At 43.8% G+C, this 144,179-nt stretch overlaps 2 protein-coding genes and 1 long non-coding RNA gene across 10 annotated transcripts; 2 read left to right on the top strand and 1 right to left on the bottom strand.

The window, feature by feature from the left end:
- Window positions 1–30,424: 30,424 nt before the first annotated feature.
- Window positions 30,425–134,058, top strand: LOC147453456 (16S rRNA processing protein RimM family). Of its 8 annotated transcripts, XM_086515633.1 has the most exons (13): window positions 30,435–30,677; window positions 33,759–33,831; window positions 63,081–63,176; window positions 63,878–64,011; window positions 64,277–64,420; window positions 64,540–64,650; window positions 129,986–130,249; window positions 131,026–131,225; window positions 131,313–131,607; window positions 131,687–131,803; window positions 132,076–132,261; window positions 132,352–132,876; window positions 132,988–134,058. In XM_086515633.1, exons 1-13 carry the CDS (start codon window positions 30,516–30,518, stop codon window positions 133,027–133,029), a joined length of 2,349 nt encoding a protein of 782 aa, XP_086371759.1. In that variant the 5' UTR covers window positions 30,435–30,515; the 3' UTR covers window positions 133,030–134,058. The 8 variants fall into 8 exon arrangements, with proteins under 8 accessions (XP_086371757.1, XP_086371758.1, XP_086371760.1 ...); XM_086515631.1 differs by having other exon boundaries at window positions 30,425–30,677; window positions 132,076–132,876; XM_086515632.1 differs by having other exon boundaries at window positions 30,426–30,677; window positions 33,798–33,831; window positions 132,076–132,876.
- On the top strand, window positions 132,994–134,883 carry LOC147453455 (uncharacterized). Its single transcript, XR_015188539.1, has 3 exons — window positions 132,994–133,141; window positions 133,215–133,277; window positions 134,138–134,883. It is a non-coding gene; the product is annotated as an uncharacterized LOC147453455 (long non-coding RNA).
- A 1,309-nt stretch (window positions 134,884–136,192) lies between these two features.
- On the bottom strand, window positions 136,193–138,796 carry LOC147453454 (uncharacterized). Its single transcript, XM_086515639.1, has 2 exons — window positions 137,005–138,796; window positions 136,193–136,755 (listed from the first exon to the last, which is right to left on the bottom strand). Exons 1-2 carry the CDS (start codon window positions 138,015–138,017, stop codon window positions 136,518–136,520), a joined length of 1,251 nt encoding a protein of 416 aa, XP_086371765.1. The 5' UTR covers window positions 138,018–138,796; the 3' UTR covers window positions 136,193–136,517.
- Window positions 138,797–144,179: the final 5,383 nt, after the last annotated feature.

The raw sequence follows: 144,179 nt of genomic DNA, 5'->3' as shown, positions 1-144,179 counted from the left end.
ATGAATTCTAGTAACGATATGCAAAGTGCAAAGAATTCTAATGATGAGCAAAGTGTTAACAAATCTAACGAGCAAAGTGCTCTCAATTTTAATTCTATAGAGCAACGTGCAATTGTTGTAAAACAAACATTACACGAATTACAAGATTTTGTATCCTAACATAACTCTAGTTTACTTTCTCCTTTTGCATGACAAACGCCGACTCACTTACTCACGGAGTATAGTAATGTGTTCTCAAGTGATTTACCACCAGGTTACCCCCTATAGGTGATGTGCAGCATGGCATAGATGTCTTGCCAGGCACTAAACCGGTGAGTAAACCTCCTTTCGTATTAGTGCTAAAGAAGCCAAGGAGGTTGATAGTCAGTTGGATGACTACCTTGCTCGTGGTTTCATTAGACCTAGCACTTTGCCTTGGGCATCACCAATTCTATTGGTAAAAAAGAAAGATGGTACTATGCGCATGTGTGTAGATTATCGCGGATTAAATGCGATAACCATCAAGAACAAGTACCCTCTACCTCGAGTGGATGAGTTGTTTGATCAAATCCACAGAGCAAGATACTTTACAAAGATAGATCTTTGTTCAGGACACCACCAGGTGCGTATCCTACTGCAAGGTATCTCCAAAACTACCTTTAGAACACGGTTCGGGCATTTTGAATTTTTGGTTATGCCTTTTGGTCTAACCAATGCTCCAGCTACATTTATGACACTCATGGATAGTGTCTTACGTGCCTATCTTGGAAAACTTATTGTGGTTTTCCTTGATGACATTCTCATTTACAGTAAGACTGAAGATGAACACATAGAACACTTACAATTAGTGTTTGAATAGCTACGAGTTGACACGTTGTATGCTAAGCAAAGCAAGTGCGATTTCTTTAAAACAGAGATACATTACCTCTGCCATGTGATCTCTTATTCTGGCATCAAAGTGGACACTGACAAGGTCGCTTCCATTCTTCGATGGCCACATCCCAACACAATTGAGGAGCTTCAAATATTTTTAGGCATGGTTGGATTTTATCGACAATATATCCATGATATGCCAAAAATTTTGTTCCTATGACGGATCAACTTAAAGCAAAAGGTAAGACCTTGTATTGGGAAGAAGCCCAAAAGCGCAGTTTTGAACAGCTCAAGGTAGCTATAGCCATTGCTCCCACTTGAAGGGCCGTAAAGCTAGATGGACCGAAATCCTTCAAGATTATGATTGTAGGCTACGATATCGCAAGGGGCGATATAATGTAGTAGTGGATGCACTAAGTCGGATGCCTCATATTAATTCACTTGCTTTCACGGAAATAAAGAGTGGATTTTTAGAGTCATAACATGGCAAGTGTGCACAAGATCAATCATATGCTAAAGTGTGGAGTGCAGTTTTAAAAAGGGATCCCTCACACTCACATGTCTCTGTACAGCCAGATCAACATGTCTATGCACGCGCAGATAAAAACTCCAACACACAGAGCTCCACCCCCACTCAAGAAGAGCTTAAGCCATGGAAAAATTTTTCCATTGATGATGGCTACTTACTCCACAAAGGTAGAGTATGTGTGCCAAAGGACTTAGACACTAGGTGCCAAATCTTATTTGAGTGTCACGATAGTCCAAGTGCTGGTCATCAAGGTATTCGTAAGACGTATGCCTTAGTTTATCGGTGATTTTATTGGCCGGGCTTACATCATGATGTTCAAGAGTACATATTAAACTGCCAACAGTGCCAAGTTAATAAGACAGAGCGCCTCAAGGTAGGTGGCCTTTTACATCCTTTAGAGATTCCACAAGGTAAGTGGGAGAGTATCTCTATAGATTTTGTAGTAGGACTACCTACTACAAATTGTGGCCATGATGCCATATGGGTAATTGTAGACCGTCTTACCAAGATGGGTCGATTCATTCCCACTAAGACTACATTAAGACACCGGAATTAGCACGGCTATTTGTAGAGCATATATATAAACTCTACGGTCTTCCAGCTAGTATCATTAGTGACAAAGATTGAAAGTTCGATAATTACTTTTGGAGAGCTGTGTTCCAAAAGTTGGAAACTAAACTTAATCTAAGTACGGCTAATCATCCAGAAACGGATGGTCAAACAAAAAGAGTTCATCAAGTGCTAGAGGATATGCTATGAGCGTAAGTTAGCAAGAAGCAAACCAATTGGGAAGACTACTTACCTATATTGGAATTTTCTTATAATAGTTCAAAGCATGTGACTACAGGGTTTAGTCCATTTATGCTTTTGTATGGATTTCAACGTAGATCACTCTTTACGACGGGGTTGGATAAGGAGAAGATATAGCAAGCGAAGGGTTTTCTCTAAGACCACTTTGACATGCTTCAAGTTGTTTGACAAAATGTTAAGCAAGCTCAAGATCGATATAAGAAGTACGCAAATGAGCATCATCGTCTTGCTACTTTCGAAGAAGGAGACATGGTTTTCCTCAAAGTTTCGGAGCATTCTGAAAGTCTGAAGACAGAAAAAGTTGCTAAACTTTCACCACGCTATTGTGGACCGTTTACCATTCTCAAACGTATAGGTCAAGTGGCCTATAAGTTAGCTCTTCCAGAGCACTCACAAGTTCATCCTGTTTTTCATGTTAGTTGTTTACGAAAACAACTAGGACATAATGATAATGTCATTGACACAGGTGTGTTAGTTGACCTTATCAAACTGCCAAGCATCCCTCATGAGCTCGAAAAGATTTTGGATTCTCATGAGCTTCGCACCAGACATCATGTCGGATGATAGGTGTTCGTAAAATGGCTAGGTAGACCTGAAGAAGGTTCTACATGGGAGAATGTCTCCGTACTTAAGAAACGTTTTCCTACATTCATTTTCGAGGACGAAAACGATTCTCCAAGAGGGGGGGGGTAATGTAAGGACATGGGTCCTACAGGCAAGGCCACCGGCACGGCCGGACAATGTGTACGCTAGGGGGAGGCTATAAGATAGCACGGCTGGGCGGAGATTAGCGCACACATTACCACCGCCCTTTTAGGTACCCTCTTTACTTTTCACAAGTGTTTCACATAGTCTTTCCGGTGCTTGCATGTGAATGGGATTTGGTAGGTACGCTAGCATGTGAGAGGAATTTCGAGGAGTTAGAATGGTTGATACGTCTCTTGACCACGACTGATCCATACTTAGTAGAGAGCATCTCTCTCATTACACAAGCCTGTCCTTTTGACCAAGATGACTATAGACGTCTAGTGACCTTCTTAGTAAACAATGGTGCCTCTAATGATGAAGAAGATTTACATGATTACACGGATGGCACGTATGGTCTCACGGGTGATGACTTTGTTTTTCTCGACGATGATGATGATAGGGGTTTAGCCTTAGGGTTACCTCCCCATCTCTACAATATCCTATTCCCTTTACTCTCTAGGGGGAGTGCAAATAATTAGGTTAGGGTTCCTTATCTTGTTTGATTGTGTTCAATAAAGGTTGGTGCCTCTTTCCACTAATGTGCCTCCTAGAGGTATTCTTTGTGTTTTCTAGTGTGTACATGAACATGTTGCCGTTGTTAGGATTTTGGACTTCATGGAATCTTTCTCTCGTTCACTCTTCGAATCGAGTGCGATCATCAACATCAATAGGTGTTTCTTATCCATTAACATTGCCACTTGTCTTTGTTTTTGCATCCATGTTTGTCTGCTTTAAATGTGATTGGTAGCACAATATTCATCACATTTAGATTAAACATTAGATTCTATATAATTTTTTGTCATAATCTCTTGTCTAGGTTTCAAAATCAGGCAGTCTGACTAAGCTAGTTTGACCAAGTTAGGAGTTAGAGATCTTCTCTTAATACCATGGGGAATGCCTTCCTAATAATCAATGGTTACTTTAGGTTCTTAATATGACTTACGAAGCATTGTGTGCAATGTACTAGGGCTTTCTAGTGGGCTTAGTCCCTATTGACCTTTTAGCTTACGTATTATAAAGGGAGTTTACTAGTGTGATGAGCCTGGGGAGGGTAACAATGTCATTGATCCCCCAAAGTTACAAAATTGAAATGCTGAAAAAAGACCAAACAAAAAAAATCAAAAGTGCCACAATGTAAAAACTTAAGCTGGAAGAGAAATCGGAGCTTGATTTGGTACTTTACACACATGTATTGCCTATGGTACTAGAGTCCTAGAGGTTCTCAGTGTGGGTGCTTTTCATTCAAAAGCAAAAAGCCCAAGGCATACAAAATAAGCACACACATCAAAATTGATTCAATGTGAAAAAACTTTGGGGGATCAAAGAAAGGGAATAATTCAGGCGATGATTTCATGAGCAATTCCTTTTATTGTAGCTTAACTACAAGGTCTTCTAGGTATAGCCTCTAGTCAGCCCTTGAACATCATATCCTTTGCTCTCGCCATTAAACAGCTTCATTGACCAGAGAAAATTGAGAAGCTTACCCATGGTATTAATAATTGACCTCTAGTGCCTCTCAACCGTTAAATTAGCAACCCCATACTTGTTTATTTTTTGACCTTTACATTGCTTATGCGTTTGATTATATTACAGTTTAATGTTTTACTGCTAACAAATTGTTTAATATTCTGTTACCAATCAATTTGTGTGCCTACAACTGTATATGTTTTTTTATTATACATAGAATACAATTGCTGTGTCAATTTCGGTTCATTTTACACTGATGAAGAAGGCTAAGGACATTTAATCTTGAATGCTCTTCCACCTCGACGAATGGGCTTCATCTTAATAGCTTCCAAGGACGGAATCTACATCAGGAAGGGGGGCATGTTAACCGACAAGTCAAACAGTGGAGTCAATACTGGGCGAATAGGAGGCTTGGTGACTTCCCAATGCTCCTTATCGCTTGGTGTTGACCTTGGTGTTTGTTGGGGTATAGGCGCCTGTGCCTTGCCCGACCGCCCAGAGTCTGGGCACCCACTGACTTGTATACCTTATACATAGCATAAGTGTATAGGGGGCTGCTCACTCTTTGAGTCTCCCCACCCACATCGTGTGTGTCTCCTTCTCTCTCTCTCACTCTCCGTCTGTGGTGCTCCCCGATCCCCTTCAATTGGTATCAGAGCTATGGTGACCGCGGAGAGCACGACGGCTTTGAGAGCTTCGAGGCGATAGCTCGCTCGCTCTCGACGGTGGAGTTCGATCGCGGAGTTTCACGGAGAGCGATTTTAGCTTGAGGAGCATTGTCTTTGGAGCTTAGGAGCTTGGTGTGGTCAAGCTTGGTCGAGGAGGCGGTTGCGGCTTCCTTGGTGAGAGGAGCTTTTGAGCTCAGTGGAGCTCGTTAGAGAAGTGCTCGGCGGAGGAGAGCTTGACATTCGAGTGCTTGGATGCTGTTGTGGCAAAGCTCTTGTGTTGGAGCTTGCATTGAGAGGACATTGCATCACGCAGAGTGGAGCAGGAGCAGGTTCAAGACTGTGTGCAGCTCGTTTTTGCCATTTTCGGGCTCTAAAACGCAGTTTTTTGCGTAGCTCCGTCATACAGAGTCAGATCTACATGATCCAGGAGTTTAGGTCAGGGTTTTGGCACGCTTCGGACGCGATGGTGATGTCTATTTGCTGAAATTATGCTTTGAATTATAGCAGGTACAGCAGCAAGTTTATTTGTGCACTTTCGGGTCCCAAAAACACTGTTTTTGGCATAGCTTTCACACCCGGACTCGGATACATATGATCCAGGAGTCTACCTTGGGGTTTTGGCACGCTCCGGACGCACTCGTCATATCAGAATTTTAAAATTCTAAACGCTGAATTTTCTGCAGCAGCAGTTGTTTATTGTGTGTCGAGGATTCCACACATGGTTTGCTCTCAGATGTGAGAGTGATATTTGCTGCAAGTTTCCTCACAGGTGGGAGGATACGATGTATGCCTTATGTGGTTTGATGCTCAGGGAGACTAATGTGATTGCATTTTGAGCTCGGCAATGTATGCCTCGAGCATGTTTTTTGGCAGTCACAGGTAGAGCAGATATTTGTGTACTAGATTTGCAGGTGTTTGCAATGATGTATGCAAAATGTGGAGATTGGTGCATGCATTTGGAGTGCGGTTTGATGCGCTTTAGTTGCTCATGGTTTTGAGCGTGCAGTCAGTTTGGTTACTGGTTTTGTGGCCGTTTTACTGACGAAACTCTGGCGAAATTTTCCCAGGAGTTTTATGCGCATCATTTTTGCGATCTAGGTAGAGATTGCGGGTTGCACTCAGCATTTGTGTACGGTGTTCTCTGCAGGTGGGAGATTTGTGCGTGTATATGCATCGATACCGCACAGTGTGGGCTTGGTGATTAGCTCACAGATTGCAGTGTGATACTAGAGCAGGCGAGGCTTGTATTGACATTGCGGGAGCTCTATTTTGGAGTGTGTCTCACAAGTTTTACATTGTGTTTCTGGCCATATTGGTAGACAGTTTCCAGGTGTTGTTGGTGAGGTGGTTTTGCTTTCTAGTTTGCTGCATTGTGCTCATGACAGAGACAGGTGATCGATCATATTGTGACCTCTCACAGATGCGCATGTTTGATGGGTCAGACTTTGCGGCATGGAGAGAGTGTATGCTTGATGCATTGACACAGCGAGGGTTGCATCGACCATTGAGTGGTGATGTAGGTAGACCTTCAAACGTGTCTGACGATCAGTGGCAGGAGCTAGAGGAGATGGCACTATCTACGCTCTCTTTGCACCTTGCGGAATCTGTATATGCTCTTGTTATGTATGAGACTACTTCGAGAGCACTTTGGCGCAGATTACATGATATGTATGATAGATTTGAGTCATCACGGACTCGTGTGAGACATGTACATTCACGAGCACGCCGACATGTGACATGTTGGTATTGTGGTCATTCTGGACACGTTAGACGGCGCTGTTTTCGTCGTATGCGACATCGTAGGAGACATGGCAGTCTCAGAGATGTATGTAGTGATGCCATGGACTCAGTTGCTTTGACAGTTGAGGCACATGTAGTGTCGGAGTATACTAGTGACGGGGATGTCACTTTTACCTCGAGCTATGCACGAGATGCTATACATGTGGATAGTGCACTCCCTTTGCAGTGGTTGCTAGACGCAGATGCTATGTTTCATGTCACGTCGCATCTTGAATGGTTTTGTAGCTATTCCAGCGGGATGCTTTGCAGTGTACGTTTGACCGATGGATCGGTGCATGCGATAGCAGGTGCAGGAGATGTGAGACTGTCATTACCGAGTGGTGCATCTTACTTGTTACGACATGTGCGCTATGTACCAGATTTGACAGTGAGTTTGATCTCGATTGGTCAGCTTAGAGATTGTGGATGTCAGATTTCGCTACGAGAGCGAGATTTTGTGATGCATTTGAGTTCGCTAGTGATTGCGAGAGGTGCCAGGAGTGGTACAGGTTACCCATTGCATGTGGATCACGCGAGAGACGGTGTTGTCTCTGTGATCACGCAGCCAGGTAGAGAGCGAGAGAGCAGGCGAGTCTCTTTTGCTTGTGGGTTGCAGGATGCTTTGCATGGAGTGCAGAGCAGTGACCTTGTTGTGCAGGTTGCGTCTACGGATGCACAGGTAGAGCGGGACAGCTCTAGTGAGTCACAGCAGGATGAGTCACAGCAGGATGAGTCATCAGAGGTGATGACAGAGATGACTCACATGGATGTTGAGATGTCGACTATTGTGGAGTCATTTCTTGATATGCTTATGCCAGAGCTTGATGCAGATTCAGGACATATGGATACACTTGGTACACATGTGATATGTGGTGGGCACGAGGAGTCACTCCAGAGCTCGGAGTCAGAGTGCCATGGTCTCTATGATAGGGGACAGGATTGCCATGAGTTGAGTTCTGAGTTGGAGGTGGCAGAGGTTGCCAGGGTTGCATCAACGTTCGGTGTCCTTATGTACGAGATGTTGATCTCGAGGCCCGACATAGCAGCTGCAGTGGGAGCATTTGCAGCAGGGTTGATCAGTCGTTCGATGACTGATCTCGGCATAGAGCATAGGGGAGGTTTGCAGTTATTGGATCGATACTTGCAAGAGTGCATGAGCTCTTATAGACCATTTGCAGAGCTTGGAGCTAGCTCTGTGTGGCTTCCGCAGCGGGATGTTTGTCTATCAGTAGAGCCGGATGCACACGATCACAGCCAGCCAGTGGGCATCGGTTGAGAGCGGTTTTCTCTCACCTTTTTTAGTCTTTAGACTAGGCTCCCTTGCTTAAAGGCACATTCGCCTTTAAGTGGGAGGTTGTTCGGGTATAGGCGCCTGTGCCTTGCCCGGCCGCCCAGAGTCTGGGCACCCACTGACTTGTATACCTTATACATAGCATAAGTGTATAGGGGGCTGCTCACTCTTTGAGTCTCCCCACCCACATCGTGTGTGTCTCCTTCTCTCTCTCTCACTCTCCGTCTGTGGTGCTCCCCGATCCCCTTCAGTGTTAAAGCCATAACAAGCGACAATAAAGACCTTGGGGCATGCTAACCGACAAGTCAGACAATGGAGTCAATATTGGGCGAATAGGAGGCTTGTTGGTGACTGCCCAACACTCCCTATCGCTTGGTGTTGACCTTGGTGTTAAAGCCATTACAAGCGATAGTAAAGACCTTGGGGCATGATAACCGACAATGGAGACCCTTGTGGCGATGTGATTACAAGTCATAAATGGAGTCAACACCGGGAGAATAAGAAGCTTGGTGACTACCCAACACTCCCCACCATCGCTTGGTGTTGACCTTGGCAAATGGACGTCAGCCCATTTAATATCCATGGATATCACATTGTTTTGAGTCAGGGGCCGAGCTTCTTGGTCCAATAAGTGTGTAGGAGATCGCCGATGAGAGACGCACCACATATTTCATTTGACACTATTTTTACTTGATTGCCCAGTGTGTGAAGGGGTCAAACTCTTATAAAAGGTCTATTTTGACCTAAAATCCATATTCTCTGATGTGTAAGCTAAGAAGTGCTCTTGCTCCATCTATGTCTCCTTCTCCTTCGTGTGCTCACAAGTGTGTGTGTGTGTGTGTGTGTATGCTTGAGAGAGAGAGAGAGAGAGAGAGAGAGAGAGAGAGAGTATGATCGAGCATTGCAGTAGCATCGGCGGTTGAGCGTGGCATCGACGGCGGCTCCTTCTTCTTCGCAGTACAGGATCCTTCACGACGAAAGCATTGAATGGTGAGTGACACACCCCTGCCCCTTTGAGCTTGCTAGGCTCTTCTAGTTGTGTGTTTGCAGTCTTTTGAGGCTCGCACACAGTGCACAAGCACGTTCCCAGCATTGACACGTATGACAAAGCATATAGTTGTGGATTCAAAGGTTGCTTTAGATGCAAAACTTTGGCATGCATGTTTTGGGCATCTAGAATTTACCAGTTTACTACGTTTGCAAAAATCCAATATTGCCGCTTCTTTTCCGCCTCTTGAAGCACCTTCTAAGCATGTTTGTGAAAGTTCTATTTTGGGTAAGATGTAGCATTTGAAGTTTCCAAAGGATGGTTCAACAAGGGAAACATGTAGGTTGTAACTGGTGCATAGTGATGTTTGTGGGCACATGCAAACTCCATCCTTAGGAAATTACCTATACTTTATGACTTTCTTTGATGATTACTCCAGGCATGCATGGGTGCATCCGCTTAAAGCTAAGTCCAATGCGTTCATGTGCTTCAAGAAATTTTTGGATATGGCTGAAAATGTCTCTAAATATACTATGGTCACCCTCCATTAAGATCGAGGGGGGAGTATGTGTCTCATGAATTTAATGGATTTTGGCTAATCGTGGGATAAAACACCAATGTACAGTAACATATACACCTCAACAAAATGGTGTTGCTAAAAGGAAAAACAGGTCGCTTATAGAAATGGCATGATGTATGGTCAAGAGTTAGGCTTTACCACATTCGTTTTGGCTTGAGTCTATCATGTGTGCTACTTATGTATTTAAGAGGTGTCCTACCAAAGTCTTGTAGTCTATGAATCCTTATGGAGCATGGCATGATAAGAAGCCATCTATTGATCACATGCATGTGTTGGGATGTTTAGCTTATGCTTTGGTGCCACAAACGCAACACAAAAAACTAGATGATAAGGCTATTGAATGCAAATTTGTTGGTTATAGTGCTAAAATCAAAAGTTACATGTTATACCATCCGCAAACAAAACGTATCTTAGTTTCACGAGATGTTGTGTTTGTGGAAGTTTCTATTCAGCCTTTGTTATCGTGTATGAGAGACAATAATGTAAGCTCACAAGACATATATGACACTTTGTTGCCTCTTTGCAATGGTGGAAACTTGAATGTAAATTCCAATGAGGCAAAATGTAAAGCCTATGGGGGTTTCTAAAAATATTATGGATCAGTCTATTATTGATGCAGATATACATGTTGTACTTGATGTGGAAAGGGCTTAGAATGAAGAGTCTAGAGGTATGCCAAAATGTCTAGTGCATACTTTGTGTGATAGTAAGTTGGATGCACCTATGTCTAGTTGTACTTGTTCAAGTTCTTACCATGCATCTTATGCGTCAGATTATTATGCTTGCCTGTTTCTAGTTTATGTGATGAGGAGGAACCTCTTTCTTTTGATGAAGCACAAAATTCAAAAAATTGGATAGTTCCCATGCAATTAGAATATGATGCACTTATAGAAAACGACACATGGACTTTATGTGATTATTATGCTTTGCCTGTTTCTAGTTTATGTGATGAGGAGGAACCTCTTTCTTTTTGTGAAGCACAAAATTCAAAAAATTGGATGGCTCCCATGCAATCAGAATGATGCACTTATAGAAAATGACGCATGGACTTTATGTGATTTGCCTCTTGAAAAAAAAGCCATTGGTATGGAGTGGGTTTACAAGTTGAAACGCAAGCCGGATGGTGAGATTGATAGCTACAAGGTTTGACTTGTTGCAAAAGGTTATGCACAACAAAAAGGTGTTGACTATGAAGAAACTTTTGCTCCCACTTGTCAAATGATTGCTGGTCATTTTCTACGTGCATTGGCAACTCATTTTGGATGGAATGTACATCAATCAAACATTGTATATTTGAGGAAGTATATGTAGTGTAGCTTCGTGCTTTTTCATGAAAGGACAAGAAGATAAAGTGTGCAAATGTAAGAAACCTTTTTATGGGTTGATGCAGTCTCCTCATGCTGGGTATGAGAAAGTTGACACTCATTTGGTTAAACAAGGCTTTCATAATAGTCCAACTGAAAGCACTTTATATGTCAAGCGTGAGTGTGATATATTTCTCATTGTCATTCTATATGTAGATGATTTGCTTATTACTAGCCCGAGTGAGACACATATTGATGAATTCAAGGTTGATTTGAATGCTACTTTCAAGATGAAAGTCTTGGTGCTTTTGCATTATTACTTGGGCATACAATTTAAGCAGTCTGATGGAGGTATTACTTTGTGTCAAGCAAGATACATAGAAACATTACTATGTAATTTTGGACTTAAGGAATACAAACTTATTGCAAGTCCAATGGAGACAGGTTTAAAGTTGACTTTTCATGATGCTAGAGATCTCTTTGATGCTACTCTTTATTAGCAGACTGTTGTTGGATGTCATTTTTATGTATGCAATACGAGGCCAAAATATTCAGTGTGTAGTCTCACATGTCAGCAGATACATGTATAGCCTAGGGTATAAGCATTGGCAAGCTATTAAGAGGATCTTTCACTACTTGAGTTACATCTTGAGTTGTTTTATCCCAAGGGGTGATCATCTCCACTAGATTTCCATGCTTTTTTGAACTTTCATTGGGCTAGTTGTTATGACACAAGAGTGTCCACAAGTGGTTTTTGTTTCATGGTTGATTTGAGTGTTGGATAGGACACTGCCAACACAACATCATCTACAATGATGGTCAAAGCGCATTGGTAGTTGCAAGAAACCTAGTTTTTCATGCCCGCACAAAGCACAATGAGGTGCATTATCACTATGTCAAGAAGAGACTCTCAGCAGGAGAGATCATCTTGGCTTATGTGATAACATAGGACACCTTTGCAGATCTTGAATATCACTTTGTGATACTCAACCTCTTTCACAGGTTGTCTATGCATCTTTGATTCATTAAAGGTCACTTGTGAGCTGCGAATAACTCTTATGAAATTCCATTGCTAGAGACGATAACCCATCTCTCCATCTGCACCATAGCCAATGAAGATGCATTTGTGTGACTTGGGGACCAGCTTCTTTCTAAGCTCCTTAGGATTATGTGAAAATGTCTCACACCCAAACACCCATATCTATCATAATTAGGCTTCTTGCCTGTCCACATCTCGTATGAAATTTTGGAGTTCAACGGTGTACTAGGCGACCTTTTGAATATATGCACCGCTGTCATAACAGCCTCTCCCCAAAACTCTTGAGGTAAATTCGGTATAGTTAGCATGGAAGTGACCCTCTCCTGAATAGTTATATTCATATGCTTAACAACTCCATTTTGAGCAGGTGTGAACGGTGTAGTAAATTTCCTATGAATTCCTCTTTTGCTACAAAAGTTCTTGAATTCAGTGGAGACGTACTCTCCCCCGTTTTGTCAGTGCGCAAAGCCTTCAACTTCTTTCCTAATAGGTTTTCAACCATAGCAAGGAACTTCTTGAAGACATTAAAGACTTCTTCTTTCCTCGTCAAGAGGTAGGCCTACACCTTTTGAGTAGAATCATCAATGAAAGTCAAGATATATAATGTCCTCTAGAGACTTATGCGGCATAGGCCCGCATAGATTTCTATTAACCAAATCTAGAGGATTTCCTAACTTTCTATCCAATGGCAAAGTGGTAAGCTTAGTTTGTTTCTCGTATATGCAATGCTCACACAAACTGAAATCAAAATAGTTTTAGCACAAGGATATAGCAAAAATGTTGTAACTGCTTCATTCCTTTCTGACTCATATGACCAAGCCGGCTATGCCTTAACTCTTTCACACTAGAGACATACAAAGAGTATAATGAGCTAGAACTCTGGCCTTTGAGCATGACCAGGTTACCTTTTTTGATTATCCAAGAACCATTGCCAAACACTTAGTGCATCCAAGATCATCAAGTTTTTTTTGCTGAAACCAAGCTCTTAGTTAGCTTTGGCACATTTCAAACACCTCGTAACATGAACTTGGTACCATTACGCATACACAAATTCACATCTCCAATGTGACATATCTCAAGATGATGAGATTCACACCACTTAATTGAACCATGTGTAGAAGCATAACTCGAGAAGCAATCCTTGTGAGGAGTAACATGAAAACTAGCATTTGAGTCAAAAATCCAATTTTGCACATAACATTCGTCAAGAGCTAATAACACCTCTAAACTTGAATTAGAAGTAAAAACTAGTATATCCTATGATTGTGGCATGTCACGAACAACATCAACATGTGAAGAGTCAACGACATTGAGCTCCTCTATCTTTAGACTACTGTTAGGAGGTGCAGGACTTACAACAATGGCTTTACCCCTTTCTCTTTGCAATAAAGGGATAATCCTTTTTTATGTGTTCTTTCTTGTGAAAATGGTATCATCCAATGCTCCTTATGTCACATCCATGACTCGTGCTACGTGCATTCTTGCGATCTTGAGAATGACCGTGACTGCGAGCGACTACAACCTCTTTGCAATTGATGGTTTTTCTTGCTACTTCCACTAGCCATACACGCATCACCATGCCCACTAGAGTCAAGAGACCGATGTCTAATCTCTTTTGTGAGAAAAAGCACTAGTAATATCACTGAGAACAAGCTTGCCCAAAGGGGTGGAGTTACTGGTTGCAGTGTTAAATGTATCCCACGATGTAGACAAAGAGCATAGCAATAAAATGTCTTTCATTTCATCATCAAAATTCAACCCTTTAGAAATCAACTGTGTGAAAACACTATTGAACTCGTTTCAAATGCGAACTAACAGTGCTACCTTCTTTCATATTCAAGCATATAAGCTTCTTCATAAAAAACACGAGTTCGATGCACTCTAACCATCCCAAGTTGAGCATAATGACTCCCATAATTCCTTTGTAGTAATATTGTCCATAACCGTAAAGAAAGTGGACTCACCAAGGTGTAGGCAAATGGACGCCATAGCAAGAGCATCAAGCTCCTCCCACTTGTCATCAATGTAAACACCCTCTTTATGTTCTTTTAATGGCATTGCAAGGCTCTTATTGACAAAGACATCAAGAATACGTTGATTCCATATCATGAAGTTTGTGCCATTAATATTCTTGATATAATATTCTTCTTTCTCAGAAGTTCCAGCCATGAATGACAAGAGTTAGTGCAAGAGAGTGAGACTAGGAATTTATGGAAAATTTATGTGGAAATTTTGGCAAAGTCTCCTTTCTTCAGAAATGATACTCGTAACTGAAAACTCAACAAAATCACTCTAATGTAAATGCAAAAGAGTGCTATAGGCAAACTAGAGGACATGTGGGAAAATTTTGGCTGAGTCTTCTATGTACGGAGATCAAAATGTCAAGAAAATTTCAAGACAAAATCAATGCATAAAGTATCAAGAGTCTCTTTGGGCATGAAATGGCATATACCACTCAAAGAAAGTGTTGAGTGACTGTTAACTTGGCGTCAAAGCACCTATACCCTTCTATACATATCCTACGGCAAGGCCACAAATGGGGATCTCTAGCAACCTAATCCACCTCACACTGGGTAGCCCGGTCCCCAGTGCTTGGCTTCAAAAAACCTCAGTCAATGACCATCACAAAAGGTTATGCAGACATGACTAACTACAATCTCTCAAAGGGCTTTTCCGGACCAAGTCTCAAAAATGGCTGGAACTGCCAAAACAAGCCAAAATCGACTCCACTATGATGTGCAATAAGTGAATCTGTCATTGCAAAACTGTAAGATACATGCTAAAAAAGGCACCAATGAGTATGCGAGCACGAGCACAAATTCACCTCCCTGCGGGGAGTAAAATGCTCTCAATAGAGCACAAGCACTCTCAAGTGCTAGTCATACAAAATCATATGCATCCAAAACTCCCACTGGAACTGTAATGGCTGTCAATGCCAAAGATGCTCGTGAATCTATTGTGTCTAGAGAGAAAACCATAAATGCACTCAAAATCATCACAATATGCATACATGGTGTGCATATCTATCCACAACTTCCAAAATACCTTGCAGGAGCTAGGCAATCAATATCTCTCAAACCGTTCAGAATTGGCAGAAACTTCCTTTGCAAAGTTGCAGATCTCAAAAAAAGGTCAAGAATTGCAAGAATAGGCATGAAATGGCTATTTTTACAAGTCAACAGATCTGTAAAAATCAACAGCTGTCTACCCTCAACCTGTAGGCAATCTGCCAAACATACAACAAAATTGGTGCAAAATTTGAAAAGACTTTCAACCAAAAAATTCTAGACGACGATGTTTCTGGGAAGGGTAACGAGAACCAAGCTAAAAATTGACATTTTACTCAGTCAATTTTTTGTTGCAAGACAGTGCTAAAAATTTCATAGCTTCACCGCAATCTCCGTCACGATGGTGCAATGATCCAAGACCTTCACTCCACTCTGATTCCACTTGAAGAGTGTGTGGTGCATGTGGAGTGCTACGGAGAAGAATAGTAGACATAAGCACGATGTGGGTGGAGCTCTTAGTGAGGATTTGGGTTTACCTCACTACTTATTGTTCTATATGATCAAAAGAATAGGTAAGGTTAGTATGATCAATGTGATGGGTGTTCAGCTAGTTGGCATGACCCTTAACACGAGAGAGAGAGAGCGGAAGAATCAAAAGTTTCTCTCCTTGGGAGTGTGAATACAATGATCTCGGCCCCTCGTGGTCTGATGTCACCTCTAGCAAGGAGGCCATTCAAACACCATGATTTTATGCACAGATAGGGTCAGTGAAGAAGGAAGAACTAGTAGATCCCACACAATGCGAGCCAATTACCTTGGAAAAGTTAGCCGATTACATGCTAGGTACGTAAGCGACCAAGTGTATGCATTCTTGTTAGCACAAACGGTATTTGAAGTTCGTTTGCATTTTTAAGAGAAAAAACACAAATGGCCTTCAAGAACGGCTTTCCATCCTACCACTTGTACTAACCATTTTGCATACGGCTTGCTTAAACCATCAATAAGTAACTCTGTAAGCCATATGCGAAGCCTCAAGCACAAGTGGTAAGAGGGCAAGTCATATATGAAGTCGGTTTGCAATTTTAAGAGAAAAAAATGCAAACTACTTCAGAACTGGCTTGTGCACTTGCCATTTGTGGTTGCCACTTTGAATATGGCTTACCCACTTATTTATTGATGGTTTGGACGAGCCATTTTACACAAACCGCAAGATATAAATTTTTTTCTAACGTTCGTTTATGTTTTTAACATAAAAATCACAACAGACTTTAGGAACGGCTTGCCATATTGCCATTTGTGCTAACCACTTTGCATGGAGCATGTCCAAGCCATCAATAGACAAGTGTGCAAGCCATATGCAAAGTCGCAAGCACAAATGGCAAGTGTGCAAGTTGTTCTAAAGTCCGTTTTGCATCTTTTGTTCCCTAACTGTAAATGGACTTTAGAAATAGGTTGCGTACTTGCCATTTTCAATTTCCATCTTACCCAAACCATCAATAGGTATAAGGGCAAACCGTATGCAAAGTGGCAAGTAGAGATGGCAAGTGCACAAGGCATTTTTGAAGTCCGTTTGTGTTTTTAAGGACCTTTAACGTAAAGGGACTTCAAGGCTGACACCCTTGCTCAATGTGCTTGTCGCTTGGTATACGACTTGCCCACTTGCCTATTGATGGTTTGCACAAGCTTAAAGGGCAAGTCATTTTGAAATTTGTTTGCATTTTCAAAAGAAAAAACACAAACATATCGACTTAAAAAACGGCTTGTCGTATTGCTATTTTAGCTAAGCACATATCTAAACTTGAACCCTAAACTTTAAATTTTAAGTTTTAACTCAAAACCTAAATCTAACCAAAATGTGAACTCTAAATTAAACTTAAACATAATTGCAATTAACACAACGTAAAATCTAAACTCTTAAACTTAACACTAAATATAAACCTAAACTTATAATTTGAACTTAATTATAAATACAAATCTAAAATACCTATTTAAATGAAATTTTGAAAATGTGAATCAAGCACTTAAATTTAAATTAAAAAATATAAATCCTAAATCTAAACTCAATCTTTAAACTTAACACAAATTGATAACAAAATAAAAAAGTGAATCGAACACTTAAATTCAAATTAAAAAATATAAATCTCAAACTTAAATTCAAATTTTAAACTTAACAAAAATTGATAACAAAATAAAACATAAAAATTAAATTTAAAATAAAACTTAAGTTAACTCTTCAATTTTACAGTGATACTCAAAACAATTGTAATTAACTAACAATTTTTTTTGAAATCCTTGATATTTTAATTAATTTCATTAATCTAAAATTATTTGTAAGAAATATTTTCCTCTAAAATTCTCTAAATTTTGTGTGCATATGTGCTTGTATTTGATTATGTGTATGTGTATGCAGATTCACATTATGTATGTGTAGATCTGCAGAGTGTATGTATGCGTGTGTCTTTCTTGTTACCATATACACATGGTAGTGCTGTGTGTGAACACACTAGGACCGCCGGGGCATTTTTCCCTCTTTAGGAGGTTTTCCCCCTCGTGTATTGTATATACGCCCATCACTCTAGGGCTATCTATCTTTCCATTGCACACTAAGTAATACACTCTCTATCGTGTGCCTTGAGCTTCCTTCGTCTTCTCCAAGCTGTGTGTGTTTCTCTGCAACCCTAATTCCAACAATTGGTATCAGAGCAGGTTGCATCCTCCCGGGCTTAGTAGCCAGCTTCTCCAACACACCCCTGCTCATTTTCTCTGATTTCAGTGAGCTTGGCGAGCGTTCGCAAGTCGACATAAATTTTGGGAATGCTCATTGAGCTCAGTCTACTCAGATTTCTGATTCGGGCTCGTTTCGGCCTCTGTTTCCACTACATGCAATACTACACAGGCTATTTTGTCATTTTGTGGAGAATTTCTGTCAGTGCCATTTTCTGCATAATAGGTGCCTTACAATCTTCTATGGTTTGTGCTATATAGCACGTGTTGTTCCCGTTTCGTTTCTCTTGTTTTCGGGGAGTTTTCACATCATGTGCAGCATTTACCATGGCTGACAACAACACAAATGTGTTCACTATGTTTGTTGTTGAGGACAGGTTAGATGGGGACAATTACCCTATATGGGCTTGTATGATGCAACATGTCCTTGTGTCAAAGGGCGTCTGGAACATTGTGCAGGGGATTGATGTACGTCTTGGTTCTAAGGATGTAAGCGATGTTGAGGATGTTGCAGGTCTTGCTGCAAGGATTGTTGCTATTAGAGTTGTTTTGCCTACGGCAGAACAAGGTTGTTGGGATGTAAAGGATGCGTAGGCCCATGCATTGATTGCGTTGTCTGTGAAGCGCACCATTGTTCCTCACATTCGTTCATCAAAATTTGCAAAACAGGCTTGGGATATTCTAGCAGGTCTTTATGCAAACCGCAATGAGGCTAAAATTGCTTTGCTGTGTAAAGAGCTGGAATTGAAGATTATGCATGAGGAAGATGATATGGACACTTTCCTTGCTGGTATCAAGGATATCAATGAGCAACTTATTTCTGCAGGTGAAGTCATTTCAGACAGTTCCCTTGTGCAGACTGTTCTTGATTCGTTACCAAATTCTTACCAGACTTTTGCTAGTACTTGGAGACTTATGACCCAAGGAAATCATGTAGTTGTAAAGTTTGATGCATTATGCACATTACTGTTGCAAGAGTCACTTTCCAGAAAAAACAGGACTAGGCAGCGTGCAGTTGAAAAGGCTTTAATTGCTTCTCAAAGAAAGGGTGGTAACAGCAATGCAACCACTTCTTATGGTTCTGCTGCGAGTGGCAAAACTTCTATTCCCAATGCTTTTGCTGGCAGCAATTCGTGTGGAATTCTGGTTATAAGGGCAAAAAGAAGATGGGTTGCCATTATTGTAAAGCTAATGATCACTTGATCAAGCAGTGTCCTAAGTTGAAGGCCAAAGAGGCTAAGAAGAAAGAGGGTGGTTCCACTGCAAATGTTGGTTCCATTACAAATGCAGTCATTGTTAAGTCTTCTGTGAAAGGAGACTGTGATGTTAATGTTGATGCAGAATGGGCTTTAGTGCAGAGTGCACTTACAATCTTGTTGTCCATAATGCATGCATGTCAGTTGCTGCAGAATCACAAGTGTGGTATTTCGACAGTGGTGCTACAAAGCACATTACCTCACATTGTGAATTGTTCACCTCTCTCGAGTCTTTCCCTCGTGGGAATTCAGTCACTTGTGCAACAATGCCTCTTATCTGGTTCAAGGAGTTGGAAAGTTGTGCTTACTGCTACAAATGGCAGTTCTGTTGTGTGTATTTGCACTTGCTAGACTTGGACTTGTAGTCAAATTTGTGGATGACGGATGTACATTTCATGATCTCAGTTTTGGTGCTGAAATTGTTGCATCTGGGCTTTTGTGCCGTGGGCTGTATAAGCTCACTTTTTATGACAAGTGTGGACAAAATTTTGCAAATGCAGTTGCAGATTCAAGGGCTATTTCATATGCAAAACTTTTGAATGCATGTTTTGGTCATTTGAATTTTGTCAGTTTGCTGCTTTGCGGAAATCTGATATGGTTGCTTCTTTGCCGCCTCTTGAAGCACTTGTCAACCATGTTTGTGAAGGCTGTATTTTGGGTAAAATGCAGCGTTCTAAGTTTCCAAAGGATGGTTCGGTTAGGGCCACATGCAGGTTGCAGCTTGTGCATAGTGATGTTTGTGGGTCCATGCGAACTCCGTCCGTGGGCAATTACCTGTATTTTGTGACTTTCATTGATGATTACCAAGCATGCATGGGTATTTCCGCTTAAAGCAAAGTCCGAAGTTTTTATGTGCTTCAAACAATTTTTGGCTATGGCTGAAAATGTATCGAAATGTACTATGGGCACCCTCCGTTCCAATCGAGGGGGGGAGTATATGTCTCATGAATCTAATGCATTTCTGGCTACTCGTGGGATAAAACACCAATGTAAAGTCCCGTCTACGCCTCAACAAAATGGTGTTGCTGAGAGGAAAAACATATCTCTTACGGAAACGGCAAGACGTATGGTCAAGAGTCAAGCTTTACCACATTCGTTTTGGCTTGAGGCTGTCATGTGTGCCACTTATGTACTCAAGTGGTGGCCTACGAAAGCGTTGCAGTCTATGACTCCATATGAAGCATGGCATGATAGAAAGCCATCTATTAAGCACATGCGTGTTTTGGCTGTTTGGCTTATGGTTTAGTGCCACAAGTGCAGTGCAGAAAATTAGATGATAAGGCTGTGAAATGTATGTGTTTTGGTTATAGTACTGAAAGCAAAGGTTACAGGCTCTATCATCCGCAAACAAAACGTATTTTGGTTTCACGAGATGTAGTGTTTGTGGAAGATTCTATTCAGCCCTTGTTGTCATGCACTAGAGACAGTTTTGTAAGCTCACGGGACATTTATGACACTTTGTTGCCTCTTTTTAGTGGTGGAAGTTCGAATGTAAATTCCAATGAGGCAAATGTACAGCCTATGGGGATTTCCAAAAATGTTACAGATCATCCAATTATACTGATGCAGATGTACATGATGTACTTGATGAAGAAAGGGCTGAAAATGAGCAGGCTAGAGGTATGCCAAAATGGCTGGTGCATACATTGCGTGACAGTAAATTGGATGTACCTTTGTCTAGTCGTACTCGTTTAGGCTCTCGCCATGCATCTTATGCATTAGATTGTTATGCTTTGGCTGTGTCTAGCTTACATGATGTTGAGGAACCTCTCTCTTTTGATGAAGCACATAATTCAAAAAATTGAATGGTGGCCATGCAATCAGAATATGATGCACTTATAGAAAATGACACATGGAATTAAAGGCCATTGGTACGAAGTGGGTTTACAAGTTGAAACGCAAGCCGGATGGTGAGATCGATCGCCATAAGGCTCGACTTGTTGCAAAGGGTTATGCACAACAAAAAGGCATCGATTATGAAGAGACTTTTGCTCCAACTTGTCGTATGACTACTGTGCGTTTTCTATGTGCATTGGCAGCTCATTTTGATTGGGATGTACATCAATCAGATATTGTTACTGCTTTCTTGAGTGGTGACATATTTGAGGAAGTTTATGTAACGCAGTCTCACGGTTTTGTCAAGAAAGGACAAGGGGACAAAGTGTGCAAATGTAACAAGGCTTTGTATGGGTTGAAGCAATCTCCTCATGCTTGGTATGAGAAAGTTGACACTCATTTGGTCAAACAAGGCTTTCGTAATAGTCCAACAAAAAGCACATTGTATGTGAAGCGTGAGGGTGATGTACTTCTCATTGTGGTTCTTTATGTAGATGATTTGCTGATCAATGGACCAAATGAGAGACATATTGCTGAATTTAAGGCTGATTTGAATGCTACTTTCAAGATGAAAGATTTGGGGCTGTTGCATCATTACTTGGGTATACAGTTTAAGCAGTCTGATGGTGGTATTGCCTTGTGTCAGAAAAGTTACATAGAGACATTGCTTGTAAGTTTGGACTTGAGGATTGCAAAGCTATTGCCACTCCCATGGAAATAGGTTTGAAATTGAGTCTTCATGACGTTGTGATCCTGCTGATGTCACTCTTTACCAAACTGTTGTTGGATGCCTCATTTATACCACTATGTCAGGGAGAGGCTCTTAGCAGGAGAGATCAGCTTGGCTTATGTGCCAACACGGGACAACCTTGCAGACCTTTTCACAAAGGCATTGTCTCATGAGAAGCTCGAAGCTTTCCGCAAAGCTTTGGGCTTACTCCCCTTTGTGTAGTGATCATGTCTCTCAAGGCATGGCACTTCCCTTTACTCATGTGCCAACTCTCGTTCACCACATCACTCCAGGGGGGATTTGTTACCATATACATGTGGTAGTGATGTGTGTGAACACATTAGGACCGCCGGGGCATTTTTCCCTCTTTAGGAGGTTTTTCCCCCCGTGCATTGTACATACGCCCATAACTCTAGGGCTATCTATCTTTCCATTGCATACTAAGTAATACACTCTCTATTATGTGCCTTAAGCTTCCTTCGCCTTCTGCAAGCTGTGTGCGTTTCTTTGCAACCCTTATTCCAACATTTCTTTGTTCACAACCACACAACAGAGAGAGATAGAGATAGAGAGGAAAACAGAGAGAAAGAGGGAGAGAGGGGTGGGGAGCTTACCTACAACAAACTTGGAGATGGTGGATCTGCTTCTTGCCGCGAACAGCTCAAAATGAGTTCGCGACCAAGTTCAAAATCTTTTTGCTCTATAAATTTATAAATAAAATTAAAAATTTTAATATTTTTATAATCAAAATTAGTTATAATACTAGTAAAATATTGCAATTATTTAAGATTAGAAATAAATATTAACATAATATAACTATTTAATTATACATGAAAATAATGAGAACATGACATACTATGTCCGTATATTTCACTACATTGATATGATTTTTATGGAACAAATTATCATGGAAAAGGACCATCGCATCACTCTTTCAATCATAACAAATATATATCATGAAACAATGCCATGATATCATACTCTTTAGTTAGATATAGATAGTATATTACTCTTATAAATATTATCTTATATTGATAACATAAAGAAAGAGAACAAGACAGAGAGTGATAAATAGATTAGTTATATATGAAAATAGAAGGGGTGTGCTACAAATTTAATTTTGTTAGGGGAGAATTAGTTCTGTAGATATATGTGTGGATATAGTTCTTTTTTTTTACTGTTGGAGATTAAATGCTTATTAATTCATACTCTTATCACAAACACATACACTTTATTCAATGCATGAAAAAACATCTCATCTTTTGAAATACAAAAACAAAGTCTACCACTACGTGCTTCTATCTCCTATTGTTTTCTTGCTACCAGAATGAGACTGCGTCGTTAATGGTAAGGTTTTTCTTAGCTCTTATTATCTTCAAAGTCTGCTACCTCCAGCATATCTATTTCTTGGTCTACAAGCTGTCATTCAAGAAGTAGGCAGCATATTGGAGCTTGCTATTTCTTCTCATGGCAACCATGAAGGCAATGAACACTACTTGGTTAATGGTCCTTCTCGACTAGATGTGGTGGGAGGACATTGTTGACCTTGGTTAGGCCGTTGTTGTTGGAGCCTAGATCTCTCTGGATATGATGGTTATGAAATCCGAGTGTTATAATCCTATATGAGCATGCATTTGTGTTGAAGAAGAGGCTAATGTCGTGTTGGAGCCGAAAATCATAGGAAGAAAATGTGGATGTGTAGACGTGTTGTCACCGATGTTAGGTGTGTTGATCTCAGGTGGGAAGATGTTGGAAATCATTGATGTATGTTGTTTTTAGTCAGCCTGTAGGGCACAGTCTGTAAGGCTGCAAATGTGGGAGGATCACAAAAGAATCCAGCTCTCTATATCGATTAAAAATCAAATTTTCTTTGTCCAAAAAGTAAAACATGATTACTATCAACCTCAAACATGAGAGTGTTATGCTAATAACTATGCTTCAAAGTTCCTAAGCTGTAAAGCCACTCATGCCCAAGAACTACATCAACACTTGACGTGTCCATAACTTGAAAATTGACTTTCATTGGAAGGCCCTGTTAGGGAATAAAGGCCTAAGTGCCTTGTACTTATTAACTTATAAGTTAAAAGACTTATAAGTGAGGGGGCCCAAGTGTGAATGGCCCCCTAGTCACTTACTCATATACTCAAAGGTCAAGCCCAAAGGGTAACAATCGTGACTTCTCCCAGATTTCTACGAGCGTTCTCTCTCTCTCTCTCTCTCTCTCTCTCTCTCTCTCTCTCTCTCTCTCTCTCTCTCTCTCTCTCTCTCGTATATCTCTGCGTGAGCTTCTTCTGCGCCACTCTCCTCTTCTCCTTCACTCTCATTGCATAGGACAGCAAGTGGGCTCTCTCTCCTGCTCCCCCACACATGGTATTAGAGCTTTAGGGTTTCCAAGAGAGCCATCTTCGCAACACAGATCAGAATTCTATTCTTGCTCGCTGCGGGAAGGATATTCAACCGTTTTCGATCAACTCTGTCGCGAAGGGATCCTCTCATCGTGTAGAATCGACCTCCGGTGACAATTTCCCCAAAATTAGGGTTTCAAAAACTGGCGAACAGCAGCCTATTTCTGCTGAAATTGACCAATTTCGGGGTCAATTTGATGCAATTTCATTAGGGCAAGTCTCACAGGTCAATCTTACAGGTGTTTCCACCAACGAGGTTCTAAAAATTCAGCAAAACAGGTGTTTACAAGTCTGATTTTTGCCATAAAACAGGGAATTTCAGCAAGCAAATGATGTATACACCTTGTGGAAACCTTTGGTAAGGGTTTGGCAGTGAATGTACGCCGTTTTGGGGTGATTTCGCGTGAAATTTGCTCGCTGTTTTTCTGTAACAGCAAGCTGTTTTTTGCCCGATTGCGCACATTTGGGCGTGTTTAGGTCGGCAAAACAGGGTTTCAGTGTTTACAATCACTCAGAATGGCTTCTAGCAGTGAAAGTGGCAATTTGTTGCACATTCGCAAGCTTGAAGGTGCCCATAACTTTGCTATATGGAAGAAGCAATGTTATAATGTGGTGTTGCAGAAGAAACAGGCGAAACCTATTAAGTTACAGGGTGTGAAACCGGTTGATATGGAGGTTGAAGACTGGGAAGAAGTGGACGAGTTGGCTCGCTCCACGATCACGCTTTCGGTGTCTGACAATTTACTCTTCAATGTAAAGAATGAGCAGACACCATGGGGCATGTGGAAGCATTTAGACGAGTTGTATGCACAGCAGAGTGCTGCCAGTAAAGTGTATTGGCTTAAGAAGCTTATGGATCTCCGCATGAAGGAGGGCACACACATGTCAGTGCACCTCAATGAATTCAATTCTATTTTCAGCCAACTGACAGAGCTGAAATTCACGATTGAAGAGAAGTTCAAAGCTACTTTTCTGCTATGCACATTGCCCGAGAGTTGGGATGTATTCCGGACAGCTCTTAGTAACTCAAGTGCGTCACTTAAGTATGCAGATGTAGAGAGTTCTCTCTTGATGGAAGAGATGAACAGGAAGAACACCACAGGTGGGTCTTCTAATGCATTGCACTTGAGAGGCAGGTCTCAACAGAGGGAGAAATCTGACAGTAAGGACAGGGCACGCAGCAAATCTCGTAGGAAAGATGTTGTGTGTCATCATTGTGGAAAGAAAGGGCATTATAAACGGGAATGCTATGAGTGGAAGAAAGAGAAGAACAAGGGCGCTGAAACTGATGCAAAGGACAAGGGAAATGCCAAGAAGAGCACTGTGTTGATTGAGGAAATCAATGTTGCTAGTAGTTGTGACAGTGACAGCAGCACTGATGTACTCAATGCCTCTTCTGTGGATGCACATACCCTTGCTATGGGTTCTGATGTGGACATGCATACTTGGATTCTTGATTCAGGTGCCTCCTTTCATGTAACACCTCATAGGGATTGGTTTACACAGTACTCAGGTGAGGTGCAGGGCACTGTTTATTTGGGAGATAACTATGCATGTGACATTGCAGGTATTGGCAGTGTCCAGTTTTCCTTTGCTGATGGTATGACTTTTGTTTTGCACAAAGTGCGCCATGTGCCACAACTCAAGAAGAGTTTGATTAGTACAGGGCAGCTAGATGATGCAGGCTATCACACCACTTTTGGTGATAGCAAGTGGAAAATTTGTAAAGGGGCCCGGATTTTAGCCAAGGGTTGTAAATCGGACACTTTGTATCCTTTGCATGTATCTAGTGTGCGTGACCATGTTGTCGCTGTAACCGAGCAGCCAAGTGTTTCTTTGTGGCATGGCCGGTTGGGACACATGAGTAAAAGAGGAATGGAAACTCTGTCTCGTTGTGGTTATTTGCCGTGTTTGAGGTATGCTGATTTTTCTCATTGTGAGCACTGTATTTATGGTAAGCACAGTCAAACACCGCACAAAAGGTCTCTTTCTTTGAAGTCTGACAGGTTAGACTTAGTGCATTCCGATGTATGTGAAATGCCACAGTTGTCCTTAGGGGGAAAGAAATATTTTGTCTCATTTATCGATGATGCTACACGTAAGGTGTGGGTGTATCCAATACGTGCTAAAAGCGATGTTTTGGATACTTTCAAGAAGTTTCTTGCGTTTGTTGAGAATCAAACTGACAAGAAGCTTAGGTCTTTGCGCTCAGACAATGGGGGGGAGTATGTATCAAAAGCATTTATTGACTTTTGTGCTACTAAAGGTATTAAAAGAGAGCTCACGGCTCCTTTTAATCCCTCTCAGAATGGAGTTGCAGAGAGATTGAACCGGACTATCCAAGAGAAAGTTCGGAGTATGCTGTCACATGCTGCATTACCTCATGGTTTTTGGGCAGAAGCTGTGCAAACAACTATTCACTTGATTAATCGCTCACCTAGCAAGGCTTTGGGTGGAAAGGTGCCTGAGGAGGTGTGGTCTGGCAAGCCACCCTCATATGCACATTTAAGAGTGTTTGGTTGTGAGGCCTTTGTTCACATCCGGAGTGAACTGCGCACCAAACTAGAACCAAAGTCTCATAAATGCATTTTCCTAGGATATGGTGAGGATGGTGAAATGGGGTATAGATTATGGGATCCCGCATTACGGAAAATCATACGCAGCAATGATGTCATCTTCAATGAGAATTGCATGCACAAACAGCCCACAAAGGTCGAGGAAGTGCGCCGGGTTGTTTTTCGTGAAGATGTTACATATGGACATCCAAGAAGGCCCAATGTTCAGTAGCCTTTACATGCTGAAAATGGTGCTGAAAATGAGCCATTAGTTGCTGAAAATCAGCCCCAACAAGTTGCCATTGATGCACCACAGGTAGGGGAACAGGTTGATGCTCCTAGACCGCCCGTTGTTGCGATGCAACCGGCTGAACAGCCTGCTGTTTTTGATGGTTTACAGGCTGAAAATCCACCTGTTATGGATCATTGGGTGCGTAGGTCTACTCGGGTGACAAGGCCCCCCGATAGATATGAACCGTCTTTGGACTATGTCATGCTTACTGATTGTGGTGAGCCGTCTTGCTATAAAGAGGCTATGCAACGGGAAGACAGTAAGAAATGGTTTCGGAAATGCAGTCTTTGGAGAAAAACCATACATGGGACTTGGTTGATTCGCCTAAAGGGCATAAGGCTCTGCCATGTAAATGGGTTTACAAGACCAAGGTCACATCTAATGCTTCTTCTAAGTACAAGGCACGTTTGGTTGCTAAAGGGTACAAGCAAAAGCATGGTGTGGATTTTGATGAGATTTTTTCTCCTGTTGTAAAGCTTGCCACATTACGTCTTGTTTTAGGCCTGGTTGCTTCTGAAGATATGGAGTTAAAGCAAATGGATGTCAAAACAGCGTTTTTGCATGGCGATTTGCTTGAGATGATCTATATGATGCAGCCAGAAGGTTTTGTGTCAAAGGGGCAAGAGAAGAAAGTATGCATACTCTTGAAGAGCTTGTATGGTTTGAAACAGTCTCCCCGTGCATGGTATCACAAGTTTGATACATTCATGAGGTCTCAAGGCTACAAAAGAAGTAATTCTGATCACTGTTTGTATATCAAAACGGCAAGTGATCGATCTCTTCTATTGCTGATTTTGTATGTTGACGACATGCTTATTGCGGGTAAAAATGTCACGGAGTTGGATGCATTACAGCAAAGCTTAAAGAATCGCTTTGACATGAAGGATCTTGGTGATGCTAATCATATTTTGGGCATGCGTATCTCTCGAGATAGACCCAACAGGCGTCTGTATCTATCTCAACGAGATTATGTTAATAAGGTGCTACATCGTTTTCATATGGATGGGGGAAAGGCACTTGGTACTCCGCTGCCTCCATATGTAAAACTGACTGCACATGACTGCCCAAACACAGATGATATGCGGGCTGAAATGGCCAAGATTCCTTATGCATCAGCCGTTGGCAGTTTGATGTATGCCATGGTTGCTACACGTCCGGACATTGCATTTGCGGTGGGAGTGGTAAGCAGGTACATGAGCAATCCTGGCAAAAAGCATTGGGAAGCAGTGAAGTGTATCTTGAGATACTTGAAAGGCACTAAAGACTTGTGCATTTGTTTTGGGAAGAGTGAGACATCTGTGCATGGCTTTACAGATGCAGATTTTGCTGGACATCCAGATTGCAGGAAGTCTACCTCTGGATATGTGTTTACATTCACAGGAGGTGCAGTTTCTTGGATTTCTAGACTGCAAAAATGTGTTGCTTTGTCTACCACTGAGGCTGAGTATGTGGCTGCCACCGAGGCATGCAAAGAAGCTTTGTGGCTCATGCGTTTGGTAGAAGAGCTTGGCATTAAGTCACCGTTTCCTGTGCTACACTGTGATAGTCAGAGTGCTATTATGCTTGCAAGGAATCCTGTTTTTCATGCCAAGACAAAGCACATAGAGGTGAAGTATCATTTTATCAGAAGTGTGCTTGATGACAAGAGCATTACACTTGTCAAGGTGCACACAGATGACAATCCTGCAGATCTTTTGACCAAGAGTCTTCCAGCAGAGCGGTTTGCATATTGCCAACAGATGATGGGTGTTGGATGAGTAAGTGCATGATCAGCTGATGTATCATAGTTAGTTGATTCTTTGATCTCCCAAGGTACATTGCCTTTAGGTGGGAGGTTGTTAGGGAATAAAGGCCTAAGTGCCTTGTACTTATTAACTTATAAGTTAAAAGACTTATAAGTGAGGGGGCCCAAGTGTGAATGGCCCCCTAGTCACTTACTCATATACTCAAAGGTCAAGCCCAAAGGGTAAGAATCGTGACTTCTCCCAGATTTCTACGAGCGTTCTCTCTCTCTCTCTCTCTCGTATATCTCTGCGTGAGCTTCTTCTGCGCCACTCTCCTCTTCTCCTTCACTCTCATTGCATAGGACAGCAAGTGGGCTCTCTCTCCTGCTCCCCCACAGGCCCTAGACTTCCAGTGGCACATCTTTAACCATAATATCTCAAATATACGAGCCTTGCCTGTGCATAAGAGACACTGCGTAGCTGTGTGTACTCTTTGTCTCTGAAAACTTCAATCGTTTCTCCATAGCATAAGTTGACTTGCTCCATTGTTGATAAGTATGGCACCTTGTGCCCATTGATATACACATGAAGGCGGACTAAATCATGTGGACCCACTACTTTCAAAGACTCGAATGTTCCTTTCCAAATTGTTTCGGGTCTGGTAGTTTGTGCATACCTTGCCTTCGTGAATAGTCACCTTGTTTAACTTTATAAACAAGACGTCTAATGGACGAGGGCACTGTCGAAGAGAGAGAATCATTCACGACCTGAGACCCTTGTAGTTGTTGGGAGGAAACATCGTGGAGCCAATAGCCCTCGCCATAGGCGTAGGAGGAATGCAGTTATCAGAAACTGGTAGCAACAGTTGTAACATTATAAAAGAGCCGCACCGGTGGAAAAGAGAAAAAATACAACAATCTTGAGGATGTTCAATTTAACCCTATAGTTGCACAAAGGACTGCTGCGCCTCCAAAATAGCAAGCAACAATAGTCGTTGTAGCAATAGGCTTTATGCTTTGATGAGGTGAAACACATGTGGCTTGCGCCACAAGGAGCTTCTATAGTTGAAGCTTCTTCCCCAAAACCTTCTCAGGAATAAACAAATTCGAGCGAACCCTAAAATCTTGCGCAAGACTGAGGAGCTTGGTGACGAGAAGAGCTGCAGAATGCGAGAAGTCACCACAACAACTAGAGCTGGCCGATTATAGTTCACACGCCCAGATTCTACCCCGTTCACCCCAAAATTAGTTAATTGCTTGCATGCAAATCACACAAAAAGAACACCCTCACACACGAGTTTTTTATTGGCCAAAGCCCTTATGGCCATGCTAGCAAAATTCCTCCCTATAGACCTGCCTTACGGTAGGGTAGAGGCGCCAGTTGTGGTACGGCCTCCAGAAACAGGACAAATAAGGCCCTTTTATGTTACGCTTGATGACCAAAAAAGGCACGAAAAAGAGAAGCCCAAACGGCTAGCTGATTTGAAATAACGCCATTCCATTGGCCAGTGCATGGGCTCAAGCCTCCGTGGGTGCATTTTACCTCTTTTGGCCCTGGTTGGTGTTCTTATTCTTGATACACTGGATTTCGAAAATCGCGTCGCGACTACCGGTTCTCAAACCCGACCAATCCCAAATTATTTCTCCTGAAAGCTTGTGAAAAGGCGATTAAAATGAGCTAGGGTAGAGAGCGAAAATCGCGTCGCGACTATCGGTTCTCAAACCCGACCAATCCCAAATTATTTCTCCTGAAAGCTTGTGAAAAGGCAATTAAAATGAGCTAGGGTAGAGAGAGATTCAAGCTCGGAGGAGAGAGATTCAAGCTCCCCAAGTTACCAGTCCCCCTACTGGCTCCTCTACCCTGGTGCCAATAAATTTCAATTTTCCTATCGTAAAAAAGTTGTCTGATTTTTCTGCTGTGGATTGCTCGAAATGACGATGATGAGCAGAACGAGCTCACTGGCAGCTGTTGAAGCTCGCCCTCTTTTCTTCAACAAGGGCTCCCTCTTCCCTTCGTTCCATCATGCTTGTATAGCTCAGTGGTGTTCCTCGTTACTGCCTTGCTCATTATCCTTCGCTGCTCCTCCTCTCAAGGTGTGTCTGCCAGAGAGAGAGAGAGAGAGAGAGAGAGAGAGAGAGAGAGAGAGAGAGAGAGAGAGAGGGGACTAACGCCTGCAAAAGGCCATGTTAGCCTATGAGACAAACAATATACAATGATGTCCATGTCCCTGTAGTATCATGCATGAAACAAAAAGAAAAGCTGGTAGATGACATCACTGAATAAAACTGGATCATGGGGTATGTAGAACAATGATGTACTCAGCTGAAACTATAGATAGATAGAGGCTCCTAAAATGCATCCTAACTCTAGCATGCTATAGGTGTACAATCTGTGTTGCAGGAAATGTAGTCATGAGGCCAGGAGACGCGTTTCTATGGGGCTTGCATTTCCAGTGCTGGAGAAACGTCTTGAAACGGGATTAAACATTCGGTATTGAAAAAGCCACAGTGGCTCTTTTATTAAGAGGTCAACAGCAGCCACATTAAAAAACCCGTCCTCAGTGTGAGTTGGGTGTTGAACCGTAGACTTCTTGACAACAAAAAGGGCTCCTTTGGAGTCCTTATTTGGATTCTGAATACTGTAATGCTACTAAGCAGAGAGCCCAGTACGTTTTACAGAGAACAGAGAACTATACCACCTCTGCAAAATATTCCTCTTGGCACAATCACAAAGAAGAGAAGCGTCTGTGTGTAAGCATTATGAAATTTGGTTTTGTTCTATTCACGTGTTTATGCAAATCTTGTTAGATGCATTTTTGATGTAGTTGTAGATGTCTTGGGATATTTGTATACTTGGCTACCCCCAATTGGGTGTACCCTTGGCGTTTCTTGGTTTTGGATGTTGCCATTTCATGGTGTTTTATGCAGTTATGTGTTTCTAGTTTAGGAATGTTTCGTGCAACACAATGTACAATATGCCCTCTATGGAAGAAACTACTCCCCTCATGAGGATTGCTATGGTTAAGGATAATATACATGGGAGAGGGTGAGATGGCTGCTCAGAGTAGAACTGAGAAAAGGGTATGGCAATGCCTCTCTTCTCGTTGTGCTATTTTTCTGATATTAATCTCTGCTACCCGTCGGAGAGTCCAATGTGGACGCTCTAGGCCAGGTAAGCATACTACATAGGCCGTCAGGCTTGAGCCTCCAATGGTCCTCTCAAGGTGAAACCTTGAGTAGGCCTCCTTCTCGATGGCTGGGCTTTGGTAGATCAATTGTCCGCTGTCTGTCTAACGTGTGGTTTCCAGGGGTGCTCCATGGTAGCCATAAGATTGTCCTAATGCGTGTGCATCTCTAGTAAGAAGAGGTAGAGGCATCATTGATGCTCTAATCTCATGATGTGACCGATTTGTCCAATGCCCGGCCTGAAGAGGCAATGATATCTCGCTTTTGATTTCATCGTATATCGGGGATTCATATCTAAAATGCCTCTTTGTCTCTCGCTCTAGTCTGCAAGTCCTATCCTCTTTGGGTATGTTAGTTGCCTGCCATGTCTCAACCTCGGCAGAAGAGGCAGGACACAGCCAAGGCAGGCACCCGCAGCAGAGCAGGCAGGAACCCTTAGGATTTCAATGTTTTCTCAGATTTCAGCCAAGGTTTGCAGCCACAGCCACCAGCATTTTCAGTTGTCGGCCCTTAGCTTCGCGGATCCACCACATCCCGCAGCAGATCCTCGCCGCATGAGGCAAGCAGATCCCAGATCAGCCTATCATTTTCGATTCCAGCCAGATCAGCCTAGCGTTTTGCAGATTCTGGCAAGACAGCCTTGCGTTTTTGCATTTCAGCCGTAGTACGACTTGGCGGTTGCAGATCCAAGCCGCAATACTGCCACAGTTAGAGATTCCATCAGCATGACCTAGCGTTTTCAGATTTTAGCCATTAGCATTGCAGATCCCTATCTTGACGACGACCCCATCGTCGTCATCGTCAATCGTTGTTGTCGACATCGTCTCGTCAACTTCGGCATCATCAAGTACCACATCATCTAGAAGCATTGTGCAATCTAAAACAAATGTCTCTCTAGCAATAGAGAGGGGGGCCCTTGGAGGGGGGTTTGGGACTCCATCTGGTGTCGTCTCTTCTCTCTCTCTAGCACTTTCTTGCACACTCACTCACAGTTTGCATTCCACTCTCGTGTTTTGGTCATTACACATTCTCTCCTTAAGGCAAGGAAGGCTCTCCCTTCCCGTCAGTAAAAGGAACCTTGAGCACTTAATGTTCACTCATCCTGAGCCAGACACCATCATTCACTTCCGTTGCACAATACATATAGGGCAATAGGCAAATTTCACCACACAACATAAAAACCCCACGATCCTAATAAATGGCCAAAATGCTAATAAATGTTTAAACTCATCGAAAGTTACTTGCAACACATATTTAGTAGCAGAAATGTAGGCCTTTGACCCATGGGTAACCCTAGGAACAAGGGTCCCCGCCTCATGCCAGCCCCTCTACCTCAGATACGGCTGGGCACATCCACAAAACAACCCTCACTCCCTAATCTGCTCGTGGGAGAAAGTAGGGCCACCACTGGACAAAAATCTGAATGCTAACATAAGAGACTCATAGAGAACCTGCAAAGTGTGGTGCAAAGAGTGCACTCTGCCACTCCGGTGCATAGATTCCATCGACTTTGGGTGCTTAGTGGTGTAGATAGTCTCTAAATGTATCATGCGCTACGTCTCTGAAGATGTTGACTGGAAATATTTTAAAAAACTCATTTTATTAGGTAGTTTTGCCAATGGTACTTATTTTACGTACCTAAGATTTTTATCTGTATGGAACAATGTAGGCTGGTTATTTCCAGTTTTTATAGTTTCCAGATTATTGCCTCTGCGGACCTGCTTTGTAATCAATGATGTACTTGCCCTCAGAGTGGCACCAATTGGGCATTATGAGGGATCTTTTTAATAGAAGTCAGCCTCCTTTGGAGAGAGAGAGAGAGAGAGAGAGAGAGAGAGAGAGAGAGAGAGAGAGAGAGAGAGAGAGAGAGAGAGAGAGAGAGAGAGAGAGAGAGAGAGAGAGAGAGAGAGAGAGAGAGAGAGAGAGTGCTCTTGTGGAAGGACATTGCGATAACTGTGTGTGTTTTTTACCCTTTGTTTCTTTTTAAAGCATCTCTCTGAAGTTTGTACTGGGCATCAAATTTTGCAGAAAAATGCTTGTGCTGGATTAGATGTACCCGAAGGTCAGTGTGTGTGCATTTTTTGCTCCAAAGAAATAACTTCTTTTTTTTCCATGTCCTTTTTCATTCTCTTAATTGCTTCATTTGCCGTTGTTTACTTGCGCATGGAGAAATCATAAGTCTTAAGAGCAGCATTGGATTAGGTGTTCTCAAGTACAACTCGCCTGAAGCAGGCTGCGTGCAGGGATCTCTATGCTCGCTCACCAAAACATGAGTTGCCCCGCTCATGCATGCCTAACATGTTGAGAGGTGGGTGACTCTTAGTACAATGACAACCAGCTTAGCTCAGTCAACCAGCTTGCGTTCTAGACCAGCTCAGTTGACCAGCTTGGGTGAGTTGAGCTTGGACCTAGACCAGTTTTTAGTCAACTATTTGGACAAGTTGACCAACTTGGACTAATTGATCAACTTGGACCAGTCGACTTTGTATAGGAGCTCCCAGTTGACCAGCTTGGACTAATCGACCTACATACACAAGTTAACTAGGGGACTCAATGCTCAGCTGGACCCATAAACTTATGGTGTACCATCTACAAGTGACTGGCTGGCAGCACACTCATCTCTAGACTTACGACCAATAGGATACCATGAGGTGTAGAGGCATGGAGGGGTGCTGTGAGACTTGGTAAGTAAGATTGAACTCAAGACTCTAGACCAAAGCCACTGCTAGACTAATGATAGTGGTAGTGAATTGCAGCGGATTTGTGATTAAAGTGAACAGGTTAGTCTACATGTATAACAGTTTGCAAACTTCACATAACGATTGCTAGATCAATGTTGCATACACACATGTATTGATACGAAAAAAGAGAGAGATTGTCACCGACTGAGGGCGAGCCGACCCCCCTTCCAAAAAAATTGTAGTAATTAGATCTTTCTATGAGAGAGACTTTGAATTAATACATTTGTGCATGTTCAGCATAACATTCGGGGATTAAGTAGATCAGAAACTCTAGAATCCAGCATTACCATCATAGTTTTTTTTTACACTAGTCCGATTGGGGAACCATACTAGAGGATGCATTTGAGTCCGATTGAAGTATGAACGGGTTTTCCTAACTTCCCCAGCGATTCAAAAAAACCACTATCTATTATGAGACTATCGATTTGGTTTGTCTCCACTACATACACACTCAGAGGGATGCATTCCAGATGGTGCTCTGTCATCAGATCACCTTTGAAGTCAGCACTGAAGAAGTCGACTACACCTAGGACTCTTGCTCAGAAGGTGTATTCAGAGGATGAGTTTGAAGAAGCGGTAGAACGACGAGTCAGCAGACTCGTGAAGACAAGGAAGTTACCCAAAGGAAGAGTCGAGTAGCAAATTATCCAAGCTACTTGGGTCAAAGATCTACTTTAGAAAACGCCAGAGTTAGATTTGAGGATAATTCCAGTTCGTCCCCATCTTCTTCTGATAGCTCTGACAACTCCGAATCCAGTGATGAGGGAAGAAAGGGCAAGAAGAGGAGAAAGATCCAGAGACACAGCAGAGGCATAGAGTGGATCCCACAGAAGAATTCGGAAGTATTTCGATGGCTCAGACAAGGATTCCTCTTCCTCGGAGAGTTTAGAGTCTGATGAGCCGATGTTTGCAAAAAGGGAGCAGTTTTAAAGAGCCAATCAATTTGATTTTCAAGAGGACAGGAAGAAGAAACCCAAAGATTTTAAGGAGGACGGGCAAACAATAAAGTTTTGACACCTTTTCTAGCTTTAAGATACTCAGAGGGCCCTTGCTTTTATTCAACCGTTTGATATTGCATACTCTGGAGGGCGCTATTTAGAGCACTCCAAAGTCCGAAGGGCGGCATCCTACCTTAAGTGGAATGCATAGACTTGGTGGTCGACCCTGCTTCTATGGAGGGAGGCACCAACTGGCTTGAGTATTTACTTCCTCATGGCTCACTCAAGAATATGAAAGTGATGTGATCATCTGAGGATGACCAAGGAAGACACCCTAGATACTTACTGTCAAAGATTTTGGGACACTTTCTTACCGGCCTCTTCGTTCAAGAAAATTACGTTCAAGCAGCAGACCAGCGATTTTGCTATGGTCTACTAAAGAGATACGAGATTATTGTTTGCTGCAGAAGTCCGGTCCATGCAACAATTGATGGGACATGCAAAGCAAGGTTTACAATGCATGGGGGCACTCTTACGTACCCACAAATAGATTGGTCACAACTTGGAAGTGGACAAGATATGAACAATAGTTACAAAAGGAAGGGAAAGCAACAAAAGAAGAGACCTTCAGGCCCTCGACTGTGGGCAAAACAACGAGCGAAATACTTCAAGGAGTGAAAATGTTACGATTGTGGAGAACATGGGCATGTTTTAGCCAGGTGCCTCAACAAGGCGCCAAAAGAACAGCCAGAGGACAAGCCAGAGAGTTCTAGAGCAACGGAGGAGCGAGCAAAGAAGGGAAAGACAAAGTTGGATTGGTAGCAGATTTCGTGGGGACCAACCCTGAGCAAATGGATGAAAGTACGGAGCTCTGCAGAGGTGGGGCAAAGTGTGAGATCAAGAAGCCCTTCTATCTTCTTTGACGAAAGAGCCAAGGCCAACTTCATTCAGACAGGGGTATTTGGGGCACGAGGACTTCTATATCATGCCTTTGGAGGGGTGTGATGTCCTTTTGGGTCTCCCTTAGTTCCACAAGAACAATGTGGCGGTGGACTACAGGGCGAGAGAAGCAACTTTGAAGAATGAAAGGGGTAGAGAGATAGTACTTGTTGTAAAATTGAAGGGCGAGTCATTTCCACTCGTATTGGCTTCGGCCATTTCCAGATTAATGAAATCCAGTTTGTTTGTTTACTCGATCTTCTTAAATGAGATAGACGACAAGAAAATGTCAAATTTGTCCGACCTTGAGAAGGAACGACATGAATTTTTGCAAGCTTAGGCTAACTGTTTCTCAAAAGGTTTACTAGGAGAGCTACCTCCTCAACGTCCTAAAGATCACACCATTGGTTTTTTTTTTCGGGCAGTACGCCACCGAACTGGCCACCTTACAGAGTAAGCTGAGCACAAAATGAAGAGATTATGAACCAAGTGAATGAATTGCTGGAAACAATATTGGTTCAACCAAGCACCTCACCCTCGCCCGTGCTTTTAGTTTTAAAGAAAGATGGACCTTGGAGAATGTGCATTGACTACAAGGCTCTCAATAAAATCACCATCAAGAACAGGTTTCCAATACCCAAGATGGATGATATACTGGACAGGTTACAGGGTTCTACTTGTTTCAGTAGAATCGACTTGAAAAGTGGCTATCATCAAATCAGGATCGCTCCTGGAGACGTATACAAGACTGCGTTCAGGATGTCCTTCGGATTGTACGAGTATTTGGTGATGCGGTTTGGTCTCATAAATGCTCCTCAATGTTCAACAGAATGATGGATAGGATTTTCAAGAAAATAGGTCATTTGTGGGCACCTTTTTTGATGATATCATCGTATTCTCCAAGAATGAGGCAGAGCATCGACCACCTGTTACAGACATTGAGGCAACATGGATTGGTGGTGAATGGAAAGAAGAGTGAGTTTTTTTACCAGAGATTCACTTTTTGGGACACATTGTCTGTGCGGAGGGTGTCAAATGGATCCGGCCAAAGTAGCGACCATCAGAGATTGGCCATATTTGAAGAATGTTCATGAGGTTCATAGCTTTCTGGGTTTGTGTTCTTACTATCGGCGGTTCATTCGAAAGTTTGCGGAGACTGCTTCTTCTCTGCATGCTTTAACGCAGAAAGGGGTTCCTTTCTCGCGGGGACCATATTGGTCTCAAGGAGAAGTTGACGACTACCCAGTATTGGTTTTGCCAGATTTGCAAAAGCCATTTGAGGTATGCTGTGATGCTTGTGGCCACTGTCTGGGAGCGGTTTTGATGCAGGATGGCCATGTCGTAGCCTATGAGAATAGAATGTTTTCAAAACCAGAACTGGTTGCACATATTAATGAGAAGGAGCTGTTGGTAGTTATCCATGCTCTTACTCAATGGTGACACTTTTTACTAAGAGCCGATTTTATAGTGTTCACCGATCATGAGAGTTTACGCTATTTCTTGTCCCAGAAACAACTTTCGGACGAGCAGATGCAGTGGGCTAACATTTTGTCACAATTTCACTTTCAGATTGTGCATATTTAGGGACAGAAGAATGTGGTGGCAGATGCACTATCTCGTAAGCCTTTGGTTTTGGCTATTTCGGTAGTTCATCATCACAACTTCGAGGTTATGGTAGATCAATACGCCACGGATCCGGATATTGCAGACATCTTTGACCATCTACAGAGTGGGGAAGTAGTTACGGGCTATTCGCTCATGAAGGCTATTTGATGCGAAAGAATTTGTTGTGTGTTACACAAGAACCGAGGAATAAAGTTTTGACAGTGTCACTGTTCACCTTTTTCGGGCCATCGTGGCATGGAGACCACTTTGAAAGGTGTGGAACAGTTTTTCTTTTGGTCGAGGCTCAAAAAGGATGTGGACGAATTTGTTCGTGGTTGATATGCCAGAAGGTCAAGTTTTGATAGGCATAGGGCACCAGGTATTTTGCAATCTCTATCTATACATAGCCGACCTTGGGAAACTATAGCAATGGATTTCATTATTGATCTTCCCAAGAATCAGAGTGGGCACGATGGCATCTGGACAGTCATCGACAAATTTAGCAAGCAAGCTCATTTTGTTCTGGTCAAGAAGACGGTTAAGCCAGACCATTTGGCTAAACTGTTTGTTTCACAGATATTTCAACTACATGGCATACCTAAGCCTATAGTTTTAGATAGGATCCCTGTTTTACTAGTTTGTTTTGGAGGGCAATCTGGGAGAATATTGGTACTCGGTTACAATTCTCGTCCTCTTTCCACCCGCAGACAGATGGGAAGTCGAAGATTGCAAATTCAGTGGTTTTGGACCTATTGAAGTCTTACATCTCTGATCAGAAAGCTCAGTGGGAGAAGTTTTTGCCCTTGGTGGGGTGCCTATAACAACACAATGCATACATCTACGGGGAAGGCGCCATTTGAGATCATTGAGGGTGCTAAGAAGGTTCCACCTATTCTAAGCACCAAGGATAAGATTTTTCTTGTAGGCATAGTTACAGGGAATGGCCTTTTTGAGGGTTTTGTTCCTTGTTCCCATCCCAATTTCCTGTTCTGGATCCTCGTTTCGTGTTTCAAACGTGAGTATCCAAAACAAGGAATGACCTTTCATGTATGTTGCCGTTTCCCGTTCCTCGTTCCGATTTATTGTTCCGGTAACTATGCTTGCAGGATCTGATATCATTTTGAACATTAAGTGGTTTCGCAGGTTTAAGCCCATTATCGATCGGGAGAAGTTCACGTTTCTCATCAAAGATAATGTGTCGCAACCTGTTCTCATTCGAGACAAGAGCAGGATTCCCTCTCTCCCTCTGATCTCTTACGTCTAGGAAAACAGAGAGCTACATCGAGGAGCCCAAGCGTTGGTCATCTGTGTCAATCCCACATCAAGGAACTTGGGTATTCCTGATAGGTATAGTGAATGATTTCTCAAGGTCAATTCCGTGCTTACTCAGGATCACCAATGCTCTACACACCATCCCCATCAACCTATGGACATTGTCTCCAACCAATTACATGACGCGGAACACGTAGGTAAAATTTTCTCTCATTTCCATAAACCGGATAAAGAGGAGCCAAAACCAAGTGAATTCTTGTGTAGGAGGCTTCGCCCTCCCAAGGTCAGGTCTTTTGGGTTACCAGCTCGCTCTGTTCGTTAAGAAACCAAACTCATTCCATTTCTGTGTGGATTTCATGGCACTCAGGACAAGGATGGTCAAATGCCGAACGTTGAGACCTCACATAGCCGTTCCTTTGGAGCGTCTACAAGATGCACGACGAGTTTCCAAAGTGGACGTGAAGAGTTGCCGCCACAAGGGGTGACTTCAAGGAGCAATCCCAAAGAAGAACCACCGAAGATCATTGTTCCAGTCAAAGTCATGAGAAATGAAATGAAATGCTATATCAACGTCTTCAAAGGGCCAAAATGACCTATGAGACCAAAAGGTTACATACATGTGTGACGCCAGTATAGTGTCAGGGGAACATAAAGATAAAAATAAATGAGGGTACTTAGAGTGGGTAGGTATTTAAACCTAACCTACATCCTCATCACATAATACATCAACTCAAAACATATGGGGAGGGGTACATTCACATGAAGGCTAATGAGGTGCACAATGGGGAAAGTGGACAATGGTGATCATTCCATGAGCTCTCTCACGGGTCTCTGCAGTATGGCCTCAATGTCCTCCATGATCAGCTCTCTCGGGGCGAGTGGGGGGAGCTCGATGTCGCTCAATGATGCTCCGTAGCCTCCAATGCAGACCTTGTATACTGTGTGAAGATCCTAGCATCCTTGGGCATCGTGAGCGGCCAAGTTGGATGGCTCGATCAAGAAGAATGCCCCAATGAGGGTGTGATTGGGTAACGTGTGGTGGGCCATCCCAAGGAGTACCTCTCTAAAAAGTAGTGATTTGGCTCTGTATGATCCTCTATGTTTAGGTCCTTTGCTCCTAAGGGTAGTCTCGTTGAGTCTATGGATCTCCAACAAGAAGAGGCACCTTTGATCATAGTAATCCATGCTGTCGGATAAGGGGCCAAAGCTGTCCCTAAATAAGCAATGAAAACGCCCGTGGATCTCACAATATGCTGTGCATTGGCAGATATAGTGCTTTGGATCTCTCTGGCAAACCTGACATAATTTGAGATCTCTGCTCTAGGGGTATACCGTTGTATCGGCTAGTCTCTATCTCCATCTGGTGAGATGAGGCATGTAGCTGACCAATAACACATCTAGTGCCATGAGATAGGTGGGTGTCCATATACTTGGGGCGTGAGATAAACCCATCATCTGCCGTTCTTGGAGGTCAAAATATGACCCATGGGACCAAAGATACATGTGATGTATGTATGGGGCTGTTAAGTAATTCTTGATGCTCCAGGATTGGGTGATGAGAGTTGTAATGGAGAGCCCACATTGTGGCTGGGAGAGGAAAGTGTGTAGGTCTAAGTCATGGCTGAAAATCGGAGAGAAGCGAGCTCAAAATGTGAGCAAAAGCTGAGCACTTTAGTAGTGTGTGGTACTGAGACTCTCGAAAATAGCAGTGAGCATAATATGCAGAGTCGATTTGACTCTTCTCCATTGCCCCAACGCCCTGTCTCGCATTGAAGGGATTGGGAGCTAAGCCGTATGGCTGCAATAGTGCGTATCGCCGACAAGGGGATAGGCTCAAGCATGTAAAGGTGAGTGCGATTTCCTCTTTCGGCGAAGAACATGGTTTTGTAGTTGGGGGCACTCTAGGTGGTGTAATGTATGAAGTGCGACCCACCGAATTCCTCCCAAGCTGTAATACACATTGGCGTTGTAGAAAAGCTTCAATCACTTGGGAGTCTATTGAGGCATCATGTAGCAAGTGTAATGCATCCCATCTCCCAAACCACTTCTTTATGTCTTGCATCCATCCCGTGCCCAAGATCTTGCTTTTATACGTCTTTTGAACTCTTTTGCTTGCTTCCCATGCAATTGCAAGAAGTCGATGGGAGGGGTTTTGACGCATCTTTCTCATGTACTCCACGACCCTTTCCATACCCATAACCTCAACTGGAAGAGATCTCGACTCAAGAAGTAGGAGCATATATGGCGTTTATGTCTTAACTTGGAGAAAGTTTGTAACTTGGAGAAAGTTTGTAAGAAAACGCTTTTGAACATTCTCTAACTCTTTCCAAGTAGAATTTAAGATGCTCCTGCCCCGTATTTCAACTTTATAAAGAAGAACCGGTGTCACCAGTGTGTCAAAAAGGTACTTTTTGAGAACCCAACATTTGACATCCGTGCATTACACATGTTCTCAAATGCATAGTATGTGAGAGTGCATGTGTGTGGAAGAGAGAGAGAGAGAGAGAGAGAGAGAGAGAGAGAGAGAGAGAGAGAGAGAGAGAGAGAGAGAGAGAGAGAGAGAGAGAGAGAGAGAGAGAGAGAGAGAGAGAATAGACACAAACGCCAAAGATGGTGAAAAGGGGGCGATCCCTCCCCCCCCATGACTACCATGAGCAGAAGACCCAATACACTATCAGTATGACCTCTGTGAGATGTGATATGTGGAAGTGGGTACCCCCGTGGCCCCATAAATATGTGCCCAAGGGGAGGTAGGGCAAGGCCTGATGAAAATCCCCACGACCAAACAGAAAAATGATATATGGAAATATATGTGGGCCCTCGGACAAAAGTGGGCGGCCGGCCCCAAACTCGGGCGGGGACCAGGTACAACCTAGACTATGGGTGGCCAGCCCAGAGACATACTAGCCGTACAAGTATGCCCTAGACCTGTGAAGCAGCAGAGTGGTGTAAGTCTAACACCCCCTCTCAGCACCGGATGCTGAACAAACCGCATGAATCTGAAGATGTGAGGCAAATGATGAAGACGTTTGCGGCAATGTCCACTGAAGGACAAGACTCCGCGAATGTAGCAACAATCTGGGGTGTCCCAACCTCCGAGAGATCCCCATGGTAAAGTGTCGTCACGAGCAGTGTAGCAAACTGCTGTTCTCCGTCGATATAGTGTGAAGGTACTACGTGGAGGTCGTGAACTGAGTGTGAAAAGAACTCCTTGTCGTAAGAAGTGCCAATATACCTGCAAGTGTCCTGCCCAATAGGATCTGTGGTGTCTGCAGTCAAAACGTTCGGAGAAAATGAGGAGGCCCGAGAGCCGTCATGAGAATGACCGGAAGCCTGTCAATGCATGAACCTATAACAGTGTGGCCAGGTGGCTAAGCTATGAAACTCCAGGAAGGCCAGATGTAGTAATCTACGCCATAAACTCCCTCCGAATCAAGGAAATCTTGACTAAGCAGTTTGCACTGTAGAAGCTACCGTAAGCTACAGTAGTCATTGAGAGACCTCACGGACCACCACCGGATGGTGTCCTGTCAGTAGGTAGGGTAATCCAAGATGAGGGGAAAGCGAGACAACAGTTTGTGCTGTGAAGGGCCTCTAAGAAGAGGTGTGGTGAGACCAAGCTGTCTGCACCGTAATCATCCTGTATGAAGTAGGGAAGCCAGACTGAGAAGCCTGCATTGTGAATTTCCTCTGAGAAGAGGAAAGGCGAGACCAAACTGTCTGCGCCGTCTTGCCTGTATCTACTGCCTCCAATGCTCCTCTGTCAACCAAAACATAATCCACGCCAACAACGCCACCAAACCGCAACTTGGTGTGGCTCTCAATGTAAATGAGCTGGAAGTGGCCTACTGTCCAGGTCGGGGGATAACTCTGTTGTAAGGTTACCGAGGGTGAGTGTATGTCATAATAATCAATATCTAATTCTCCTAAATGATTTTCTCATGTTAAACTGATCATTTAATATGGGGAAGTGCCAAGGGAGAAAAAGCTAGAATATTGGTTAAATTAGCAGACCGACCACAGAAGGGATCCAAAGGAGGGAAAATAGGGATCCAAAGGGGGCGCCATCTGCAAAAGAGCTATGTGCACTAATGGGCTTAAAAGACCCCAAGGTTCAGCCCATTAAGACTTCCAAAATGCTAAGGTTCCAAAATTCAAAGGTTGTGTCTAAAGGTCAAACATTAGGGAAATTGGATGCTTTGTGTGTGCCCCAAAAGTCTTCATCCATCCCTACATAGGAGGGGGCGAGCCTTGCAAGTAGGGGATGAGAGAGAAAAACACACACACACACAAGCTCCCTTTACACAAAGGGAATGAGGGACATATGTCAGCTCCCTAGCCTAGATGCCCACAAGGTGTACTCAAATCCTATTGGATGGCCTTGGAGGTGGACCAATGAGAATTAGGCTAGAGTAAATCTAGTTTAATTAATTCAAAAACACTTAATAAAAGAACCAATGGGAATTAAGCTCTCTAGAAGACTATTGGCCGGTCTCCCAAGGGGTCCAATGAGCATTCAACAGCCCAATGGCTTGTTTGATTCCTATTGGCCAGGAGGCAAAGGGGTCCGATGAGAGTTTAGTTTCATTTATTAATTACCTAAAGCTCTCACAAAAGGGGAAAGGGGGACACATGTTAGAAGGCTATCACTTATGCTGCTTAATTACCATTGGCTAAGCCTGGGGAGGTCCAATAGGATGCTAGCAAGAGCAAATAGCAAGAGGGGTCGACCAAGAGAGAGAGGGGGCTGATTTTTAAAAGGCATTGTCACCTACACACTCACACTAGCTCATGTGTGGAGTAAGAAGACTCTCTCTCCTTCTCAAGCTTTAATGGAAAGCTTATCACCTACTCTAAGCTTGTGAGAAAAGAGGCTTACAGCAACAACTCTTGGCTTTGTGATGCAAATCCAACCAAGAGCCAAGCTTCAATGCATGCTCATCTCCTGTACCATGCTAATTACTAAGCTAAGCTATGCTAATATGAGTGATTATGTGAGGAGATCTACATCTTTCTTGTAAGAATACTCCTTCTTCCTCTCAATCTACTCTCATACCCGGCTAGCTCTCACCATCTTCGAAGGTGTGTGAGGTCTTGGGTCTGAGACCGTGAGGGAATTGATGTTGTGTTTGATAAGTGTTTTGCTTAGTGCATGAAGTTTCCGTCTTCATTGCACTAGCTAGTATTGAAGGAACACAAGAAATTGTATTGTAAAATGTCTCTCTTGATGGGAGAAACCATAATACAAAGCCTTTTGGAGGGGGGACCGGCTCCATGCAAATCCGGTCCTCAACTGTTGTGAATTGCTTAATCTTTTGCTTAATTTCTCTCTCTTTTGAAGTATTGTTCATGCTATCTAACTAGGTGTTATGCTTTTAGTTGCTCTCTCCACCCAAGCACTCTTGTTATTCTCATTAGGAATCTATTCTAATGAAATGCTCACTGTGTTCATGCTATTTTCCGCTACACACAAGTTACTAGGCCATTAAATGTTACATTGGTATCAGAGCACAAGGTTTCTCTTTTCTTGCTCAAGAAGGGAGGTCTTCAAACTAGCTATAAATGGTTGGTACTATTAATTGTATGTGAGTAAGTAGAATAGGGATTTCTCAGCCTTGCAGTGCGCCTGTCTTTGTGGAGTTAACGGGGCATCATCGTCGAGAGTTATGGTCTTAATATTGGAGTCCTACGGGGCTTGCCTACGGCTTAACCACTATTGAGCTATTAGAAGCTTGACAGGAGCCGGTGTTGTTTTGGTGTTGAACGACCCTCTCTTCTATTCCTTGCAATTAATGGTATTCGAGCCACGGGTATAGTAGCTTGAGTGCTTTCTCTAAAGGGGTAAAGAGGAGTAGCAACTAGGGCTTGAAGTGCCAAAGTACACCTAAAAAGTTTACACCTAAAAGTTGTTAGAATGCCTGACAATAGTAAAGAGAGTGAAATTAATGTTGATAACTTTGATTTTACTAATGAGCAAGCTACTAATGATGCCCTGATACTTGTTAACTATCTTGTTTCTAGGCTTCAACAAGCCATGGGCAATCCATCCCTCCAAAGCGAAGTTCAACGGCAGCTTCGTGCTCATGGGATTCTCCAAGCTCCCCACCATGACGAGAGGACACCTAGGAAGCCTCCTTGCGAGACTTCGAAAAGAGATATCTCTTTGATTCGGGAAGAGGAAGAGGATCCATATGAAGGGCTCAGAGATTTGCTCCTTGATGACGCATCTCCTTCTCAAAGGTGAACTCAAGAGCCTCCACCGAAGGAACGAGAAAGAAATGAGTCTCCCGCCACCTCGGCGGAGATGGCTCCACAAAGACGGCAGGCTAAACGCTCTCCATCACCTCCAAAACGGAGAAGACCATTGCATACTTCTCCACACTATACTTCAAAGAGGGATGACAAAAGCAAGAGAAGAAAAAGGCGAGAAAGAGGACACCCTCTTCTCTCTCTTCCTCAAATTCTTCATCTTCTGAAGAAAGTGATGGTGCAACCTTTGAACCATCAAAAAGAAGAGGCCATAGGAAATCCTATGCCGCGTGGAAGAGGTCGTCCAAGCTCAAGAAATTCAAAGAGGGAGGGAAGAGCATCTCTTTCCTTATCTATGATGGCACTTTTGGTGCTACGGACAAAGTCTTGGCCTTTATCCAACAATTTGATGCGGCGTTCGGAGATGAGGGCTTCACGGAGTCCTCTAAGCTACGCCATGTAGTTATGCACTTTCAAAAGTCGGCCAGACAATGGTGGTCTAGCCTACGGGCCAACGGTGAACCTCCACGAACATGGAAAGCTTTAAGAGCTTCCATTATGAAGCAGTTTTTGGCCACCGTTGCCAAAGACAAAGTACTCACCGAATGGCGAAGCTTGAAGCTCTCTCCGTATGAATCAATCCACAAATATGTAGACAACTTTTGGGACCTACAACTCAAGCCACTGTCTTCAAAAAGTTGGATTTTGGAGAGCAAAACCAGCAATTTTGTGCATGCTTAACCGAAGAAATGGCAGAGTATGTCAACTCCCAAAGTCCACGTACCATATCGACGGTAATACATCATACTATGGTGGCCTCTCGAATCAATTTCCAAACAGGGGCTAAGAGGAATTCTAAGCCCCCTGAAAACAAGGGTTCCAATGAGCGTAAGGGGAAGGACAATGTCCAAAAGTCTCCTAAGGGTAATTCCAACAAAGCTAAGGAGAAGGTAGTTTACAAAGGCAAAAATAAACTCTCTCCTGAAGAGCTTGAACGTTATCGCAAGGATAACCGGTCTTTCAAGTGCGGCGAACAAGGGCATGCGTACCGCGCTTGTCCCCAAAAGAACAACCGTCATGATCCTCCTAGAGCTACCTTGGTCGAAATCCAAGAGGAGGAAACTCACCATAGAGGATCTTCTTCATGCTATGCTTGGGGAAAGGTAAGAGAACATGATGCTTTTCTTCTCTTTGACCCCGGTTCTAGTCATAATTTTATATCGATAGAGTTGGCCACCAAGCTAGACATACAAACCTACGAGATGGGAGATGTCCGACCCGCAGACGGTGCTTTCAAGGAGCAAGAAGCTTCAGTCAGTCCCTTAATCGGGAAATTGAGGCTCCATGTCCAAAGCTATGTGGACAAAGTGGACTTCTTTATCTCTCCTCTCAAGCATGAGGATGTAATCCTAGGGGCACCATGGTTTGATCGCACGGCTGCCAATGTTAAAGTCCCTGAAAGGAGAATCTCCTTTAAGTTTAGGGAAAAAGATATGTATATAGATGCTAAGGAAATGGGTAACACTATACCAATTGTACATACACAAGCTTTCAACAAGTCAATAAAGAGCTCTATTTACGTGTACATGATTTTTGTTAAAGATTCTCAAAATGAACCTAATGTTTTAGCAAAAGAAAATATACACAATCAAAAGGAAATAGAGTTATTCAATTTTCTCAAGGGGTTTCAAGATGTCTTTATTGACGACATCCCTTATGAGCTACCTCCTAAACGAGGTAATGATGACCATGCAATTGAACTTCTTCCAGGAAGTTCACTGCCTAACAAACCTCCTTATAAAGTTTCTCAAGCTCAACAAGAGGAGATTATGCGGCAAGTGCATGAGTTAGTTGAGAAGGGCATTGTTAAGCCTAGCTCATCTCCATTTTGCTCATCCGTGTTACTAGTGCAAAAGAAAGACGACACATATCGTATGTGTGTCGACTATAGAGCACTAAATAGGATCACTATCAAAAATAGGTTTCCCGTTCCACGGGTACAAGACCTATTTGATAAGGTACAAGGATCGACCTACTTCAGTAGGATTGACCTAAAAAGTAGCTACCATCAGATAAGGATAGTTGATCAAGACATTATAAAGACCGCATTTCGTACTACGTTTGGTCTTTACGAATATATTGTCACTATTGGGCACTGACGATGTCAATGGGGATGTCGTGGTATTTAGTCAATACTATGCATGATGGAGCTGATGGCTATATGGTCTTCTGGGTGACTACCATGGGTCTATACCTTGCACTTTCCTTTAGGGGTGAATCTGGGCTTATCCTGGATTCATCTAGGTATATGTCTTTTTGGCTTGACCAATGCACCAGCCACATTCAACCGCTTGATGGAGAAGCTATTCAGGCCTCACCGAACCTTTACTGGAGTGTTCTTTGATGATATCATTATCTACTCTAATTCATTAGACGAACACAAGCAACACCTCTAGGTAATATTTTAAGTTCTAAGAGAGAATAAACTTTATGTTAATCAAAAGAAAAGTGAATTTTTCTTACAAGAGATTCAGTATTTAGGTCACATTATCTCTCAAGATGGCATCCAAATGGATCCATCAAAGTTAGAGGTAATAAAAGGATGGCCTAAACCAAGGAATCTTCATGAGTTAAGAAGCTTTATAGGTATGTGCGCATACTATAGACGCTTAGAAAAGTTCTCACTAATAGCAGGACCATTACATGACCTAACAAAGAAAAACGTTAGGTACACATGGTCTGCCAAGGAGAGCAATGCTTTCGAAAAGCTTAAAGAAAAGCTTATCTCTCAACATGTGCTTACACTACCGGATCTCTCAAAGCCATTTGAGGTCCAATGTGATGCTTGTGGTGATTGCCTTGGAGCTGTTTTGCTTCAAGAAGGGCACGCCATAGGCTATGAAAGTCGAAGGCTCGACCCTGTTGGGCAAGCTCTAGGCATATATGAAAAGGAACTCCTGGCAGTTCTACATGCCTTAGACTCATGGAAGCACTATTTATTGGGGACTCCTTTCATTCTGCGAATGGATCACCAAAGTCTTAAGTACTTCATGACGCAGACCAAGCTCTCTTACAAACAAATGAGGTGGGCAAATTTTCTTTCGCAATCTCATTTTCATATTGCTCACATTGTTGGCAAGCATAATCAAGTAGCCGATGCACTCTCAAGACGGCCAAGAGTGAATGCGGTTTCCATAGCAACTCACAATGATCTATCTTCTATGATAGATGAGTATTCTATTGATCCCGATTTTAGAGATGTGATTTCAGCCCTTGCACTAGGAAAGAAAGAGGAACCATTTACTTTACAAGATGGTTATCTTCTCTATGGCAATAGACTATGCGTTACTAGCTCACTACGTGAGAAAGTAATGTATGAATCTCATGCTTCTCCTTATGCAAGACATAGAGGGATTGAGTCTACCCTAAAGGGGATTGAAACATATTTCTATTAGCCTACCATGAAAGCAAACATACAAGAGTATGTTTATAAATGTGTGGTATGCCAAAAGACGAAGTTTGATAGAGGGAAGCAACTTGGATTGCTTCAACCTTTGCCAATCCCTAATTCACCATGGGAGAGCATATCCATGGATTTTATCTTTGGATTGCCTAAGTCTATCCATGGGAATACGGAAATATGGACGATAGTAGACAGGTTCAGTAAACAAGCTCATTTTATACTTGTCAAAAAGACTATCAAAGCCCATCAAATGGCAACCCTCTTCATTTCACAAATCTTCAAGTACCATGGCTTGCCAATGTCCATAGTGTCGGATAGAGATCCTACAATGACCAATAATTTTTGGAAGGGTCTCTTTGAGAATTTAGGAACAAGGCTAAACTTCTCTTCGGTCTATCACCCGCAAACGGATGGCCAAAGTGAAATAGCTAACCTAACAATCCTCGATCTACTAAAAGCCTATGTAACGGAAGTAGATCAAAGATGCCAATGGGAGAAGTACTTACCCTTAGTGGAGTATGCCTACAATAACACTGTACATACTTCCACGAGAAAAGCACCTTTTGAGGTAATTGAGGAAAGATCAAAAAGACCCTTGCTACTTAAGGTACACGGGAAGATCTTCGCTGCAGATGAGTATAGCCGAGACCTACAAGAATCTTTCCAAAAGATTAAGGATGCTATCTCTATCTCACAGCAAAGGCAAAAGGCTGATGATGACAAGCACAGAAGAGCCCAAGCCTTTAAAGAAAATGATTGGGTCTTACTCAAATTTCCCAAGGCTCGATTAAGGCACATAACGGGCAAGAATCCTACGGGACACCAAAAGTACTATGCTAAGTTAGCAAAAAGGTACTATGGTCCCTTCCAAATTCTTAGGTCAATCAATGAGATGGCCTATCAACTCAAGTTGCCCAACCATTGGCTCATACACAATGCTTTCCATGTGAGCCTACTAAAGCCTTACAAAGGAGAGCCACCGCTAGAACCAACAATTGAAGACCCACCGGAGATCAAGGACCAAGAAGAGGTGCTGCAGCCCAAGTCCATTCTCCGACATGAAGACAAGGTACTAAGAGGCGGTAAGACTATCCGACGATATCTTATTAAGTTTAAGAATTATCCTTTTGAAGATGCTAGATGGATGCAAGGCATACAATTAAAGGATAACCTAACCCTTGTCAATGCTTACAATGCTTCCCAAGAGTAAGCAAATATACAAATTGTACAAATGTTAAAAATGAACAAAATTTTTGTCTTATAAGACTCTTTTTCTTTATTGTGCACAAAAATGAAGTAGTATGCATGCTTAGATAAAGTTTGCGGAGACATCGTCTCCCGAACACCAAGTAGAGCTTGTCACTCTACTATAGAAGATGATATGACTAATGTGCAGACATGCTTGCGGCAGCCTCAGGCTCTTAAGCGCCAAATGGACTAGTCATCCATTGTGGAACGATGTCGTAGTGTAACATAGGGATCCTCTACCCACTAGGAAAAAGGATTAATGATTATGCTTTATCTTCACTACCCCGTAGTCGAGGACGACTATGATTTCAAGAGAGAGGTAATGCCATAATAATCAATATCTAATTCTCCTAAATGATTTTCTCATGTTAAACTGATCATTAAATATGGGGAAGTGCCAGGGGAGAAAAAGCTAGAATATTGGTTAAGTTAGCAGACCGGCCACAGAAGGGATCCAAAGGAGGGAAAATAGGGATCCAAAGGGTGGGCCATCTGCAAAAGAGCTATGTGCTCTAATGGGCTTAAAAGGCCCCAAGGTTCAGCCCATTAAGACTTCCAAAATGCTAAGGTTCCAAAATTCAAAGGTTGTGTCCAAAGGTCAAACATTAAAGAAATTGGATGCTTTGTGTGTGTCCCAAAAGTCTTCATCCACCCCTACATAGGAGGGGGCGAGCCTTGCAAGTAGGGGATGAGAGAGAAAAACACACACACAAGCTCCCTTTACACAAAGGGAATGAGAGACACATGTCAGCTCCCTAGCCTAGATGCCCACAAGGTGTACTCAAATCCTATTGGATGGCCTAGAGGTGGACCAATGAGAATTAGGCTAGAGTAAATCTAGTTTAATTAATTCAAAAACACTTAATAAAAGAACCAATGGGAATTAAGCTCTCTAGAAGACTATGGGACAATCTCCCAAGGGGTCCAATGAGCATTCAACAACCCAATGGCTTGCCTGATTCCTATTGGCCAAGAGGCAAAGGGGTCCAATGAGAGTTTAGTTACATTTATTAATTACTCACAAAAGGGGAAAGGGGGACACATGTTAGAAGGCTATCACTTATGCTGCTTAATTACCATTGGCTAAGCCTGGAGAGGTCCAATAGGATGCTAGCAAGAGCAAATAGCAAGAGGGGTCGACCAAGAGAGAGAGGGGGCTGATTTTTCAAAGACATTATCACCTACACACTCACACTAGCTCATGTGTGGAGTAAGAAGACTCTCTCTCCTTCTCAAGCTTTAATGGAAAGCTTATCACCTACTCTAAGCTTGTGAGAAAAGAGGCTTACAGCAACAACTCTTGGCTTTGTGATGCAAATCCAACCAAGAGCCAAGCTTCAATGCATGCTCATCTCCTGTACCATGCTAATTACTAAGCTAAGCTATGCTAATATAGTGATTATGTGAGGAGATCTACATCTTTCTCGTAAGAATACTCCTTTCTCTCAATCTACTCTCATACCTTGCTAGCTCTCACCATCTTCGAAGGTGTGTGAGGTCTTGGGTCTGAGACCGTGACGGAATTGATGTTGTGTTTGATAAGTGTTTTGCTTAGTGCATGAAGTTTCCATCTTCATTGCACTAGCTAGTATTGAAGGAACACAAGAAATTGTATTGTAAAAGGTCTCTCTTGATGGAGAAACCATAATACAAAGTCTTTTGGAGGGGGGACCGACTCCATGCAAATCCGGTCCTCAACTGTTGTCAATTGCTTAATTTCTCTCTCTTTTGAAGTATTGTTCATACTATCTAACTAGGTGTTATGCTTTTTGTTGCTCTCTCCACCCAAGCACTCTCGTTATTCTCATTAGGAATCTATCCTAATGAAATGCTCACTATGTTCATGCTATTTTCCGCTACACACAAGTTACTAGGCCATTAAATGTTACAGTGTAAGCAACTCTGAAGACAGCAATCCAAATGATCAGGAGTGTAGAAGAGCAACTGCACTACCATCCGAGCCAAGCTTCAGGTGACTTCGATGTAGTCATGTAATCATGCTTGATCTCCTACATCTTGCGGGTAAACTCCCAAGAGAGCCCAAAGCACTGAAGTCCCACTCCAGTCTGTAGATCCAAGCAATGAACCTGTCCAAGAAGAGGTCCAAGATCCTCTCCCTTAGTCCATGTAGATGCTCCTGTGTAAGCAAGTGATCTGATGTGTCGAGGTCAAGTGGTAAGTGTCTGTCCAACCAAGATGGTGGTGTCTTCTCTGGGAATGTCGTAATCCCATATGCCATGAGCATGGCCATAGCTCGTATGTACTCCTCTGATGCGTGCATAGGTGTGTCTATAGCAAACCACAAGTCACCACCCCTCTTGGAGTGCGCAACTGCCGAATGATGGCTGGAATGAATGGATCTCCCAAGGATCGTATGCCTGTAGATGATCAAGTAGATGTCGAAGATACCGTGTACTGCAAAAGTCACCGAGAGACCGCACGAACCACCACCGGATGGTATCCTGGCAGGAGGTGACTTCATCCTCTGTGAAAAATACAAGCCATGTGTTTGTTGTCCACCCAAAAACGCAACAGCGAGGTGATAAAAACGCTGCTGTCCAGCGATTTTCAGGGTGCTCGTACACTCCTAGCAGGGTCCGGAGCGGTGCAGAGGGTGTAGGGAGGGGTGGTGAATCACTGTCACTGCCCCAGATGGGCTGAAAACAAAGAAAACAGGAAGGGGTAATGTCTGAAATCTGTAGATTTGAAGAGGAACTCCGCCGGCAAGGCACCGGATGCCAAGGCCGGGTAGGTGGTGGCAAGATCCGGGGCCCAGAAGCTGAGCGTTGCCCTCCTGTTGCAAAAACGCAGGTCAATTTGCAGCCCACTTTTGCTGCACTTTTTGGCACCAAAAAACTTATATTTGCTGAAAAACAAAGGCTTGATGGGTACCCTGGGTGCCCAACAACTTGTGGAAGGTATCAACGACACAAAGTAACCAATAAAACCGCTGAAAACGCAAAAACGCAGATGAAGGTAAAAAATGCAAATGGATCTGGAGGGGTTTTCTGCGACAAAGATGTCCAGAAATGGTAGTGCTGGCAGCAGGAGCGCCAATGGAGGAAGCAAAAACGTAGGTGGAAATTGGGGATTCCCGTGACAAAAAATGCTCTAGATGCTGTCGTTTGCCTGGCTTTTGTTGATCGCTGGCTGATGTAAAAACACTAGCTGTTTCTTGCAGAAACGCTGGCAGATCTGATCCTTTTGGAAAGGACACCTTTGCTCAAATGCGCCTTGGAACACGGCAAAGCCTGAAGCTGCTAATACTATGTGAACTGGCGTTTGATACCATGTGAGAGTGCGCTTGTGCGGAAGCGTGAGAGAGGAGAGAGAGAGAGAGAGACAGTAGACACAAACGCCAGAGATGGTGAAAAGGGGGGATCAGCCCCCCCATGACTACCATGAGCAGAAGACCCAATACACTATCAGTATGATCTCTGTGAGATGAGATATGTGGAAGTGGGTACTCCCTTGGCCCCATAAATAGGTGCCCAAGGGGAGGTAGGGCAAGGTCTGATGAAAATCCCCACGACCCAACAAAAAACTGATATATAGAAATCTATGTGGGCGCTCGGACAAAAGTGGGCGTCGGGCCCCAAACTCGGGCGGCCGGACCAGGTACAACCTAGACTATGGGTGGCCAGCCCGGAGACATACTAGCTGTACAAGTATGCCCTAGAACTGTGAAGCAGCAGAGTGTTCTAAGTCTAACATAGTACGCTCTCTCCGTAGCTTCCAAATGATGCATAGCACATTCATGCCACTTATGATTGGCTGGAATATCACGGCCAAGGTACCTAAAGCTCTCAATAACTTCAAGTGTCTCATTGTTGTACAAAATGCATGGCTTCTCCTTACGGTATAGGCATCCTCTTTAATGCCTTCTTGTTGCATGAGTACTATTTGTTCCAATTGATTGATGCATAGACCAAAGAGGGGGGTTGGTGACAACAGACATCTTTGTTTAACCCCAACTATGCTTGCAAATTTTTTTGAAATTTCTCTTCCCATGCGCAATTGACATATCACCTTCTCATAGACTCAAGAAACTGCAAGCATAAATTCACTTGACACTTGGAGTTCTTCCATCCTTCTCCACAAATTGTTATGTGGAATCATATCAAAGGCTTTCTTGAAGTCCACAAAGCAACAATACAATCACTCGCCTTCAACCGGCTTTCCTCCATGAGAACACGAAGAGTAACAAGATGGTCAATGGTGTTATGAAATTGACGGAAACATGCTTGTCCTTGTGCACTCTTGCCATTCTTTTCAACCCAATCACTCAATTTCATCTTCATTATGCACCCAAATAACTTTGCCATAAAAATCCAATCATTATAGTCTTGTAGTTATTTACATTCTTTACATCCTCTCCTATGTGAAAAGGCATGCCCCAATTAGTGCTCCAATCACAAGGCATACCATGTTCAAGTGCACTGTTCAACATATCACACATCCAATCATGTGTAAAATCTCGTGTCCATTTAATCATTTACGACTTGATACCTTGAAGATCTCCCACTTTGCAAGTGGCCAACTTTTCAAGCCCGTAGCACACATCCTCAATAGTAAAAAAGAGGGCATACATGGGAGTGAACCATAAAATGGCATCTTTCCGGCATTTGTTTGCTCATATAGTTGCCTACAATGCATGTATATATTGATAAGACTCAAGTCACCAAAACTCTCAATCCGCTTGTCCTTCAAGTTTCTCCAAAACCTTCCACATGCATGTGCCTTTTCTTGGATTTGGAAAAATTGATGCTTGACTTCCCTTGTTTTGAATCAATGCCTTGTATGCATTCAAATGACTAATATAGTTTTCTTTGCCCATAGTTGCATCTAACTTTATCAAGGAATTTCGAGCATCTTGGCACTCTTTATCAAACCACATTTGTGTGATCTACCTTTATTGATACCATGGACATGCTTTATGGCAAAGCATTCTTCGGCACAAGAACAAATAACTGTCTTGAAAGCTTTCCATTTAGTTTCCAATGGTCCATCGTATTGGAGCTTTGCGATCCACAACTTTTGCCCAACCATTTCAATATACATTGTTGCCCGTCTGAAATCCATACAATGAGAGAACTTCTCGTTTCTTTGGCTGAGATTATCACGCTTAGTTGTTTCTCCACATGTAAGGTCATTACATAAGGTCCGAGGTCTGATTCCGGGGTCTATTGGCCAAGCATAAAACTCTTTATGCGATACATGATGGCTTCAGAGAGTAGCATATAGTGAATCACACTATCCTCATTGTGTTTTCTACATGTAAATCCATCGGTTCCACTTCATAAAAATACACCATTGGCAACGTGCATACCCGCGCTATTGCGCATGTGTAAAAGTAATTTTCCATAGTGATCCAGCTCTTTCTCATCTATTGAAGTACGATCATACAAGTGAACTTCCTCCAACTCCCTTGAAATATAGGGCATCTCAAATTGTTGTATACAATGTTGCAATGTTTTTGTGTGGGCTTTTTCATATCCCCAAAGACAATAACATCACCTTTGTCTTAAAAATAAGCAATGTCTTCCTCTAAACCAACAAATGGTTGATCTCTATCCATGCAAGCATAAAAGGGAGAATCATGATGAGGAATGTAGCAACCGGCTACAAATATCGGAGCTCTTTTTGGTGTCATAATTTTTAGCCATACATAACGTTTTTGCTTGTCATCTTTGAAATTGATATGAAATCTTCCAACCCTTTCTTAATCATACATGCTACCCCTCCTTGTCCTCTTCGTTGCTTGCGGATACTTTACAACAATTGGTAGCTAGCATTGGTCTTTATGGTTTCAATAATATGTTCCATGGAACATTTACCGAAAGGGATTGATGGTGAATACTCAAGATGAGTGGTCAATGCGTACTCAAGGTTCCTTTTATTTCATGAAAGAGATGTGCAAATTGCAAAGACTAAGAGAGAGAAGAGAGATACTGTGAAGGTTCTATGGGGGAGAAAATGAAATGAAATGTAATATTAACGTCTTCAAAAGGCGAAAATGACCTATGAGACAAAAAGGTTACATGTGGTGAATCTAATACCAGGGCTGGGTACAAAAAGTACAAAGAACTGAAAAGAAAATAGTGGGTAGGGGTGGGGCGAAAGCTGATACAAGGGGAATACAAAGGGTGAGCTGATACAATGGAGCTCTCTGACAGTCGAGGCATCATATACATATACATCAGTATCCAAAAGGCTATATAGATTCAATGTCCTCCAAGGTAGGCACTCTGTTAGGAAGGCTTCTATGTCGCGCCAGTATGGTATGGATCCTCTGTCGCAATATGCGTCGATGTCGAGAGGACCCCCTCATCCGTGGGCGACGGGACCACCCCAACTCTATCGCCCGATCAAGCAATATGCCTCTGGTGCCTCTGGTATTGTTATGCTGTTGGGGCTGCTCGGACTCCTCTGTCTGTGACTGAAAGAAATGTGTAATCTTCTGCTATCGTTGGATCTCTCTCATTGTGCCCCTCTTCAAGAGGTCCTCTCTGTGTTTGTGAATCTCCAGTAAGTATAATCCGAGGCATCTCTGATCCTGGTATCTCATGACTCTAGAAAGTGGCCCAAAACTGTCACGTGACACATCCAACCCTATGTGTCCGTGGACAAGCTACAACATAATAGGGTTCAGTCAGTTCAGTCAAGTCTAGATTAGCAGTGATCTGGCACTTTTGTGAGTCTATTCGTAGACCGTGCATGCCCAGTCACTTAGCAATAGATGCATATCCTCCGGTTGCACACAGCATGATCATCAGTATTCCCTTCAGAATCCATCAGATTCAGTTAGGGGGATTTTCCAGTGCATTTAGCCTATTTTCCCTATTTTTGGTATTTTCACTTATTATTTTTAAGTGACTTTCCAACAAAAGTAGGTAGGGCAATTTTACTAAGTTAATATATAAGCAAACCCAAGTTAGCACTTTCTGGCAGTAGAGGCAGCAGGAGCACATGCTCAACAGGCACCTTCTTAGCAGGACCCAGCAAGAACCTTGGCGTTTTCCATTGTTGTCACCGCCAACACCATTCAAGACCTAGCGCCATACTTTCCATTCTTGGCGTTTTTCTCCCACAACCGGCAGCCCAATCCTAGCGTTTGTAATTGCCATCACAAGCTGCAGGTAGACAACGTTTTCAGCCCAAACAAAGAGGATCCACATCAGCGTTTTTGGTAGCAAAAACGCAGCCCAAAGACCTGCAGATACTCAACATTTGGAGCATTCAAAAACGCAGCTATCCAGCGTTTTTCTAGCAGGCCCAACAACGTTTTTCAACCTCTCAAAACAGCAGCAGATCAGCCCTAATTGGTTGCAGAAGTTCCCCCAATTTCAGCCTCGAAAAACGCAGCCAAAACAGTCATTTTCAGCCACCGAAACAGTCCCGAAATTCAGCAGATAGAAGACCACAGATTTCAGCCCTAAGTCGTCATCATCATCACCGTCGTCGTCATCGACATAGTCCAAGTTGCATCAGTCCATTGCATACGCATTGTACCACTTTGTGCAATCATAAGTAGACCACTCTCGCCGACGAGAGTGGGGCCTTCGGAGGAGGGTTTTACGTCTCTGGTGTCGTATCTCTCTTCTCTCTCTATCTCTCAGTCTCATTCACTTGCACGCACAATGTCCATTCACTTTGTTTGTGATCCTAGCACTTTCCATTACGAACGGAAGGCTCTACCTTCCATAAGAACTAAAGGAACCCTTGAGCAAAGTTCGGAGCACTCATCTAGAGCAAAGCGCAAACAACCATTCCGCTGCACCTAACAAAAACCCTCTCTAAATAGACAGTGAAAGCGGCCTTGCATCTCATAGTATACTGGGCAGTGACATATGTAATGTAGCTCTGTCTCTAGCTCTATCTGGCACACCTGACAAATCCTAGACTCAGCTGGTACTCCTCTAAATCTGCATGTCTTGATCTCTAGCTGATGTGAGGATGTGCGTATCTGACCAATAGCACATCGTATCTCGTGGGATAGATGAGTGTCCATGTATCCTGGTCTGATCACAAAACCATCCTCCGTGAGTTGGAGAAGATGCTCTCTCTAGAAAGTCATCTTCGTACCTAGCTCATGTGTAGGTTGTATCCATGTCCTCTTCGTATCCAGCTGAATCAAGTCCTGTCTGATGAGCCTGGTAATCTCTGCCCTAGTGAGGGAGATGGAGGGTGCATCCAGAGAGTATTGAAATGGGGGTAGCCGATCCATACTAAAGCCATGTAATTGAAGCCAAGATGCCATCTCTCCATACCAACATGATCTATCTCCCTTCAATGCCAGCTGTCGCAAAGACTAGTGCTAATTGAGCATATCTGTCTGTAGGGAGAGCCCAAGTGCTATTCATAAATGAAACTGATCGAGTGAGTGCCTCCACTGCCAATGGAGAAGTAGCGAGCTGCGCCCTAATAATGTCATGTGGTACTGAGGCCTTGGCCGTAATCATCCGAGAAATCATAGACACCAAGGGCTTCTCCATACATCTCCATCCATCACTACTGCCAGCTCTGCTATGATGATCAATTGAGGGGCCCCATATCTCCACTCAGTACAGCATGGCTGAAAGTACAGCATGGCTGAAAGTACAGCATGGCTGAAGTGACCAAAGTATCAAAGAGCCAAAGCTTTGTCCGAGGTTCCTAGAACTGAACTTGCAAACATATCCTCTCAAGTCTCCCCAATGCTGCATAGGCTCTGGTCCATCGCGTATCTGCTGCACGTCTTAGGGAAAATATTGGACCACTGAAAACCGCCCCAAGATAGTGTATGTATCTGCATACTTCACAGTCTCTCAACCATATGTAAAAGTGGGGCTCACCTCCTTACCCATTGCGCCGTGGTGTTAAACACAATTACCTTGGTCTTACCAAGGTTCACAGACAATCCACTGTCCCATGCAAATACATGCAATGCATCCAAATGACACTGCATCCCCTCTGGAGAATCTGAGATCAGCACAATATCATTAGCATATAATAGCAACGGAATCCATGTCCCTGCAAGCTGAGCATCTCTATCACCCTCTGCCTGTACATAATCTGAAAACTCATCTACATATACCCCAAAGAGAGTCGGAGATAGGGGACAACCCTGCTTCACCCCAATGTTGGAGTGAAGCATGACGGACATGCCCTGAGTAGTGCGTACCTGTCCTACCACTGTCGTGTATAAAGCTAAGATCCCCCATATCAGCTCTGTGGGCACCCCCATGTCTTGCAATCTGCGTATGAGTATGGCTCGTGGCACTGTATCAAAGGCTTTGCGGAAATCCACAAAGCTACAATATATCCTCCTGCCATGGTGTCTACCCTCCTCAATAATGACTCTGAGTGTCAAAATCTGAACAAGAGTGGAGAAACCTCTCCTGAACCCTGCCTGTCTTGTTGTCCGTATGCCCTCTCTCTCTGCCCATCCACTCAACTCATGCTCAAGAATTGATGCATAATAGCCTAGTCAGAGTGTGATCAACCATGATGGTTTGGTAATTCCCGGGAAGCATAGGATCTCCCGACTTGAAGATAGGCACAATAGTGGACATATTCCAAGTCTCAAGGAAACCCTCGTACATGGCTCTATTAAACATCATAGCAAGAGGCTCTGAAAGCATATCTCGGGCATGGATAAAGTGCTCTGCTACCAGACCATCGTGATCCTGTGCTCTTCCTATCTTCATCTTGTCACTGGCTTTCCTTACCCTCTCAGAAGTAAAGAAAGTGCATGTTTTTGGGCATGCCTCTGGAGGATCAGGCAAAGGTGACTACCCCGATGCTGTATACAGAGATGTAGCATATTCCTCCCATGTCTTTGTGGAAGTGATGGCTGGCGGTGGAGAGTGCTCATTGAAAAGCCTCCATGCCTCACTAGAGTCCTGACTCATAAACAACTAATACAGATTACGCTCTAGTTGAGATAGGTATGCCCTCTTCTTTCGTCGCACTAGGTGGCGAAAGATAATCCGTGACTGTCTATGTGTAGTAGTACCCATGAACACCTCTCTCTGTAATCTGATCCTCGTTTCTCTACACTCCTCATCATACCAACTGTCCTGAGGCATGCTCCTAGATCGTCTGCGTGTAGGTTGGCTGTGGGGATATGCCTCTGATGTTGCATCGTGGAGCGTCTTTGTCAAAATCTAGGTGAGCTCATCTAGTGGTCGTCCTGGCTCGTGAGTGCATAGCTTCCTGTATAATATCTCATTAGTGTACATGGGATCCGTCTCCCTCGTGAAGGTATGCCGAGTGCGTGTGGAGGCCTCTCCCAATGGAGCTGTGTTGAATTGGAACGATAAGAGTGAAAGACAAGATAGCATGATCGATTGCTACCTCAACTAACCTAGTTCCCACCATAAAATCCCGAAAGGAAGGAATGAGTCCTGGCGGAGCCATAACATAATCTACTGTACTAGCGCCATGCCGATGTGGAAAGCATGTAAAACCACCTGCTGCAGGGAATCTCTGTTGGCCATTCAAAATGGCCAATCCATGTGTAGTGGCCATATCGATCAAGTATCTGCCATACTCAGTGTGCTCCTCATCCTGTGATAATCTAGACATGCCCATTTCTGTAATATCAAGCTCTTGCATCAACTCCTCTGAGGTATCATAAAATACTGTCTTGTGATGGGCAGTCCTAGCATTGCCTTCAGTCTCACCCACATGTACCTAGCATGCTCATCCCTTCGAGCTATATGTATCAGAGACTGTAGCTCCTCTCTGAATAAGACTGCCACTCCTCCTGAACCTCGTCCTCTGTGCTTTGATCGAGTCTCCTATCTGCAAGTCGTCTCCCATCTGTATCCGCTCACATGGGGCATGGATTGCCCCGGGGCTTGATGCGTCTCAGAGTAGAAAATGATGTCTCTCCTTGTGAAACTATCCTCAAAGGCCCCTACATCAAGGCACAAAGATTCATTACAATTCCATGTAGCCACTCTGAGTGCGGTCCCACAGGTCTCGCACCGTCATGCGGGACGCTCTCCATAATAACCACTCGTCCATCCCTGTAGAAGGCCACTTTCCCCTTCTCTCGAGCTGTCATTATCTCGGGCATAACTTCTTTCATATGAGCAAGCTGTGTGAGTGTGAGGTCATCTCCAAGAAATATGCCCGTTTTCTTTAGTGTAGGACGCTTCTTCAAGAAGTCCTTCTTGAAGAAGCGCATTATTAGAGCTCTTCTTTTAAGTCTCCCCATTTCCTTGTGTCTGCTTCCCTACCCACCATGCCTTTGTATCAGTAGCCTCACTAGCCATCATGCAGAGAAGTTCTTTGACTTCCCCTTCCACATCATCTCGATCTTTTAGACCGGTTATTCGTATGTGCAGAGCTCTAGTCTTCCTTGGCTGCTCTTCTTCTAAAGTCATGTTGATGATTGTAGAAGTGGGGATAGATGTGGTTTCTTTTCCTTTCCCTTTCTTAGCGACTTCTATCCATTTCTCGGCCTCATCCGCCTTCTTCTGTGTCTTCGTGATTACATCCACCCACGAAGACGTCTTTGCCCCATTTTGTTTCTCTTCCTCTTTGATCATCCGTACCTGTTCCTTGATGACCTTGATTTCCTCGATCACCGAGGGTTGGAATTCACCTTCCTCTAGTCTGTTGCTTGCTCTATCAGCAAGCTCTCGCTTGAGGGCCGAGACCTCTTCTTTGAGTGCTTGTGAACCCGCCTTAAGTGCTTGTATCTCTACGTGCATGTCCTCTTTCTCCTTCTTCCACTGCGTGCCTTCGTTGAGGAACATCTGAAGAAGGTTTTCCGTCTCCTTCCACCTTCCTTCCATCTCTGCTCTCCACTCCTTCATCTCCCTTTCCACTTGTGTTATCCACTTGCTTGTAAGCATGAAGGTTGCCTTCGTACGGGACTTGCAAATTGGTGAAGCGCTCATGACCTCCATCCTAACGGCCCCTGTTTTCTATTCTTGCAAGGCCTAAATCTACGCGAGTCCCTCTTCCTTTGCTTCTATCGTGAGGGCGTGCTGCACAGTCGCTGGTCTGCTGCTGGTCTACGCACCCTATTTGAAGCGCGCACGAGGAGTAGGGGCTTCAGCCTGCAACCAATTACCACCTGCGCGCAGTGCGAGTACAAGGCAGGAGAAGTTCACGCCATCAGGCTGAGAGAGAGAGAGCGAGGGGTGGGCAGAAAGGCGGAGGGTAGATCATAGACTGAGAGAGACCAACATCAGATGGGGTCCCAAACCCCCCTCCAAAGGCCCCCCTCTCTATCGCTAGAGAGGCATTTGCTTTAGATTGCAGAAATGTTGATACAATAGTCCTAGATGTCGAGACACTGATGGGATCTTGCTGTTGGTGCTTGCATCTGCGAGGCCAGGGGCTGAAAACTGAAAACACTAGTGAAGCTGCTGGGATCTGCAACTTGACGAGGCTATGGGCTGATCTGCTAATGTGGATGTTGAGGGTGTTGATGACGATGATTGAGGTTGACCTGAAAGTTGAAAATGCTGGCTGATCTGAGGGCTGAATCTGAAAACGCTGGTGTGATTGTTAGATTTGCAACGGTATGCCAAGGTAATGGCTTAAAACTGCTAATGGTAGGGCTGATCTGGTACTGCGGGCTGAATCGGGTATTGTAGGCTGATTTTAGGAAAAAACGCCATGGGTGTTGGATGTGTTGGTGAAAAGTGCTAGCATGTTGAGGTACTGCAGGTACTTGGTGCTTGTACTGAGGAAACTGACTTGTGATGAGAGGATGATCCTTAGGGTCACTTATATAGGTAAAAACTGTTGGGTCGGGCAATCTTCTAATAAACCTCACAATTTTAATTGTTGGGCTAAAATGTCACTTATTAGTAAGTTAATAAAGTCACTTTAAGAGGTGCTTCACATGCAGGTAAATACCTAGGCTTGGTACTAATGCAACTGTATAGGAACACTCCTCAGTGCCTACACCTAGTAGACATTGGCTGTGCTCATGTGCAATCAGAGGGTATGCAACTAATCTAAATGCTTGGGTTTATGCAAGTGATGTCTACTTTTTTACTTATTGAAAAATGTCTTTGATTAAGCACTCTTAAATGCCCCTAGGTCAAGGTAAAGTATACAATGACCAACTACAACAGAGGTATAAAATACGATATCAGGAAAACCAAGAGTATATCTTGGTCTTGGTAAGTCTAACGGATTGGTTCAATACAATTTGACAAGAATCCTCTAAAGAGATTTACTATGCTATGTGCAGGTTGTGTTGGGCTTAGCTAATACAATTGTCCTATTTCTGGACTCACAGTTTAGTCCTTGCAGTCGATCCATTCTGCTATCAACCATACCTTTGTGAAATAGCCCTAATGGACCTTGACTTTTATAGATTTCTTCAGTATCATCTTAGATGTTTATATCTTGTTTCAGTTTGATTGATTTGACCAATAGATAAAATGGAGGAAGATTAAGAACAAACATATCATTACAGATAATATGAAAAAAAAGCTATCATTTTCAAGTTATGAAGCATGGACATAGAGGACGATGTTGTTGCTGCTTGCATCAAACGCAATTGGTTGTCTTGCCGAGATGTATTCTCTTGTGTTTGGATGGAAAAAGGTTTCTACAGTGTAGTCACCAGTAGCTACTATATATCATGCCATGTCCTTCATGACATTTTGACAAGTATGGAAAATCTTACTATTGCAGGGGTCACTATGGTTATGGAGGCTGACGACATTGATGATTTTGTGGAAGTGGGGCTGATACGTAGCACACATGGTGTTAAAGGGGAGTTGAAAGTTATGTCTCTGACAGACTTTCCTGAGCAGCGGTTTGAAAGGGTATGCTATTTTACATCTTCAAACAAAGAGCTTCCTTTCTAATTTTTCAAAATGGTATGGATTTTTTAATACTTAAATGAGTTCTTTTTTTGTGGTTGTTTACTCATAATTCATTGGTCTGACTATTTAGATCTATAAAATTTTGTCTTGAATGTGAAAACATTATCTGTAAGCTGTTTACTTAAGTCTTATTATTCTCAATGTTCTGCATTGCCACGATTAATCACATGACATGTTTGCCTTGTTTGTGGGTTTCTATGTCCAGCCAGGAATCCGCTGGCTTGGATTTTATCGGATGGGTAAGCTGGTGGGACCACGGAAGATCAAACTTTTATGTGGGAGGAAGATCATGCAAGGCAAGGATTCTGCTTGGCTTCTAACCTTTGAAGGTTTTGACTCAAAGGAAAAGGTAATTTAGGGTGCTAGGACAAAACACACATCTTTTGAAGCATCAATAAGCGGATGCTTTCCAACTAAATATTATGGTTGAGAAAACCTGAAATGTTAATTGTAGTACTTTATGGCCAGGCATCAGAACTCGTAGGGGCCACCATCCTTGTAGAAGATGCAAACCGACCAGTTTTAAATGCAGATCAGTTTTACATTCCTGAACTCATAGGCATGTTGGTTCACATGAAGGTACTGCATTGTTGTTTCCTGCAAAGTTAAGCTCTAAAAGACTTTTATTCTGAAAAAAATCTTGATTCTATCAAAACATCAGGTACTTTTGCAAAGACAAGGACATGTTGTACAGGTCCTGTTACAAGTAGAATGATTGTCATTTTTGGGGAGAACATCTTTATAGAGTGGGAAAAATGACGGACTACGGCTTTAATGAGTTTTGCATGTTTAAGCTTCTTCAAGAGTGGAGGATTTAGGTTTCTGGGTTGCCTTGCAGTCAATCATAGTGTGTTGATGAGCAATCAGGTGAAGTGAATTCTCGAGGAGAGTATCGTGGCCGTCAGATCTTGTTCCTTGGACTTATTAGTCAAGCCTTTGAGGATTTGATCCCTTACCTTTTCCAGTTATGAGTTTGCCATGCACCTAATTCTGTATACCGTCATGGTGGTACGTGTGGTTGATTTGGTTATATACCACCAGATCATGCTTACACGAAACAAAAAAGACTTGAAGTCATGATTAGTTCCTTGGCTGACCTTGGTATGGACTGGCTCGCTGCACACCCGGACCTCACACTGATTCTTTATGTGCACCATTGGGTGCTTTACGCTAACTATTTAAGTACCCTCATTTAGAAAATAGATCGTTTTTCAAATCATAAAGTGGGAGCAAGTCTAAACACAATTATATGGTCCCACTCTCAACAATGCAGAAGCGGTACTGTTCCAATTGTGGAAGGAAGCTGTCAAAGGTGGAGCGGGAAAGGTGAACCGGATGATGATCAAGTGTGCTAATGCGAGCAAATCTTCTCTCGAGAGTGGGTAGCCACTGGATCTTGGATCGACTGTAACAGACTTGGGCACCCCAACTTGAGAATTTGGCACGACACACGAGATAATCACTTTAAAAGTACTTCACACTTAAATTACAGTTAAATTTGAGTCGAAACGGCCCGACGTAGTTCCGTGCCCAGAGAGATTGGCCCCAAAGATTGGCACTCCTTTCGTTTTTTCTTTTTCTATTAATGCTTGAGCAAAGTACAGTTGCCTGCAGGTCCTCTCTGCTCAATGACTCGTTAGCACATATGAGCCAAAGAGAAGCCCAGGGGTCTTATTTAAAGGCCCTTGGCCATGGCAAAGCAATTACATGAAAAGCTGCCAGCAAAAAACGCGGGTGCCCGTACACTACCACGTCTGCACTGGTCAGCGCAAAACGCGGGATTCTGTACGGCCAGCCACGTCAGTATGTCAGTGCAAATTGCGGCGTCCGCACAGCAAGCCCGCCAACCCTTTCATTAAGCCTATTGTTCCTTGGGGCCTTGTCGGTAGGTGCCCATAAGTTGGAATAACTTATAGCATGCCATGTCTGTTAGGGAATAAAGGCCTAAGTGCCTTGTACTTATTAACTTATAAGTTAAAAGACTTCTAAGTGAGGGGGCCCAAGTGTGAATGGCCCCCTAGTCACTTACTCATATACTCAAAGGTCAAGCCCAAAGTGTAAGAATCGTGACTTCTCCCAGATTTCTACGAGCGTTCTCTCTCTCTCTCACGTTCTTTCTCTGCGTGTGCTTCTTCTGCGCCAATCTCCTCTTCTCCTTCACTCTCATTGCATAGAGTAGCTTGTATGGTTTGAAACAGTCTCCCCGTGCATGGTATCAGAGCTTTAGGGTTTCCAAGAGAGCCATTTTCGCAACACAGATCAGAATTCCGTTCTTGCTCGCTGCGGGAAGGATATTCAACCGTTTTCGATCAACTCTGTCGCGAAGGGATCCTCTCACCGTGTAGAATCGACCTCCGGTGATAGTTTCCCCAAAATTAGGGTTTCAAAAACTGGCGAACAGCAGCCTATTTATGCTGAAATTGACCAATTTCGGGGTCAATTTGATGCAATTTCATTAGGGCAAGTCTCACAGGTCAATCTTACAGGTGTTTCCACCAACGAGGTTCTGAAAATTCAGCAAAACAGGTGTTTACAGGTCTGATTTTTGCCCCAAAACAGGGAATTTCAGCAAGCAAATGATGTATACACCTTGTGGAAACCTTTGGTAAGGGTTTGGCAGTGAATGTACGCCGTTTTGGGGTGATTTCGCGTGAAATTTGCTCGCTGTTTTTCTGTAACAGCAAGCTGTTTTTTGCCCGATTGCGCACATTTGGGCGTGTTTAGGTCGGCAAAACAGGGTTTCAGTGTTTGCAATCACTCAGAATGGCTTCTAGCAGTGAAAGTGGCAATTTGTTGCACATTCGCAAGCTTGAAGGTGCCCATAACTTTGCTATATGGAAGAAGCAATGTTATAATGTGATGTTGCAGAAGAAACAGGCGAAACCTATTAAGTTACAGGGTGTGAAACCGGTTGATATGGAGGTTGAAGAATGGGAAGAAGTGGACGAGTTGGCTCGCTCCACGATCATGCTTTCGGTGTCTGACAATTTACTCTTCAATGTAGAGAATGAGCAGACAGCATGGGGCATGTGGAAGCGTTTAGACGAGTTGTATGCACAGCAGAGTGCTACCAGTAAAGTGTATTGGCTTAAGAAGATTATGAATCTCCGCATGAAGGAGGGCACGCACATGTCAGTGCACCTCAATGAATTCAATTCTATTTTCAGCCAACTGACAGAGCTGAAATTCACGATTGATGAGGAGTTCAAAGCTACTTTTCTGCTATGCACATTGCCCGAGAGTTGGGATGTATTCCGGACAGCTCTTAGTAACTCAAGTGCGTCACTTAAGTATGCAGATGTAGAGAGTTCTCTCTTGATGGAAGAGATGAACAGGAAGAACACCACAGGTGGGTCTTCTAATGCATTGCACTTGAGAGGCAGGTCTCAACAGAGGGAGAAATCTGACAGTAAGGACAGGGCACGCAACAAATCTCGTAGGAAAGATATTGTGTGTCATCATTGTGGAAAGAAAGGGCATTATAACCGGGAATGCTATGAGTGGAAGAAAGAGAAGAACAAGGGTGCTGAAACTGATGCAAAGGACAAGGGAAATGCCAAGAAGAGCACTGTGTTGATTGAGGAAATCAATGTTGCTAGTAGTTGTGACAGTGACAGCAGCACTGATGTACTCAATGCCTCTTCTGTGGATGCACATACCCTTGCTATGGGTTCTGATGTGGACATGCATACTTGGATTCTTGATTCAGGTGCCTCCTTTCATGTAACACCTCATAGGGATTGGTTTACACAGTACTCAGGTGAGGTGCAGGGCACTGTTTATCTGGGAGATAACTATGCATGTGACATTGCAGGTATTGGCAGTGTCCAGTTTTCCTTTGCTGATGGTATGACTTTTGTTTTGCACAAAGTGCGCCATGTGCCACAACTCAAGAAGAGTTTGATTAGTACAGGGCAGCTAGATGATGCAGGCTATCACACCACTTTTGGTGATAGCAAGTGGAAAAATTGTAAAGGGGCCCGGATTTTAGCCAAGGGTTGTAAATCGGACACTTTGTATCCTTTGCATGTATCTAGTGTGCGTGACCATGTTGTCGCCGTAACCGAGCAGCCAAGTGTTTCTTTGTGGCATGGCCGGTTGGGACACATGAGTAAAAGAGGAATGGAAACTCTGTCTCGTTGTGGTTATTTGCCGTGTTTGAGGTATGCTGATTTTTCTCATTGTGAGCACTGTATTTATGGTAAGCACAGTCAAACACCGCACAAAAGGTCTCTTTCTTTGAAGTCTGACAGGTTAGACTTAGTGCATTCCGATGTATGTGAAATGCCACAGTTGTCCTTAGGGGGAAAGAAATATTTTGTCTCGTTTATCGATGATGCTACACGTAAGGTGTGGGTGTATCCAATACGTGCTAAAAGCGATGTTTTGGATACTTTCAAGAAGTTTCTTGCGTTTGTTGAGAATCAAACTGACAAGAAGCTTAGGTCTTTGTGCTCAGACAATGGGGGGGAGTATGTATCAAAAGCATTTATTGACTTTTGTGCTACTAAAGGTATTAAAAGAGAGCTCACGGCTCCTTTTAATCCCTCTCAGAATGGAGTTGCAGAGAGATTGAACCGGACTATCCAAGAGAAAGTTCGGAGTATGCTGTCACATGCTGCATTACCTCATGGTTTTTGGGCAGAAGCTGTGCAAACAGCTATTCACTTGATTAATCGCTCACCTAGCAAGGCTTTGGGTGGAAAGGTGCCTGAGGAGGTGTGGTCTGGCAAGCCACCCTCATATGCACATTTAAGAGTGTTTGGTTGTGAGGCCTATGTTCACATCCGGAGTGAACTGCGCACCAAACTAGAACCAAAGTCTCATAAATGCATTTTCCTAGGATATGGTGAGGATGGTGAAATGGGGTATAGATTATGGGATCCCGTATTACAGAAAATCATACGCAGCAATGATGTCATCTTCAATGAGAATTGCATGCACAAACAGCCCACAAAGGTCGAGGAAGTGCGCCGGGTTGTTTTTCGTGAAGATGTTACATATGGACAGCCAAGAAGGCCCAATGTTCAGCAGCCTATACATGCTGAAAATGGTGCTGAAAATGAGCCATTAGCTGCTGAAAATCAGCCCCAACAAGTTGCCATTGATGCACCACAGGTAGGGGAACAGGTTGATGCTCCTAGACCGCCCGTTGTTGCGATGCAACCGGCTGAACAGCCTGCTGTTTTTGATGGTTTACAGGCTGAAAATCCACCTGTTATGGATCATTGGGTGCGTAGGTCTACTCGGGTGACAAGGCCCCCCGATAGATATGAACCGTCTTTGGACTATGTCATGCTTACTGATTGTGGTGAGCCGTCTTGCTATAAAGAGGCTATGCAACGGGAAGACAGTAAGAAATGGTTCAAAGCAATGGTTTCGGAAATGCAGTCTTTGGAGAAAAACCATACATGGGACTTGGTTGATTTGCTTAAAGGGCATAAGGCTCTGCCATGTAAATGGGTTTACAAGACCAAGGTCACATCTGATGCTTCTTCTAAGTACAAGGCATGTTTGGTTGCTAAAGGGTACAAGCAAAAGCATGGTGTGGATTTTGATGAGATTTTTTCTCCTGTTGTAAAGCTTGCCACATTACGTCTTGTTTTAGGCCTGGTTGCTTCTGAAGATATGGAGTTAAAGCAAATGGATGTCAAAACAACGTTTTTGCATGGCGATTTGCTTGAGATGATCTATATGATACAGCCAGAAGGTTTTGTGTCAAAGGGGCAAGAGAAGAAAGTATGTAGACTCTTGAAGAGCTTGTATGGTTTGAAACAGTCTCCCCGTGCATGGTATCACAAGTTTGATACATTCATGAGGTCTCAAGGCTACAAAAGAAGTAATTCTGATCACTGTTTGTATATCAAAACGGCAAGTGATGGATCTCTTCTATTGCTGATTTTGTATGTTGACGACATGCTTATTGCGGGTAAAAATGTCACGGAGTTGGATGCATTACAGCAAAGCTTAAAGAATCGCTTTGACATGAAGGATCTTGGTGATGCTAATCATATTTTGGGCATGCGTATCTCTCGAGATAGACCCAACAGGCGTCTGTATCTATCTCAACGAGATTATGTTAATAAGGTGCTACATCGTTTTCATATGGATGGGGGAAAGGCACTTGGTACTCCGCTGCCTCCATATGTAAAACTGACTGCACATGACTGCCCAAACACAGATGATATGCGGGCTGAAATGGCCAAGATTCCTTATGCATCAGCCGTTGGCAGTTTGATGTATGCTATGGTTGCTACACGTCCGGACATTGCATTTGCGGTGGGAGTGGTAAGCAGGTACATGAGCAATCCTGGGAAAAAGCATTGGGAAGCAGTGAAGTGTATCTTGAGATACTTGAAAGGCACTAAAGACTTGTGCATTTGTTTTGGGAAGAGTGAGACATCTGTGCATGGCTTTACAGATGCAAATTTTGCTGGACATCCAGATTGCAGGAAGTCTACCTCTGGATATGTGTTTACATTCACAGGAGGTGCAGTTTCTTGGATTTCTAGACTGCAAAAATGTGTTGCTTTGTCTACCACTGAGGCTGCGTATGTGGCTGCCACCGAGGCATGCAAAGAAGCTTTGTGGCTCATGCGTTTGGTAGAAGAGCTTGGCATTAAGTCACCGGTTCCTGTGCTACACTGTGATAGTCAGAGTGCTATTATGCTTGCAAGGAATCCTGTTTTTCATGCCAAGACAAAGCACATAGAGGTGAAGTATCATTTTATCAGAAGTGTGCTTGATGACAAGAGCATTACACTTGTCAAGGTGCACACAGATGACAATCCTGCAGATCTTTTGACCAAGAGTCTTCCAGCAGAGCGGTTTGCATATTGCCGTCAGATGATGGGTGTTGGATGAGTAAGTGCATGATCAGTTGGTGTATCATAGTTAGCTGATTCTTTGATCTCCCAAGGTACATTGCCTATAGGTGGGAGGTTGTTAGGGAATAAAGGCCTAAGTGCCTTGTACTTATTAACTTATAAGTTAAAAGACTTATAAGTGAGGGGGCCCAAGTGTGAATGGCCCCCTAGTCACTTACTCATATACTCAAAGGTCAAGCCCAAAGTGTAAGAATCGTGACTTCTCCCAGATTTCTACGAGCGTTCTCTCTCTCTCTCTCACGTTCTTTCTCTGCGTGTGCTTCTTCTGCGCCAATCTCCTCTTCTCCTTCACTCTCATTGCATAGAGTAGCAAGTGGGCTCTCTCTCCTGCTCCCCCACAATGTCATCATTTTGTGACATACCCCCCTCTTGAAAGAATTGTGATCGCCCTCGATTACGCCTGCAAAAACAGACAGAGGCCATAAACCAGTTCAGTAGACATTGACTCTAAATACCGACACATTATACAACACAAACCTAGCACTTGCACAAAGACGACTCAATCAGTGCATATTCAAATCATATCCAAATCAATCACATAAAAATTCATTCCAAATTGACTCTAAATACCGACACATTAGACAACACAAACCTAGCACTTGCACAAAGACGACTCAGTCAGTGCATATTCAAATCATATCCAAATCAATCACCTAAAAATTCATTCCAAATTTAAGACCATGATCTTGGCAACGTATTTAGCAATCGCATCTAGATCCACACTGGACCTCACTGATGTCGGATTAGTGCAATCATGCCTATAGATTCTCAAGACTAAAATCATTTCGTCTTTCAATCCTGCACTTAAACAAAAGTCACTTGAGAGAGTACACATCAATCGGAATCAAGTTCGGGAATATTCATAAAGTCATACAGCAAAATACTGTCAGCATAGCAGTATCCCTGAAATCCAAAGGGAAATTAGTGACTTTATTCCGTGTAGGTAATCTGTGACAAAGGAGTAGAGTGACTCCCCTCTCGTGCAACCCTGTCTGCACTAGATTCAACCCTGCTGATTTGCGGGATCTTTCGAAATAGATGCAACTAAGCCGAAAGCCTCAATGTAAAGTTCCAAAATCTGAGGAGTATCTGCTAGGTCCGCCTCCTCCATCCAGTTCGCATCCAATGCCGGATAGTTCTTGAATTTCACTAAGAACCACCGAACCACCGAATCACTTTACCTTTCACTTTCCTTTCTTCATGGGCCAGTATCTGTTTTGGACCGAGTATCTCCTCGCTCTCTTCCACCTCAGGTTGCTAATCAAGCTCCGTGTCAACTGACACCTCACCCTTAAAAGGTTTCAAGAGACTCACATGAAAAGCATTTGGAATCTTCCAAGTGTCTGGAACTTGAATCTGAAGGATACATCATTTATCTTTTCTTGGATCTGGAAAGGGCCATAATACCTCATGCTTAGCTTTGGAAAAAGTTGCTCCTTTCCCTTTCGTTTCCTTAAGCGTGCCTTCTCAAAACGAGCACCCAATCATCTTCAACTTCAAGTCGCGTCTATGTTTATCCGCTGCCTTCTTGTGCCGTGCTTGAGACTTCTCTAAAGCCTCGTGAACCTTGGCAAAAGCAGTGTCCAAATCCCTTGTGTACTGATCTTCTTCAAAAATCTTGTCCTTGATGCTTAGAAATGGAGGGACCTTCTTAGCACCTTCGATTACCTCAAATAGCGCCTTCCCTGTCGAGGAGTGAACCGTGTTATTGTAGGCAAATTCCAACAAAGGCAAGTACTTTTCCCATTGAGTCTTCTGATCGTAGATGTAAGACTTCAATAAATTTAAAACCACTGAATTGGCTATCTCAGATTGCTCATTTGTCTGGGGTGGAATGATGATGAGAATTGCAACTGCGTGCCAATGTTTTCCCAAATTGCCCTCCAAAACAAACTCGTGAATCGGGGATCTCTCTCTGAAACTATCGTCTTAGGCATGCCATGTAACCGAAAAATCTGTGCAATGAATAGTCTCACCAAATGATTAGGCTTGATCGTCTCCTTTATTGGAGCAAAGTGAGCTTGCTTGCTAAATCTGTCAATGACTGTCCAAATGCCATCGTGCCCACTTTGAGTCTTGAGAAGATCAAAGATGAAGTCCATAGCTATGCTTTCCTAGGGGTGGGAGGGAATGGGTAAAGGCTGCAGAAGTCCTGGTGCCTTATGCCTGTCAAACTTGACCTTTTGGCATACTAAACAATTGCGAACAAAGTCATCCACATCCTTTTTGAGCCTCGGCCAATAGAAGTAACGTTCCACCCCCTTCAAGGTGGTATCTATGCCGCGGTGGCCCGTAAAAGGTGGACAATGGCGCTCTGTCAAAACCTTTCCCTCAAAGGCTATGTAACACTCAACATCGTTTTCCGCATCAAATAGCCGTCCCGTATGGAATAGCCTGAAATTGTCCCCCCATTCTGTATTCGGGCAAAAATGTCAGGAAAGTAAGGATCTGTGGCGTACTGGTCAACCATATCCTCGAAGCTTCGGTGATGTATCGCGAAAATAGCCAAAACCAAGGGCTTCCAAGACAATGCATCTGCCACTAAGCTCTTTTGTTCCTGAACATGGACAATTTCGAAGTGAAACTGTGACAGAATGTTAGCCCATCGCATGTGCTTTTCCGAAAGCTGCTTCTGTGACAAGTTGTGTAAACTCTGATGATCCGTAAAGACTGTGAAATCAACTTCGAGTAAATAGGGTCGCCACTGTGTAAGAGCATGGATAAGTGCCAATAGCTCTTTCTCATAAATCTGTGCTACCATCTCTGGGCGTGAAAACATCTTGCTCTTGTAAGCAATGACATGGCCTTCTTGCATCGAAACTGCTCCCAGATTATGACCACAAGCGTCACAATAAACTTCGAATGGCTTTTGCAAGTTTGGCAAACCCAACACTGGTCTGGTAGTCAATTTTTCTTTGAGCGTTTGAAAAGTGGTCACCTTTGTTAGTCCCCACATGTGAAAGGGACTCCTTTCTGAGTCAATAAATGCAAAGGTGAAGCTATCTCTGCAAACTTTCGAATGAACCTCCAATAATAAGAGCACAAGCCCAAAAAGCTTCGAACTTCATGAACATTCTATCGGTCAGGCCAATCGCAAATAGTCTCAATTTTGGTGGTTCCATCTGCACTTCTTCCGCTGAGATGATGTGCCCCAAGAAATGTATCTCGGGCAAGAAAAATTCACTTTTTTTCGCATTAATAACCAATCTATACTTCCGTTAGGCTTGAAATATCTATAGCAGATGATGTCGGTGCTCTGCTTCATTCTTGGAGAAAACTATAATGTCGTCAAAGAAAGTGTCTACTCTTTGAAAATCCTATCCATCATTCGATTAAATGTTGTTGGAGCATTCGTCAGTTCAAAAGAAGGATGCATGACCCCGATTGACTGCCGAACAGAGAGCTGACTATCTTAAAGAGGGAAGTGTTTTGGTTGAGGGGAACAAGGACACATATCTGCAAAGTGTCCCAAAAAAGGCACAACGAGGACAAACTGAAGAAAGGCTTGAGAGTTCTAGAGCAGCAGAGGAACGTGGCAGAAAAGGCAAGATGAAAGCAAGACTGGTACCGGATTGCATGGGGACCTACCCAAGTCAGGTGGACGAAAGTACGGAACTTTGCCGCGCATGGGGCAAAGTAAAAGATCAGGAAGTTCTCATTTTCTTTGATGCAGGAGCCAATGCAAACTTCATTTCACTTGAATTGACGGCTTGACTTGAGATTATGCACGATAGGATGGGGCCACCGGTAGAGGCAGTTTTAGCGGCGCCCAAGACGGGATATTGCCATTACACCTGTCATTGGCAAACTTCGTTTGCATTGTTAGGGGTATTTAGGGTACGAGGACTTTTACATCATGCCTTTGGAAGGGTGTGATGTCCTCCTAGGAATCCCTTGGTACCACAAAAACAACGCCGTGGTCGACTATTGGGCCAAGAAAGGGACTTTGACCAATGAGAAGGGCAAGAAAATTATACTTGATGTAAAATTGAAGGGTGAGTCCGTCCCTATTGTATCGGCTTCGGCCATTTCGAAATTAATGAAATCCAATCTTTTTCTTTACTTGATCTACGTGAAAAGAATTGAATGATGAACAACGAACCAACATGTCTGAATTGGATAAAGAACGACAAGAATTTCTGCACACACATGCTGACTGTTTCTCAAAAGGCCTACCAGTCGAGTTACCTCCATCTCGTCCTGAGGACCACACCATTGATTTGATCCTTGGAACTACACCACTGAACCGGCCATCTTATCGTGTTAGTCGAGCCCAGAATGAAGAAATTATGAACGAAGTGAAAGACCTTCTTGAAAAGGGTCTCATCCAGCCTAGTACTTCACCTTACTGTTCTCCGGTTTTAATAGTACTAAAGAAAGACGGATCTTGGAGAATGTGCATTGATTATAGAGCTCTAATAAAATCACCATCAAGAATAGATTCGCGATCCCAAGGATCGATGATATTCTTGACAAACTTCAGGGATTCTCTTGTTTCAGCAGGATTGATTTGAAAAGCGGATATCATCATATCAAAAACGCTCCGAGAGATGTCTACAAGACAGCCTTTCTGGATTGTACGAATTATAGGTGATGCCCTTCGGATTTACAAATGCTCCAACAACTTTCAACCGAATGATGGATAGGAATTTCCGAGAGCATCGATCTTTTGTGGGCACTTTCTTTGATGACATTATAGTTTTCTCCAAGAATGAACTTGTCGCAGAAGCAGCTTTCGGAAAAGTAGATGTGGTGGGCTAACATCTTGTCACAGTTTCACTTTCAGATTGTCCATGTTCAGGGACTTAAAAATTGTCAAGTGACACATCCCAACCCTATGTGTCCGTAGACAAGCTACACCATAGCAGGGTTCCCGTCAGTCAAGTCAAGTCTAGATTAGCAGTGATCTGGCACTTTTGTGAGTCTATTCGTAGACCGTGCATGCCCAGTCACGCACCGATGGTCGGAATCGACTGTGGAGAAGTGCAGCGTGGTGCCCCTGACGAGAGCTACGCGCCGATACCTAAATCATAGATGCATATCCTCCGGTTGCACACAGCATGACCATCAGAATTCCCATCAGAATCCATTAGCATCAGTTACGGGATTTTTCAAGTGACTTTATCCCATTTTTCCTATTTTTGACATTTTTCACTTATTTATTAAGTGACTTTTGTTGGGTAGTCAGTAGGGCAAATTGGGTAAGTTAAGATATAAGCAAACCCAAGTTAGCACTCCACAGCAGAAGAGGCAGCAAGAGCTTCCCGCTCAACAGGCAACTTCTCAGCAGTACCCCCCTTATGACCCCGCGCCATCCTCCCACTCCCCTTAGCGTTTTCAATCCACAACAGAACCTCAGCTTCATTAGCGTTTTCAGCCTTGGAATACCTGCAGATCCCAGCGTTTCCAGCCTTGGAATACCTGCAGATCCCAGCGTTTTCAGCAAACCCTAAAAACGCAGCAAACCCTAAAAAACCAGCGTTTTTGGTATCAGAAATTCCAGCGCTTTTGGATCAGAAATTCAGCAGTCGAAACGCAGGTTTTCAGCCTTAGCAAAGGTAGCAAATCAGCCCAAAAAGGTTGCAGATGGTTCCCCATTTTCAGCCATAAGAACACAACCCAAAACAGTCATTTTCAGCCACCGAAACAGTCCCAGAAATTCAGCATCAAGAAGATCCCAGATTTCAGCCCAAGTCGCAGTCGTCACCATCGTCGTCGTCATCGGCATAGTCCCATTGCATCAGTCCATTGCATTCGCATTGTACACCTTTGTGCAATCAAAGTAGACCACTCTCGCCGACGAGAGTGGGGCCTTCGGAGGAGGGTTTTACAAACCTCGCGGTGTCATATCTCTTCTCTCTCCTTCTCTCAGTCTCATTCATTTGCACGCACAATATCCACTCACTTTGTTCGTGACCACAACACTCTACAAGACGGAAAGCTCTCTCTTTCCCTAAGAACTAAAAGGAACCTTGAGCAATAAAGATCACTAATCTTGAGAAAATACAACATTCATTCCGCTGCACCTAACATTGGTATCAGAGCTTTGGAAGTGTTCTGCATTACTCAAGGAAAGAACCACAAGAACCACAAGAATTTTTTTTGCTTGTTGCGATCGCACGAACCCAAGTTTACTTGGGCGTGGCGATCGTGTTTTGTTGAAGAGTGACAGGAATCCCAAGAAAGAAGGGCTTGTCCAGCCTCCCTTTGTGTCTCTTTTCACTCATTGAGAGCAGACCGTGCACTTAGCGGCCGGCCAATTGACGTGAGGTGGGAAAAAGCAACCTTGGTGTGAGCGCAAGGCCGCCAAGGGGTGCGCCCGCAGAAAAGGGTAGAAGTCGGGTGAAGAGAAGATCCTTCTCCAACGCGATTTGCAAGCAAAAGAAACCCTCAAGAACCTCAAGAACCCAAGATTCTCACGAATCAAGGACCTCAAGAACCTCAAGAACCCTAGATTCTCACGAATCAAGAACCTCAAGACCCGCAAGAACCCAAGTTCCTCGTGAACTTAAGAACCCAAGACCCCCAAGAACCCAAGTTCCTCGTGGACTTAGGAACCCAAGACCCGAAGAACCCACAAGAACCCACGATTGCAAAATGGTCATCACTCGAAGCGGAGTGGATACTTCGCTCGGAGGTGATGAGCATGAGAGAGGCGAAGAAGAATTTTCCCCACCAGGAGGTTTTTCCGACCCTTCCCCATCTACAACAAAGATTGCACGAACTCCTATGGAGGAGTTAAACCAAGAAAGAGAAGCAGAAAGAAAGGCTTACGAAGAACGAAGGGCAGCCATAGATCGTGAATACAAAGAAGGAATGGAAGCCATAGCGCGTGAGAGCAAGCAAGCACACTTGGAAGCCAAAGCAAGAGAAGCAGAATTTGATCGCGAGAACAAAGAAATGCAAGCCAAGTTTGATCGCGAGAACAAAGAAATAAGGCAAGAGATGTTGCGACTCTTTTCTAGAATACAAGCACAGATTCAACAGGATAGGGAAAAGGAGACTCTCTCAGTCTCTTCTTCTCCTAAGCATGACACACAGGATTTGCATGATTGTGTGAAGCATGATGATGATTTGGATGACAAAGATAAGCATGATGATTTGAATGATATTGCTAAGCATGATGATTTGGATGCCAATGACAAGCATGATGATTTGCATGATCAAGATGTGATTTCTCACAAGCATGATGAGTTGCATGACGATGATGTGATTGTTCACAAGGATGATGTGTTAGTGGATGCTTTTTCTAGCGAAGCTAACCTTGTAGAAGATTCGATCAATCACGACGAATCGATCTTGGCTTTCGAGTCGAGGTCCACAGATCCCCCACAAGAAGATTCGATAGATCTCGAAGAAGCGATCTTGGCTCTCGAGCCTTGGTCCAAAGAACCATCACAGGAAGTATTATGTGTTCGCATGATTGATACGCACGCATTGTTCGAGTGTTTCATTCGTGAAGGTTTCCTGTATTTTAGTCAGCATCTTTATGTGATCCCTTTTCCTAGGCATGACATATTGTATGTTGAGCACGTTTCTCTCATGGATGAGCTCGAATGTATGCGGATTGTTCATGAAAAGCTGAAAAGTTTGTATGTCAGGAAGTCGCATTCCATGTCTCTTCCTTGGCATGACACAGTTTCCGAAAGAGCACATGATTATATGAACACCATGCATGGGCATTTCCATTGTGATTTGCCACAGTTGATTTATTCCGATCAAATAGAAAAGATTCAAACGCATTGTTTGCATGTGTTTAATGAACGGGTTATCACTCCGTCTATATGTTCATCTACATTGCATACACTGTCTTTAGTGAAGACAAGATTTTTTTCCTTCACTTTACATGTTATGGGTATGTTCATGGTTTTGTGTTGGAGATGGTTTCAGGAATTTTCAGCCATGGAGATTCTTGAAGATGGAAGAAGCACGACTCTAGAGGAAGTTGAAGCAAGAAAGGAGATTCAGAAGACTTTGTGTCACTTTCGGCGCGGCCCAAAGAAGCAAGCGTTGCAGACCTTTATGAAGTTCAAGTACCGCACGACCCACACATCAGAGTGGGCCGGCGAAGAGTCCCTTCCAGGATTCCGGATACTGTTGGCGATCTCCCTCGACGCCATACAGTTCGGTACCAGTACCTCACTTTGAAAAGGAGGGGATGTCACGTGACACATCCCAACCCTATGTGTCCGTAGACAAGCTACACCATAGCAGGGTTCCCGTCAGTCAAGTCAAGTCTAGATTAGCAGTGATCTGGCACTTTTGTGAGTCTATTCGTAGACCGTGCATGCCCAGTCACTTAGCATAGATGCATATCCTCCGGTTGCACACAGCATGACCATCATAATTCCCATCAGAATCCATTAACATCAGTTAGGGGATTTTTCAAGTGACTTTATCCCATTTTCCCTATTTTTGACATTTTTCACTTATTTATTAAGTGACTTTTGTTGGGTAGTCAGTAGGGAAAATTGGGTAAGTTAATATATAAGCAAACCCAAGTTAGCACTCCACAGTAGAAGAGGCAGCAGGAGCTTCCCGCTCAACAGGCAACTTCTCAGCTGTACCCCCCTTATGACCGCGCGTCATCCTCCCACTCCCCTTAGCGTTTTCAATCCACAGCAGAACCTCAGCTTCATTAGCGTTTTCAGCCTTGGAATACCTGCAGATCCCAACGTTTCCAGCCTTGGAATACCTGCAGATCCCAGCGTTTTCAGCAAACCCTGAAAACGCAGCAAACCCTAAAAAACCAGCGTTTTTGGTATCAGAAATTCCAGCGCTTTTGGATCAGAAATTCAGCAGTCGAAACGCAGGTTCTCAGCCTTAGCAAAGGTAGCAAATCAGCCGAAAAAGGTTGCAGATGGTTCCCCATTTTCAGCCATAAGAACACAGCCCAAAACAGTCATTTTCAGCCACCGAAACAGTCCCAGAAATTCAGCATCAAGAAGATCCCAGATTTCAGCCCAAGTCGCAGTCGTCACCATCGTCGTCGTCATCGGCATAGTCCCATTGCATCAGTCCATTGCATTCGCATTGTACACCTTTGTGCAATCAAAGTAGACCACTCTCGCCGACGAGAGTGGGGCCTTCGGAGGAGGGTTTTACAAACCTCGCGGTGTCGTATCTCTTCTGTCTCCTTCTCTCAGTCTCATTCATTTGCACGCACAATATCCACTCACTTTGTTCGTGACCACAACACTCTACAAGACGGAAAGCTCTCTCTTTCCCTAAGAACTAAAAGGAACCTTGAGCAATAAAGATCACTAATCTTGAGAAAATACAACATTCATTCCGTTGCACCTAACAAAAATTTAGTGGCAGATGCCTTGTCTCGGAAGCCCATAGTCTTGGCTATTTCCGCAATTCATCACAGAAGCTTCGAGGATATGGTTGACTTGGCCACAGATCCCGACTTTGCCGGCATTTTTACTCGGATACAGAATGGGGCGATAGTTCCAAGGTATTCCATACGGGATGTCTACTTGATGAAGAAAACGATGTTGTGTGTTACACAGCCTTTGAGGGAAAAGGTCTTGACAGAGTGCCATTGTCCACCTTTTACGGGTCACCACGGCATTGATACCACCTTGAAGGGTGTGGAGCGTTACTTCTATTGGCCGAGATTCAAAAAAGAGCGTTAATTCATCACAGAAGCTTCGAGGATATGGTTGACTTGGCCACAGATCCCGACTTTGCTGGCATTTTTACTCGGATACAGAATGGGGCGATAGTTCCAAGGTATTCCATTCGGGATGGCTACTTGATGAAGAAAACGATGTTGTGTGTTACACAGCCTTTGAGGGAAAAGGTCTTGACAGAGTGGCATTGTCCACCTTTTACGGGTCACCACGGCATTGATACCACCTTGAAGGGTGTGGAGCGTTACTTCTATTGGCCGAGACTCAAAAAAGATATGGACGACTTTGTTCGCAGTGATTTAGTATGCCAAAAGGTCAAGTTTGACAGGGATAAGGCACAGGGATTACTCCAGCCTTTACCCATTCCCACCCGCCCCTGGGAAAGTATTGCAATGGATTTCATCTTTGATCTCCCGAAGACACAGAGTGGGCACGATGGCATTTGGAGTGTCATTGACAGATTTCGCAAGTGTCACAAACTGGTGACATGGCATGGCTTGGACATGGGACAGCAGAGCATCCCCACACACACCTCGGAAAAGCAGGCTCGCCAAATGCGCTGACAGGCTAGTATAGACTTCCGTGAATTGCGACGGTGTTGCGGCGTAATATGCAGCAGAAGGCAGACGCGACAGGGTTGTACGGAGAATCGCTTTTTGCGCTGCTGGGAAAAAAAAGCATTTTCTACGCAGGGCTGAAATTGCGTAGCTGATTTTTGGCAGCTTTTGAGCCAAGTGCTTTAATTTGGAAGGCTTTTCATTCACAAGCTTTTGGGGCTCTGCTTTTGGGCATCCCTTGTAACTTATAAATAAGTGGGCAGGGCCCTCACAACTCAGAGCATCTGGATGCACAGTCTGAGATTGAGAACCCTCCCACTCTCTTGTACATTGAACACAAATTAATACAAAAAGAAATACTGAAAGGGGCGCCAGTCTATGGGGCCAATATCTCTAGCCACAGAACTTCGCCGGCCCATGTCGAATCAATTGTGAATGGTGAACTGTTTTAAAGTGAATCTCTGCTGTGTCGCGGTAGAATCTTGACATTGGAGTGTCCAAGTTTGTTACAGTGGTATCAGAGCGCGGCCGATTTCTCTTCTACCGGGAAACCCGATCCTTTTCACGCAGAACTTATGGGTTCTAACAACGAACATTCGACTTCTGCTACAGTTGGGGATGTGGGAAGAGATCACGAAGAAGATTCTCACAAAGAGTATAGCCCGACTCGGCCTACTTAGGCAGAGATTAAAGAGATGGAACGTCGACAATTGGTTGACAATGCGACAAAGATGATGATCAATCTTGCGAAGGATCCAAATTTGCAAATTTTTTGACTTAGACATCCTTCGACGAAGTGCACTCCCAGTGTGGCAGAAGGCCACAGAACCACCCCTCAAACCGGCACTCAAGAAACCTCCTAGTCTGAGGATGTTTACAGAGCAAGAATTGGAAGAGGTGGTTGATACACGAATTACCCAGCTTTTTGACGTGAACAACAAAGCCAAAAAGCACGACAAAAAGCAGAAGAAAGGAACTGACTTCTTGGGTTATTTGGGTTGTCAATCTACTTTTGCCTCAGCAAGAAAGCAGAAGAAGCGTGTGCGATTTGAAGGAGTATCCAAGTTCTTCTTCTTCTGACAGTTCTTCTAGCTCTTCTGACTCGAATGAAGAAGATAGGAAAGGGAAAAAGCGAAGCAAAAAGCAAAGCTTCCGAAAGGGCAAGAAAAAGGCAAAGTAGCGTAAGTTTCGCTCAGCTTCTGACAATTCTACAGAGGATTCGTCTTCAGATAGTTCGGACTCCGATGATCCCAAATTTTATGCAAAGAAGAAATACTTCTACAAAGGCAACGAGTATGACTCTCTCGAGGATAAAAGCAAGAAAGTTCAAGAATTTAAAGAAGGTGGACAGTCAATTAAATTTGACACTTTTTCTGGATTCCGAGATGCTTCGAGGGCTTTGGCCTTCATATCGCAGTTTGATATAGCTTTCTCAAGAGGGCATTACTCAGAGCACTCCAAGATTCGGAGGGCTACCTCTTACTTCAAGGGAAATGCTCGAACATGGTGGTCCTCTCTTCTATTGAACAAGAAAGTGCCAGTTAAATGGCTGAAATTTAAAAGGATTTTTATTTCTTCTTGGTTGACTTGGGAGTACGAACAAGACATATGAACTGCTTGGAATCATCTCCGGATGACTAAGAGAGATACTTTGGACGCATATCGCGAGAGATTTTTGAGCTCTTTTCTACCCGCTTCTTCATTTAAGAAGATCTCGTTTAAAGAACAGATTGAGCGGTTTAGCTGCGGACTTTCTACAGAGATCCGAGATCACTGCTTAGAACAAAAGTCAAATTCTATTCAAGAGCTGATGAATCATGCGAAATGGGGCTTTGTCATACATTCAGGCAGTCTGACTCACCCCACAGATGAGATCATGATGCAGAGAACCGAACATACTTCTAAAAATGAAAGTAGAAAGAAGAAGAGCCCCCAAGAACAGAATGTCACATGACACATCCAACCCTATGTGTCCGTGGACAAGCTACAGCATGACCAGGGTTCAGTTCAGTCAAGTCAGTCTAGGATAGGAAGTGATATGGCACTTTCGTGAGTCTGTTCGCAGAATATGCATCATGCATGACCAGTCACTTAGATTAGATGCATATCCTCCGGTTGCACACAGCATGATCATAAGCATTCCCATCAGAATCCATCAAGGGAATTTGCCAGTGCATTAAACCGATTTTCCCTATTTTTGACATTTTTCACTTATTTATTAAGTGACTTTTGTTGCGAACTAGGTAGTGCAATTTTGCTAAGATAATATATAAGCAAACCAGAGTTAGCACTTTCTGGCAGAGGAGGCAGCAGGAGCATTGCTCAACAGGCCAATTCTCATGCAAGACAAACACAAGGACCTGGCGATCCACTAGCAGCACTCACCAGCGTTTTTGCATTAGCCATTTCAGCCAGCAAAAGGACTCAGCATTCAGCGTTTTTTGACAGCCTCTTCAGCGTTTACATCAGCCTTGCATTGGCGTTTTTGCAGCAGCAGTACTCAGCGCTACCACCGTTTTTAGTTCAGCGTTTACATCAGCCCTGCATTGGCGTTTTTGTAGCAGCAGTACTCAGCCCTACCAGCGTTTTTAGTCCAGTGTTTATCAGCCAGCCACTTCAGCGATTTTGGCCAATTTCATCAGCGTTTTTGCATTGCCAAACCTGCGTTTTCAGCAAGGCAAATTCAGCAGGAATTTTTTTTTTGGAAGGCAACAGAATCCAGCCATAGTGAGCATCGAAGCACCCAGTTTTCAGCCATAGTCTCGTCCTCATCGTCCACACCGTCGACATCGACATAACCATTAGATTGACATCAGCATCATTGTATCAGATTGTGCAATCAATAGTAGACCACTCTCGCCATCAAAGCACCCAGTTTTCAGCCATAGTCTCGTCCTCATCGTCCACACCGTCGACATCGACATAACCATTAGACTGACATCAGCATCATTGTATCAGATTGTGCAATCAATAGTAGACCACTCTCGCCATCAAGAGTGGGGCCTTGGGAGGAGGGTTTTACAACTCCCTGGTGTCGTATTCTCTTCTCTCTCTTCTCTCAGTCTGGTGCACCTTCACGCACAGTGTCCATTCACTTTGTTTGTGTCCATTGCACTCTCTCATTAAAGAACGGAAGGCTTTCCCTTCCATAAGTAAAAGGAACCTTGAGCACAGTTCGGAGCACTCATCTTGAGCAAAGTGCAACATTCATTCCGCTGCACTTGACATTGGTATCAGAGCTTTGGCAGCGTTCTGTATCACTCAAGGAAAGAACCACAAGAACCACATAATTTTTTTTGCTTGTTGCGGTTGCACGTAACCCAAGTCCTCTTGGGTGTGTTGATTCCTAATCGTGTTTTTGAAGAGTGATAGGAAACCCATGAAAGAAGGGCTTGTCCAACCTCCCCTTGTGCATCTTTTCACTCATTGAGAGCGGACCGTGCACTTAGCGGCCGGCCAATCGACGTGAGGTGAGAAAAAGCAACCTTGGTGTGAGCGCAAGGCCGCCAAGGGGTGTGCCCGCGGAAAAGAGTAGAACTCGGGTGAAGAGAAGATCTTTCTCTAACACAAATTGCAAGCGAAAGAAGAGCCTCAAGAACTCAAGAACCTCAAGAACCCAAGAACCCAAGAACCTCAAGACCCCGAAGAACCTCAGGACCCTCAAGAACCCCAAGAACCCAAGTTCCTTGTGAACTTAAGAACCCAAAACCACAAGAATCCACAAGAACCCACGACTGCAGCGGATGGTCATCACTCGAAGCGGAATGGATACTTCGCTTGGAGGTGGTGAGCATGGGGGTAGCGAAGAAGAATTGTCCCCACCAGGAGGTTTTTCTAACCCTCCCCCTTCCCCATCTACGCCAAGGACTACACCAGATCCTATGGAGGCTTGGTGCAAGACGATGATGGATATGATGACAACGTGGCACGAAGCAAGAATGGCAGCGATGGAGCGTGAGCGCGAGCAATTACGCATGGAGGCCAAAGAATTTGATCGCAAGTACGCAGAAAGAAAAATAGAAGTGGATCGCAAGAACATTGTTCATTCTTCCTCTCTCATTTCTAATGTGCAGGCAAAGGTTGAAAAGAATCGGGAAAAGGAGACTGTCTCAGTCTCTTCTTCGCCAAAGCATGACACACAGGATTTGCATGATGGTAAGCATGATGAATTGTATGATAATGATGAGCATGATGATTTGGATGACAATGACAAGCATGATGATTTGCATGATCAAGATGTGATTTGTCACGAGCAAGATGATTTGTATGATCACGACGTGATTGTTCACAAGGATGATGGTTTAGTTGATGCTTTTTCTAGCGAAGCTAACCTCGCTGCAAATTTGATTGATCACGAAGAATCGATCTTGGCTCTCGAGTCGAGGTCCACAGAGCCCCCACAGGAAGATTCAATCAAACACGAAGAACCGATCTTGGCTCTCAAGCCTAGGTCCAGAGAACCCTCACAGGAAGTACTATGTGTTCGTATGATTAGTCAGCACGCATTGTACGAGTGTTTCATTCGTGATTGTTTCTTGTATTTTAGTCAGCGTCTTTATGTGATCCCTTTTCATAGGCATTGACTTATTGTACGATGAACTCTCATGAATGAGCACGGATTTATGCGAATTATTCATGAAAAGCTGAAAAATATGCATTCAAGGAAGTCACATTCCATGTCTCTTCCTTGGCACGACACAATTGTAGAAAGAGCACAAGAAAGTATGAGCACCAAGCATGGGCATTCAAGGAAGTCGCATTCCATGTCTCTTCCTTGGCACGACACAGTTGTAGAAAGAGCACCAGAAAGTATGAGCACCAAGCATGGGCATTTCCGTTGTGAATTACCACAATTGATTGATTTAGATCAGAAAGACAAGATTCGATCTCATTGTTTGCGTGTATGTGGTGAACAATTTGGCACTTCGTCTATTTGTTCATCTACATTGCATGCACAGTCTTTGAGGAAGATGAGATTTTTTCCAGTCACTTTACATGGAATAGGTATGTTCATGTTTTTGTGTTGGAAGTGGTTTCAAGGATCTTCAGCTTTGGAGATTCTTGAAGAACGTGGACCTACGTCCATAGACAAAGTTGAAGCATTGAAGGAGCTACAGAAGCCTTTGCGTCGCTTTCGGCGCGGCCCAAAGAAGCAAGCGTTGTAGACCTTTATGAAGTACAAGTATCGCACGACCCACATATCAGAGTGGACCGGCGAGGAGTCCTTTCCAAGATTTCGGATGCTATTGGCGATCTCCCTCGACGTCATACAGTTCGGTATCAATACCTCACGTTGAAAAGGAGGGGATGTCACATGACACATCCAACCCTATGTGTCCGTGGACAAGCTACAGCATGACCAGGGTTCAGTTCAGTCAAGTCAGTCTAGGATAGGAAGTGCTCTGGTACTTTTGTGAGTCTGTTCGCAGATTGTGCATGACCAGTCTCTTAGATTAGATGCATATCCTCCGGTTGCACACATCATGATCATAAGCATTCCCATCAGAATCCATCAGAATCCATAAGGGGAATTTTCTAGTGCATTAAACCTATTTTCCCTATTTTTGACATTTTTCACTCATTTATTAAGTGACTTTTGTTGGGAACTAGGTAGGGCAATTTTGCTAAGATAATATATAAGCAACCAAAGTTAGCACTTTCTGGCAGAGGAGGCAGCAGGAGCATTGCACAACATGCCAATTCTCACGCAAGACAACCACAAGGACCTGGCGTTTTCAACAAGGAAAACTCAGCAACTTCAGCCCCTTCCCTTGGCAATCCACCAGCAGCACTCACCAGCATTTTTGCATTAGCCATTTCAGCCAGCAAAAGAACTCAGCATTCAGCGTTTTTTGACAGCCTCTTGAGTGTTTACATCAGCCCTGCATTGGTGTTCTTGCAGTAGCAGTACTCAGCCCTACCAGCGTTTTTAGTTCAGCGTTTACATCAGCCCTGCATTAGCGTTTTTGCAGCAGTAGTACTCAGCCCTACCAGCGTTTTTAGTCCAGCGTTTATCAGCCAGCCACTTCAGCGATTTTGGCCAATTCATCAGCGTTTTTGCATTGCCAAACCTGAGTTTTCAGCAAGGCAAATTCAGCAATACAACAGAGTTGGAAGGCAACAGAATCCAGCCATAGTCAGCATCGAAGCACCCAGTTTTCAGCCGTAGTCTCGTCCTCGTCGTCCACACCGTCCGGACATCGACATAGCCATTAGACTTACATCAGCATCATCGTATCAGATTGTGCAATCAATAGTAGACCACTCTCGCCATCGAGAGTGGGGCCTTCGGAGGAGGGTTTTACAACTCCCTAGTGTCGTGTTCTCTTCTCTCTCTTCTCTCAGTCTCATGCACCTTCACGCACAATGTCCATTCACTTTGTTTGTGTCCATTGCACTATCTCATTAAAAAAAGGAAGGCTCTCCCTTCCATATGTAAAAGGAACCTTGGGCACAGCTCGGAGCACTCATCTTGAGCAAAGTTCAACATTCATTCCGCTGCACCTTACACAGAAAGATAAGGATGCACGAACTAGGCTCACTCTTCCGGAGAGAGCCAACTACATCAAAGAGGGGAAGTGTTTTGGATGCGGGGAACCTGGGCACATCTCCGCGAAGTGCCCTAAAAAGGCATAGAAAGAACAAGATGAAGAAAGGCCAGAGAGTTGGAAAGCAGCTGAGGAACGTGGACGAAAAGGCAAGATGAAAGGAGGACTGGTTCCAGATTGCATGGGTACTGACCCAAGCACGATTGATGAGAGTGCAGAACTTTGCTGAGTTTCGGGCAAAGTGAAAGATCAAGAAGCCCGGATTTTCTTTGATGCAGGAGTCAAGGCCAACTTCATTTCACCTGAATTGGCGACGCGGCTCGAGAGTACACCCGATCGGATGGAACCAAAAACAGACGCAGTTCTAGCGGTCTTAATGCAAGAAGGCCATGTCATTGCCTACGAGAGCCGATTGTTTTCAAGGCCGGAATTGATAGCACAGATATATGAGAAAGAGCTCTTGGCGGTTATCCATGCTCTTTGTCACAAAAGGGAGCCCCATTGTAGTATAGAATAGACTTGGATAAATAGAATTTATCACTTATTACTGAAGCCAAAGGAGAGAGAGAGAGAGAGAGAGAGAGAGAGAGAGAGAGAGAGAGAGAGAGAGAGAGAGAGAGAGAGAGAGAGAGAGAGAGAGAGAGAGAGAGAGAGAGAGAGAAGATCGACACAGTACTGGGGACCAAAAGATGGGTTGGTCCACCGCCTCCCCCCCCCCCCCGTTATAGTATATTTGTTACTGAGGAGAAGTCTATACAAGCACTTGAACCAAACGTATTACCGCATTTGTTCTAGAATAAGACTTGATGGTTCCCGGAAGCCTCGGCTTCCTATTCCTAGGTCAAAACCCTATTCCAAGGAACTTCCGTTCCTTATTCCAAATCCTTGAGAATCAAGGTTCTTGTCTCTTGATCTCACCTTCCAGACTTGAGGCATGACATCCCTGGAACTCTTTTCCAACTCTGTTCCCAGAGACCTCTTCCTGCAGAATAACTCTTGCCTTCGCGGACATGAAGTCCTTCCCTTGGGATTTTCAACTTCCTGATCACATCTTGAGAGTCTACCACTCTCGGATCCGTGGATCTACTTCCCAAACTCGGGTACGAAACCCTTGGGCTGATCTGGCTCTAGTTCCTCAGAGCGCTTTTAACTTGCAGAGGCTCGTGCCTTCCTATGCTCCTACTCCCTCACGAAGAGGAATTACACCTGCAATCGAATACTCAGAGATCATAACCAGAAAATCATTACCTTCACAATCTCGACGCTTGAAATGTAGCTCGGTTCTTGAAAAGCAATTCCCCGGAAGAGATCTCTACAGAGAAAATCCTCTCTTCCAATTCAACACACAAAAGAGGTGTGTTCTCGTGTTCCTTGTTGTAAATCAGCCCCGTCCACGATGTTTATGGGCTGAAAACATAGAGAAACAGCAGCTTGTCGAGATGGAAACACGCTCCGTAGGCACTTCTTTGCGAGGGAACTCGCGCACTGGGTCTTGGAGACATTTGGTACATATGGGGCAACCATGGGCATCACCAACAACGTCTTCTTTGCGGATGAAATCTGCAACAGCATCTTCTTCTTGCAAGAACTGATCTCCTCCTTGCGAAAACTGGTCTCTCCTCTGGGAGAGGGTGTGTGATGCTTTTATAGCTCCATGGCCACGGCAAAGATAGCAGAGCATTGGTTTCTCGCGTAGAGATCACGGCCGTTTTTTCGGTTTTTTTTTTATTTTTTCGTGCATTGTTCTGCCATAAAAAGAGAGAGAAAAAAACGTTGGCTGATTTGTTGCTTTATTTATGAGTAATAAGTGGGCGGCCGACGTTTAAAAATAGTCTGAATCTGCCCAAAAACTCAATAAAACCTTATGAGTTAAAAACAATGCTTTCAGATCACTTCCCAGGCGTCCCTGGATGCAATCACATGCACAGTTGGAATGCAGACATAGACTTCCTCGCAGGAAAGCATGTGCTTTTCCGAAAAGCAATCCTGCTTTCTCAAAAAGCATCTGTTTTTCCTCAAAGTTTCCTCTGGACCGATCTTCATTCAAGTGCTTGCTTTTCCTTGTGCACAATTCTAACACAGTTCGGAATTTCCTCGATTATGGATATTCCTTTTCTGATGCACCCGTCAGCCACCTTGTGATGCATCAGGAATACTCATCACCTAGTCTTTTCGTACCGAACTTACGGTACAATCTTCTTCACGATGCTCTATGTCACCCATCCTATGACTCATCAGAGATGTCCGTTCCCGGATGGTTGGATACTTCTTCGATGCTCCGTGTCACCCATCCGATGTGACACATCAAAAGTACCCATTCCTGGTGGCCTTGCAGATATTCCCTTTCACAGTGCTCCCGTCATTACTCTGAATGACGCACTAGGAATACTCTGTACTCGGATGTGTCCAGTGAGAAAAACCCTCTCACTTAAAATTCCAATAATTCATTTAGAATTATGTTTCTTGGTGTTCCAGGCGAGAAAACCCTCTCACGTATAAATCCAATAATTCATTTAGAATTATTTTCCTGTCAAATAAAGTGAATTTAGCAACATCCCTCTCACTTATAAAGAGTTGTCCTCAACTGTAGAGATCCAACTGAACTACCCGGTAGAAACTGGAAAGATTCCAAATCTTGCTCAATGGTGAGTTGAACTAGTCCTTTCTCAAAAGAGAACTTAAAAATTAAATTGATTAAAATTCAATAATTAAATACTTAACCTTATTGGTTCATGTCCTTCCTCTAGTACCTCGAGGATATCCTTTACGAATCATCAAAGTAACGAGCCACGTAAGAACTCATCATTCACGTCTTTCCGAGAGTCTGTTAACTCAATTCCACCTTCTCAATCCCGAGAAGAATAATCCTCCTAGAAATCAATCTAGGTCTCTCTCCTTGCGCTATTAGTCACGAGGATATTAAACCTCTTGCGTCCTCCCACATAGGGAATGCCCAAATCATAGAGCATTAATCTGGATGTTTTCTTTCACAAACAAAGTCTGTGATCATCTTAAAGAAGGTTCTTGTTCTGGGTCGTCGCTCAACGTAGGCGGACGTTTCCAATCCGAAGGTTTCTTGTGCACGGCGGCACTTCCTTACAATCTTTTCCTCCTGCGAGCTATTACCACCAGCAGTGTTTTCCTGACGCCCATTAGCGTCTCTTCCTTGCGGAGGCCATCCAAAAAAAAAATCGTTTCACCTTGCAAGCGTTTAGGACTGCTCCCGCTCACAAAGTCTTAGGCATATCAAATTCTAGCCATATCATTCTGTGAACATAAGTTCAAACTCGACCCACTTAAGGGCGAACTCACTATAGATGTTCTCATACATGTGGTTAAGGTAATTCTTACCATTTTAAAACGGTTGGCTAGTTATACTCTTACGAACATAATAGTTCGAATTTTTTCGAGCAGCGTGTAAATGCTACTTGACCTGCTCATGGAGAAACATATACCGCAACCAAAAGCTACTATTGTAATGGTAAAAGCACATAGTGTAGTTAATGTACTTACGAACATAATAGTTCGAATTTATTCGAGCAGCGTGTAAATGCTACTTGACCTGCTCATGGAGAAACATATACCGCAACCAAAAGTTGCTACTGTAATTGAAAGCACATAATGTACTTAATGATCAATGACCATCAGAAAACCTCTTCTTCGTAGAGACTCAAAGTCCTTCTACCGAACACATCTCAAATAGAGATTCTCGTGTCGGAATATCCTTGTGAGGAAAAAGGCGCTCAAGAGACTATCACAAACTCTCATCCAATTCCTTGGCATACGTCTGCATCTTCATGTGTTATCCATGTACCCAAAGGTGTACATAATTCTTAAGCTGTGTTAGAGTTTCAGTGAACGTGAGAAATTACCTTCCCTTCGTAAGATCCTTAGAGCGAAGACGCTCAACCTGACGATCCCTTGGCTCGATCTTCGAGCAAAACCTGCTCATCAAATAAACTTGGATGTCAAATGTGGAATTCTACGAGCATAGGCCAAGGCCATCTCTCACTTCTTCCCTCATAAAGAGAGTATTCCTTCACTTGTGCAAAAAGCACTACCATATCTTCCCTTACCGGGTAGGGGGTGTGGCCTTAAAGAGTACTCAAGCTTAATGAAAGTTTTTCTTTGCTTGAAAGCTCCGAATGGTTCCTTGATAATTTCCTACCCGCAGTAGCAGGTAATCTGTTCGAGAATTACCGGATACCAGATCAATCATGGACTTTTCGAATGGTGAAGCAAAGCAGTGCATCGTATAAAACAATGTTCTGACTCAACCCTACTCTCATAAACACTCGAGTGATCAGTCCTGGTTAGACATATGCATTCCTCGTGCGAAAGAGCAAACAAGCACAATGCACTTTATGATTTCTGCAAAGATGTAACTTTGATCAAAAACCCGCCCTCTCACTTAAAGTTTGAGGGTCTTCTGCTCAAAATCTTAGGAGGGATAAGAAAAATTTGATGTTTCTGTGTTCAGTGGTTCCCGTCCCACTGTGGGGACTAGATTCTACGTACACTAAGGTGTACACTTTCAGCTTGTATTGCTGACTCCACCATCCGCTGTAAGGTATCTTGCAGATGCGTCTACAAATTTCAAGCAAAAGTCCATCGTTGAATTTCGTCATCTTTCTTTCCTTAGAGAGGATCAAGAGTGAAGCTACCTTGGCAAGAGTGAACCACTACTTGTGTCACGTGACACACCCAACCCTATGTGTCCGTGGACAAGCTACAGCATAACAGGGTTCGTCAGTCCAATCAGTCTAGATTAGTAGTGATCTGGCACTTATGTGAGTCTATTCGTAGACCGTGCATGCCGAGTCACTTAGTGTAGATGCATATCCTCTGGTTGCACTCAGAATCCATCAGAATCGTTCAGGGGAATTTTCGAGTGCATTTAGCCTATTTTACCTATTTTTGACATTTTTCACTTATTAATTTAAGTGACTTTTGTTGGGAAGTAGGTAGGGCAAATTGGGTAAGCAAATATATAAGCAAACCAAGGTTAGCACTAAATGGCAGATGAGCAAGAGAACAACAGGCTTCGGCGACAGGTTCCCTCTCTCTTAGCAAGACTCCCCAAGCACTTGGGCGATTTCCATCAAGAAGAACACATCAACGTTTTCATCAGCAAACAAGGCCAGCGTTTTTCCTCATCCATCGCCTAGGCTCTCTCCCCCTATCTGCCTTGCGTTTTCAGCATTAGCTTCATCGCCGGCAAAGCTGCAACACATCAGCGTTTTCAGCCCTTGCCATCGCCACAGAACCCCCATGCCTAGCGTTTTTGATCCTAGCCAGAGCAGCTCCAGTTTTCAGCCTTTGGACAGTGTCAGTAGGTGATTTTCAGCCTTCTTTTCATAGCCAATTCGACCCTGACACAGCAGCAGATTTTCAGCCTTAAAAGACAGCAAGATCAACGTTTTCCTAGCGTTTTCAAGCAGGACAGAATTCAGCCATCAGCGTTTTTGGACAGCAGATAAAAGATTACAGATTTCAGCCCTTAGGTGGGTCTCGCCATCCCCGTCGTCATCACCGACATAGCCTCGAGTTGCATCATTCACATGCATACACTTTGTACCAGTTTGTGCAATCAATCGTAGACCACTCTCGCCAACGAGAGTGCGGCCTTCGGAGGAGGGTTTTACAACATCTCTGGTGTCGTATTTCTCTTCTCTCTTTATCTCTCAGTCTCATACACTTGCACGCACAGTGTCCACTCACTTTGTTCGTGATCATAACACTCTCCAGTAAGAACGGAAGATTCTCCCTTCCATAAGAACTAAAAGGAACCTTGAGCAAAATATAGAACAGTCATCTTGAGAAAGAATAACATTCATTCCGGTGCACTTTACATTGGTATCAAAGCTTTGGCAGTGTTCTGTATCACTCAAGGAAAGAACCACAAGAACCACAAGAAGAGTGACAGGAATCCCAAGAAAGAAGGGCTTGTCCAGCCTTCCCTTGTGTCTCTTTTCACTCATTGGGAGCGGACCGTGCACTTAGTGGCCGGCCAATCGACGTGAGGTGGGAAAAAGCAACCTTGGTGTGAGCGCAAGGCCGCGAAGGGGTGCGCCCCCGGAAAGGAGTAGAACTCGGATGAAGAGAAGATCCTTCTCAAACACGGTTTGCAAGCAAAAGAAAACCTCAAGAACCTCAAGAACCCTAGTTCCTCGTGAACTTAAGAACCAAAGATCATAGTGCATGGTCGTCACCTGAAGCGGAATGGATACTTCGCATACATGTGATGAGCATGAGAGAGGTGACGAAGAATTTTCCCCTCCAAGAGATTTTTTTGACCCTCCCCCTTCGCCATCTACGCCACAAAGTGTACCAAATCCTATGGAGGCAATGGTCAAGTCGATGATGGACATGATGGCCAAACAAGAAGAGACTCGCATTGCCTTGGAACGCGAACGCGACGAATGGAAAGAAAGAAAAGCACAAAGAAAGGAGGAAGCGGCAGCAAGACGCGCGGTCTGGGAGGCCGAGCGCGAGGCTCAAAGAGAACTACGTACTCAAGAATTGGTTCGAGAAGTACTTGTCTCGAAGTCCGAACCAACCAAAGATCGTGGGAGTTCCTCAAGTGGCGCAAGCCATGATGCGGATTCCAACAACCCAGTCACAGAGAAGTTGACTTTCAGTAAGTATGATGGTAAGATGGATGCTACGGTTATTCATTCTTGGTTTAATGCTTATTTTGTGACAACGAAGAAGACAGATATAGCAAAGTATTGACGGCAGCTATGTACCTTGCCGGTGATGCCATCAATTGGTACCACGCATGGCAAGAGGCACAGCTAGCTGCGCACCTAGAGGAAGCCGACGAACTCATGCTCTTGTTCTTCAGTTGGGTTGATTTCCAAGACGAGCTCAAGGCGCGGTTTATGCCACCTCAGTACCTCGCACGATTGAAGGATGATTGGCGCGCTCTCAAGCAAAATGGTATGCCGGTTATGTTTTTCTCTAATCGTGTGTTGCAGCTTGACACTCAATTACGCAAATCGGATGCGGAGTGCAAGGAGGTATTTCTTTACGGATTGGACGAGTATATCAAGTATGATGTCGAGGTACTTGATCCAATCGATCTCAACAAGGAGGTAGTGATTGCTCTCGCACACGAGATGAAGCACAATAAGGGAAAGCCTAAGGAAAACAAGACTTCTCAAGGAACCCCGTAGAATTCTTAGAACACGCAAAATGGTAAGAACGGTAAGAACGGTAATTCTTCTAGCCCTTCTTTCTCTAATTCCTTGGAAAAGAACTCTAACAATGAATTTAAGGGTAAAGCTAAAGCACCTGCAAAACCTAAGCTAACCCTAGATGAGAAAACTGCACAAGGAATCGTAGGAGGATACATCACGGCTGAAGAACAAGCGATTTATGCTAAGGAAGGTAGATGTTTTCAATGTCACGTTAAGGGTCACATTAAGAAGGCTTGTCCTAAGACAGTCCCACCTAAAGAACAAAACGCACCTACAGCAACCACAAGCACTATAACACACCACCCTGAATCTTCTCATGACTCTGACACCCACATTGATGAGTCTCTCATGAAGTGTTATGGTCATGTAAAGGGTCAGCGTTTTATCATATTGTTTGATCCAGGCAGTATGCATGATGTGATTAGTCCCTCTCTTGTTGAGGGAGGCCGCCTAGAGGTTAGTCAGAAATCTCCTCTCGAGGTTTCTGGCTTCGCTCTTGGTATGGACTCTCTCATCACGAAGGAGTGCCTTGATGTGATGTTTACCGTTCAACAAGCTTCTTTCAGTAGGAAATTTCTTGCGTCTCGTCTCTCAGGATGTGATATGGGCATAAGATGGTTTCGTGAACTCAACCCTCTCATTGATTGGGAGGCTAACACTCTCACTTTACATGCCAAAACTGACTCCCCTCTCATCATTCATGTTGAGGAGGGCTTGCATTCTTTGCCTCTCATCTCTCATGTGTAGGGAAAGCGTGAATTACGACGAGGAGCACAAGCGGCATTTATCTATGCTGCTCCAGTTTCCCAGAGCATTCTGGCTCCAGCTAAGTATTCAGATTTGTTTACGAAGTTTAAACATCTCTTTTTGCAGGATGATCTTCCACCTCGTCTCCCACCCGAGTGGCGAGAGGACCATCGCATCGAGCTTATGGAGGGGTCACATTGTGTCAGTAAGGCTCTCTATCGTTTGAACAAGACACAGGAGGAAGAGTTAGAGCGACAACTCACGGAGTTGGTGGCTAGAGGATTCATACGCCCTAGTGTAAGTCCTTTTGCTGCCCCTATTTTGTTTGTTTGCAAGAAGGATGATTCGTCTCGTTTGTGTGTTGATTACAGGGCATTAAACAAGATGATCGTTAAGAATAAGTTTTCGATGCCTCGCATTGAGTATATCCTCGATAGGCTCAATGGGGCAAAGATTTTCACCAAGGTCGATCTCAAAAGTGGATACCATCAGGTGCGGGTATTCAAAGGCGACATTTTCAAGACCGCTTCCCGCATCGAGCGAGGGCAATGGGAGTATATTGTTATGCCTTTTCGATTGACAGGTGCTGTGGGTACTTTTAATCGTCTCATGGTAGGTCGTTCGGTGATATGGTTGGTGTATGTGTGTTCATCTTTTTGGATGATATTCTCATTTTTTCTACATCGTGGGAACAACATGAAAGAGATGTTGAAAGGGTACTAACTGGTTTGGATGAGTGTCAGTTGTACATTGCAGCTATGAAGTTTGAATTTTTTTTACTGAAGTCACTTATCTGGGTTATATCATTTCTGCAGAAGGCGTCAAGCTAGATCCCGCGAAGGTGGAACAGGTTCGTAATTGGGATTTGCCCAAAACTGCATATGATGTGCGTTCTTTTCTTGGTTTATGTCAAGGATATAGTTCACACATAGAGAATTTTGCACGCATTGTTGTATCTATGACTGATGTTTTGAAAGGGGTAAAGACTCGCCGTCAGCGCGTAGAGTTGCCCGATGTAGCCATTGAGGCTTTTGCAGCTCTCAAGGTTGCGGTGACAGAAGCACCGTGTCTTATCCTTGCCTCTTGGGATGATCCCTTTGAGGTATGGACGGATGTGAGCAATGTCGCCATAGGCACTGTGCTTTAATAGCATGGTCGTCCTGTAGCTTTCCTTAGCTGGAAGCTCAATAGTGCGGAAAAGAATTATTCAGTTTATGATAAAGAACTTTTGCCTGTCATTCACTCTCTTAAGCATTGGGAGCATTTTTTTTATGGTAGAGAGTTTACAGTGCGCACAAATCATCAAGCCCTCAAGTGGCTCCAGTCTATGCTTAGTGCACATTTGAGTGATCGCCAAGCACGGTGGTCACAAATTTTTGAGCAATTTGGAGGTTTGATTGAGTATGTGCCTGGAAAAGCTAACCTTGTTGCAGATGCATTGAGTCGCAAAGGACAGATTTTGGCTCTTGAGTCAAGATCCACATTTTCTATTCAGGGTGAGTCTTTTGACAGCATGAAGAATCAATATGCGGATTCCGAGTTTGGTAAGCATTGTTTGGAGGCTCTTGCTTCCCAAGGGGCAAGCAACTATCTCATTCGTGATGGTTTGTTGTATTTTCGTCAACGTTTATGTGTGTTGCCCTCTCTCAAGCCAACCATATTGCATGATGCACATGATTCTCTCACGGGTGGGCACAGGGGAATGAACACCACTTTGGAAAAAATTGAAAGATTCTTTTTTTGGCCTAAAATGCGAAAAGATCTGTTTCGTTATATCGCACAGTGCACTATATGTCAAAAAGTAAAAGCTCCTCGGGGTAAGCAGCAAGGCCTTTTGCTTCCGCTGCCTATTTCCAATGGACCTTTTCAAGATATTTCTATGGATTTTGTGACTAACCTACCACCAAGTTTGCGTTCAAGGAACACTCAATGTTTGACAATTGTTGATCGTTTCAACAAGTTTTGCATGTTGATTCCTTGTAAAGCCGCAGTTACTGCACAAGATGTAGCACGGTTGTTCATTAAGCATTGGTACCCCCTCTGTGGTTTTCCAAAATCAATTGTTTCAGATAGGGATGTTAAGTTAACGTCCAATTTTTGGCGCGCACTCTTTGAAAATTTTGGCATTAAGTTAAATTTTTCATCGCCTTTTCATCTACAGTCAGATGGTCAAACAGAGATTTACAATCAATTGGCTTTTGATGTTTTGAAGTCATATGTGCATGATCAACAGTCTCAGTGGGAGCTCTATCTCCCATTGGTTCAGGCTATTTTGAATGACTCTTTTTCTTCTGCTATTGGTTGAACTCCATATGAGGCAGCTTTTGGCCGTCCGTTCAGTCACTTGTGACTCGTTCGGTCAGTCAAATGCCTGATGCCAATACTGAAAGTCAGTCATTGGATGAGATTTCTGAGAGTGTGAAGCTTCGGCCAAGCAAGGCCAAGAATCTTATTCACGACAGGCTAATAAGCATCGTCAGGATGTTTCGATCAAGGAAGGAGATTGGGTGTATTGAAGAATCATGAAGTAACGTCTTAGGCAAGTTGGAAAGAAGTGTCCCAAGTTGTCTTTTCGTATGTATGGTCCATTTCCAGTCATTGAAAAGATCAATGAGGTTTCAATGAAATTGCAATTGCCTAACTCATGGTCAATGCACAACGTTTTCCATGTTTCTTGGTTGAAAGTGTTTGAGGGAACACCTCCAAAGAACATTTTGGAAGAAGAAGAACCGGAGATCATCGATGAAGCTGAAGTCATGGAGCCAGAGCAAGTGTTGTTGCATCGGTTCCGACATGGTTCGAAGAAGCAAGTGAGACAATACTTTTTGAAGTTCAAGGATCGAGGAACCCACGAAGCGGTGTGGGTCGACGAAGAGTTTGCAAAAGATTATCCAGAGTTGTTGGCCGACTACAAGGAAGCCATGTAGCTCGGTACCAGTACCTCACTTTAAAAAAGAGGGGATGTCACGTGACATACCCAACCCTATATGTCCGTGGACAAGCTACGACATAATAGGGTTCCGTCAGTCCATATTAGAAGTGATCTGTCACTTTTGTGAGTCTATTCATACACGGTGCATGCCCAGTCACTTAGTGTAGATGCATATCCTCTGGTTGCACACAGCATGATCATAAGCATTGCCATCAGAATCCATCAGAATCGTTCAGGGGAATTTTCGAGTGCATTTAGCCTATTTTACCTATTTTTGACATTTTTCACTTATTAATTTAAGTGACTTTTGTTGGGAAGTAGGTAGGGCAAATTGGGTAAGCAAATATATAAGCAAACCAAGGTTAGCACTAAATGGCAGATGAGCAAGAGAACAACAGGCTTCGGCGACAGGTTCCCTCTCTCTTAGCAAGACTCCCCAAGCACTTGGGCGATTTCCATCAAGAAGAACACATCAACGTTTTCATCAGCAAACAAGGCCAGCGTTTTTCCTCATCCATCGCCTAGGCTCTCTCCCCCTATCTGCCTTGCGTTTTCAGCATTAGCTTCATCGCCGGCAAAGCTGCAACACATCAGCGTTTTCAGACCTTGCCATCGCCACAGAACCCCCATGCCTAGCGTTTTTGATCCTAGCCAGAGCAGCTCCAGTTTTCAGCCTTTGGACAGTGTCAGTAGGTGATTTTCAGCCTTCTTTTCATAGCCAATTCGACCCTGACACAGCAGCAGATTTTCAGCCTTAAAAGACAGCAAGATCAACGTTTTCCTAGCGTTTTCAAGCAGGGCAGAATTCAGCCATCAGCGTTTTTGGACAGCAGATAAAAGATTACAGATTTCAGCCCTTAGGTGGGTCTCGCCATCCCCGTCGTCATCACCGACATAGCCTCGAGTTGCATCATTCACATGCATACACTTTGTACCAGTTTGTGCAATCAATCGTAGACCACTCTCGCCAACGAGAGTGCGGCCTTCGGAGGAGGGTTTTACAACATCTCTGGTGTCGTATTTCTCTTCTCTCTTTATCTCTCAGTCTCATACACTTGCACGCACAGTGTCCACTCACTTTGTTCGGGATCATAGCACTCTCCAGTAAGAACGGAAGATTCTCCCTTCCATAAGAACTAAAAGGAACCTTGAGCAAAATATGGAACACTCATCTTGAGAAAGAACAACATTCATTTTGCTGCACCTTACAACTTGCTTTGACACGCTCGTGTTCCCATTGGGCAACCGATCCCAATCTTCTTGAATGCCTTCCTCAAAGCGTAGAGGAAAAAAATTTGTCGGAAAATTCAGCGTTGAATTGAATCCAAGTCCTGTTGTAAGTTCCTTGCAGAGCTTTGGTATACCACCAAGTACTTGCAATCCCCTTGAGGTGTTGTGTCACGTGCCTCTCCTCTGACGCTTTATAGAAATTCCATTTGCAAAGGCAACTTCAAACTGTCGAATGACAGCGGTAGCTTTCGGGACATCTTCCCTTCCGTCAAAAGTATCAAACTTGACCGGAGTGTTTTGAGGTCTATAGACCTTCTTCATATCCTTCCCGGAATGATGGGATTTCATGTCTATGGTTTTGGATTGATGTTCATGGATATTTTCTGGATTCTGAAGGATCTTAAGCATTCCGCTCCTTGGATTCTCTAGATTCTTGAGCATCATGCTCTTGTCGCTTTCTCAGCGAATCCCAAGTCTTGTGTCGACTTCTACAGAGAGAAAATTTTCTCATCTGTGAGAAAGAGAGCAGTATGTAGCGTGCGGGGCATCACTCCCGTCACCATACTGTGCATAGAGGGCAAGGTAAGCATTCCATAGCTTCTGTACCTGTTGCAATCCGCCTCTGGCTGAAAATGGCGCCCCCTTTGTTGATATGCAGCTCGTTTTTGCCTCCCAGAGTGGCAGAATCGCTCACAAGCTGACACGTCGCCCAGTTTCCGAGTTTGGGCTTTCCCTGCTAAAAATATCTCAACTGGCGCGTCAGTTGACTTCGCGGCAGAGTTGTAAAGTGTTCCCCTAGTCATACTGAAGGTAATGACGCGAACACATTTCGTGGCCCAAAATAGCAGTTCCCTAAATTTTAGGAGATGCTTCCGTTGGGCTCCCACTGGTCTTCTGACCATCTATCCTCATTGGGACCGCATCCAAAAATGCAATGTGGCCCAACTATCGGATACTTTTTGTTGGTAGTCCCACCTTGACTTTACGCCTTAATTGAGTTCACTTCCTAGTATCCACCAACTTGCTAAGTGCGACGGGGGGACCTATATGATCTTGCTCTGAGCCTAGACATCCTCTTACCATACGAATTCCAGTGCCGACCCCTTCCCGTCTGCGGGTGAATCTACCGTTCACATTGGCCATACAATGTCCGACCGTTTGCTACTTCAAAAAGAGGGTCTCAAAACAAATAAAATAAACCCCATTGGAAAGAAACCAACAACCAAGGTTAGCAGTTGCCACATCACTGTGACATGGTTAATAACTGCCACGTCCTCGTGACATACCCCCCTCTTGAAATCGCAAACGTCCTCGATTGCATACCATAAATACACGCCACTGATGATATTGTGCTATTAACACTCTTTTATCATCGCATGTATCCGCAAGAAAGGTCGTAACATACATAGATACAAATGACTTAATGAGGCCTTCATACTTTTGTCATTTCCATCTATGGCACTGAATTCATATGTACATTTGATGTACTAGCTCTATCATTACCCCTCCTTTGCACACGTTGGGTTGGGGCATAAGTAGGCTGTAACCCAAAGGCTTCAAGGTAAAGCTGCAATACATTTGGTGACTCTGACAGTTCATGCTCTTCCATCCACTTTGCATCGATAGGCGGATAGTTCTTGAACTTCACCAAATAGCGTCTTGCAACTTGTCCTTTAACCTTTCTGTCCTTATGTGCCAAAACTTGCTCAGGTACCAGGATCTCATCAAGTTCCTCAACTTCTGGCTGATCCTCAACTGGCATATCTTCTGGCACATCACCCAGGAAGGGTCTTAGAAGACTCACGTGAAACGCATTATGAATCTTCCATGCATCAGGCAATTTCAGCCTGTAAGCCACATCGCTGATCTTGTCAAGCACTTGAAAAGGCCCATAGTAACGCATGCTGAGCTTAGGAAACAGCCGTTCCTTGCCCTTCATCTTCTTTAACCTTGCCTTTTCGAACCTTAAGAGAACCCAATCACCAGGTGATAGTAACAATTCACGACGGTGACGATCAGCAGCCTTTTTCTGTTTTGCCTGAGTCTTCTCCAAGGCAACTTTAATCTTCTTATACATCTCATCCATGTTCTCAACATATCGATCTGCCTCAAAGATCTTGTCCTTTGTATGCAAAATGGGAGGAACCTTTTTGCCTCCTTCAACAATTTCAAAAGGTGCTTTGCCAGTAGACGAATGCACCGTATTATTGTACGCATACTCAAGCATAGGCAAATACTGTTCCCATTTGCCCTTATTATCTGACACATAGCATTTCAGCAGATCTAAGACAGTAGAATTGGCCTCTTTTGACTGTCCATCAGTTTGTGGATGAAACGAAGACGAGAACTTGAGCGTAGTACCCATGTTCTCAAACAATCCTCTCCAGAACAAACTTGTCATGCGAGGATCACGATCACTGATAGTCGATTGTGGCATACCATGGTACTTAAACACATTGTACATGAACAAGCGTGCCATCTGATCAGATTTTATCTTCTTCCTGACAGGGATAAAATGGGCCTGCTTGTTGAACCTGCAGATAATGGTCCATATACCATCATTCCCTGTTGGCGTCCTTGGAAGATCAAAGATAAAGTCCATAGCAATGCTTTCCCATGGCTTATCCGGAATCGGCAGTGATTGTAACAACCCTGGTGCCTTTTGCCTGTCAAACTTGACCTTTTGGCAAACTATGCATGCTCGCACAAAGGCATCCACATCTCTCCTCAAGGTAGGCCAATAGAAGAACGTCTCTACCGCTTTAACTGTTGCATCAATGCCACGATGCCCTGCATACGGTGGGACATGACTCTCTTCCATGACCTTATGTCGCAGTGGCCTAGTGACACAAAGTCTGCCATGCATCATCATAAAACCGTCTCTGAGGAGGTAGTGCTCGTGATGTTGCCCCTCTTGTAACTGTTCAAAGATCCTTGCAAAATCTTCATCAGCAGTATACTGTTCCTTCATGTCATCTAACTCATGATGATAAGGAATTGACACAGCTGAAATTTGTGGCTTTCTTGATAACGCATCAGCCACAACATTCTTCTTGCCTTCCACATGCATAATCTGGAAGTGGAACATGGAAAGAATGTTTGCCCATTGCATGTGCTTTTCGGATAACTTTGACTGTGTCAAGAAGTATCGCAAGGGCTGATGATCTGTTTGGACAACAAAATCAGCACCTAAGAGGTAGTGCTTCCAGCTAGAAAGCGCATGAATCACGGCCAAGAGCTCTTTCTCATAGACTTGCATAGTCCTCTCTGGCCCTTGCAAAATTCGGCTTTCATAGGCTACTACCCGTCCATCTTGCATTAGCACTGCTCCGATGCTATTGCCACACGCGTCACACTGGACCACAAATGACTTCTTGAGATCTGGCAGAACAATAATTGGATCTGAAGTCAACTTTTCCTTTAAGAGACTAAAAGCTGAAATCTCTTTTTGGGTCCATCTGAAAGTGACCTCTTTCTTTTGCAATGCGTGAAGAGGCGATGCTATCTCTGCAAAATTTCTGATAAACCTTCTATAGTAGGAACACAATCCCAAGAAGCTTCTGACATCGTGCACAGTCTTCAAGTCTGGCCATGTCTTGATAGCTTCGACCTTTGCGGGATCCATTCTAACACCATCCTTTGAGACTATGTGGCCCAGAAAGTGGATCTCTTCAAGGAAGAATTCACTTTTCTTAGGATTGACAAGTAACCTGTGACTGCGCAGCTCTTCGAACACAATGGTCAAGTGACGCCTATGCTCCTCTTCATTCTTCGAATACACAATCATGTCATCGAAGAATGTTCCAACAAACTGTTGATGCGAGCGGAAAATCCGGTCCATCATTCTGTTGAACGTGGCTGGAGCATTTGTTAGCCCAAACGGCATCACTAGAAACTCATAAAGACCAAATGTCGTTCTAAACGCAGTGTTGTGCACATCCTCTGGGCTTATACGAATCTGATGGTACCCACTCTTCAGGTCTATCCTGCTGAAAATTGCAGCACCCTCTAAACGATCGAGAATATCATCAATGCGAGGAATAGGAAACCTATTCTTGATGGTATTCTTATTCAACGCACGGTAATCAATACACATGCGCCATGAGCCATCCTTCTTCTGCACTAGGAGCACTGGGGAGCAAAAGGGTGAAGAACTAGGCTGAATCAGCCCCTTCTCTAATAACTCCTCAACCTGGCCCATAATCTCTTTCTGCTGCGCCGCACTAACCCTGTAGGGAGGTCTATTTGGTGGGCTACACCCTGGCACCAAATCTATCCGATGGTCCTCACGTCTCTCTGGCGGCAATTGCGACGGTAATGGATCAGAAAAACAGTCACTAAACTTTTGCAAAAATGCTGACCTTTCTTTATCTAACACAGATAAATTTGACTGATCACTATGTAACATTTAATGGCCTAAAATCTTTTGTGTAGCGGAATTTAGCATGAACATAGTGGGCATTTCATTAGAGTTGATTCCTAATGAGAATTACAAGAGTGCTTGGGTGGAGAGAGCAACAAAAAGCATAACACCTAGTTAGATAGCATCGACAATACTTTCAAAAGAGAGAGCAATTAAGCTATTGACAACAGTTGAGGACCGGATTTGCATGGAGCCGGTCCCCCCTCCAAAAGGCTTTGTATTATGGTTTCTCCCATCAAGAGAGACATTGTACGATACAATTCTTTGTGTTCCTTCAAGACTAGCTAGTGCAATGAAGATGGAAGCTTCATACACCAAGCAAAACACTTAATCAAACACAACTTGAATTATCCCCGTTCTCAGACCCAAGACCTCACACACCTTCGAAGATGGTGAGAGCTAGCAGGGTATGAGAGTAGATTGAGAGGAAAAAGAAGTATCTTACGAGAAAGAAGTACATCTCCTCACATAATCACTCATATTAGCATAGCTTAGCTTAGTAATTAGCTTGGTAGAGAAGATGAGCATGCATTGAAGCTTGGCTCTTGGTTGGATTTGCATCCACATGCCAAGAGAGTGTTGATGTAGGCTTCTATCTCACAAGCTTGGAGTAGGTGATGAGCTCTCCATTAAAGCTTGGGAGGAGATAGAGTATTTTCCCTTCACACATGGTCAAGTGTGAGAGTGTGTGTGTCAATGCCAAGCAAAAATCAGCCCCCCCCCTCTCTTGGGCGAGCCCTAGCTGCTAAATAAGTCTGGCTTTTGCCTCATTGGACCTCCCCAGGTCAAGCCAATAGGGATTAAGCAGCATAAGTGATAGCCTTCTAACATGTGTCCCCCTTTCCCCTTTTGTGAGAGCTTTAGGTAATTAAATAATTAAACTAAACTCTCATTGGACCCCTTTGCCTCCTGGCCAATAGGAATCAGGCAAGCCATGGGGCTCCTGAATGTTCATTGGACCCCTTGGGAGACTGCCCAATAGTCTTCTAGGACACTTAATTCTTATTGGTTTCTTTTATTAAATGTTTTTAAATTAATTAAACTAGATTTACTCTAGCTTAATTCTCATTGGTCCACTTCAAGGGTCTTCCAATAGGAATTGGGCACACCTTGTGGGCATCTGGCCTAGGGAGCTGACATGTGTCCCTCATTCCCTTTGTGTAAAGGGAGCCTGTGTGTGTGTGTGTGGCTTTCTCTCTCATCCCCTAGCTTTGGGGCTCGCCCCCTCCCATGTAGGGATATGCAAAGACTTTTAGGGCACACACTAAGCATCCAATTTTCCCTAGGGATGACCTTTGGACACAACCTTTGAATTTTGGAACCTTAGCATTTTGGAAGTCTTAATGGGCTGAACCTTAGGGTCTTTTTGGCCCATTGTTTCACATGGCTCTTTTGCAGATGGCCCTCCCTTTGGATCCCTATTTTCCCTCCTTTGGATCCCTACTGTGGCCGGTCTGCTAACTTAACCAATATTCTAGCTTTTTCTCCCTTGGCACTTCCCCACATTAAATGATCAGTTTAATATGAGAAAATCATTTAGGAGAATTAGATATTGATTATTATGACACACTATCTGAGACATCACGTGCAAAAATCAAGTACACAGAAAGATGATTCTTTATTACAGAAGTGATAGCAGAAGCAGATACAATAGGGACTGACTCTCCTTTAAGCTTTACATCCAAGATGTGAGTTTTGCCCCTATGCTGTACAGTGATCTTTTTGTTGTAGGCATCCAAGACTCCATGCACTCGGAACATCCACGGGATCCCCAACAAGGCGTCACAACCTTCCAGCGGCATGATGTAAAACTCTTCAGTGTCCACATACGATTGAATATGCAGACGCAGTTTTCCAATGATGGGAGTAACACACTCTGAGTGGCCAGGACATGCCAACCCTGCCTCTGCGGTGTACCCCATCTCTTCAGCTTTGATGCCGAGCTTCATAGCTAACTCTGGTGAGATAAAGTTGGCTTTGGCACCTGGATCAAAGAAGATGAGTGCCGTCTGATCCCTAACTTTACCCCATGCCCTGCATAACTCACTGGCATCTGTGCTGGGCCTGTCACCCACCATGTCTGGCACTAAACCTGCCGTGGGTTTAGGCTTCTTGCCTTTCTGGTCTTCTTTATCCTCTGAGTTAGTTGGCCTTTTCCTTTGTGGACAATTGATAGAAAAGTGACCAGGCTGCTCGCATATAAAGCATTTGTTCTCAGCCATTAGGACCTTCTTTTCCTCGAGCGACTTGCGCACAAAAGGCTTCCTTTTCTGTTTCTTTGCCTGCGCTCCAGAAGTCCCAGCTGAATCCTTGTCTTTGGTGGCCTGTTCAGACCCCTGTGACGCATCAGGAGCCGTCTTCACAAAGGGCTTCTTCGCTGAATTTTTCTTTTGCTGCCCTCCTTTATCACTGCTCGGAAATCCACTGTCCTCTCCTTTCAACAGGGCAAGACCAGTGTTCGCAACTTCCATAAGCTGAGTAAGGGTAGCCACTCTATTCTTTGTACAGTAATCGCGAAGCCCTTTAGGCAACCCACAACAATACTTCTCTATCTGCTCTGTCAGTGGCACAAATCTGTAGGAGGTCACTGAGAGTAATGCTTTACAAAACCTCCTATTGTACTCCAGCAAGCTCTTGCACGAAGCTGCCGTAAGCTGGTGCCAATCTGTCAAGACATCGGCTTCAAATTCATTTGATAGCCAAGCAGATGCAAACATTTGCTTGAAGTAAACCCAAGTGGCGGGTGCCTGTCCTTGCATTAACAATGTCGTCCACCATGTCAGCGCATTGTCCTTTAAGAAAGTGGCAGCTTTCCTAACCTTCGAGGCCTCTGTAAAATTCCCTCCCGCATAAGCTGTATCAAACTGCTGGAGGAAAGTGAGTGCCTTTGTCTTGTCCTCGAAACCACTGAAGGTACTGAACTTTACCGCTGCACCACCTTCTTTGTAAGCCTTCGGCTTCTCTAGTGCCCCCAAATTGTCATACGGAATGGTCTGCAACATGGGCACTGTACTCGGCATGATCGGCACGTGTTGGCCATTCACATTTTGCGTCAGAGGTGCGATATCTGGCTGCTGTCCAGAAAAACCAGCCATGCCAAAATGACCCTGTGGCACCCCAAACTGGCCTTGGTTGCCGTGGAAACCTTGCTGCATGCCGATAGTACCATACATGGGGTTTGGCATGATGCCTTGCATACCCCCGAACACTGTTCCTGGCATGTACGGCTGACTTCCAGACGCATAACCAGCCATACTTTGGAACACTGATCCACCCCCGAAATACCCAGGATGTACCGTGGGTGGTGGAAAAACTGAGTGCATAGCCTGGTATCCAGCTCCCTGTCCATTCAAGACAGCATGCTGGCTCTGAAAGGTGGCGGGCTGAACTGGCATAACCTGTGGAATAGGCGTTCTAGCCACCTGTTCAAGCACGGGAGGAATCTGCTTTGGAGCCCCCGACTCCGCAACATGCGAGTGTTCCCTTTCCTCCTGCGCCTCATGAAGTACCTGGGCTTGAGCTTCAACAAGCTCCGTACGCGGCGTAGGTTGCCTATTTTGCTGTTGCACTGGTGGCGCTTGCAAGAATTCCATAAACCTCGGATTCTGCACCAGCTGCGAAAAGACATTCACCGCGGCAACTAACTGAGTCTTAAACGCATCATCCTCGAGTTGGCCTGTCATAAAGCCCTGTACTACTGGAGGGACATTCACGTTGACAGGAGGTACAGACTGACGTGGCCGTGAGCTCTCGCCAATCTCAAAAACCATAGGAATCTCCTGCCTGTCCTTTGGAGAGGAACCCTCTTCCATAATTCCCTTCCCCTTGTCGGCCATAGTGTAATCCCCGCGTTCTTGGACTGTGTGTCTTTACCCTGAACAATCCAGGCTCACTCTTTGAGGAAAAAGTGATTGATATCCCGGCGATGGAACCATGAAACCGGCCCGTAGGGCGGTAGGCGTTGGCTTTCACCCGAAATTCTTTACTTTAAACACACACACAGAGCACTTTGCAAAGAGAACCTGCGACGGGAGTTAACACTTCATCACACACACGGCTCGGAAGCTAGAATGCTCTGAGTAGACGCCGACAACCTGTAGGCCCCAAAATTGGCGCCCCTTTCGGTATTTCTTTATTCTTTAGGAGGGTAAATTACAAGGTAAGGTCCTGGGAATCCTTCACGTGTATCCACCTAGATACCATTTGATTTGGCCAAATTTCGGTAGCATAACAGCCCCAAAACTTGCGCGAAACCAATTCCCCTGCTGGAACTCGCTTGCACTGTCGTATACCCTCTGATTCTTGTCCAAAAACAGTAAATTCAGCACGCTGTATTTACTAGTTTTTGCCCTGTTTTCAGCCCCAAACAGTCCCCTAACTGTCCTTTGCCAGTGGGGCACGATTCCCAATGATCCTGGCGTCCGTATGGCTGAAAAACAGTCAAATTACGGCGCATACACAGCGCTGATTTTGCACCTGTACGGTGAGGTTATGACCCTCACCAGTGCCTGCTTTGGAGCAGCAGTTAGCTACCCCCGTTCCTGCTCAAGGAGGCTCTTGCCTCAGCACAAAAGCATGAACCCACACAACTGTACATCAGTCAAATGAGTAGCCCTCTTGTGGGGCATCACATAACTGCACGTAGGGGAGAAAGAGAGCAGTATGTAGCGTGCGGGGCATCACTCCCGTCTCCATACTGTGCATAGAGGGCAAGGTAAGCATTCCATAGCTTCTGTACCTGTTGCAATCCGCCTGTGGCTGAAAATGGCGTCCCCTTTGTTGATATGCAGCTCGTTTTTGCCTCCCAGAGTGGCAGAATCGCTCACAAGCTGACACGTCGCCCAGTTTCCGAGTTTGGGCTTTCCCTGCTAAAAATATCTCAACTGGTGCGTCAATTGACTTCGCGGCAGAGTTGTAAAGTGTTCCCCTAGTCATACCGAAGGTAATGACGCGAACACATTTCGTGGCCCAAAATAGCAGTTCCCTAAATTTTAGGAGATGCTTCCGTTGGGCTCCCACTGGTCTTCTGACCATCTATCCTCATTGGGACCGCATCCAAAAATGCAATGTGGCCCAACTGTCGGATACTTTTTGTTGGTAGTCCCACCTTGACTTTACGCCTTAATTGAGTTCACTTCCTAGTATCCACCAACTTGCTAAGTGCGACGGGGGGACCTATATGATCTTGCTCTGAGCCTAGACATCCTCTTACCATACGAATTCCAGTGCCGACCCCTTCCCGTCTGCGGGTGAATCTACCGTTCACATTGGCCATACAATGTCCGACCGTTTGCTACTTCAAAAAGAGGGTCTCAAAACAAATAAAATAAACCCCATTGGAAAGAAACCAACAACCAAGGTTAGCAGTTGCCACATCACTGTGACATGGTTAATAACTGCCACGTCCTCGTGACATATTCATATGTACATTTGATGTACCTGCTCTATCATTACCCCTCCTTTGCACACGTTGGGTTGGGGCATAAGTAGGCTGTAACCCAAAGGCTTCAAGGTAAAGCTGCAATACATTTGGTGACTCTGACAGTTCATGCTCTTCCATCCACTTTGCATCCATAGGCGGATAGTTCTTGAACTTCACCAAATAGCGTCTTGCAACTTGTCCTTTAACTTTTCTGTCCTTATGTGCCAAAACTTGCTCAGGTACCAGGATCTCATCAAGTTCCTCAACTTCTGGCTGATCCTCAACTGGCATATCTTCTGGCACATCACCCAGGAAGGGTCTTAGAAGACTCACGTGAAACGCATTATGAATCTTCCATGCATCAGGCAATTTCAGCCTGTAAGCCACATCGCTGATCTTTTCAAGCACTTGAAAAGGCCCATAGTAACGCATGCTGAGCTTAGGAAACAGCCGTTCCTTGCCCTTCATCTTCTTTAACCTTGCCTTTTCGAACCTTAAGAGAACCCAATCACCAGGTGATAGTAACAATTCACGACGGTGACGATCAGCAGCCTTTTTCTGTTTTGCCTGAGTCTTCTCCAAGGCAACTTTAATCTTCTTATACATCTCATCCATGTTCTCAACATATCGATCTGCCTCAAAGATCTTGTCCTTTGTATGCAAAATGGGAGGAACCTTTTTGCCGCCTTCAACAATTTCAAAAGGTGCTTTGCCAGTAGACGAATGCACCGTATTATTGTACGCATACTCAAGCATAGGCAAATACTGTTCCCATTTGCCCTTATTATCTGACACATAGCATTTCAGCAGATCTAAGACAGTAGAATTGGCCTCTTTTGACTGTCCATCAGTTTGTGGATGAAACGAAGACGAGAACTTGAGCGTAGTACCCATGTTCTCAAACAATCCTCTCCAGAACAAACTGGTCATGCGAGGATCACGATCACTGATAGTCGATTGTGGCATACCATGGTACTTAAACACATTGTACATGAACAAGCGTGCCATCTGATCAGATTTTATCTTCTTCCTGACAGGGATAAAATGGGCCTGCTTGTTGAACCTGCAGATAATGGTCCATATACCATCATTCCCTGTTGGCGTCCTTGGAAGATCAAAGATAAAGTCCATAGCAATGCTTTCCCATGGCTTATCCGGAATCGGCAGTGATTGTAACAACCCTGGTGCCTTTTGCCTGTCAAACTTGACCTTTTGGCAAACTATGCATGCTCGCACAAAGGCATCCACATCTCTCCTCAAGGTAGGCCAATAGAAGAACGTCTCTACCGCTTTAACTGTTGCATCAATGCCACGATGCCCTGCATACGGTGGGACATGACTCTCTTCCATGACCTTATGTCGCAGTGGCCTAGTGACACAAAGTCTGCCATGCATCATCATAAAACCGTCTCTGAGGAGGTAGTGCTCGTGATGTTGCCCCTCTTGTAACTGTTCAAAGATCCTTGCAAAATCTTCATCAGCAGTATACTGTTCCTTCATGTCATCTAACTCATGATGATAAGGAATTGACACAGCTGAAATTTGTGGCTTTGTGACACTCTGCTTGGACATGTTCTCAAATTCATAGTATTTTGCATGTCCTGCATCAATTCTGTTTTGCACGCAACTCCCCCATGCATGGTTTGTGGGAACATAGATGCCCAAGTACTTGAAACTCTCAACCGCTTGGAGTGTTTGCCCGTCATACGTGATGATGGGCTGATTCTCATTTCTACATGTGTGGACTGACATAATCTTTGTTTTGGCTACATTGACTGACAGGCCTGTTGCATTGCAAAATGCATGTACTGCATCCAGAAGTTTCTGCAGAATGAGGGCATTGTAGGCAAGGAGAACTACATGATCGGCATTTATGAGGAGAAGAAGCGTGAAAGTGCCAATACTAGGGTGATCTCCCCCCTCTCTCATAGCCTTGTTGATGAAGTCATCAAGCTCGTCTATGCATAGTCCGAAAAGCGTAGGTGACAAAGGGCATCCTTGTTTAACTCCCATGGTGCTCCTGAATTCTTGTGGGAAACCTGTTTTTGTCTTGAGTTTGCATCTGACCTCTTGGTATAGGCGCCCTACGGTTGCCCTGATATGCATAGGAACTCATAGAGTTTCCATACGTGACCATAGACCTTGACGGGGTACTGTGTCAAACGCTTTCTAAAGTTCACAAAACAGCAATACAGAGTTTTGCCTTTTAGCTTGGCTTCTTCCATGAAGACCCGGAGTGTCATTAAATGGTCTATCGTGCTATGACGGGCTCTAAATCTTGCTTGTCCAATGGCGCGTTTCTCGTTATTTTCAGCCCATGTGCTAAGATCTTTCTCGATAATGCTTCCAAAAAGTTTTGCCATACATGAGCTCACCATGATGGTGTGATAATTAGTAAGCAAATTGCGGTCATCTCCTTTAAAGAACGCTTTCACCCAGTTCTCTTGCCAGTCTTGATGTAGGTATTGGCTGATTGCTCGATTCATCATATGGTGTATCCATTGCTTAGCCTCACTACCTGACCATTTCAACATTTGAGAGTTAAGGTGTAGTGTGTCAGCTGCTTTCCCATTCGCCGGGCTTTTGAGGCCTTTAATGACTGCCTGGAAGGTGATGGGCTTTGGATATTCAGCCTAAGGCCCTGTGTATATCACCTCTTGAGCCCCCGGCGGGGCATACAGAGTTTGTACATAAGCATACATTTCGTGTGGTCTGAAATCTCCCATCACGTCCCCTTTCTTCCCCTTCATGTTACACCAAGCTTTCTTTGGCTCTTTCTTGAACCTGCTCAAGTCTAGTTGTTCTTTTGAGAGTTCATACATGCGTCTCTTTTTCCTCGTGAGTGTATTGTATTCTCTAGCAGCACATTCCCATTCATTTGAGTGTTGTGATAGGCCTCTCATCTTACGTTTGGCCTCCTTGCATTCTGCATCAAACCAAGGATTATGAGGTAAACCCTTCCTAACTGTTTGCCACTTTGATATTTGCCCATAATGGTTCTTGCCGCTTCCTCCATTGCATGTCGGAAGATCTTCCACGTCTCTTGAATGTCACAAGGCATGTTCCGGTCAAACAGTAAGCTATCTAAGAGACTAGCATAGTCCTCTCTTTTCGTGAGTTGCATCTTGTATGACTAGTTTGGTGTATTCATTATGTTGACAATAGGCATACTTGGCATGTGTAGGCATATATGGATTGGTGTATGGTCTGAGGTCGGTAACCTGCTACCCACTTCAAAACGGTGGACCAAGTCCAATGCATCGTATCTCACCAAGGCATAATCATTTGTACTCCTCCCACGACTTTCCGTGTAACAAGTGTATGATCCAGAGTGTATGAACTTATCCGCACCATTCTTGGCTACAAGTTGCATTGAGTTCATCATACTTATCATAGATGACCCTTGTGCATTCATGATGTTATCACTTGAACATCTGTCCCACATAGGACCAAGTATAAGTTCTCCATTCTTATCTGCAGGGTGCAGTGAATGGTCCGTCAGCCTGCATGTGTTTTGTTCCCATGTTTCCAATAGAAAGAGTATGTCAGCTTGTGGTAGAATATCTACCAACCCTTCTCCCTTATGCCATGGGAAACCTCTACAATTCCAACTCGTAACCTGTATGGTCGCGATCCCATGGGTCGCGTACCCCTATGCATCCTTAGATGGTGATGTCGGTTTTTTCTCCTTGAGGCGTTCCTCATATGCTTTCCTTCTTGCTGCCTGTTGTGCCGGTGTTCTATCTTCACTTACATACTACTGAGTGCCTTTCAAGTAGAAGCGTGCAGTTTCCAAAATTATGTTCCTTTTACGAGCATCCAACATTGTGCATACAACTGCCCGATGAGCATAAGTCTTCTTTTGGCCCACTCTATGTGCCCCATATACTCCTGTATCTTGAAGCTTTTCTGCTAACAAGGTGGTAACATCTACGTTCAATGACATGACTGTTTCCCCCTCAGGTTTTGGCATGCCTCGTATAACAATGTTTCGGGATCTTTTCTCCCGTTCCTTGTACTCAATAGGATCCTCATGCGTATACATGCTCTCATGCGTATACATTTCTCCTGTCATGTGCCCCATAGTCTTCTCTTGTTTTACTATTTGTGCCCAGGATGGAGGAGACCCCTCGGGTGCATCGATTACATTATTGGTGACCTGTGTTATGTGATTTCCTTGTTCCAACACTTGGGATTGCAGCGTTTTCGTGGTGTCTTCTTGTTGCTGAAGCTTTAGAGCTTGTAATTTAATGGTATGATCCACCTCTTGGTTGCGCAGTGTCAGGGCTTTGATGTCGTCATTTTGACGTGAAATCACCTCATTCTGTTGTCGTACCTGTTCGTGGATAGACAGTAGCAGTCAACATATGTCCTAGGTAGTAGATGTAATTGTCATGTCCCTTGATTCCTTGGGGGGCGTGGGGGTTGTCCTTCGGCATTGTTTTGATAGGTGATTAGCTCACTATTCGACCGCTTCTTGATATCCTTTGGTTAATGTGCGATGATTGCATAGAGTCATGCTGTCACGTGACACATCCCAACCCTATGTGTCCGTGGACAAGCTATACCACAACACGGTTCAGTCAGTCCAGTCAGTTTAGATTAGCAGTGATCTGGCAGTTTTGTGAGTCTATTCGTAGACCGTGCATGCCCAGTCACTTAGCATAGATGCATATCCTCCGGTTGCACACAGCACGATGATCAGAATTCCCATCAGAATCCATTAGCATCAGTTAGGGGAATTTTCCAGTGCATTTAGCCTATTTTTCTATTTATTGGGATTTTCACTTATTATTTTTAAGTGACTTTCCTACAAAAGTAGGTAGGGCAATTTTGCTAAGTTAATATATAAGCAAACCAAAGTTCACACTTTCTGGCAGAAGAGGCAGCAGGAGCTTCCCGCTCAACAGGCAACTTCTCAGCAGTACCCCCCCTCAGCACCCCCAGCGTTTGGAGTTAATCCTCGCCGGGCCAGATCTCCATCCACTAGCGTTTACAAGATCTGCCATCGCCATCTTCCTGGCTGCCCTAGCGTTTCCTCACATGCAAGAGATCGCCAGCAAGTAGCAAAGGGCCTGCGTTTTTCACATTGACAGCATCAGCGTTTTTGCCATCCACTAACGCCAGAGAATCCCAGCCAAGGCAGCGATTTCAGCAAGCCATTTACAGCGGGTCATCATAGCCGGGTAAGGTTTCCTTTAGCACCTGAAAACCTGCAGTTTTCAGCCAGAACCCCTCTGCTGTCCAGCGTTTTTCAGCAAGGACTTTCGCCCCAAAAACGCAGCCAAAAAGCAGAGGACAGCAGCGTTTTTCATCACCTATTCGACCCCGACCAAAACAGTCATTTTCAGCCACTAACACAGCGAGAAAACAGCCATTTTCAGCCACCAAGAAGATCCCAGATTTCAGCCTAAGTCGCCGCCGTCATCATCGTCGTCGTCATCGGCATAGTCCCATTGCATCAGTCCATTGCATTTGCATTGTACGCATTTGTGCAATCAAGTAGACCACTCTCACCGACGAGAGTGGGGCCTTCGGAGGAGGGTTTTACAACCTCTGGGAGTCGTATCTCTTCTCTCTCCTTCTCTCAGTCTCATTCACTTGCACGCACAATCCACTCACTTTGTTCGTGATCATAGCACTCTCCAGAAGATGGAAAGCTCTCTCTTTCCCTAAGAACTAAAAGGAACCTTGAGCAGTAAAGATCACTAATCTTGAGAAAATACAACATTTATTCCGCTGCACCTAACACATGCAATAGCCACACAGAAGTACATGGATGTCTTAGAGAGAGAGAGAGAGAGAGAGAGAGAGAGAGAGAGAGAGAGAGAGAGAGTACTGGGGACCAGAAGATGGGCTGCCCCCCCCCCCCCCCCCCGGTAATAGTATATTTGTTACTGAGGAGAAGTCTATACAAGCAACTTGAACCGAACGTATTACCACGTTCGTTCAAGAATAAGACTTGATGGTTCCCGGAAGCCTCGGCTTCCTATTCCTAGGGCAAAACCCTATTCGAAGGAACTTCCGTTCCTTATTCCAAATCCTCGAGAATCAAGGTTCTCGCCTCTGGATCTCACCCTCCAGACTCAGGGCATGACATCCGTGAAACTCTTTTCCGACTCTGTTCCCTGAGACCTCTTCTTGTAGAATAACTCTACTTTCCCGGACATGAAGTCCTTCCCTTGGGAATTTCAACTTCTGGATCACATCTTGAGAGTCTACCACTCTCGGATCCGTGGATCTACTTCCCAAACTCGGGTACGAAACCCTTGGGCTGATGTGACTCTAGTTCCTTAGAGCGCTTTTATCCTGCAGAGGCTCGTCCCTTCCTTTGCTCCTACTCCCTCACGAAGAGGAATTACACCTGCAATCAAATACTCAGAGATCATAACATGAAAATCGTTACCTTCACAATCTCGATGTTGGAAACGAAGCTTGGTTCTCGAAAAGCAATTCCTCGGCAGTGATCTCTATAGAGAAAATCCTCTCTTCTAATCCTCCACACAAAAGAGGTGTGTTCTCGGGTTCCTTCCTTTAAATCAGCCCTGTCTACGACGTTTATGGGTTGAAAACTGAGAGAAAGAGCAGCTTGCTGCGATGGAAACACGCTCTGTTGGCACTTCTTCGCGAGGGAACTCGCGCATTGGGTCTTGGCGACATTTGGTACACTTGGGGAAACCATGGGCATCACTGTCACAAATTGCTGACGTGTCAAAGCCTAAAGAATGTAGCCAACTTACAGATGCCGTCCGAGGGGCCTAAACCCTAAGAAGAGCAAGTAACATAAGAAGTCCTACCAACTTATGGGGACTCCGTCCAAGGGGGCCCCAAGTGACATAAAGATTAAAATAAAGCAGGACCCGCAGCTGATGATGTGGCATTTTTTGAAAATTGCGCTGACATGATGACGTGGCAGGCTGTACGGATTTTCGCGTTTTGCGCTGGCTGATGACGTGACAGTTGTACGGATTTTCGTAAATTACGTTGGCAGCTTTTGGCATTGCTTTTTGGACCAGAAGCTTTTGTGTTTGAAGGCTTTTTACTGTAAATTGCTTTTGGGGCCTAGGGCCTTTAAATATGAGGTTAGGGCTCATTCTCTGGCATGCTTCCTGGAGAAGATGCAGAGTCTGGAGTACCGGCTTGTAGTGTATTGATGCAATATAAAGAAATACCGAAAGGGGCGCCAAGGTTTGGGGCCAATACTCTCTGGGGTGGAATTCTGCCACTCCGTGTCGCATGTCGTCTCTCTCTTTCAGTTCAGTTGTTATTGAAGTGCTAAAAGTCTGTTTAATCTGTTCTTTTCTATTGGCACGTGGTGCCCGTCTTGTGAGAGTAGTATCAGAGCATCAGGCGTGTGCTTTTCTGAAAGCATACCGGTCCTACAAAAGAGCATACAGAGGTATCTTCGCCCTCCAACTCGGACTTATTAGCCACTCCCACCCTTACTTTATCACGCATCGGGCGCGCTCCGGTCTTCACTGCTCATGTCTTACAGGGCATAAGCCATTAAGATCACTTGCAAGAGAAGGATCCAAGATTTGTTCCGAGTTGCTGTTTTTCCTCAGAGACAGATGTCTATAGCTACCAAGCCGCACACTCCCAAGGACTTGGCAAGCTTTCAAGAAATTTTTTTGCCTGAAGTTATATGGTTTCTGACATCTTCCTTCGGAGTGCAACTTCTGGGAGAGTGGGGTATCTTGAAATGCTTGCCATGGAAACCCTAGCAGATTATAACTTGAAGTTTCTCGACATCTCCCAAGAGACATCTCTTCACGATCAGATGACCTTGGAGGTCCAGTGCGATTGCTATCTTGGGACTACCATCGCCGCCAAAGAAAACACTGTTTGTCCAAGAGCCGATGGACCATGCTGTGCTCGGCTACGGCCTTATGGAATGAACCTAACCCTAATTTTTGGTGCAGGTTTCAAGATGAAAAGTCAATCGACTTTTCGAGCTCGATCGATATCGAGATTGCTTTTTAAGTTTGAAATCTGTTTGACAACTTATTTGGTGATCCTGTTTGGAATTTGTTTGAAATGGATGGTATTTGTTTTGAACCTGTCTTGCTGCCGATTTGAATTATTTGACTCTGGTTGTAATACTGGTTTCAATGGTTGGTGAGTTTACTCCCGGGTGGAGTTGTGAGAAATGATGTTTGAGAATGCTTGTTCATACTCATGGCCCGGACCCTTGTGGTTATTTGCGGGGGTAGTATTGAATGATTGAAAAGTGTTGTTACTCATGGCCCGGACCTGCATGGTTATTTACGGGGGGAGTATTAAGAAGTCTGTTTAGTGGTTACTCTCACCACCTCCAAACGAAGCAGGCTGCGGTTTGGGGCGCGTTTGGTTGTAAAAGGTCTCTATATCTCATTGTCCAGACCTTTTTAGGTTATTTGCGGGAGGAGTGATGAGGGAGTCTTTGAACAGCTCATGGCCTGGACCTGGATGGTTATTTGCGGGGGGAGTGTTCATCGGCCGCTTTATGTTTCTATGTCTTGTAACATGTACATGTGAGATTTTGTGTTGCATTGTGATGTGTCAACCACTGAATATTCCTAATTTGGATCAGATTGCATGGGTATGTAATTTTTTAATTTTTAGTGCATCAAGACACCCGTGGAAGATCAAGTAAGGTCTGGGTGTGATTGCTAATTTTACTACACCGGAATATCAAGAGTTCCGATCTGAACGAAAGGAGAAGCTAACTCCTTGATCAAAAGAGCCGAAAGAAGAAGCTAACTCCTTAACAAAAACAACAAACTGATTGTTCCTCGGAAATTTTTGAGCTAACTTGAGTGATTTTGCAGATATGTTGTAATCGCGGACGATTACTCTCTTTCAAGAAGGGGAGATGTCACAAATTGCTAACATGTCAAAGCCTAAAGAATGGAGCCAACTTACAGATGCCAGCGGAGGGGCCTAAACCCTAAGAAGAGCAAGTACAGAAGAAGTCCTACCAACTTATGGGGACCCCGTCCGATGGGGCCCCAAGTGACATAAATATTAAAATAAAGCAGGATCCGTAGAGCTGATGACGTGAGAGTTTCCGAAAATTACGTTGACATGATGACGTGGCAGGCTGTACGGATTTCCGCGTTTTGCGCTGGCTGATGACGTGGCAGCTGTACGGATTTCCATAAATTACACTCACAACTATTGGCATTGCTTTTTGGACTAGAAGCTTTTGTGTTTGAAGGCTTTTTACTGTAAACTGCTTTTGGAGCCTAGGGCCTTTAAATATGAGGTTAGGGCTCATTCTCTGGCATGCTTCTTGGAGAAGATGCAGAGTCTGGAGTACCGGCTTGTATTGTATTGATGCAATATAAAGAAATACCGAAAGGGGCGCCAAGGTTTGGGGCCAATACTCTCTGGGGTGGAATTTTGCCACTCCGTGTCGCGTGTCGTCTCTCTCTTCTAGTTCAATTGTTATTGAAGTGCTAAAAGTCTGTTCAGTCTGTTCTTTTCTATTGGCACGTGGTGCCCGTTTGTGACAATCACCGACAACGTCTTCTTTGCGGATGAAATCTGCAGCAACACCTTCTTCTTGCAAGAACTAATCTCCTCCTTGCGAAAACTGGTCTCTCTTCTGGAAGAGGGCGTGTGATGCTTTTATAGCTCCTTGGCCACGACAAAGATAGCAGAGCATTGGCTGCTCGCGTAGAGATCGAGGCCGTTTTTTCGGTTTTTTTAATTTTCGTGCGTTGTTCTGCCATCAAAAGAGAGAGAAAAAAACGTTGGCTGATTTGTTGCTCTATTTATCAGATGGAGAGGGCGGCCGGCGTATTTTAAAAATAGTCTGAATCTACCCAAAAACTCAATAAAATGTTATGAGTTAAAAACAATGCTTTTACATCACTTTCTAGGCGTCCCTGGATGCAATCACATGCACAGTTGCAATGCAGACATAGACTTCCTCGTGGGAAAGCATCTGCTTTCCCGAAAAGCAATCCCGGTTTCTCAAAAAGCATTTGTTTTTCCTCAAAGTTTCTTCTGAATCCATCTTCATTCAAGTGCTTGCTTTTCCTTGTGCACAATTCTAACACAGTTCGGAATTTCCTCTTGACTATGGATATTCTCTTTCTGATGCACCCGTCACCCACCTTGTGACGCATCACGAATACCCATCACCTAGTCTTTTCCTACCGAACTTACAGTACAATCTTCTTCACGATGCTCTATGTCACCCATCCTATGAACCATCAGAGATGTCCGTTCCCGGATGGTCGGATACTTCTTCGCAATGCTCCCTGTTACCCATCGGATGTGACGCATCAGAAGTACCCGTTCTTGGTGGCCTTACAGATATTCCCTTTCATAATGCTCCCGTCACCTCTGAATGACGCACTAGGAATACTCTGTACTCGGATGTGTCCAGTGAGAAAAACCCTCTCACTTTAAATACCAATAACAAAAGACTCTCTGTTGTGTTACAGAGAAGTGCACAGATACCTACAGAGAAGTGCACAGAGACCTGCAGAGCCGAGCTACGTGCGTGAAAAGGTACTGCTTCTGCCACCATGCACTCCATACTCTTCTGGCACTCCGTACTCCTCATGTGTGTACACTCTTTTGCATTTGCAATGTGTAGAATTCATTATGCCGCGTAAAACCAACCCCAACTGGTCGCTCCACTCCAATGTGTTGAGCATCATCACGACCACTTCTCAGCAAGGTTATAGCACACGCTTATGGCAATGCAAGTATTGTGGGGAGCAGTACAACAGCACTATTACGCGAGTCAAAAAGCACTTGACGGGCATCAGGTGCACTGATCAAATTGGTGCATGTACCACCTTTGAGGGAGCAGCTTATTGAAGAGTATTTTCTTGTTGGTGCTCCTGGTTTGAGAGGTCCTCCCAGCACACAGGATGCTTTACATGATGCTTTTGTTGGAGAGTTGGAGACTTTAGGTGCAGAGACAGAGGTTAGAGGAGGTTCGGCCTCCATGCAACCCCCTACTTCCAGGAAGAGAGCACGTGTTGGCGGTGAAGATGAGGATTCCTTACCATGTGAAAAAGGTACATCTGAAACACCAACGCAGACCACTTTGCCTAGTCGCATGTCTTCTCAGGTTGGGTCAAAGAGCGTCAGAGGGTGGCAGAGATGGAGATATGTCGCATTCTTATTGAGTGCAACATATCTTTCAATGTTTTGCGCACAGATCAGTGGAAAAGAATGGTAAAAGCCATTGCACAGGTTGGGCCTACTGAGACATGGACATGTCTTGATTACACCAAGATACGCACCACTATGTTAGATGAACAGAAGGCCTTAATTGCGAAGGCACTTACGCCTGTGAAAGCTGGATGGAAGGAGTTTGGATGCACCATTATCTCAGATGGTTGGGCAGACATACGTAGACGACACATAATCAATATCCTAGTATCTTCTGCTTTGGGCATCTATTTCTTTCGTGCTGTGGATGCAGGAAAAGCAGGGGAAAAGATCACCGCTGAGTTTATATTTGGTCACATCAAAACAGCCATAGAGGAGGTTGGCAAGGAGAATGTTGTGCAGGTGGTGACAGATAATGCAGCTAATTGCAAGACAATGGGATTTATGGTCGAGCAACAGTTTCTTGGCATAGTGTGGACTCCATGTGCTGCACATTGTTTGGATTTGCTCATGGAGGATATTGGCAAACTTTCATGGGTGCAGGCCATAGTTGCAGATGTAGTCAAGGTCACCACATGCTTTCGCAAGAAACATCAGGCTCTTGCTATCTTCCGCAGCCATAGCACTTTGGATATGGTGCGACCTTCCATAACCAGGTTTTCCTACATTTACTTGGTTTTACAGAGGCTCTACAAACTTAGAGATCCTCTACTCCAGACAGTGGTGGATCCAAAATGGCGAGACATGTCAAGATCGTAGGATGAATCTACAAAATACTCGCAGAGGCGGATCCTTGATGAGAGCTTTTGGCAGGAAGTGCACGCTCTTTTAGTGGCACTCAAGCTAGTCTACGTCCTCCTTCGATTGACGGATATGGAGGGATCGACCTTGGGACTAGTCTATCATCTGTTTATGCAGATGAAAGACCACGTTTCCAAATGCTCTCTGTTGACTATTGATCGGTAAGGGGTTCCTCATGTTCTAATGGTTATCTATTTTAATCATCAAGTCTAAGTTCTAACTTGGATTGACAAGTTGTTTTGATATTTCAGCCGATTAGATTTATTGGGATGTGTTGAGAGCCGTTGGACTTTCATGAGCCATCCCATACATGCGATGGTTGCCATGCTTCATCCTCTCTACAGGTCGCCAGAGCTATGGAGTGATACCTTGCTCAGCACAAAACAATCAGAGTATGTTGGGCTCATGTTTTCAGAGGATAATCAGACAAGGAATTCACCAACTACATGAATGGCATTGGCGCTTCTTTCACGAGAGCAGTTTCTTTGAGGAAGGAAGCCACAAAGTATCCTTTGACGTGGTGGCACTCGTATGGGAGAGTTGGTCTTCCCAACCTCTCCCGCATTGCTCTTCGTGTCCTTTCGCAGGTTAGGAAACTGCCATCCATGATTCCATTGTATATACTACTTTTAGCTTCTTCATCTTTTTATTACTTTTCACTCTCCTAATTTTGTGTAGATTGATGATTGCGCTCTTGCTTGAGCACTGAGCAGGATTGCTCGGCTGGAGCATGTGAGCGCAATTGGAGTGCTTACTCTCTCATACACACGAAGATTCGAAATCGCGTTAGCAAGTACTTCTCAGTTGGAGAAGTTGGTGTATTGCAGAGCCAACATGAGGCTCGTGCGGAGTTACCATTCTTTGGGGCAACCCAAACAAGTAAATTATCTCGATGTTGGCCACTTTAAACTCAACCTGCAAGCATATGCCATAAATAAGTCATTTAAACTTTATTTTACTCTTCAACAGGTGGATGCGACAGAGCTGAAAATGGTAGATGATCCTAGACCATAGGAGTTTAACCGACAAATCAGAGACGAGCAAGAGGAGATTCTCAGAGAGCTGCATAGAGAGCTTGAGAGCGTGGATCGTGGTGTGACTAGATCACGTGCACAAGCTCTTAGCCTTCCTCTACGCACTGTGGGAGGAGATCCAGACACTGTGAGACGAGAGAGTATTCGTAGGGTGAAGCTTCCTATTCGCTCCAATCGTAGGTGAGCGAATGAAGCTGTCCGGCTCATCCATGCAGAGATTGTTGATATGCCTGAGGAGGCTTGTGGTGCAGAGGTGCTTGTACGAGAGTTGACATATGCTGAGCCTGACCGTGAGTTTGATGAGGAGGGCAATGTCCTTGATGATGTGGGCTTGCTCTCTACCGACGATTCATCTTCCGCATCTGACACAGACTTTTGAGGCTGCACGTCTTAGTGCACACTGGTGACTGCATGCTTTGGAGGACAGGCTGCAGCAGATTTTTATTGTTATTATGGCATTGTAGTATTTCACAGTACTTTGTTTTGGATCTTGATTCAGTTTGTATGGTATATGCCAACTTCTGGTTGATGCCATGGACATGATGTTTGTAGTTGTTATTTGGTTTTATGATTTATGGTCATTGGTTTTCTCATTGAGTATTGAGTCTTGAGTCATTAAGTTTTATGATCAATATGTTCATTTTCAGCATTGCATTGTTAATTTGTTAATGAGGCTGAATTTTGAAAGGTCTGTGAACTTAAATTTAGTGTAATTTTATTTTTTTACAAATGGTATGTACCTATCATGCACTTAAAGGTTGGTTTCAGTACGGAAGTACGTTCCGTACGTACCTAAACCGTACTGTACACAATGTACCTTTCCACCTTGTTCCAAAGCTTAGCTTGAGATACTCTGGACCTTTCCAGATAAAAGAAAAAGATAAATGATGTCTCCTTTAGACTGAAGCTGCCCGATACTTGGAGGATTCACAATGCTTTTCATGTGAGTGAGTCTCTTGAAGCCTTTCAAAGGCGATGTGCCCGATGATGGGCAGCCAAATGAGCAACCCGAAGTGGAGGAAAACGAGGAGATACTTGTTCCAGAATAGATATGGGCGCATAAAGATAGAAAGATAAAAGGTAAAGCGATAAGGCCGTTCTTGGTTAAATTCAAGAACTATCCCGCATTGGATGCAAGTGGATGGAGGAGGACCTGGCAGATACTCCTCAGATTGTGAACCTTTACCTTGAACCATTCGGTTTAGCATAGTCTACTCCGATAGAACCCCAACTTCAGCATGGGCGAATCTAGTGCAGTAGGTTTGCACAAGAGGGGAGTCACTCCACACCTTTGTCGACAGATTGCCCCGATACCTTGATTTGATATAGAGTCACTGATGTTCCTTTGGGTTTCATGGATACTCTTGAGCTGACAGTATTCTGCTGTATGACTTTATGGACTGGAATTCCTGATAATGAAAATGTTACTGATTGATTCGCACTTAACTTGTTTGAGTGCAGGAAATGATAGATGAAATGACTGTAGCATTTTTGTCTGATAAATCTCTATAGACGTGATTGCAATAAGGATTAGATAATCAGACATCTGAGAGGTCTCGATTGGATCTAGATGCGATTGCTATATACATTGCCGATTAATCATGGTTTGAGATTGGAATGATTGTTGAATGTGATTTGTCATGTGATGTCCTGTGATGTCCTTTGATGTGACTGTCGATTGGTACATGTGCTAGATGTGTTGTTCCTAGTGTGTCGGTACTAACAGTCAGTGTCTGCTAAGACAGTTTATGGCCTCTGTCTATTTTGTAGGTGTAATCGAGGGCAATTACAATGCTTTCAAGAGGGGGGTATGTCACAAATTGGTGACGTGGCATGGCCTGGACATGGGGCAGCAGAGCACCTCCACACACACCCTGGAAAAGCAAAAAAAGCCAAATGCGCCAACAGACTGGTACGGGTTTCCGTGAATTGCGGCGGATTTTGCGGCAACAAGCTTACGTGGCAGGGTTGTACGGAAAACCACTTTTTGTGCTGCTAGAAAAAAAAAAGCAGTTTCTATGCAGGGCTGAAATTGCGGAGTTGATTTTTGGCAGCTTTTGAGCCAAGTGCTTTAATTTTGAAGGCTTTTCATTTACAAGCTTTTAGGGCTTTGCTCTTGGGCATCCTTTGTAACTTATAAATAAGTATGCAGGGCCCTCACAACTCAGAGCATCTGGACGCAGAGTCTGAGAGTCAGAACCCTCCCACTCTCTTGTACTTTGAACACATAATAATACAAAAAGCTTCCGAAAGGGCAAGAAAAAGGGAAAGAAGCCTAAATTTTGCCTAGTTTCTGACAGTTCTACAGAGGACTCGTCTTCAGATAGTTCGAACTCCAATGATCACAAATTTTATGCAAAGAAGATACTTTTTTTGGATTCTGAGATGCTTCAAGGGCTTTGGCCTTCATACAGTAGTTTGATATAGCTTTCTCAAGAGGGCATTACTCAGAGCACTCCAAGATTCGGAGGGCTACCTCTTACTTTAAGGGAAATGCTCGAACATGGTGGTCTACTCTTCTATTGAACAAGAAAGGGCCACTTAAATGGCTGAAATTTAAAAGGCTTTTTATTTCTTCTTGGTTGACTCGGGAGTATGAACGAGACATACGAACTGCTTGGAATCATCTCCGGATGACCAAGAAAGATACTTTGGACGCATATTGGGAGAGATATTGGAGCTCTTTTCTACCCGCTTCTTCATTTAAGAAGATCTCGTTTAAAGAACAGTTTGAGCGGTTTAGCTCCGGACTTCCTACAGAGATCCGAGATCACTGCTAGAACAAAAGTGAGATTCTATTCAAGAGATGATGAGTCATGCGAAACGGGGCGTTGCCATACATTCAGACAGTTTGACTTACCTCACGGATGAGATCATGACGCAGAGAACCGAACATACTTCTAAAAATGAAAGTAGAAAGAAGAAGAGCCCCCAAGAACAGAAAGATAAGGATGCACGACCCCGGCTCACTCTTCGGGAGAGAGCCAACTACATTAAAGAGGGGAAGTGTTTTGGATGCGGGGAACCTGGGCACATCTCTGCGAAGTGCTGTGAAAAGGCATAGAAAGAACAAGATGAAGAAAGGCCAGAGAGTTCGAAAGCAACTGAGGAACGTGGACGAAAAGGCAAGATGAAAGTATGACTGGTTCCAGATTGCATGGGTACTGACCCAAGCACGATTGATGAGAGTACAGAACTTTGTCGAGCTTCGGGCAAAGTGAAAGATCAGGAAGCCTTGATTTTCTTTGATGGAGGAGCCAAGGCCAACTTCATTTCACCTGAATGTGGCGGCGCGGCTCGAGATTACACCGGATCAGATGGGACCACAAGCAGAGGCAGTTCTAGCGGCACTCGGCAGGGACATGGCCATTACACCTGTCATTGGCAAACTTTGGTTGCATTGTCAGGGGTATTTGGGGTACGAGGACTTCTACATAATGCCCTTGGAAGGTTGTGATGTTCTCCTGGGAGTCCCTTGGTACCCTAAGAACAACGTCCTGGTCGATTATTGGGCGAAGAAAGCGATTGACTAGTGAAAAGGGCCGAACCATTGTACTTGATATGAAACTTAAGGGCGAGTCTGTCCCTATTGTATGGGCTTCAACCGTTTCAAAATTGATGAAATCCAGTCAGTTTGTGTACTCGATGTTTTTGAAAGAGTTGAATGATGAACATAGGGCAAATATGTCTGACCTTGATAAAGAACGCCAATATTTTCTCCACACTCATACCGATTGCTTTTCCGAGGGCCTGCCAGACGAGTTGCCACCAGCTCGTCTTGAGGATCATACCATTGATCTGATGCCTGGAAGCATACCACCGAACCGACCACCTTCCCGTGTGAGTTGAGCCAAGAATGAAGAGATTATGAACCAAGTGAAAGACCTCTTGGAAAGGGTGTTATCGAGCTGAGTACTTCACCTTACTGCTCTCCGGTGTTGTTGGTATTGAAGAAAGACGGATCTTGGAGAATGTGCATTGACTATAGAGCTCTCAACAAAATCACCATCAAGAACAGATTCTCAATTTCTATGATCGATGATATTCTTGACCGACTACAAGGATCCTCTTGTTTCAGCAAGATCAATTCGAAGAGCGGATATCATCAAATCCAAATCGCGTCGGGAGATGTCTACAAGGCAGCTTTTCGGATGACCTTCGGTTTATTCGAATTTTTGGTGATCCATTTCGGCCTTACCAATGCTCCACCGACCTTTAACCGAATGATGGACAAGATTTTCAGAGAGTACAGATATTTTGTTGGCACTTTCTTTGATGACATTATTGTCTTCTCCAGGATGAGGCTGAACATAGAGAACATCTGCTACAGGTCTTTCAGGCATTGCGAGTTCACAAGTTGGTGATTAATGCAAAGAAGAGTGAATTTTTTCTACCAGAGATACACTTTTTGGGTCACGTTGTCTCAGCAGAAGGAGTGCAGATGGACCCGGCCGAGATTGAGACTATACATGATTGGCCCGATTTGAAGAATGTCCATGAAGTTAGAAGCTTCTTGGGCTTATGTTCTTACTATCGGGGGTTCATTAAGAAGTTTGCAGAGGTTGCTTCCCCTTCGCAAAGGAATCCCTTTTTCGTGGGGACCCACGGAGGTGATTGTCTTTCAGACATTGAAAGAGAAATTGACTACAGGACCAGTTTTGACTTTGCCGTATTTGCAGAAGTGATTCGAAGTATATTGTGATGCTTGTGGTTGTAGTCTGGGTGCGGTCTTAATGCAGGAATCCATGTCATTGCCTACGAGAGCCGATTGTTTTCAAGGCCGGAATTGATAGCACAGATATATGAGAAGGAGCTTTTGGCGGTTATCCATGCTCCTTGTCACAAACGGGAGCCCATCGCAGTATAGAATAGACTCAGAAAAATAGAATTTATCACTTATTACTGAAGCCAAAGGAGAGAGAGAGAGAGAGAGAGAGAGAGAGAGAGAGAGAGAGAGAGAGAGAGAGAGAGAGAGAGAGAGAGAGAGAGAGAGAGAGAGAGAGAGAAAAGATCGACACAGTATTGGGGTCCAGAAGATGGGCCGATCCCCCCCCTCCCCGTAATAGTATATTATTTATTGAGGAGAAGTCTATACAAGCACTTGAACCGAACGTAATACCACGTTCGTTCTAGAATAAGACTTGATGGTTCTCGGAAGCCTCGGTTTCCTATTCCTAGGGCAAAACCCTATTCCAAGGAACTTCCGTTCCATATTCCAAATCCTCGAGAATCAAGGTTCTCGCCTTTGGATCTCACCTTCCAGACTCGGGGCATGACATCCTTGCAACTCTTTTCCGACTCTGTTCCCAGAGACCTCTTCTTGCAGAATAACTCAACCTTCCCTGACATGAAGTCCTTCCCTTGGGAATTTCAACTTCCGGATCACATCTTGAGAGTACCACTCTCAGATCCGTGGATCTACTTCCCTAACTCGGGTACAAAACCCTTGGGCTGATCTGGCTCTAGTTTCTCAGAGCGCTTTTATCTTGTAGAGGCTCCGTGCCTTCCTCTGCTCCCGCTCTCTCACGAAGAGGAATTACACCTGCAATCAAATACTCAGAGATCATAACATGAAAATCGTTACCTCCACAATCTCGACGCTCGAGACGCAGCTCGGTTCTCGAAAAGCAATTCCCCGGAAGAGATCTCTACAGAGAAAATCCTCTCTTTCAATCCTACACACAAAAGAGGTGTATTCTCGGGTTCCTTTTCGTAAATTAGCCCCGTCTACGACGTTTATGGGGTGAAAACAGAGAGACCAGCTTGTCGCGATGGAAACACGCTCCGTAGGCACTTCTTTGCGAGGGAACTCGCGCACTCGGTCTTGCCGACATCTGTTACACTTGGGGCAACCATGGGCATCACCGACAACGCCTTCTTTGTGGATGAAATCTGCAGCAGCATCTTCTTCTTGCAAGAACTGATCTCCTCCTTGCGAAAACTGGTCTCTCCTCTGGGAGAGGGCGTGTGATGCTTTTATAGCTCCCTGGCCACGGCAAAGATAGTAGAGCTAGGCTGGTTGTGGTGTAGCTTGTCCACGGACACATAGGGTTGTATGTGTCACGTGACACAACATTTCTGTTTGATAAATCTCTATAGACATGATTGCAATAAGGATTAGTCAATCGGACATCTAAGAGGTCCCGACTCGATCTAGATGCGATTGCTATTTCATTGCCGATTAATCATGGTTTGAGATTGGAATGATTGTTGAATGTGATTTGTCATGTGATGTCCTTTGATGTGACTGTCGATTGGTACATGTGCTAGATGTGTTGTTTCTAGTGCGTCGGTACTAACAGTCAGTGTCTGCTAAGACAGTTTATGGCCTCTGTTTGTTTTGCAGGGGTAATCGAGGGCAATTACAATGCTTTCAAGAGGGGGATATGTCACAAATTGGTGACGTGGCATGACCTGGACATGGGGCAGCAGAGCACCCCCACACCCCGGAAAAGCAGGCCAGCCAAATGCGCCAACAGGTTGGTACGGGTTTTCGTGAATTGCGGCGCAATTTGTTGCAACAGGCTGACGTGGCATGACCTGGACATGGGGCAGCAGAGCATCCCCACACACCCCGGAAAAGCAGGCCAGCCAAATGCGCCAACAGGTTGGTACGGGTTTCCGTGAATTGCGGCGCAATTTGCTGCAACAGGCTGACGTGGCAGGGTTGTACGGAAAACCGCTTTTTACGCTGCTGAAAAAAAAAAAGCAGTTTCGACGCAGGGCTGAAATTGCGTGGCTGAGTTTTGGCAGCTTTTGAGCCAAGTGCTTTGATTTTGAAGGCTTTTCATTTAAAGCTTTTGGGGCTCTGCTTTTGGGTATCCCTTGTAACTTATAAATAAGTGGCAGGGCCCTCACAACTCAGAGCATCTGGACGCAGAGTGTGAGAGTGAGAACCCTCCCACTCTCTTGTACTTTGAACATAGATTAATACAAAAGGAAATACCGAAAGGGGTGCTAGTCTTTGGGGCCAATATCTCTAGGCACGGAACTCCGCTTGGCTGTGTCGAATCAATTGTGAATTGTGAACTGTTTTAAAGTGAATCTCTGCTATGTCGCGGTAGAATCTTGACTTGGAGTGTCCAAGTTTGTTACAGCAAGCAAGCTCATTTATTCCAATCAAGAAAAAGCCAAGCCGGACCATTTAGCTAGACTGTTCATTGATGAGGGTAGAGGGATGACTTTATAGGAGGATTTGTAACCATGGGCACCTTCTTTAGTAATGAAAGGATCTTTTTACCCAAAAAAGAATCTTGACTTGATGTAGTTTTATCTGAGGCTAAAAAGAACTATAAAAAGGTTGATCATTTCATTTTCGGCATGTCAAACTTTCCTGTCTTTAAAATCCAGGTGGTCTATGTCTGATATTTTCCAGGATTCTGGGAACGTAATAGGGAGCATTGTGGATATTTTCAACAGTGGTGCCAGCGATTTGTTACGAGTGAAACTTTCTTATTTGGTGGAGAATGATGGAGGAGATACGGAAACAAAGGACAACCTTGTTTGGATACCATTTGTAAAGGAGATTGTGCCCATTGTTGATAGAGAAAGCAGATTTGTAGCGATTACTCCTCCCCAAGGACTTCTGGAATTGAATGCTCCCTCCAAAAGACCTCTTAAGGAAGAATTGAGAAAGCAGGTATGTAAATTGGAAGTTTTAACTGGGCCTATTATGCGAATCCTTTTTATTGTTTTTGACAGTGAATGTAAAGCGTAGGTATGTTTGCTTCAAAGAACAGAGAGTTTGAAGCAGCTGTATTGTCAATGAATAGGGTAGACATGTCCATGATGTACAATCTTAACTAGCATTTAGTTGCTTTGGTAAATGAGCCGACTCTTTGCTAGGTCCCTATCTGTTAAGGATTAGGTTTGAGATACCTTTACCTTCGCTGGTTTCTAGTGCGCTGGCAGATAAAAGGTGAGATCCCGTAGAACAGCCCAAGAAAGGTATGCAATGCAGACCGGTTTGTAGGATGCAATTATGCTGTTGTCAAACTAATTTTGAAAATTAGGTTTGTTATCTGCTTGATTAAGGTCCAGATCTAAGATGAAGCATACATGAATCTTTCTAGCGATCATTCTCATCAGGTGCACTCAACACACCTGCATGGGGGTTGGTATGTTTGCCATTTGTGTACAGATTGGAGGAGTTTGAGCTTGGTCTGCATATAGAAAGGGGAAAAGGTCTATTGCCCTATGTAAAGTGGAAGAGTGTGCATCTTATGTCTCTACGATGTAGGGATAGGAGAAGAAAATGTAGGGAAGCTTAGGGTCTAGGAAGTAAGTAGTCTTGCCTGCTTTTTCCTTACATTAAATTTGTTGGCTGTGCTCAGAATCACTTGAACTTGACTTCTGCGCTTGATCTACCACTAAAGGCATGTAGAGATTTTGAATGCAGCCTGTTGTTTAACCCAGGCTTTGAGAAGTAAAAGAAAATTGCAAGATAGGATGGCTGGAGTTAGAAAGAAGGTGTTAGCAATGAAGCAAGAACATATTCTGGCTGGTTTAGCTTGTGGAGAGGATCCTCAAAGGGAGGCATTGAAAATGCAACTGTTAGGCATTGACTTTAGTTCACTGAAACGTGCAATGGAGACGTCGTCAGAAGATTTCAAGTCGTAAGTTACCTGCAGGTCTGCATTTATTCTTTTGTACTTTCCTTGCTTGCATAAATGAACGACGGGCATTTCATCTTCCGCATGCAGGTCTTTGGGTTCTGATGTGAATGCTTTTAGCTCCACTATACCTCCTCCTCTCGATTGGAAAGGACTGACAGGATGGCTCAGGGATTCTCCAAAGGGGTTGAGATGTGGTGATGAAGTCAATGAATCAACTTGGAGGTTATGGCGTCATGGACTTGGGCTGGTTGCTGAGGGAAAAGTGGCCATTGTTTCATTGGCCACAGGAGACATTGCAGATGCGGAGCTAACTGATTCTTGCTTTGAGTCAAATTTGGAGGATCAGGCAGGTCAAGTGCTTGCTATGCAAGAACTGGCTGAGGTATTGGGAGTTCTGCTGAGTTAAATTTTATGATTATGGTTGTGCAACTGTTTACATATTCTCGTTTCTGCTTGGACAGATGATATCAGGGGAAAAGCCCCTAATACCATGGGTGGTGGTGACCGCAGAGTCATCGTCTGAGTATGTTCAAAATCTCCTCAAAGCTGAATCACACTTTGGACTTTCTGAACAGCAGGTACTTTTCAATATTAAATGTTAAATGCAAAACTTCTTCAGTGAGGTGACTATCTCCTTCATGATGCTGGTGGCAATAACATGCGGACAATCGTAGATCAGATGCTTTGACTCCACATTTGTAACAAAATTGATTTCATATTTGAATTGTTCCATAGAATTTGCTTTTGAATTTGATGTGAAGTTTCAAAAGTCCATGCAATTTTGTGGTGCTAAATACAGTGCATGACAATTTAGTGTCTTGCTTTAATACGTTTCAGTGTGTGCAAACAGGTACATTTTGTCAGATTGAGCTGCTTGCCATACGTCAGTTGTGATGTGGAAGGTGATCAGAAAATCTTGATGGAGTCACAGTGGAGTATTATTGCTGGTGCAGGTGGTGATGGCCAAGTTATTGGTGATCTAGATGATTCGGGTGTCCTTAACTCTCTAGTGGAGATGGGGGTTACTTATATTCATGTGAACATATTGCAACGAGTCAGAAATGTAATTTTCCATCCCCACTACATTACATGCATACTCATTGTTTGTTTATCTTGCAATTTACAGCTATGCTCCATGGAGAAATCTTTGGCCACCAGTTTGGATCCGGCAATTTTCGGAGTTATGGAGGATCAGAATGCTTGTGTTAGTATCAGGGTTACTTCCGAAGCTTTTGAAGGTGACCATGGCATTTTATGTCTTCAAAAAGGTTCTGTTGATGGAAGAGGCCGTTCTATATTTATCTCAGCATCTGAAAAAGCTGCTGGAGCTGTGAAAAGCATAGTTGATAACTTTGAGCATTTCACTGTTGTGAAACCTCATGATGTACCAAATACAGCTTCCTGGACCCTCAAAGATGATGAACTTGCCTATAGAGTCCCATCAAACTGTAGCTATACTCTGTCGGTAGAGTACCTGAGACACCTTTCTCTACAACGCCATGACTTTATATATGACAGTGAAGTAAAGAAGACCGGCTTTATAGAACCAAGTGAAGAGATCACCCTTGGAGAGAATGCAGTAATTGAAGAGAATGCACTGCAGCTGAAATGCTCTCTTCACAATGCTTTAATGTTCTGCTCTCCGTCTAAGGTACCCAATCGAAGTGTTCCTTCATCTGGTCTCTTTGTATAATAAAGAGTAATGAACAGGGCTTTGTGTGTGTATTAGTGTCATCGATTAAGAATCTCATTTGGTTTGCAGGTGGCCCTCCTCAACTGTGACAAAATGTTTGTCTATAGCTAAAAATGGGTCCTCATCAGTGTCTCTTATAGTGGCTGTTTATGCACATTGGAATGTTTGTGCTTCGAGGGCCTTTGCTGCTGGTGGGATAGTGTGCCAAATGAGGCCTTCATTGGTATGAAAAAAGAGCACTGTGGTTTAACAGTCAAATTGAAAAATAGCTGAATGCTATTTTGAGTGTCTTCCAGATGGTGGACAATGTGCAAGGAACAGAGAAGGGGGGCATAAGACAGGCAAGGCTTTACACACAGGCAAGGGTTACCATTTTGACTTAGCGTCTACATTCAGAGTCTCTTTGTTCTATCTCTCTTCTGACTTATTGTGCTTCTTCTGCTTTACCACTTATAGACAGTCTTTAAGCAAGGGCCCTATTACATCACATTGGCCTTGTTCCTTTTGAATGTCACAGAAGAAGAACAGCGTGGCCAAGAGAATCAGTAAGGACATTGCTATGGAAATATATCGGTTCTAAACTCCACTTCAGCATACCTGCTTTTCTAGTGATCCAAAGTCTCCACAGAAGGAGTTTATTTGACAAGTATGGTCCTGTAATATCTATACGAGGCTTACTGACATTTTATAGATAGTGTGTCGGACATATTCACTACAAGTTGTGCGCACGTCTACGTCATTCAATGTGGTGTATTCTGTGTGGGGTGAACCTTGGAAGGTAGCTTTTCTTATGGCCCGATGTCTAGGAGAGTTCAGCTCCTGGCCACTTCTTGTTTTTCCCCCCCTTTTGACAGGGGTATAGTTGCTGCTGGTTCTAATTGCTTATGCAGTAAACAGTATTTGTCTAAAATCATCATGTCCGAGTTGATAAGTATCCTTCATTGTATATTGGTTTGGAACCATAGATGTTAGCTCAAAGCAAAACTGGCTATATCTAGATTCATTGGATTGCAGTTAGTAAAGAACTCATGCCTGAGCCATGACATGCTCTCTCTGGAGTATGGTCCATGGAATCAATGTCTATGTTTGGATTTTGAGGGATGTCTGTGTTATTGAACATTTTTGGAATCAGCTTTACTCCCCTGGTGTATCAATGGAAAGCTTATTGATAAGACTGTAGGATGGAAGGCTGAGCTGTTAATTTGAAATGTGTATGCAGGAGAAGATTGAAGAGACATTGTGCCAGCTGAAGAGCCTCGGGTTTATTCAGCAAGTGGAACTGCAAACAAGACAAGTACAAGGTTGTTTCATTCATTGTGATATGATACACTATGGTTTGGTCCCATGGGCTTCAAAGAGAAGCAGTGAGTTGGAATCAACCTGATTTCACACATAATCACAATTTCATTGCAGTGTGCCATGACTGCCCCATAATCTCAAAATTTCATGCTGTCACACTTCATTGCGTGTTGTTTCGCCTATAACTAAGCAGAAGTGAAGGGCATGGCCAACGAGCACAAAGGTTATCGAGCAGAAAGGCATGGAGAGAGAAGTTTTGTCTTGAAGACTTTGATCGTGGTGGTGAATTCTAGATTGAGATCGATGGTGTTATCTTTAGTGTAGACTGCTGCATAGAAATGTTGAGCCCATATAGAGATACTTTTTGCTTAGAGTGAGCTATAGACGAGTCTTTGCCATGCCTCTGATCTTGAATGCACGGGAGGTTTATAACCTTGTTGTGGTCAAATGTGAATATTGTGTGTGAGGCTCTCTCGATAGCTCTGATGGGCGTACTTACGATGGCTAGCTATATGGGATGCCGTGTGGTCATTGCTCTCATTGTTTAATGTTGATTTGCACTTTCTTTTTATGATGCCCTTAATCAATCAGTTGGTACAAAAATATATTTGTCAAACCATCTCTGCATTATGAATCTGAGACTTAGAAAATTGCATGCATGGCTCATGACCTTAAACTTTTGTGAAGACATTAAGCATACTCTCTCTCTCTCTCTCTCTCTCTCTCTCTCTCTCTCATAGGCAAACAAGAGCTATTATTGAGCGCCACAGAGGAAGATGCAAAGGCAACAAATACGCCTGAACAGAGCTATTCAATAGTGCCTTGTATATTTAAGATCATCGATGTAATTTTTGATAGACCTTTAGCTCTATTTTGGCTTTTCTAATTCTCTCAACTAGACCAGAGGTACATTTTCATTGTTCTCTTTTGGACTCAATGGGCCACATCGAATATTCTCTCTCTCTCTCTCTCTCTGTCTCTCTCTCTCTCTCTCTCTCTCTCGTAGCAGTTAAGCAGATGGGCAGAGAGTTGGAGTGTGAGTAGTGAGACAAGCAAATGGGAGACGGATTTATTGTAGCTTTGTGGATTTCCGCAAAGCATTTGACATGGTTTCCAGAGCTGTATTGATGCACAGACTATAGGAGATGGGAGGGCCCAATGAGTTGATTTGGGGTATCATGGCTCTATATAGATCAATGGTGAGACTTGTATGCATTGTAGAGGGAATATTTGATTTAGTGTAATGCATTATTGGAGTGGAACAAGGTTGTCCATTGCCCTCCACTCTATTTGGTATATATATAGATGAGGTTTTTGGTTACATTGATAAAGAGGGTGATACAAGTGTTCGGTTGGCAAGGACATGGATTCCATTATAGCTTTGCGGAGGAGATATGCTGCCTACACTATATAGAGCCAGAGAGGGAGATGCATTATACATGTCAATGCATAGTGTATCTCGAGATACGAGGGTCGCTTCCATTGTCTATTCAGAGAAGGCTTTGGACCCTTTTCCATAGTCATGGGTTATCAGGATGAGAGATGTCTTGGATTGTATATGCTTGAGTTACATAGACACAAAGTCAATTTACTAAGGAGATCTGAATAGAGATAATCCCAGAGATAAATTACTCATTGCTTCACACCGGCTGTAGTTGAGGATTCAAGCCATACTATCTCAACATCCAGAGTTCAGATGAGGATAGATTTATGACCCATTATATCACCTTGTATTGAGCACCCATTGTATCAATGATCACACATGCCTCACATAGTTCTAGGAAGTGCTATTCATTTTAGGATATATGATTTGTACCCAGAATTGGTATTAGATTCGCCAGATGCAAAAGAAGTTATAGGATCTATGTTTTGTACCCAGACATGGTATTAGATTCACCGGATGCATAGACTAGAGACTAGTAAAGTTCTCCCTCTCAATGCTGTCACAAATATTATGATGGAGCAATTCACGGTGTCCATGGCAGACTAAAATTGCCTTGCTTGCCAATTGGGTTACAACTCACCTCTATATTACAATCATCATTTCATATAATAATAGGCACAAAAGCCTCAACTAGGTCTGGCTATGTCTCCCTGGAATAATATCATGATACCATAAGAGTAGGTAGTGAAAAATCTGATATCGATATACTACAGCAATCAATTCATTAGTGAATTGAAATTAAGCATCATTGGGAAGGAAACCGATCAAGCCAGAGCTGCTTATTTGTAGAGCTCGATAGAATAAACGTTAATAAGGAGACCAGATAGTTGAGTCGTACTGTAGAACACATGGTGCGTTAGGCAGCAGCTGCGGGATTCATGAAATTCGGTCTGCTGATTGTGATCGGGTGGTGGGTTGTGGCACTTGCAACACTAGTAGTAATGGCAGCTGCACCTGCAGAGGCCATATTGTAGCTTTGATAAACTGGAGAAGCACCTGAGCGTATCACAGAAGGAGCATCATGTCTGTCCTTGCGCTCGTCAATTACAATCTGTTGATATCTACATTCCATGCTACAAAATGCTTTGTCTCCACTGTACATTGTCAAAATGAAGCAGTCAATGAGTGGTTTCAATCAAGGTGTTCACTTAAAATCTCAACAGTATAGCAACCTTGCTTAATGATCACTAATGCTAATTAGTTTTGAATTTTACATGCACACGCATATAAAAATGAGGCTGCAGGCATTTCGTTCTTCCATTCAATGCAATATTGAAGAAAAAGACTAAGAAAAACAAAAAAAACAACAACGCAGTGCGCTCGACACAGTTTTGAACTTTCACCTGTACATGAAGACATCATGTCCTTGGCCTAGAAGGCGCTTGCAGAGATAGCAAGAGTCTAGAAATTGCATATCCATGTTGCGGGAGCTATTCTCGATGGTGCCATGGAGATGATAATGCTTACTATATTCAATTGTAGGGGAGCTCGCTGACAGCACAAACAAGCTGCTTTTCTTGCTTTTTTCTGGCATATTCATATTGGCTTGCTTCCAGGTGATCTCTATACCGGTGCTCTTCGGGTGCTCACTACTGATCATGACCTCCTTCATCCAAATGCTTTTGCATCTTTCTCTGAAAGGGGAAGGCTCCTCAAAACTCCAGTTGCTTTGTTCACCATCTCTTTGGGAGCTCCGTGGAAGCTCATGAATTGTCTCCTCGGTATGGCCACAGCTTTTCTTACCATCTTCTGCCCAACACTTGATTGCACTGACAGCTACTGTAGATGAGTTGCCATTCTTTCCATCATTGATTGAAGTGGCATGTCGCGATGGGGTGACCAATTCTGCAATGCCCCTGAATATGGGCCAGTTTAAGTGGGCTGCTGGTACTGGATCACACTCAACCATAGCACAAGGCTTCCCGATTGACGTCGGCACTCTGCTTCTCAAGGATGTCTGTTTGGCTTCCAATTGGGATTTGCAGATAGGTGCTGGAAGCAAGGGTCCGTGTGAGAGGCCACAAGCTTTGGCTGCTGGCTCTGATTGAAGGAGGGGAGGAAGCAGCAGCTGCTGTAGCGCAGATCTTGGGGAGGTGACAGTGGTGCTTTTACCCTTGTGGGTAGCTGTTTTGGAGCTAATTGAACATGAATTCATGCAATTAGAGTGTATCACTGCACTTGGATCGATCCTACATACATCATCATCATCAGTATCGGCAGGTATAAGTACTGCCTCCGATTTTCCTCCTTTGGGCGACAAGTCGAAGCCGATCACTTGGCGGGGGGCTTCCACGTACGGCTTCACAAAGCGGCTTCTAGGCATGGTGGATTGCACGCCAGCACAGGTTGATCCCATGATGCCAAATTGTTGACCTCTCTGGTTTTATGTATTTAGCCTGAACCTACTACTTCATGTGGGTAATAAGGTCCTGCTAATCACACCTTACCGTACTCATGCTGAGAGTACCATAATTAAGCTTGAAGGGGCAGCTTCACCGATCAATTACCGAACCCAATTGAGCTGAAAGACCTCATACATGGAATTTCTGTGGACTGAAAGAGCCCAATAGTAATCAAGGCTGATCGAGCTGTTCTGAGGAGTCGAGATTAGAGTAAGTGCACGCGCAGTGGGGCTTCCCAGCCGATTAGAAGCTCGCATAGACGGATGTTCGAGGAGGCTGTGTTGATCATGGTGTGGTTGAATTACCTGGATGCAGAGATGAAGCTCTGATAAATTGATGTGCCAGGCAGCTTAATGGGCCTGACGTTGAATGCAAATTAGCTCATAAAGAGCTCGCTACAGGCAGAAAGCTCATGAATTAAGCTGTGATGAGTGCATACAAGGATAAGTTGCACATTCAGTGGCAAACTAGCTTCCTAGCAGAAGATTCACAGGTGGATAGGCCCAATATAGTTTGCAAAGTGAGTCCCTCTCTCTCTCTCGCTCTGTGTGTGTGTGTGTGTGTGTGTGGATTAGGCCTCTAATCAAAGAAACAGAGAATTCTGAATCACTTGATTGACATGTATAAGCCAACCTCCTCTCATCATGCGCACTGCCCCCAACAGGGAAAAGGAGGGGAGCTGAGGAAGAAGGCAAGAGAGAGAGGGGACTCGCAATTTATATAGATAGCTCCTAGGTGCCTCTCAACTAGAAAAGCATTGGCTTACCTACACAAAAGCACTCTCAGACTCTTTCTTATTCTTATTGCACCCACTCCTAAGTAGCATGGTAATCATGCACATTTCTTATCAATATGTGTAGTTATCACAAACATCAACAAGATTCACTCACACTTTTTCTTTTCTTGGAAGAAAAAGGCATTGGAATTTTCATATTATTATATTATATGAACTCTAAACAGGAGGAAAATTACATAAAATCTAAAGAGAAAAGGAAAAAAATAGTTTTTTTTTTCTTCTTAATTTAAAGGGGGAGGGAGGCCAGCTAGATTTGGTCTCCTCAACCCCAACTTCCCAAGCCTCTGCCAATGCATTGGCAACTGACCCTTAGGCCATTGCATGAATATTGTAATTTGTCCTTACAATATCATTGCTTTATTTTGCAAGAAAAATTGACCCCTTCCCCCCACCCCATCCCACCCCACCCTTTCTCTTAGTCACATGGCTCTCGGGCCCTACATGAGCTAATCAAAGTTGCCTCTTTTTCCTAGTGATAAGGAATGGTACCCTTGAGAATTTGAGAATTAAGTAGTGGTTGTTGTCACATGAGTCATCATATCATATGCACACATAGTCTCACGGGAGGACCTACAATCAACTTGCCTTTTGTAATGAAAAAAATCCATCATTGGTTTGATGTTTTGATACTTCAAACCACTAATTATGGGAGATGTGGTTGAGATCAATCATCCAATGCAAATCACTTCCTTTGATGCCCATATCCGTAAGTAGGCGATTCACACATGGCATACTTAATCCCAACTTGCACACATTAGCAAGCTCTACCGCCTCTCCCCCACCATTCTCGTCCTTGGCGGATTGAGGGCGATGTTGCCACACAAGCTTTCTTATGCAAACGTACAGGTCAAGTTGTAGAGTGTAAGGGAAAAAATTGTCATCGCCGCGAAACTCATCAACCCCAAACTGTTTCATTCTGAAACATGGAGTTTTCGTACCAAACGTTTCACCCCATAGGGAAGAGGAGATGAATGGAAACCATCAATATGTATAATCAAGAGATATTCATTGCCTAAAATGGTGAGTTATATCAAAAAATGAAGGGGCTTTTCAACCAATGTTCATGATGGGCATTTTAGCACCACCCAAAACATGATAGGAGTTTCAAGGTTTCATCCTTGTCGAAACGCATCTCACACTGACCATGTGCGTGAATAACCCTTAGAGAGCTCAAAGACACAATTATAGGATGAGGCTTGAACTCAAAACTAGTTGACCTAGAAGGAATGAGATAACCAATCTTCTTTTTGATACAATGTGATTCTATTAAACTTGGAGACAGCATCCACTTCCACTTAGAGCGCATTCGCACGTTGGTTCGACAACATTTTGGGTGAAGTCAACAGTTTTGCTTGTTGCACGTAAAGAGTTTAAGCGCTCTCTGTAAGGCCTTGTCATTTTGGACTCTGCATAAGAGAGAGATGGGCAACAAATGCTTGCGTACGTACGCAAAACGCTATTACCATGTCTGTGGGAATGCACCCTTATGTCACCATACTTCCTCCTAGGTTGGCATTATTGGCTAAACACCTCGGTGTTGTGACAAGATTGAACTTTGAAGCACCTTGCCAATGAGCTAAGGCTACACGATACGGTTTCCACCATTTAGAGGGAAACTTTACCTATGGTTGTGTGAGCGAGTGCGTGAGTGTGTGTTTAGGTTGAATTCATGTTAGCCTTCCTTGTCAAATTGCTATTGGAAAATGTTCTCTATCCAAACATTAGGATGAGGGTTTTGGTTGATTTGTTTTAAGGAAGGCGGTTCACATTCAGCAGGAGTTTGGCCCCTCCTGTCTCTCACAGACTTGCTCCGGGCCAAAAACATCAACAGAAAAATGAAAAGAAAGAAAGAGAAAGCTCAGAGCACAGTTTGCATGGCAGAGCTTTTCCAAAATCAAAAGGTAGATTGCGAATGAATGGGCGGGTCCTACCCAGATATTCTTCACAAAAAATTTGGTACGATTCTTCCCCCCCCCTCTCTCTCTCTCTCTCTCTCACCACACACACGTGTGACCCGAGTTGCGCGCTCTCTCTCTCTCTCTCTCTCGTGTGAGTTGTGAGCTGAAAACCAGTAAGAGTAAATTTTGTTCTGTCAAGACTCACACTCACTCGGCTCACACACGCACGCGCGCGCACACACAAATGTCAGCCCCTCTCAGGCTCTCGGTGCTCACATGTGTGAGCAGGGAGGTACCCACACACACACACACGCTCTCTCTCTCTCTCTCTCTCTCTCTCTCTCTCTCACACACACTCACAATCACTGACACGCGTCCTGAACTCTTAGTAAGAAGATGTCACAAAGCAATATGATGACATACGACCTGTCATTTCATGTCTAGGCCTCTCTCTTCTCTTGTTGGCTTGGCACCGCGTGTGTGGGTCTCACCGTCTCTCCCCCTTTCCCTCTCTTGTCGACTTGTTCTATGTGAGCACTGAGGACTCAGGAGGAGCGAGACTCTTTTTTTTCTCTCTCTCTCTCTATCTCTCTCTCTCTCTCTCTCTCCAATAACAGGTCTTGAGTTCAACTCTCCTCGTCGGCCAGATCTTTTTCTCTCTCTCTCTCTCTCTCTATATATATATATATATATATGGCTTTGAGAGTTGAAACTTGAGCGACACTCGCTTTTCCAGAGTCCAAAGGCAAAAGTGATGGTACTTTTTTGGTCACATCAAGGCGCACGCACGCATTCTCTCTCTCTCTCTCTCTCTCTCTCTCTCTCTCTCGTCATGACTCATCACTGATCAGAGTCTCTCCCTCTTCTCTTCTCTCTCTCTCTCTCTCGAGACGCGCTCCTTCTTGCTCGTCTCTCATTTGGAAATGGGCTGTTGATTCTTGAACCTTGGTGCATGTCCACATTGTACGCCGCACGCCCATGTCTCCACTCGCTATTTACCTTTTTTGTGAACATCATTCTCTGCCATCCAACTTTGAAGTTAACTTGTAAGTTCAACTCACAAAATTATTGACACTCAGTTTAGGTGTGAGAATTTTGACTCTAATGTGCCTACATATAGCGTAAAAGCCCCACTTTAAGTAATTTTTTGATCATGTTAATATAATTTACCGTTTTTAGATTGAAGGGCTCTGTATATAGCTGATGATCATTAGTATAGGAGGACTCTCCCTCCGATGCCTGGCTCACAAAGTTCTTGCAAAGTTTTTATTGGAAAAATTACCAAAATACCCCTCTAATTGCCGAAATTCCCAAAATAGCCCTCAAATTCCAAAAAATCCCAAAACACCCCCAATATTTTGTCACAAATTCTCAAAATGCCCTTCAATTTTTCCAACATTCCCAAAGTACCCTTGGTCGTGAGATTAAATTTCTTGAAAAACGAAAAAAATTGTAGCTTTTCATAAGAAGACCGATCGTCTATCAATACAAGACGCTAAAACTAGAATTTGGGTATGTTACGTAGGCTTTGGAGAAAAATTACCAAAATACCCCTCTAATTACCGAAATTCCCAAAATAGCCCTCAAATTCCAAAAATTCCCAAAACACCCCCAATATTTTGTCACAAATTCTCAAAATGCCCTTCAATTTTTCCAAAATTCCCAAAGTACCCCTGGTCGTGAGATTAAATTTCTTGAAAAACGAAAAAAATTGTAGCTTCTCATAAGAAAACCGATTGTCTATCAACACAAGACGCTAAAACTAGAATTAGGGTATGTTACGTAGGCTTTGGAGATGAATTTCTTCATTAATTTTAGACATAAATTCTCTTTTTCCGAGGTAATTTTTGACAAATTACATGCTAAACACTCAAAAACGGATCTTAATTGTCAAAAAGGAACAAAGATTAGAAAATCTTCAACAGTCCAACCAAAATAGATGCAAGGGTATTTTGGTAATTTTTGAAATTTGAGGGGTATTTTGGGAATTTCCACAAATTAGAGGGGTATTTTGGTAATTTTTCCTTTTTTATTTCCAGTTCAACAAAAGTGAGAGCTAATAGGAGTCCTCACCATCCCCCAAAGATAGGAATTCGCCTCCAGCGAGGCTTGAGCCATCGCGCGGACAAATAGAAAGAAAGGACGTCAGTTGTTGGAAAAATACAATTCGCTCGGTAGTGTGGGATTACTTGGCTTAACAATTGACCTTAAATTGGAACTCGTATTCTAATTGTCCCCTTTACCCGAGTGCCTTTTAAGCTCACAACCTAAGGGTTGCACTACTCCAAATAAACCATTTCTTGGCCATGTTTTTTTAAAGGGAAAAAACAGTCAACATAATAGGGATTTATGCCAAAATCTAAGGTATTTGCCAAAATTTATAACTAGAATCCCTTAATTTTAACCTTGAAAATCAAAGGCCAATGGAGTTACAACCAAGATTTCCATCACATTAAAAATGAAGATATGTTAGCAAATCGCATTTGCTGTATTTTAGTTGTATGGTCTCTCTCTCTCTCTCTCTCTCTCTCTCTCTCTCTCGTTTTTTATTGAGCCTTGCAGATTAAATCAATGTCAATAGGCAAATGCTTTTTCATCGTTTGTGGTTGTCAATTTAGCAGATGGAATGGAGGTGTGTATATAAGTTGTCCTAATCTCAAGCTAAAACTCATCAACAGGGGCATGCATGTTGCAAAGCAATGAGAAACTTGGACAACCATGAATGGAGGTTGGTCTTAGAGTTACAATATTAAGTGTGGGCTTATATTGGGATGTGTTATCACTGTTATCTCTGTATCATGAAAGGGGTTGGGTTCTAGATCGATCATAGAAGCATGAAATCTTGCATACCTATATTCATGATACATTAGGAGGTTTGTATGCCTTGGTAATCAAGGTGGTGTCGCTTGTGTAGTATAGCATACACTCATGGAGGTGCTCAGCTCATATCCTAAAATGTCAATCCAAGGTTACCAACTCAAACAATAGCTATGGAAAGTATCCTTCCCTACATGGAAGAAGGGGGTAAAAAAGTGTTCTCCCTCTCAATACTTTTCACTCAATCCACTAATGCAATGCTCATGCACACAATGAAAGATTCGACCCTTGCTTGAAAGAGGTAAGACATACCACTAATGCAATGCTCATGCACACAATGAAAGATTCGACCCTTGCTTGAAAGAGGTAAGACATACCACTAATGCAATGCTCATGCACACAATGAAAGATTCGACCCTTGCTTGAAAGAGGTAAGACATAGCACCTTCACAAGCTAAGGAAGCTTCTTTCCAACCCTCATATTTAGAGCTCTCTTCCTTCACTTAAATATGCAATGTTAAGCATGGGCACAAACCTACGGAAAAGATTCTACATAAACAAGGAAGCATCAAGAGCAATCTTGGAGGTTAGACAATGAGCATGCA

This window comes from Adiantum capillus-veneris, chromosome 7 (assembly GCF_014529385.1).
Source record: "Adiantum capillus-veneris isolate H3 chromosome 7, ASM1452938v2, whole genome shotgun sequence".
NCBI lineage: Eukaryota > Viridiplantae > Streptophyta > Polypodiopsida > Polypodiales > Pteridaceae > Adiantum > Adiantum capillus-veneris.
The sequence above is the reverse complement of the archived record's forward strand: the minus strand, read 5'-3'. Positions and strand labels throughout refer to the sequence as shown.

Bases quoted from the DNA above. Each gene is read 5' to 3' on its own strand.
- LOC147453456 (XM_086515631.1), top strand. From the start codon at position 30,516: ATGACGATGATGAGCAGAACGAGCTCACTGGCAGCTGTTGAAGCTCGC. The intron at 33,832-63,080 runs GTCAGTGTGTGT...CTTCACATGCAG, and splicing joins TGGATTAGATGTACCCGAAG to GTAAATACCTAGGCTTGGTA. The intron at 130,250-131,025 runs GTATGTAAATTG...TGTTTAACCCAG, and splicing joins AGGAAGAATTGAGAAAGCAG to GCTTTGAGAAGTAAAAGAAA.
- LOC147453454 (XM_086515639.1), bottom strand. From the start codon at position 138,017: ATGGGATCAACCTGTGCTGGCGTGCAATCCACCATGCCTAGAAGCCGC. The intron at 136,756-137,004 runs GTGAAAGTTCAA...GACAATGTACAG, and splicing joins CATGATGTCTTCATGTACAG to TGGAGACAAAGCATTTTGTA.